A 136,540-nucleotide genomic window follows, 5' to 3' on the forward strand; every position below is an offset into this window, starting at 1 on the left:
ACAAAGTGCTATAAAAGCCATCCCAGCACCATCAATCAGGAGTGACTCCTGAGCATAGAACCATGAATAAGCCCCGAGAACCATTGGTGTAGCCCCTGAACCACCTGCCTCCATAAAAAAACTGTAGAACTAATCCAGTGACTGTCTCCAGACACTTTTTTTGGGGGGGGGAGGGGCATGTCCCTTGCTTTTCAGAGCTCTCTCCAGACCCTGCACTCAGGGATCACTCCTGCCTGGCTCTGGGGTTGCTGGGAATTGAACCTGGGTTGATTTTGCACAAAGCAAGCCTCCTACTGGTATACTATCTTTCTGACTCACTTTTTTCTCCATTTGTTTAATTCAAACAAGAAATGTAACTGTTCTGTGGCTGGAGTAATAGTACAGTGGGTTGGGTGCTTATCTTGCATGTGGCTGACCCTGATTGAGCCCCTGAAATCCTATACGTTCCCCTGAGTCCTGCCAGGAGTCAGGAGTAAGTCCTGAGCACAGCTTAGTGCGCCCCCCCTCAAAAAAAAGAAATGTAATTATTCTGAGCCTTGTGCTTGTACCTGTAAAATGAGGTGAGTGAAAACTATGGACCAGGGTCCTGAGTTTAGACTCCTAGTGCATCATGCCTAATGTAATTTTCATCCTCGTCAGTTTGTTGAATATCCACTTTGGATCAGTCCTGAGCCTCTGACTTTCCATTTCCACTGCGTTTGAGCCCTAGTCACAGTTGAGATACTACTAGAGAGCAGGGAGCGTATGAAATACCTGTGTTCTGTTCGGAGGTCCCAGGCCTCAGGCATTGCTCACTTGGACACCCAGTTTAGGCTGGGTCTGTCCTTTGTCCTTAGGGACTGGAAGAACAGCTTTCAGGTGTGTTCAAATGCTACATGGCTGGAAGTATTGGATCCAAAATCTACCCTGAGCTTGCAGAGATGTCAGGGGGATCGGAGTGGATGGCCAGGTAACCGATGGACGCCTGGAGCTCACACTGGGCCTTGACGCAGTGACAAGCCTCAGCAACCTCCCGCATGGGTGCCAGAGCCTGGGAAGGCTGCTGGGGGCTCAAGAGGTGCCTAGACACCAGTGCAGCCCCTAGACTTGGCGCAGCCCTGGGGGCGGGGCGACAGGAGCTGCAGCCCCCGAGCGACAGCCCGTGTAGCCAATAGCGCTCCTGGGTGCACAGTATAGCCCCTCCCCTAATATTTATGTCCAATAGTGCAAACCCAAACGTCCTGGGGGCGGGGCCTAGGTGGTGGCGGCGGTGCGCGGGCGCGGCACCCGGAAGTCGGCGGCTGCGGAGGCGGTGAGTGTGCGGCCGGCGACCTGGGCCGGGGGACTAGTCTCCCCGGAGCCGGCCCGGGCTCCCGGCCCAGGGCCTTGGGGGCGCGGGCGTGGAGGAGTGGGGCTGCGCCTTACCCATTCTGCCTCAGTTTCTCCTTCCTGAGACATGGAATGGAAATCAGGCGGTCGGGTCCGGGGAAACCAACTGGCTCGGGCTGACGACGTGCCCCGCGCGGTACTGGAGCGCGTTTCCAGCGATCCCCACCTGCGGCTGCCGCGCCGCTGCCTCTGGGAAACTGGCAGAGACGGAACGGGCGGGGAACTGCGTGGTCTCTGCAAGATGAGTGGGCTAGACTTCAGGACAGCTCTGGAACCCTGAGTCACGCTGCCCTTTGCCTGCGTTCTTTTGCGGGACAGCGGGGTGACAGCTGGTGCTGGCTCATCCTTGCTCCAAACACGGCATACCCCAGCTCCACCCCCGACTCCGCTCTAGATCCGGCTGAGGGCTGGCTCTGCAGCTGACTTGAGACCCTTCCCCAGCTCCAGCACCTCCAGCTCTGCCACCTTTCTTGGGCCCAGCTTGAGAGTGACCCTTCTACCCTTGTACCTTCCCTGACCCTCAGGCGAGCCCCTTGCTCCAGTTGTGTCGCAGGTTGTGCCACCGCCTGCCCTGGCCCTGCTGTGTGGTCACAGAGCCCCTTCCTCAAGGCAGGTGAAGGTTGGGATGGCCAGTTCTGGGTGCCTACAACTGGCGGTAATTCAGACATGCTTGGTTACACTTGGTCCAGAATTCTCCATGGGCCAAACCCTAGTCAAGGACAAAAACTCAGGCTGAGGTGCCATGACGTAGTAATGCCTCTTCACTGCGCCCCCTCCCCCCAAGCCCAGCTCTCATGGTTCAGGGAAGTTGCACTTGCTCTTACCCCTTCAGCCCCTGACCTTTCACCCCAAGTCCTGCAGCTGTGTTTGTTCTGGGGTGTCCACAGATCCTAATCCCTATCCAGGTCAAAGTCAGTTATCTCCTTCCCCCATGCTGTCAGCTTTGCCACAGGCAGCTTTTGTCTTCGTTTATGGGCTATTTCAGCCACGATGCACCGAGGTCATCATCATGTACGGTGTTGGCAACGCCTTCCTCTGCCTGGCTTTCTCAGGGGTGAGGGGTGGGGGCGAGCGCCTTGGAAGTACCCGGGTGCCTCTTCTCCCTGTGGAGAGATGAGGGGCTCCGGAGCAGGTCTGGAGAGAAGTGTGCCCAGCAGGGTGAAATGGGCTTCCTGACTTGGGGCCACATGTTGCTGCTGACCCAGTGGCAGACAGTGGAACATGGGGTCCATCTTTGGCTAAGGTGTCAGTGGGCACCTGTGGGTGCATGCAGAGTCTGACTTTGGTGAGCATGGGGCATGGGACTTTGTGGTGAGAAACAGGTGGCCCTGGGGCCACCGAGCTGCCCTTTCAGGTTATTGCACAGCCTTTTCCTTTCTCTGCCAACTTTTCTATTAGAGTGCCAAGAGAAAATGCCCACACTCCATGGTGCACAGGATTGGCTGCCTGGACTTTGCCCATGTCTTTGGGACCTGTTCCCTTTGAGTTTGCTTGGATCCTCCTCCTTTCTGAGCCTAGGCCCACAGGGACCCCTGGGAGGCTGGGCTGATCCCTGGCTTGTGGGGACTGAAGGTTCAGAGGTCACCACTATTCTGAACCTTTTGGACTGTTCTTGGTGCCCTTCTTTGCTGCTCCTTCAGGAGACAAGAAATAATGACCCTGAGTGTGGGGCTGAATTTGTGCTGCTGAAATGTCTCAAACATCTTAGGAAAGGGGTATCACAGGCAAAAAATGTGTCCCCTGGGTTCTGGAGAGATCATCCGGGGGGAAGTTTGACTCTTAAGTACTACCCTCTATGGTTCCCAGAGTCTCTCCAGGAGAGATCTCTGAGTACAGAGCCAGGAATAAGCCTGAGCACAGCTGGGTGTGGTCCCTAAACAGGAACGAAAGGAGATTTGCCCTGAGCAACGCCCCTTAGTCAAACCAAGATCAAGGTGCCCTCGTGCTGGAGCAGGGGGGAGGGCAGAGACCTGCAGGAGTGGGTCTGCCACTCTGGACGAGTTACAGACCTCAGGGCTCGCAGCCAAGGCCCGGAGCAGCTCCCGTGTGTGCCCGGATCTGTTTTCCTCCACTTCAGTGTGTGCCTGTGCCTGTTCACCTCCTCTGCCAGCAGCAGGAAAGAGCCACCGGTCCAAGGAAAGAACAGCTTGAGCTTTCCGCTCTGCCCTGGGGGCTGCCCCTGCGACTCAGCCCTAGGGGCTAGGGGCCAGCGTCCTGGCTTCCCAGCTCTGCTAGCAGGAATCTGAGGGGCCCCCACTTCTGCAAGACCTCTCAAGACCATGGACAGGCAGATCTAGCCAGAACAATGTCTTCCCAAATGTGCTGAACAAGAAGTGTAAGGAAATGAGGTCACAGGGCCTAGGACATGGTGGGTAATTGTGCAGAGTCTGAACACCAGCAGGTTTGGAGGCCCCAAGTCTTGGTGAAAATGCTTGCCTGGCCCTGTCCTGCCCTGTCCCGCCTCTCCCCTCTGTCCTCTGCCTGCCCACCTTCCCTTTGCTTTTTCAGTTCCCAAAGGGAAGTGCAGCTGCCTTCCCTTGCTCTCCCTTCAAGGCATTGTGTAGCTTCTTGCAGTGCGGAGGTGTTTAGGCCAGGGCTGAACCCCTTCCCCAGTCTCCCATGAATGTCTTTGTCTGGCCTTTCCTGCCTGCCCTCTGCCTGCCCATGGGAACAATTCCTAAGTCAGTGGGTGTGTGTTTTCTAAAGGTCCAGAGGCTCTATCTCTCCCGCTGCCCCGCATTCGGCCACCCGTTTCCCCCACCCCAGGGAGGTCGATGGCGATGGGCAGACGAAGGAACGAATGAGGGCCAGGCTGGTCAGTATCAATTGTAGTTTATTCCAGTCTTCACTCTCACCTCTGATTCTGCCCTCTGGAGCCCAAGCTCTCTGAGCCCAAGCCTGCGCCTCAGCCTGAGACTCAGTCTCTGCTCTCTCGAGCCCCAGCCCCCTTCGAGCTTACAGTCTTAGTTTATATAGCAATCATGTAGGGTAGTGATACAAAAGTGGGTTGAACATTAACAAATCAGCAAAGAGAGGTAAGACCACTCCTCGAGGAGATTAACTCAGTAAATCTCATCTAAAGAGATTTATTCCAGATTACTAGGAGATCTGCGCAAGGGTGGGATCCCAACAAGGGTGTGTTCTTTCCTCAGCTAGTAATCTACTTAAATAGTTGTAGTAAGTCTACTTCTAATATTTCTAGCAATGTCATTCTGTATGAGCACAGTAAGAGATAAACTTACAGTTTGGTTCTTCCTGAGGACATCTCACTATATATTCCTATATATATATATCAGTCCTTATGCCAGGTTAGTCTTCCTAGCCCAGCAGGGTCCTAGTCTTGTCTTTACTTACTTTTGGATCATGACAGCATTTGTCCATGATCGTGCCCTCAACTTATAGTTGAGTATCGTGGCGCTTTGGCCTGGCCCATTTCGATGCCAGGGTCGCTCACAGCTTGTCCTGGGTCCAATCAGTCCCTCGTCGGGACCCTGTTTTTGGGGTGCTAGGAACTAAGGGAAACTGAGTCAAGAAAGCAGATGCCCAGGAGTAAATATTATTCGGAGTCAATCAACTCCCAAGTTACAAAGCATAATATTAACTGTCTTTCTGTGTCCACACAGAAAGGACATTGCTTAAGGTAAGCTATGCAAAGAACTGGAGCGATAGCACAGCGGTAGGGCGTTTGCCTTGCACGCAGCCAACATGGCTGACCGGAGTTCGATTCCTCCGCCCCTCTCGGAGAGCCCGGCAAGCTACCGAGAGTATTCGATATGCCAGACACAGTAACAACAAAGTCTCCAATGGAGACGTTACTGGGCCCGCTCGAGCAAATCGATGATCAACGGGAGGGCCTTTACTTATGCAAAGGACATAACTTACAATACAAGTTCAGTGTCCTTAGAAGGATCTGATTTTACAAGCTAACAGAATCTGATTAGGGAGAAAAGGTGATTAATTGGCTGGGGAGGAGAGCACAGAGAAGAGTTTACAGATAAACAGAGGAATGAGAGTCACTCGGGAGCACTGTGTTGGGTGTAACCTGATAAACCTGAGCTCCCTGTGGCAATGTTATTCTACACAAGCGATTGTCTTTTCCTTGAACTTTTTTAAAAATTTTTATTAGTGAAACACCATGAGGTACAGTTGTAGACTTACAAATTTTTGTGCTTGGGTTTCAGTTATACAATGATCCAGTACCCATCCCTCCACCAGTGCCCATTCTCCGTCATTTACTTTTTTTTTTAAATTTTTGTTAGCGAAACACCATGAAGTACAGTTAAGTACAGTTGTAGATTTATAAATTTTTGTGCTTGGGTTTCAATTATACAATGATCAAATACCCATCCCTCCACCAGTGCCCATTTTCCACCACCACGGGTCCCAGTATCCCTCCCACCCCTCATCCCCCCATCCCACCCTGCCTCTGTGGCAGGGTATTCCCTTTTGTTCTCTCTCTCTTTTTGGGTGTTGTGGTTTGCAAAACAGGCATTGAGTGGCAATCATGTTTGGTCTCTAGTCTACTTTCAGCATGCTTCTCCCATCCTGGAAGGATCCTCCCAACACCCTTTATTTGGTGCTCCTTTCTCTATCTGAGCTCCCTTTTCCCCTAGAGTGTGTGGCTGGCCTCCAAGCCATGGAGCAAAACTCCTGGTACTAATCTCATCCACTCTTGGGTGTTAGTCTCCTATTTTGTTACTTTATGTTCCCCGGTTTTTGTTTTGGGGCTACCTCTGGCTAGTGTTCAAGTTTTGTTTCTGACTCTGTGCTCCGAGATCACTCCTAGTAGGGCTCAGGAGACCCCATGTGGTATAAGGGGTTGAACTCCGGTCGACCACGTGCAAGGCGCACCCTACCTGCTGTATTATCACTCTGGCCCCTGCCTTCAACTTTTCTTAACTGCTACAGAGAGTGGAGTTGGAGTCTGACCCACTTGAAGGACTGGGGCTTCCCGAGAGTGATTACCCCTCTCCATTTGGCTCTTAGGAATAGCCCCGTTGGTTCCTCCAGAAGGCCATGGGAGAGGAATGGGCTGATCTCAGAAATGATGGGTGAGCAGCTAGAATGGAGGATGCTGGGAAAACTCTCAAAAGCATTATCAGCAGATGGGCAGGAGTGCCTGGAAAGTTTCCCCGCTTCCCTCAGCCAGGCGCTGAGAGGAGCTGGTGCCCATCTGTGACCCACACTTCCTGTTTGGTAGGATTTCCAGGCGCTTGGGAGGGGGGAAAGCCAGCTGCTCCTCAAGCTGCTTCCCAGTGCCTGGGGAGGCCTGGCTCTTGCCTTTTGCTCTTCCTTTTCCAGTTCTGGTGGGGGTTCAGGTGTCAAGGACTTCAGGTATGTGGGATCCGCAGGCCTTTTGCTGCTCGTGTGGCCAGGGCGGCTGGCTTGTTGGGGAGACTGAGCAGAGGTGCAGGGGAAGGGTGGTGCGGGCTGAGGGTGGGGGAGCAGAGGTGCAGACTGAGGGTGGTAGAGCCTGCGCTGGAAGTGCTTCCCGTAGAACACAGTCTACCTAGAAACCTGCCAGAAGTTCCCAGCAGGAGCCCCTGGCTGGGCGATGATGGGTACTCTGACCTTGGATGTTTGCACATGCGCCTACCTGGCCTGAATTAGAGCCTCAGGACTGGGGGCCCTCTGCTCCCCCCCCCCCCCCCCCAGCCCCTGTCAGATGCTATCAACGAGGATGCGCTTCCTGACCTGCAGCCTTCCCTTCCTACCAGTGCTTTGTCCCTGTTTGGTTTCAAGTCGTATTTGTTCGGTTACTAGTGCATCAGTGGGTCTGAAGGCCACTCCCGGCAGTGCTCAGCCTGGCTCTGTGGGCCCTGATGCTTCAGTGTTTGCTTGGGTCTAATCATATCTCATTGGGGCCACTAGGATTACACCAGCTGTGCAGGTCCTGGGGACTGTGCCATGCCAAGGATTGAGCCTAGCACATTGCAGGGCATACACTGCAGTCCTTTGAGCAATCTCCCTGACCCTGTATAGGATGTAGTTGATTATTTTCATTTTTAAAAATTTCTTTTTGGTTTGGGGGCCATCCCAGGTGGGGCTCAGGGGCTGTTCTCTTTGTGCTCAGGGGTTACTCCCAGAGCATGCTTGAGGGACCATACTGGTGCTGGAGACCAAACTCAGACCTTGAGCCTGTGCCTTATGCCTGTAAGCATGAATTCCAGAGTTACGTGTGGTTAAGGGGATTGAACCAAGGTCAGTGCATGCCAGGCAAGTGCCTGGACCTCTGTTTGGTTACTCCAGACCAAAGCTCAGCTCTTTACACGAGCTCTTGATAGAGGGAGTACCCTGTTGCCTTGTACCACTTGGGAGCCTCTGTGAGCCATAGAGGTTGGCACCACAGGGCAGCCACAGTGAAGATGCTGTCAGGTCTTTCAGGGTTGGTGCCAGCAGCTCCAGCCCCCTGCTTTCCTGGTGGAGTGACTCAGGCCACAGGAAGCATCCTGTTGGGGCCTTGTGCCCGGTGTGGGTGGCACTATCCCCTCAGCAGTGCGGCTCTGGCCTCATGAGTACTGATGCACTGATGCCGTGAGTCTTCACTGTGGCCTCCTGTGGGGGTTAAGCGGCCCTAGTCACAGGCTCTGCTCTCTCATCCCAGTGGCTCCTCCACATGGTTTGGCTCCTCTATTGCAACCACCACTGGGGGCCTCCCAACCCTGACTGTGCCTTTGCCTGTGGGTACAGAGACTTCAGTGAGGGGAAACATGCAGGCTTTCCCCAGGGCTTCTTGTGCTTAGGGGGTGTTGGCTGTAGGGCGGCCACTGAGGCCAGCAGGTTCCCCGGCAGGGCTGTGCAGTGCAGGTAGTGGGGTCCGGGCCCTCTGGGGGCCACCTGGGAGCAGCTGCAGAGTCCCAGAGGCCCCTCGGCCCCAGCCCCACTTCTCCTGGACTCCTTCACCCTGAGCATAGTCCTCAAGGTGTCAGCAGTGGGGCCTGGGGAGGGGATGTGTGTCCCCAGCTGGTCAGTGGGGCCCAGCCTCCTGCAGACAGTGCCTTATGCCCAAAGACCCAGGTTGTGGGGCACCGGCCCCATTTGGTGGCGTCCCCTGCTGCCATCCTGATTGCCAGAGCAGGGAGGGAGGCCGCTCGAGGCACAGGAGCGCGCGGCAGGACGATGGGCTCCTTGGCCAGGCCTCCGGGTGCAGCTGGTGGGCAACAGGCCTGCTCGAGTAGGGGGCGAGGGACTGGAGAGAAAGGCAGTTCCTGATGGTCCCCTCCCCAGGGGCTGGCTTTCCTCTCGTCCTTCCCTCCCAATGACCGCGTCTTCATCGAGGCCGCAGCCCTGCGCCCTGTGTCCATATGTCTGGTGCCAGGCTGCCTGGAGCACCAGTGCGGACCTTCCCTCAGGCGTGGCTGGTGCAGGCAGCCAGCTTGGCAGGGCTGTGTCTGGCCTGAGCCCCTCTGGCAGAGCAGCTCCTGCCTGGGAGCCGACCCGGGGACCAGCGGTGTCAGGGCCGCTGAGGCTGGCACGAGCGGCCCCTCTCTGACAGTGCTTAGTGGCATGGGCCAGGTGGGACACTCTCTCCTGGGGCCATGTTTCCGGGGGGACAGCTCTCGGTACTGTGGCTCTGGGCCTGCTGGTCATCAGCAGCTTGGCTCCCACTGCTGCCTGCCCTGGGCCTTGGGGGGTCATAGACCAGTGTTTCTCAGAGTGGGCAGTATACTGCTTTTGGGCAAGGGGCAGGGTGGCCGGGCAGCACCAGTAACCTTGGCAGTTGCACCCAAAATTCCATTTGTTTGAGCCAGAGAGATAGTACAGCAGGTTGGGCACTTGCCTTGCCTGGTTCCCTGAGCATGGCTGGGAATGGCCCTTAGGCATGGGTGTACCTGCCAGAACAAAAACAGTTCTAGGTGTGAGGGTCCCTGAACCCCCTCATTGACCCTGGTTCTGACCATGGGTTTTTTTAGGGCTACTCTCACTCCTAGCGCTGTCCTTGTGGCCCCAGGGGCGGCTGTAGGCAGGTGTCCCTGGTCACCCCCTATAGTTGCTCCCCAGAGTTCCAGCATCCCTTGGGGGCTCCTTCCAGAACCCTGAGGCAAGGGACTCGGGATCTTGGGAATTTCTTTCAGCCCCACTTACTGCAGAGGCCTCAGACACCTATGCCTCTGGCCTCCTAACCCAGATGAGCACATGCCTTTGCACAGCTTTGCACAGGAGTGGCCTTGGACTCCACCATCCTCTCTGGATCCCACATCTTCCAAGATATTGGCTAAACCCAGCTAAACTCCTCAGTTCTTGGAGATCTTTTTTTTTTTGTTTGTTTTTTGGGTCACATCCGGTGATGCACAGGGGTTACTCCTGGCTGATCACTCAGGAACTACTCCTGGCGGTCCTGGGGGGACCATATGGGATGCTGGGAATCAAACCCGGGTCAGCCACATGCAAAGCAAATGCCTTACCCGCTGTGCTATCACTCCAGCCCCAGTTCTTAGAGATCTTCCTCATTCTTGAATGTTTGAGTTTTTTTTTTTTTAGGGATGGGGGAAAACCAGCAGCCTGATCGCAGTATTGGGGGTGTCAGGCACCCCCGGGAGCCCCTGACCCCCAGGGGACACCACCAGGCTACTTCGAGGCATGTTGCAGCCCGCTGTATCCTCTGGACCCCTGTAGTGCTAGGCACGCCTGCCCCTCGGCATCTCTCGAGGCGCCCTGTGCTTCTCCACACGCGGCTGCCTCCCACCTTTCTACCTCAGTTCCCCAGGCCCAGAACCTCGCTGAAATCACAAGCTGGTTCCCAGAGGCCTCCAGCTAGGGGAAGTTTGGGCTGAATCCTGTGGTGCGATGGGGACAGTCGAGTCTCCCCCTCACTGTACCAGCCCAGCCAGTGAACGGGAGCTGGCGAGGGGCCTCTGTAGTGCCGTCCCCTGGGGGATCTAGGGACTTGGTGCCAGCCATGGCCTTGTCTGGGTACCCCCTCAGCTTTAACCCCTTGGTGGCCCCTCTGCCTGGTGTGGCCAGAGTTCCTTCTCTCAGCCGCTTGCTGTCGACATGGAGCTGGCATGGCTTTGAGGACAGGGTGGGGTGGTAGAGGCCCCTCCTCCCATGAGTGCCGAGAGACAGGTGGCCACAGCACCCTCACTGGCCGCCTGCCTGTCTCCAAGGCTGGGGCCTCTCCTGGAACTGTGGAGCATGGGCATCAGTGTGGCGCGCCGAGCTGGCATCATCTGGCCCCTGGGGTGGCCTGTCAAGCGTGGTGGCTCCCTCCCCAGCATGGCTACACTAAAGGGCAGGGTGGCACAAGTGACCATGGCTTGGGTTGAGACCTGGGCATCTCATCTCTGCTCTGGGCCTCTGGGTGCCCAGCCCACAGACTGACCTTAGATCTGGGGCTCTCCTGAGTGGGGTCAGCCCATCCTGGGTGGTCACCATTCTACTGGTAGGCCCTGCCGGTACCCTTCCCAGCCCCAAGGGCACCCCAGTCTTGTGATCTTGAAGTTCAGTGGCTGCCTCTAGATACCCACACATGTGCACGTAGTCCCTTATGCCAGCACTCACACACACACACACACACACACACACACACACACAGAGGCACCTCCCTCATGCACACACACACACACACACACACACACACATGCCCCCCACGCACATATTTATATACACATGCACACATGTCCCTTGTGCACACACATTTATACACACGGGCACTCCCCACACATGCAGACAAATGCACACCCCACACACAGGTCTGTGCTTTGGGGCTCCGTGGGTCCAGCCGTGGGATCCATGCATCTGTGAGCCATTCAGACTTGCCCAGTCTCCTCCGGGGTGGGCCCCTGGGCTACCCTCCTGGTCACGCTGCCCCCCAAAGACTCCCATCACAGAGTATGTACCACCAACTCCTGGGTGGACGCGTGACCCGGGCATGTGGGCTTTGTCCAGGCTCCTGCTGCTGATGTGCATACACTGGGCCTGACAGTTTTCCTGGATGTGCCCGGGCTCCGGGAGGTAGACAGTGTCTGCTGTGGACACAGCCTTAGGGACCCCGGGCTCAGCATTGCAGGGCTGGGCTGGAGTTGGTGCTGTTGGACGAAAGGGATGGAGAACCTGAGGTGAGCAGGTCTCAGAGCCGCCGGGAGTGAAGGAGAGGCCCCAGCCCTGTAGCTCTTCCTCAGCTGGGGTGGGGCCAGGAATGTGTTGGGGCACGCTCTCCTGGACCAGGGGACTGTGCTGGTCAGGGGATGGTGGTCTTTGCTCAACTCTTTTTCCTTTTCCTGCAGACCTTGTGAACCCGCACATGAGTGCAGCCTCCCCTTCGGCCCGATGTGCATCATCTTCTTTAAGTTTAATCCTCGCCCTGTTTCCAAAAATGCCTACAGGTAATCTCCCACTGCCGTCCTCCCCGTGGTAACCCCCACTCTGTGCCCTCCTCCCTGTGGTAACCCCCACTCTGCCATCCTCCCGTGGTAACCCCCACTCTGTGCCATGCTCTTCTCTGTGGCCTCAGGTACCTGCAGGTGCAGGAGGGGCTGTGGGTGCTCACATGTGGGGACAGGGCCGTGGTCAGTGCGGTCACGCCATGTGGGGTGCTGGAGGTGTGTGGACCTCGGATCACAAAAGGGCAGACCCTCAGCCATGGAAGCTCATGAGGTGGCCAGCACAGAGGACCAAGTGGGGCCAGGGCCCACTGCCTTGTGGGCTCTGCAGGGGATCAGGGCAGCAGAATTGGGGTGATGGGATTCAAGAGCTTGACCTGAGCTGACTGTCCATGTTGCAGGTGATGGGCTTGGGTAGTGGTCACTGCCAGTAGGGTCTGTGGATCCTGATCAGAGATGTGTCGTTTGGGTGTGAGGGACAGCTGGCATACTGTCCAGGAGAAGGGAGGAGCAGGAGGGGCAGGTTCTGATCCAGTTCGCCCCATGTCCCTGTGACTCTGGGCTCTGGAAGTGCCTCTCTGTTCACAGGCGCACCCTAGCTGGAACACAGAGCCCTTCATCCATGCATGAATGAAACGAAAATTTAACCCACAGTCATGTTTTACTTAGACACTTACCTGGGAACTTGTCGTCACTTTAACATTTCCAGTAAGGGGGTGGGGGTTCAGCTGGGGGCACCACTGCTAGGGGCCTCTGTGGCTGTGCCAGGCCTCCCCGCCACTCCCTCTTGCCTTAGCCATGCCTGTTTTAGTCAGATACATTGGCATTTGTCCCCTGCCCTCGTGCCCACTCGGTCCCCTCCCGTCCCCCATCAATAGCATGAAGAACAGGAGCAACTCAGTGTTAGCAGAGTGCAGGGGATGGATATACCTACCTTTCTGACACGTCCGTGTAGCACATTCCTGTGTAGCTTTTACCACTTCCTCCTGGAGCTCATTCATCCTCCCACATCGAAACTCTGTCCCCGTGGAACATTGTGCTCAGTTCAGCCCTCCCTGGTTCCTCCATCCTTCCTTCCCTCCCTCCCTCTTTCTCTCTCCCACCCCTCTTTCCCTCCCTCCCTCCCTCCCTTCCTCCCTCCCTCCCTCCCTCCCTCCCTCCCTCCCTCCCTCTCTCCCTCTCTCCCTCCCTCCCTCCCTCCCTCCCTCTGTTCCTTTTGTTATTGGGCCACACCAGTGATGCTCAGGGGTTACTTCTGGCTCAGAAATAACTCCTGGTGATGCACAGGGATGGAACGTGGGTCAGCTGTGTGCCAGGCAAGTGCCCTACCTGCTGTACTATCACTCAAGCCCTGTCCCCCTTTGTTCTTTTTTTTTTTTTTTTTTTTTTTGCGGAGGGGGGAATTCAGCAGTGTTCAATTTGTTAGTATTGACCAGTAGTGCTGGAGTGACCACCAGGGCTACATCTCATGGTGCTAGACAGGGACATACTGGCCTGTGACTGGAACTTGGGGCTTTGCTCGGTGCGAGGCATGTACTCTGCTACTTGAGCCATCTCCCTAGCCCTGACAGACACTTGTTTTGTTTTGGGGCCATGCTCAGGGCTTACTCCTGGCTCTGCACTCAGGAATTACTCCTGGCGGTGCTCAGGGAACCATATGAGATGCCAGGGATCAAACATGTAAGGTGAACATCCTATTTGCTGTATGATCCCTTTGGCCCGCATTTTTCATTCTAATGCAGATAACATATTTGTCCTAATACAGTACTCCGAACAGGAGCAGAGTAGAACAGCACCTGGACTGGAGTGTGGCTCGAGTGAGTGAGGCTCTGGGATGGATCCCGCTGCCCCAGCACTGCCCGCCCCAGCGCAGTCTCAGGGCTTGGTCTGGGCTCTCTGCTCCCTGGCCACTCTGTGTGGCCCCTGAAATTTTCTGAGCTGGTGGCAGCTTGGCCCCGGGCTCCTGGTCATCGTGCTGGTCGCTCTTGTTCCCAATTACAGACACATTCTATGTTCTTGGGAAAACAGGTCAGAGCCCAGAGCACTTAGGCGTAAGCCCTGAACTCCAACCAGCCAGTGAGAAATAGATGGCCCAGGATGCCCGCTGCCCTGTGGGAGTGTGCAGTGCTCCCCTGGGGAGACCTGAGGAAGGACAGGGACAGGGAGGACTCTACCTTCCAGCCTGGGTGCCCCGCGTGCTGTGCTTGTCCTCAGCTCCCTCCCATCTGGCCCTTGGCCCTGCTACCCCTGGGGCCCCATTCCAGAGATGGGGATGTGCAAGGTGGAGTTAGAGTCCACCCTGGGGCAGGTGGACCCCCTATTTCCTGACCCTGCAGATCCATTATTATCATCTGCCTGTTTCTTCCACGGCCCAGGCTGCTGCAGACCGTTGTCCTGCACTGGCCCCTGTCTTGTCTTCTGTCACTCTGGCTTATGTTTCCCCTGAGGCAAACGTTCACTTGTCAACAAGAGAAAGAAAACTCAGCCTGGTCACGCTGCTGTTTCAGTTTTCATCCGAGGCCTTGACTCAGGCTTTTCTCTTCAGGCTCATCCTGGCAGCCAACAGGGATGAATTCTACCACCGACCTGCCAAGGTAGCTGACTTCTGGGGGAGCAACAATGAGATCCTCAGCGGTGAGTGGCCTTCTCCACTGGTCCTCTGCAGAGCATGCCCCATGTGGACTTCTGGGTACCAGGGTGAAATGAATGTGGGACTAGTGACTCTTTTGGGGCCTAGTATTGGGGTGCCAGGCTCAGTACCCCCTACATGGCTTCCTGGGGCCTAAATATTTGGAAGAATTTGCCAGAATGATCTCAGTTGATTTTATTAGTTTTGGCTTTGGTTTTGGGGCCACATGCGGTGATGCTGAGGGTTACTCCCGGCCCTGCACTCAGAGATCACTCCTGGCAGTGCCCAGGGGGCCATATGGGGCATTGGGGATTGAACCTGGGTTGGCCACATGCAAGTAAGCACCTTCCCTGTTCTGCTATCTCCCCGTCCCCAGTTGGTTGGATCTGCACTTCCACCTTGGGTGCGTGGTTGGATTTGTGGGAGGCACAATCTCCTCTCAATCACTCTGAAGCCTCATGGTTGAGATGTGTGCATGTGTGCTGACGTACTTCTGTACCTTGGCATGCTTTGCTTTTTGTTTTCCTTTTTTTTTTTCCTTTTCTGGTTGTGATGCTTACACAACCTTGGTTGGGGTCCACCAGATTTGCACATGTTGTTGTGACAAGGGGGTAACAAAGAGAGTGCTGCTGGGGTCTGCCCTGAACATGTTGGGGCAGTATTAGGGATCAGACTCAAGGCCTCATGCTTGCAAGGCAGACTCTGTTCTGCTGACTCATACCAAGGCCATGAACACATTTTTCCTTTTTGGTTTTTAGGCCACACACAGCAGTGCTCAAGGATCACTCCTGATAGGCTTGAGGGAGCATATGGGATGCCAGGGATCGAACCTACATCAGCTGCAGAGAAAGCAAATGCCTTACTAGCTGCACTACTGCTCTGGCCCCATCTTGCACACATTTCTGACTACTCACACATGCCCTCTGCTCCTGGAGGAGGGGATGAGTTTGGGCTGGGGAAGCCTGGTGGGGGCCATTTGAGGTGGGAACTGCATGAGGCATTCCCTTGGGCAGGAGTGGTGGGGATAGCGGGGTCCCTAGCCGGCCTGGCTGACAGCCTTAGGACAAGAAGGGGGATCATGAGAGTCAGTGTTGGCTAGGCCAGAAATTCCTCTGCCCCTGTGTCAGGACCAGGGAGTCAGGGGAGGGCATACGGCCTTGGGGACGTGGTGCTGCCTTGTCTGGTACTGCCCTAGCCTCATCTCACTTTGGTGTTTGGCAGGAGCCTCCCAGGAGGCCTTGGTTGGGCCGTTCGGGAGCTGGTAAGGAGCGGGCAGATCCCTCCTTGAGCAGGGGCTGGCAGAGGTCCCACCAGGCTGTGGTTAGGGATGCCAAGAGGAGAGGAGACTAGGTCTTATTTGGTTTCAGCCTCATCAGAGGCTCTGGGTGCCCCTGGGGAGGTCCAAAGAAATGTGTAGCTACAGTTGTCCCAGAGGCCAGGGGACAGGTGTGCAGGGAACAGGACGATGACTGAGGGGAGCCCACAGGAGCCAGGCCATAGCTGGCTGTCCTGGTCAAGAAAGAACTGGAGAGGGAGGAGGGGTACTGGGCTGTGCCAGTCTCTGTCACATGCACGGGAGACTGGTCAGGATGGGGGTCGACGGCCTCAGAAAGGGAGTCAGCTCTTTTTTTGGTTTGTTCGTTTTTCTTGTGAGGGGTTTTTTTGGGAGTTGTGCTTGGGGCCCACCCTTGGCCGTTTGGGTATGGCATAAGTGAATCGAACTGGATCAGCCATATGCAAGGCAAGCTCCTTAATTTCTGTACTATCTCTCTGCTTCCTTTTTGAGTGGGGAGCAGATTTTGAGCCACACTTAGTAGTGCTCAGTGCTTCCTCCTGCCTCTGTGCTCAGGGATCACTGCTGTTGGGTCTTGGGGGACCATATGGGGTACCAGGCATCAAACCCAGGTCAGCTGCATGCAAGGCAAGTGCCCTACCTTGTGATACCCGCCCCCTCCCCATGAGATCGGACCCAGGATCTCACACAGGCCATGCACTCAGTCATAGCCCTGGCCCTCTCGGTTTGATTTTAGATTCTTTCTGTTGCCTGTTGCTTCTCAAATTCACTGACTTTTTTTCTGCTATACTGTTGTATCAATTTTATTAACATTTAGTTTAGCTATTTACTTCTGAGTGGAGTGGTCAGGGCTACTACGGGCCCTCTGCTCAGGAATCACTCCTGGTGGGGCTCAGTGAACCATATGTGGCACCAGAGATTGAACCAGGGTTGACTGTGCTCAAGGCAAGCACCTCATGCACTGTATTGTGTCTCTGACTCATTTATTTACGTCCTGGAGTTGTGAGCTTGTGAGTTGTGGAAGTTTTCAGTGGCATGGGGGTGCCTGGTGGAACCTCCTGCATGCAAAACCTGCTCTCCAGTCTGCTGAAGTCTCTCTCTGGCCCCTCTCATTTGCTTTTAGTTCCACAGTGCGTATTTTTCATCTTATCAATTACAGTTATCTCTAGCAATTCCATTTTATACTTTTCTTTTATCTATTTAATGTTTCAGCACATATAGTGCAATTGTCATATCTGTTTGAAATTCCTTGTTTGCAAATTCCAGTATCTATGTCAGTTCCAAGCTCATTGAGGTTTCTCGGGAGTTCAAGATGCCGCTCTGTCTAACGTTCATTGATTTAAAGAAAGCCTTTGATTCTGTTGAGACGGAAGTGGTCATTGAAGCCCTAGCCAATCAGGGCGCACAAACTCAATATATCAGGATCCTTTGTGAGCTCTATTACGGATATACTACCAGGATCTCACCATTCTACAAAGAAGTAATCATCCATGTCAAGAAAGGGGTTCGGCAGGGTGATACCATTTCACCGAAACTCTTCAGTGCCACCCTTGAGAACATCATGCAACAACTGGAATGGGAAGGAATGGGAGTGAAGATAGATGGTCGGCAACTATACCACCTCCACTTTGCTGATGACATTGTTCTAATAACACCAAACATTAGCCAAGCGGCACAAATGCTGGTCAACTTCGACTGTGAGTGTGGAAAGGTTGGACTACAGCTGAATCTTAACGAAGACAATGTTTATGAGAAACAGCCTCGTTCCTGATGCTCCATTCACTCTCAACGGAACGACCATCTCCAAATGCAACAATATGTGTACCTAGGTCGAGAAGTCAACATGACAAATGACCTGGCACCCAAGCTGCGCAGGAGGAAGAGAGCGGCTTGGGACGCCTTCAAGAACGTCAAAAGAAATAGCTAAGAGGACGAAGAACCTCCGGCTCCGGGCACATCTCTTTGATTCCACTGTTCTTCCTGCATTAACATATGCCTCAGAGACCTGGGCCCTATGCAAACAGGATGAGAACGCTATTCGGGTCTCCCAAAGAGGAATCGAAAGAGCTATGCTTGGCGTATCACACTTCACCCAAATGAGAGAAAGAATCCGGAGTTCCAACCTCTATCGACAATCAAGAATCAGGGACGCTCTCTCATTTGCCAAGGTGTCAAAAATCAGATGGTCTGGTCACGTAATGAGATTTAGAGACGACCGCTGGACTAGAGCCATTACCGACTAGATTCCATAGGACGTCAAAAGACCGCGTGGCCGTCCACCTTCCAGATCGTCAGACTTCTTCGTCAAGAACATGAACGATCGGTTTGAGGCTCTTTGTGTTCCTAGAACGAACAGACGCCATTGGGCTACACTAGCACGCGACAGGGACAAATGGAGATGTTACTGGTGCTCGTTAGAGCAAATCTGCGATTACCGGGAAGTCAAGTGATCAAATGTCAGTTCCAGATCATTTGGTGGGGGTGGGGGTGTAGGGGGCATGCCCAGCAGTGCTCATGGGCTATTCTTGGCTCTGTGCTCAGGAATGACTTCTGGTGGTACTCAGGGGGACCATATGTGGTGTCAGAGATCAGACCCAGGGCCAGTGGGATGCAAGACAATTGCTTTAACACCTGTACTATCTCTCTGGCCTCCAGATCAGTTTTTGGTGTGTGTGTGTGGGGGGGGGGGGGGGGGAGGGAGTGCAGTTTAGGCCACACCCAACAATGCTCAGGTTTAATTAATCCTAACAGTGCTCGGGGACCATATGGGATCCTAGACCAGCTCCCTGCAAGGCAAATGCCCTACCTGCTGTCCTATCGCTCGGGCCCCTCCAGATCAGTTTTAATGGCTGCCCTGAAATCTTTTAGTGAATGAGGCCATGTTGTCTTGCTTCTTTGTTTTCTGTTTTGTTTCATGGTGCTGAAGCTGAGACTTTGGGCCTCATACCTCCAAGGTATATATGCTGCCACTGAGTTACACTTTCCTGCTTCTTTGTTAAGGTAAAGGTAAAGGCCCTCCCGTTGATTGTCGATTTGCTCGAGCAGGCCCATTGGAGACTTTGTTGTTACTGTGTCTGGCATATCGAATACTCTCGGTAGCTTGCCGGGCTCTCTTCTTTGAATATTCTGTAATATTTTATTGGATGCCAAACATTTGTCGAGTCTCTCTTTCATGGGACTGAATTTTTGTGGAATCTAGAAATGTCTTGGAGCTTTGTTCTGAAGCATAGGGAAGATACTCAGATCCTTCCTTCCTTCCTTCCTTCCTTCCTTCCTTCCTTCCTTCCTTTCTCCCTCCCTCCCTCCCTCCCTCCCTCCCTCCCTCCCTCCCTCCCTCCCTTCCTTCCTTCCTTGATTTTCCCCCCCTTGCCCCCCAACCTCCAAGCAGGCAGAGCAAGGACACCAGACTTTTGAGCCTTCCCCCTGGCCCCTAACATTATTATTATTATTCTTTCAAGCTTACTTTCTTTTTTCAATTATATAAAGACTTCTTATTTTAAGTGCAGAGAGAAAAAGTAACACAATAAAGAGAGAACAGGGTCTTATACAGACAGAAGAGAGAGTTTCAAGAAATAAAGAAAAGGTGTGACATACCCTTCAGATCTTGCCTGGATGACTGATCAGGTGGCTGGTCAGAAGCTCACCTGTCCGAAGCTGATGGCTCTCCACTTTTCAGCAGTGTTTCTGTCCCCGGTGTTGCCTGAATTCTGAGCCGCAGCCGTCTGGAGTGAGATTCTCTCCCCCAAGCCTCTCATTGGTTCTCCTCACCCCGGGGTGTTTGGGAGCTTCTCACGCATAGATCAGATATCCGGGTTCTCACACACCCATCTCCTCCCTGCTCTTCTGTGCTGTGACCTCTGGAAGTTTTGTCTCCTTGGCTAGGGGCCTCTGGACTCCCCAGTCGTGGGGTTCACTTCCTGCCTTTCCCATATCAGAGCATGCTGGCCTTCATTTTCTGGGGTCCAGTATCCTGCAACTATTGTCTTGCAATTTTTTTTGGTGGTTGTTTTTTTGGGTCGTACCTGGTAGTGCTCAGGGATCACGCCTGACAGTGCTTGGGGGACCATGTTGGGGGTCAGGGATCAAACCCGGGTTGGCCGTGGGGCAAGCGCCCCACCCACTGTTTCCCGTTTCCCGTTTTTTGTTTGGGTTTTGGTGATTTATCGCAGAGATTAAAATCTGAACCTTGTTGCTTGGTCAGGGGGAAGAGTTTCATTAATTTTTAACTTGTAGGCATTTTTCATCACTGTCACTGTCTCTTTCCTCCCGTTGTTCACCGATTTGCTTGAGCGGACCCAGTAACATCTCCATTGTGACAATTGTTACTGTGTTTGGCATATCAGATACGTCATGGGTAGCTTCCCAGGCTTTGCCGTGCGGCATTTTTCATAGATTCTGAATTTGAGTTCTGTGCTCAAGAAATGTTTTTGCCTACTCATCTTTTTCTTTTTTTTATCTTTCCCTTTATGTAAAAATTTGGTTTAAAAAGATTAGAAAAAGAAGAAAATAAGATAAAAATGGTCTTTTCGAAAGGGTCAGAGAGATAGTACAGTGGTTAAGCCACTTGCCTTACTTGTGACTGATCCTGGTTTGATCCCTGATACCACATATGATCCCCCTAAGCATCTCCAGAGTGACCCCTGAGGACCGAACCAGCAGTAAGCACTGAACACTGCCAGGTATAGCCCAGTCCCCCTCCCCCCCACACACAAAAGCAACAATAACAACAACAGAAACCCAGGGGCCAGAGAGGCTGCTCTCTTGACTGAGAATACGCTTAGTTTGCAGGAGTCCTGGCTCAGATCCCCAGCACTAAATGGTTCCTTGAGCACTGCTAGGAGTGACCCCTAAGCAATAAGTTGGAAGTAGTAACCTTGGATCGCTATAAATGTGACCCATTGCTCACTTATTCACTTAATCACTTAATCCCCGTTATTCATCGATTTACTCGAGCGGGTGCCAGTAACGTCTCCATTCATCCCGGTTGCGTGCTAGCGTAGCCCAGTGGTATCTGTTCGTTCTAGGAACATGTAGAGCCTCAAACTGATCATTCAGGGTCTTGACGAAGAAGTCTGACCATCTTGTAGGTGGGCGTCCACGTGATCTTTTGATGTCCCGTGGAATCCAATCAGTAATGGCTCTAGTCCAACGGTTGTCTGTAAACCTCATTACGTGTCCAGCCCATTTGATTTTTGATGTCTTGGCAAATGAGACAGCGTCCCTGATTCTTGAGCGTTGACAAAGATCAGAACTCCGGATTCTATCTCTCATTTGAGTGAATCATGATATTCCAAGCAAAGCTCTTTCGATTCCTCTTTGAGAGACCCGAATAGCGTTCTCATCCTGTTTTCGTAGGGTCCAGGTCTCTGAGGCATATGTTAATGCAGGAAGAACAGTGGAATCAAAGAGATGTGCTCGTAGCTGGAGGTTCTTTGTCCTTTTAGTTATTTCTTCAATGCTCTTGAAGGCATTCCAAGCCGCTCTCTTCCTCCTGCGCAACTCAGGTGCCAGGTCATTCATCATGTTGATTTCTCGACCTAGGTATATATAACTGTTGCATTCAGAGATGGTGGTTCCACTGAGAGCAAATGACCCATTGCTCACCCCCCAAAAAAGAGCCCAGTAAATGCAAAACAAATAAAGCACCACCCTTTTTCCCATTCCCCACCCTCCACCTTCCAGTAAACTTAGTTCTGTTGTCAGTGACCACTCGTTTATTTTGTTTCACCTTCTTCAATTTCCTTTTCATTTCTTTGTATTTTCATAGATTGCACACACGGGTGAAATCATCCAATACTCATCTTTTTCTTCTGACTGGTTTGGTATTGTGTACTCCAGAGTTCCTTACATTCTGCTGAAAATAACGTGACTTGTATAGCTCAGTCATATTCCGTTATTCAGCTGTATTACTCAGCAGTGTCCTGTAGTGTTATTCTCTGCCCATCTGTTGGTGGACACTGGTGTTTCCAGGTCTTAGAAGTCATAAATATATGCTACAGGCAATGTTGGGGACGGCTAGAGCATTTTATGTTCATGTTATCATGTTCTTTGGACAGACACCCGGAGTGGGATTGCTGGGTCATATGGCATTTCTATTTTTAGCTTCTTATGGAAACTTTATACTGTTTCCCAAAAGTGGTCACATATTTATATTATTTATTCCCATGACAGTGCATTTTCTCAATATCTTCTGATAAACATTTTATTTCATGTGATTATTTTTAATAAGGAGGCCAGGGGTTTGGGCTCAGGGATCCCTCCTGGCAGAGCATGGGGGACCGTAGATGGTGCTGGGGGTCGATCTGTGTTTGGCTGTGTGAAAGTGAAGTGCCCCACCCTCTGTATTATCTCTCTGGATCCATAAACAATTCAGTGAAGTATAGTTTTTCTACTCTTTTCACTTATGATGTGGTCTAGTCATCCCTGAAGGCATATAGTTCTCTCCCTGTCTCTTCCTCTCTGTCTCTCTCTCTCTCTGTCTCTCTTTCTCTTCTTCAAGAAGACTTGTTTTGGGTTTTTATATTTTGGTTTATGATTTATCTTAAATTATTATTCAGGAGGCGATAGGGATTGAACACACACGAAGCATTTGCTCCACCACTAAGCTACATTTCTGACCCCTTTAGTATTTGTCGATGTTGTTTTGAGTTACTCCCAGAGGCAGTGCTCAGGGCTTACTCCTGGCTTTACACTCAGGACTCACTACTGGCAGACTCGGAACCATATGGGATGCTGGGGATTGAACCCGGGCTGGCTGTGTGCAAGGCAAGTGCCCTACCTGTTTTGCTATTGCTCCAGCCGCTGCTTCAATATTGGTTTGTAGTATGAGGTATGAGTTAATATTACTTTGTTCCCCCCCCCCCCCCAGATCTCTCCCATCACTGACTTGGAACTCTCTTCCCTATTACTTCATTGGACGACTTGCTTGAAATTCACCTGAACACGTGTACGTGTGGGTGTGTTCTAGACTCTTGGGCGTATTGATCTGTTGGTCTTGAGGGCAGCAGCTTTGAGAGTCTTGAAATCAGGTAGCGTAGCTTTTCAGATTTTGTTCTTTTCCAGGACTGTTTTGGCCACTCTACCTAGTTCCTTTGTGCATGTACAGTTTAGAGTTTGTTTGTTAATTAGTTTATGCCCCCCCCCCCCACACACACACCTTTCTGCTTTTGGGCTGCACCTGGCATTATCAAAGGCTGCTCCTATCTTGATGCTCTGGAGTCACTCGCAGCAGTGCTCAGAGAAACCATGCAGGAACCAAGTCAGCATATAACCCAGACTTCCTCAGATAAAATGTGCATGGGGCCGGAGAGATAGTATAACTGGCAATGAGCTTGCTTTGTGCATGCTGACTTGGATTTGGTTCCTGGCACCACACAGGGTCCCCCTGAGCTCCAACAGGAGTGATCCCTGAGCGTAGAGCCAGGAGCAGTCATGAGTGTGGCCCAAACAAAACAAACCCAAGTTAATTGATTAAAATCAGGCGCTCAGCCCTTTGAGCTATCCATCTCCCTGGCCCCAGCCGCTTGCAAATTCCTTTTAAACAAAAGGTCTTCTCCACTGGGATTTTAACTGGGATCATGTTATCTACATTGGTCATCTGGGGTGAAGTGCCACCACAGCATTTAACTGTTGCATCTCTCCTCCCAGCAGGCTTACCAAGCTGGTCTCTGCACCTCTGACTTCTCCCTGAGGACCTCACTCTCTTCCTTTCATGCTTTCCGAGGCATTTTACCTAATGCTTAGTGCTGTTGCAAATGATATATTTGAGTACTTATTTTCTGGGTCTTGCCAGTGCTTACTAGTTTTAGTGGTTTGAATTTTTGCTAGAACTCTTTTGGATTTTTGTCACAGCCAGGTCTGATATCTGGATGTCAAGATTTGCTTCTTTCTTTGTGATCTTCACAGCTTTTACTTCTTTTGCTCCTGTGACTTATTGTTGTCATGGAAGTCCACAAGTCTGTTTTTAGCCCACCCTCCAATGTTGCGGCCCTCTGGTAAGCCCTGAGTGGTGCTCTTCTCCTGGACCTGCTGCCTTGGGCAGGCTGGGAGCTGGCGCCCAGTGACACTCCATGGGATGGCACACGTCCTCCCAACCCAGCACTAAGCCGAACACCCGCATCTTCTGGGCTCCCCATCGCCACTACCCCTCCCCCCCTGCATCTTGCCTCTGGGTAGGGAGGCCAGGGGTTGCCAGCACTTGCTGTGGTGGATCCTGCTGGTGACATTGTTGTCATCTGCCTCAGGGCTTGACATGGAGGAAGGGAAGGAAGGAGGCACTTGGCTGGGGATCAGCACGCGGGGCAAACTGGCAGCGCTTACCAACTACCTGCAGCCACGGCAGGACCCGGATGCCCGAAGCAGAGGTACTTGGGTGGGGTTGGAGCCACGAAGGGACGAGGCCCCAAGGGGAGGGAAGGTCTCCCTCCTTCCCCACTGCCCTGCTGATTGGGAGGTATCTCTGTGTTAGAACCACCTTCTGCCTGGGCAACATAATCATTCTTCACTGTCATTTTTTTGGGGGGTGGGGAGGTGGGGGGATTTGGGTCACATCCTGCGATGCTCAGGGGTTCATCCTGACTCTGCACTCAGGAAACTGCTGACGGTTCTCGGGGAACCATATGGGATGACAGGGATTGACCCTGGGTCGACTGTGTGCAAGGCGAACACCCTACCTGCTGTACTATCGCTCCAGCCGCTCCTTTTATTTTTGGGCTGCACTTGGCTATGCTCAGGGCTTACTCCTGGCTCTGTGCTCAGGAATCACTCCTGGCAACAAACGGACCTTATGTGATGCCAAGGGTCAAACCTGGGTTATCTGCAAGCAAGGCAAGTGCCTTACCCACTGTATCTTATCAACCCCCCCCCCCCCCCACGCACACAAATATCATTCCTCACTTTGTCTCATTGCCTCCCAGGATTTCACTCATCACTCTTGTCTCTTTGTCCTCCACCCCACCTGTTCAAAGTTGGAAAAGCAGACCCCCAGAGAGGGCCACTCTTCGGACACACAATGTTCCCCCACCCTGAAGATTTTTTTTCCCGTCTCATGCTGGGCTCCCATATGGGGCTTTATGGAGAGGAAATATCAGTGAGCCGGGTCAGTGAGGTGTGGCTAGCAGGGGGTGCGGACAGCCCATTTCCCCACTTGCCCCCCACCTCCGCCTTCCCACGGAGAGGATCTCAGCCTCATCACCTTGACCCCGGGTATCTGTCCCCCGCACACAGGTGAACTTGTGGCCCAGTTTCTGACCACCGACATGGACTGCCTGTCCTACCTGAGGAAGGTCTCCACAGAGGGCCACCTCTACAACGGCTTCAACCTCCTCGCAGCCGATCTGAGGTGGGTCAGCGGGCCCCCTCCGTGTCACAGGCCAGCGGAAGGTGGACTTCCAGCCCTGCAACTTGGGGACAGTGTGTGGCAGCTTCTTCAGGGACCTTGTTCAGGAGGGGCTGGGGGCACGTCCTGAGGGCTGGCCCCCCCCGACCCCCCCCCCCCCCCGCGCAACTCACGACTGCAGGGACTTGGGGAGCATAGAGGGGGCAGGGGGCTGCCCTTGACACTGAGTCCACTGGCACCAGGGCGGAGAGACCAGACATAGCTGCAGCAGACACTCTCTGGGCACCGGGGACCCCTTACCCTCCCTGGCCTTCTGCCTCCAAGTCTTCCCAGGCCTGTGACGGAGAACCCTGGTTTCCAGACGCCTTTTGTTCACTTGCTGGAATGCAGAGCAGGGACTTGGAGGCTGGAGAAGGCAGCGCCAGGTACCAGTGGCTCTGACAGGAGGCCCAGGCCCACCGTGGGCTGGCACTGCTGGCACTGGGGCTGAGCGTTCTCGAACAGCCTATTCAGATTTTCCCTCTCATGGTCCCTTTTCACTGGAGAAATGTGACAGGGTCCGGTGTTGCCCAAAACGTCTTACAAGGCTTCATTATGTGTTTGATTTTGAGTGAATTTCTGGCCCCTGTAGGCTTAGAAATCTCTTACCATTGCCCAGTTTTCTGCAGTCCCCACATCTAATTGTGCAGCCCCACTTGGAGTTGTGCCCCATAGGTTAAGAGACCAGGTTTTAGAACAGGGGGATTTTTTAAAAAAATTTATTTATTTATTTATTTATTTATTTATTGAATCACTGTGGGAAAGGTTACAAAGCTTTCAGGTTTAGGTCTCAGTCATGCAAATATCAAACACATTTCCCTTTACCAATACTTATTTTTTACCATGAAGAACCCCAATAAAACCCCACCCCCCACCCCTCCCCGTCCCTGTAAGGCAGATGAATTCTAGTTAACACTCTATCTGCTTTGATTAGATTCATTGTTTCAATAAAAGATTCACCACTATTATTTAGAGTTTACCCCCCCCCCCCCAAATCAGACATGCTGAAAAAGCATTGTGAAGTGATTTGCTTTCTACAGCTGGGTTCAAGAATTAAATGTTGGTTTTGGATTTCTGCTATTTTACCTATTGACCCTGGAAGTATTTCTACTGAAAGTCAGATAGTTAAGAAATTGGTTTCTGTGTTCTGGAGTCGTGGCCGTGCTGGAGCGCCGCTCGTGGGGGCAACTGGTGGCCTTGGTAGGGCGTGAAGGGCGGAGCGAAACGCCCCCCTTCCCATGAGGTTTTAGTCGCCCCCACACTCCCGGCTCATACCTGCTGTCCACAAGGCTCCCATGTGGCCGCCATCTTTCTTTCCAGAGGGAGGAGGGCGGAAGGAAGCAACACCCTTTCCCCTCTGGGCAGAAATGATTGCCTGGATTAACGCATAGTCCTTTCATTTTTCTGCTCCAAGCTGCTGGGTTCTGCATTAAGTCCTTGTGCTTCTGGGGCTGTGGCCGTGCTGGAGAGCCGCTCGTAGGGGGCAACTGGTGACCTCGGTAGGGCGTGAAGGACGGACCGGAACGCCCCCCTTCCCATGAGGTTCCAGTCACCTCCACACCCGAACAGGGGGATTTTTTTTCTGCCAAGGCCACTTGGATGTTGATTTGCTTTGCTTGTGGGGAACACACCCAGAAGTGCAAGGGGGCTATGCCCAGTTCTTTTCTTTGGGCAGGGGCTCCTTCCTGCTCCCTTGGGAGATGCAAGCTCTGCCCAGCAGCCCTGGGTGTGTGAGAGAGGGGTCAGACTCACGGGCTTGTGGGCACTTGGGAAGGACCTGCCCTCTAGGGTGGTATCGGAGGTTACCTGCAGCACGCAGCTCCTGGGAGCATGTTCATTTTCCTACCCCAGAGCCTGGACCCTGGCCATGGGCTGGTAACAATGCTCCCAGGATGGCCTGCAGCCCAGGACTGTTACCCACTGCCCCTGCCGCCTAGGGAACAGAGGTTGCCAGTGACAGAGCCCCAGGTGGAGGGAGCATGGGTGTCTCGTGGGAGTTATGATGGGACCTTGTCCCCAAAGCCTGTTCTCAGGCCACCAGCAGGACACTGGTACACACGGTCCAGGCCTCCCCTCAGTCTGCCAATAGAGGGAATGTGAGGAGCCTCAAACGAGTGTCTCCAAGCCTTGCTGAGCAGTGGTGGGTTTCAACTGTGTGGGAGCATCCTGAGAGTGGGGTTCACTTTAGACTCAGTCTGTAGCAGTTTACCCTCTGGTGCAGTGAGCATGCCTCTGTCCTCACTCGGGGCCTCCTGCCCCGGGAGCGGGTGACGCCTGAGGCCCAGGGCCTTCTGCCCCAGCATCCCTGAGGAGGTGGTGAGTCTCTCTGAACCTGCCTTCATTACTTTTGGGCGGGAGGTTGGGGGCCTGTTTGTACACCATCAACTGTACTGTTATTCTTAGCTCTGTGCTCAGGGGACCATGTAGTTCCAGGAATTGAACTGGAGTCAGCTGTAAGCAAGTCAAAAGCTTTCCCAAATTCTTAAGAGTTTTTTTTTCCTGGTTGTTTTTTTTTTTTTTTTGCGGGGGGTGGGGGGAACGTGGGGGTGCTCAGGGCTGACTTCTTGCTCTGAGTTTAGGAATCATTCCTGGCAGAGCATATGTGGTGCTAGAGACCAAGCTTGGATCCACTGCATGCAAGACAAGTACCCTACGCACTGTGCCGTTGCCCCATCCCCCCCAGGAAGAATGTGAACCGCACGCAGAGGTGCGTGGGCCAGGAATCCCGCCTGTGGGTGGCACTCTGGCCCAGCCCTTTCTCTCTTTGTTCATGCCAAGGCACGGGCGTCACGTTCAGCAACTCTGGACAAAGGCCGCTCGCAGAAAGGCCAGGAGGAGCCCTCTTGAGTTTGTGGAAAAGTCATTCCAGGTTTTAGCAGAAAGATTTACTATGGTATTTAGGAACTGGAACATTTTTCCATTCTGGCACATTTCAGGCTATTTTTAAGTGCACACTCCTGCAGCTGAGAGTAGGTGAACGTGGTTCTGTGTGCTGAGTGGAGAAGCCTGTGGCACCCTGCGGCAGCCCATCTAGCAGGAGATGAGCTGTAGGAATGGGGCCAGATGCTTTATGGGGGGCTTGCTCATCTCCCTACCCTGCTCATGCAGGCAGCCTCAGGGCCTGGCATTGGCTGCAGGGTCTTTTTTTCTTTTTCTTTTTGGGTCACAGGGATTACTCCTGGCTCTGCACTCAGGAATTACTCCTGGCGGTGCTTGGTGGACCGTATGGGATGCTGGGAATCGAACCCGGGTTGGCCACGTACAAAGCAAATGCCCTACCCACTGTGCTATCGCTCCAGCCCCTGCAGGATCTTTTAGAGCAGGGCTTCTTAAGCTCCACTCCCACTCACCCGGCAGAGGCAGCACAGCCAGAATCCCATGGGATTCAGCATGTGTTTGTTGGTGCATTCATTTTCACGGTTGCCAAAGTTTTCATGACCTGGAGCTCAGTCATAGAGGAGGTGGTGACCATGGTTTAGGAGGCAAGGCTTTAGGTGGCGACACTTTCCCCTCTCTGGTCCCCTTGGGGAGCTAGCGCTGTTGATGACTCCTGAAGGGCGGGAGCCCTGATTCCCCCTTGACCTGGCCTGAGGAGCACTGGAGATGGGACATGGGGTCTGACAACAGTCCCATGGCTCTGGTCTGACCACTGTTCTCTCCACACACAGCACGGCAAAGGGAGATATGATCTGCTACTATGGAAACCGAGGGGAGCCCGAGCCTGTCGTGCTGGCACCAGGTAAGCCCCCTGACTCTGGGGACACTACTGGGACCCCTAGCATACTTCCAGAGACTGGGGCTCCCCGTCTTCTTTTCTTGCAGGGCAGGGAGGTTTGGGGCACAACCTGCAATGCTTAGGGGCTATTTCTAGCTCTGTGCTTGGGGTCCCATGTGCGATGCTGTGGATCGAACTGGGACCAGCTGTGTGCAAGGGAAGCACCCTTATACTATCTTGTCCTCTGACTTCTTTTTTAAAAATTATTTATTTATGATTTTGCGTGTGTGTGTGTGTGTGTATGTGTTGGGGGGGGATCCACACGCAGAGATGCTCAGTGGTTACTTCTATCTCTGCGCTCAGGAATTACTCCTAGCAAGGCTGGAGCAATAGTACAATAGGGACGGTGTTTGCCTTGCATGCAGTTGACCCAGGTTCGATCCCTGGCATCCCGTATGGCCTCCTGAGCACCGTCAGGAGTAATTCCTGAGTGCAGAGCCAGGAATAACCCTTGAGCATTGCTGAGTGTATCCCAAAAGGCCAACAACAACAAAAAAAGGGGGGGGGAATTACTCCTGGCAATGCTCAGGGAACCATATGAAATGCCAGGGATTGAACCCAAGTCAGCAGTGTGCAAGGCCAGCGCCCATCCCACTGTACTATGGCTTCAGCCCCTGGCCTTCTGACTTCTTTCTGTCCCAGAACTCTGCTTAGTTCGTACCCTGTGGTCCATGCTGGCCCATGGCCCAGACTCAGACCACATGAAGGTGCCACACTCAGGCCGCGTTCCCTCAGCAACAAGCCCTTTACTGGAGAACTGCGAGCGGATCCCCTCCCCCACTTCTCAGCAGTGGCCCAAGGCTCCTGTGGGGGCTGCTGGCAGGCAGCACACCAGGTGTCCTCACTTCTCAGTGCCAAGACCCCGGTGTTGGTGAGACTTGCCTTCTGCCAAATTGTTGCTGCCAAAATTTTTGGGAGGAATTCTTTCAACAGTATTCTGCATTTCCATCCCCAAGTCTGCACCCCCACAGCTAGATGTCACTTGGACCCCTCTGACTTTCTTTCCTTTTTGGCAGGGGGAGTTTTGGGGGCCACACCCTGCAGTGCTCAGGGACTATTCTTGACTCTGTGCTCAGGAATGACACCCCCCCCCCCCCCGCAGTGATGCTTGGGGCGGGGGAAACGGGACCATTTTTGGTGCCCAGGATCTAACCAGGTTGACTGTATTGAGTCTATACAAAGTCCATAGCATACAAGCGTCTTAAGTCCTGTACTCTGGCCCCCATGTCACTTTCTAGACAAAATTGTGCAGTCATCACCATGTCAACACTCCCAGAGAAGCTCCCTGCCCATGCGTAGTCATGTCCCCTGCCCCTCCTCAGTCCTAGAACCACTGATCTTGTCTGGATCCGCTGAGTGTGGTCCCTCAAGCACCGCCAGGTGTAATTCCTGAGTGCAGAGCCAGGAGGAACCCCTGAGCATTGATCGCCTGGTGTGACCTCAAAGCCAAAACAAATAACAATTTAAAAAAAAGTCCCAGAAGAAGAGACCTGAGGTTTGGACACTGGTCTCTGATGCTGTGTGGTGTTTGTGGGACTCATTCGTGCTGGCTCAGGGCTGCTCACTTTCCCTTTTGTGATGGAATCAGGTCCCAGTGTGTGTTTTCTTTCTACACTCATTTGTTAATGGGCACTTGGAGTATTTTCATCTTTCAGCAGTTGTGGGTAATGATGCCATGAGCATTTATTTCAAAATTTTGTGCAGCAGAGATATGCTTTTATCTCTCATGTCTACACCTCGGAGTGAAATTGCAGGGTTACAGGTAACTGTTTAACCTTTTTAGGAATTGAGAAATTGGCTTCCAAAGCACTTACATACCGTTTTATATTGATATTGTTTTGAATTCTCACCAGTTCTCTTTAGGTTTTAATTGTGTCCCGTCTTCATCAACACTTGTATCTTTCCTTTTTTGATTTTTTGATTTAAAAAAAAATTGAGCTATACCCAATAATGCTCAGGACTTACTCCTGGATCGCTTCTGGTGGGGCTTAGAGAAACACATGAGGTATCGGAGAATCAAACTCAGGTCTGCCACATGTAAAGCAAGTCTCCTACCCACTGTACTTTCACGCTGGCCCCAACATTTTTTCTTTCTTTTCTTTTATTTTCTTGGAGAGGGTCACACTTGGTGGTACTCATGCTACTTTCCTTGTCCCTTCTCTCTGTTGAGGTTGTTGTGCTGGTCACAGTCACACATATGCTCGGGTGTGGTGCTCACAGGGTCGCTCAGCAGCCTGCGGGGCTCAGGCATTCAGCCGCGGTGCTCCAGGTGCTCACACTCCTTTTGGCGCAGTGCTGACTTGCTGCCTGTTGCAAGTGGTAGCCGTGGGGCCTGCACACACGCTGGTTGTAGAACTCAGCCCCGAGCACAGCCAAGAGTGATTACTACATGCAGAGCTAGGAGTAAGCCCTGAGCTTATTGGAGGTGGTTCAAAAGCAAAGCAACAACAAAAACCTACACACGAAAAGCTTCGTCTTAGATTCAACAGTGATTTCTTAGTTTTGACACCAAAAGCACAAGCCATAACAACAAAAAAGATTGAACTTCATCAGCGTTCGATCTAGTTTTGCCAGGCAAGCACCTCAGCTGTGCTCTGTCTCTTCTCCTATCTCCTTGTGCTTCCTCTGGGCCTACTATACTCTGGCCGCTCGGCTGTGTCTTCTAAGTTTTAATACTTGAACATGTGTGTTTAGGGCCAACCTGGGGCATAATGGTTTGATTCTTGTGTCTGCTGTGAGTAGGGATCTACCTCCTGGCTTGCCCATGGATACCTGGTGCCCAGGATCTCTGTTGAATGGAGTTTCCTGCTGCTCCTGGGGATAAAGTTCATAACCTGGGGACTGGGGGTTGTGCTCGTGGGCACCTGGTGGAATGGGGCTGGCTTACAGGGAAGTGACTTCCATCACATCACAGGTAGTGGTGACTGTCCCCCAGGAGGGGGGCAAGGGTTGTGTATCTCTCCATGTCTTCTAACATTTCCAGCTCATCTGCCTCTGCTCCCTTCCACAGTCTCCAGCTCCGCCTGAAGCCTGTGCCTCCCCACCACCCTGGGGCCCCCTCTTTTGGTCGTCCCTTCTGCTAACCCTGGCAGACACAAGTGCTGACCCCCAGCAGCACCCCCGGCCCAGGGCTCCTCCTGTGTACCCTCCTGGTCTCGGTTTGCTGATTCTCTTAGCCATGACCTTCTCAGACTGATCCCCAACGTCAGCTCTTTCGTAGCTCAGAGATGGGACGGAAAGGGGGCCGCGGTTCCGCAGTACCCCCTTCCCTTTGCCCAGTTGGGTTTCTGGCCATTGATTCCTTAATTGCATATCCATCGAGACCGCCCGACCCCTGTGCGTGCCCCCAGTGCTCACTCAGATGTCTGGCTCTGCTGAGCTTTCCGTGCACACAGACCTGGAACAGACCTGGAACGTGCCAGCAGTGGGGCCAGACCGCCGCTGCCTTGCCCCTTGCCAGGTGGGCGGGAATGTCTCCTGAGTTCAGACCAGGACCTCTGAGCGGGCTGCTGGTCCTGCTTCCACAGGCTCCTACGGCCTGAGCAATGCCCTGCTGGAGACACCCTGGAAGAAGCTGTGCTTCGGGAAGCAGCTGTTCCTGGAGGTGGTGGAACAGAGCCAGGTGCTCCCCAAGGACGCCCTCATTGCCCAGCTCCTGGAAGTGCTCAATAACGAGGAGGCGTGAGTGGCCGGGCCCTGGGCAGAGGGAGGGTCTGCTGTGCTGGCCAGGGAGGGGGACCTGCTGCCCTCTGCCTCCCTTGGGCATATTAGGTTTCCAGTGGGGTCCTTGGATAACAGGTGTGGGATCTCCAGGCCTGTGGGCAGAATCTCTCTGCTGTCAGACACAAGGCCTGCTGCTGCTCGTTTAGAGCTCAGAGTAGCTGGAGGTATCCCTCTGCACAGAGAGGGCTGGTGGAAATTCCAGAAAACTCCAGGAGCTTACTTGGCAAACCACAGAAACAAGATGCCAACCTGTGTGTGTGTGTGTGTGTGTGTGTGTGTGTGTGTGTGGTGGTGGTAGTGGTGGTTGTGGATTTTTAGGGTGTGACAGTCTTTCCCACACACTGTCCCACCAGTGGCCAAGGCAGACCTGTCCCAGGAATTACCTTGGGGAGGGGGTAAGAAGATGATTTCCTCTGCTTTTTTTAGGGGCTCAGGAATTAATTTTCATCTGTGCAAGGCAATGCCCCAGCCCAGTTTTCTCTTGGGAATCCTTGAGGCACATCAGGTGGTTGCAGCCCCAGAGCTGCCCCCCAGCCTGAGGACAGGGCAGGTCCAGCTGGCTTCTTCCCCCTAGTGGTGCAGCCCTCCTGTCCCTCCATGCCCACCCCCAGCCAGGCTACTGTCTGACCCAGTGGCCCTGTGGGAGTCTCCTTGGCTGCCTCCCCGTCCTCTCTCTGGGGACCCCTCCAAGACCTGCTGCCCCTTTTCCTCTCCTCTCTGAAGCTGGCACCCTGGGCCTAGCACAGCTGCCCCTTGGGGACCCCCTGCAGGGCCCATCCTGGTGACCCATGCTGAGCTCCTGTGGCCCTGTCACTGCTGTTGTCCCATAGCTGGTGCTGCCGTGTTTGATGTCCATGGTCCGGCACTGGCTGATGGGCTTGAGTGGGCCTCTGTGGCATGGACAGATACCCACAGGGCACCTCGCGGGCAGGCAGGGTGGGCTTGTGCCCTGGTGACTGTGTCAGCCCACCCAGAGGAGGGGGAGTGGCTGCTGCAGGCTCCAGAGATGGCTTCTGGGCTCCCCAGTAGGTCACTCTTCCTGGGATTCCTCTGCCCAGCTGGGTTTTCCTCTTTGCCAAGCTCATGGGCACTCCAGGCCCTGGGAGTCTGGGCTCTGGGGGAACCCGTGGCGACTCTGGCAGGGGGTGACTGCCTGGTGAGCAGCATCAGGCACACGGGGCCGGTGGTGGAATCCCAGGAGAGGCTTGATGGAGGTTTCTGCTCACGAGCAGGAGACGCTGTCTGTCCCTCAGTCCTCACTCAGGATGCAGAGGCAGGAAGCTGCAGCGACTCCGTCTCTCTCCTTGCAGGCAGCTGCCAGACCCGGCCATCGAGGACCAGGGCCGGGAGTACGTGCAGCCCATACTGAGCAAGTACGCGGCTGTGTGTGTGCGCTGCCCAGACTACGGCACCAGGTGCGCCCTGTCTGGTTGGGGGGGGTGGGGGCGGGTCCTGCAGTCTCTGCCCAGGGTGGGTGCCTGTGGGTGGGGGAGACCTGCACCACGGTTAACAGAATCCCATCCAGAATGCCGGCTCCCTCTGGCACCCCTGCCCCGCACGCAGCCCCGCCTCTTCTGACATGGCCCTGGGGCTGGGGTGGCGTCGGAAGCTCCAGTGGATACAGCCCTGCAGGCCTGGACCTCCTACCGCGCAGCTCGTCCCTGCGTGCACTGTACCTCCAGGCCTGTCCTATCCTAAGTGTGACCCAGGAAAAGGGTCACCACTGCTGTTGGCTGCAGACCGAGGCCCTCTGGGAGCATGTCCAGGACGGGGGTTGACAGTGTTCTTTTCCCGTTCTCTTGTGGGTGGAGGAAGAGAAGTGGTGCCAGGCCCAAAACCTGGACCACCCTCTTCCATGGCTGCCATGCGGGAATAGGGGGGCTGCTGCCAGAGACAGCATGTGGTCTCAGGCGTCCCCAGTCTGCTCACTTTGCTTCGGGGTCTGCAGTGACCAGGGTGGACAGGCTGAGGTGGTGACAAATGGCAGCTGGTGCAGGGTGCTGCCACGTGTGTGTCTGCTCTTGGGGTTCATGTCTGGTGAGAGAGCGAGGCCCCTTTTGTTTCTTCAGGAAGCAAGGTTGGCTTGTCATCACCTCTGCAGCTCCCTTGGGAGACTGGGGCGGGGTGGGGAATCACAACTCTGCCAGGGCTGAGGACATTGATGTGAGGGACAGACATGACATCCTGGCGACCAGCTGACCTAGAGGACAGCAGGCCTGAGTCTTCACCGCCCCCCGCCCACCACAAGGCGACTTCAAGTCTTGTCGCTGGTGTTGGGGATGGTGGGGACACATATGGCATGACGCCCTTAGCAATGGCTTCCCCCTGGTGGACACGGGTGCTATGCCCCATCCCTCAGCTCCTGTTCTACCCCTCACTTCCGTGTGTGTGTGTGTGTGTGTGTGTATTCACAAAATAAATAACTGATCACGGCTGCGGTGGAGACATGGTCTCCAAGTGCGTTCAGTGGCCATGAGCTGCTTCTCCCACTCGGGGCCTGCAGCCGCTGCCAACAGACACATGTAGGAGGGAACAGGGCCGCCAGGCTGGTTGGTGATTAGTTGCTGTTTATTCCGTTCTCCCCACGTGCCTGTTCCAGTCTCACTGAGCGCCCCATTCCAGTCTCACACTGCCCCTCATTTCCGGCTTCTCCTCCTGTTCCCCATGCTAGTCTCACAGCCTAGGTCTCCTGCCCAACCTACAATCAACTACAAGCAGGTGAGGTAGCACAATCAACATACGAAAGCCCTTCCTTCAGAGGAAAGCTCTTCTAAGATAAGACAAAGATCTCCTGCAGCCAGGAGATCCTAAAGGGTGAAATACCATTTAGGGGTGTGTTTCTACTTTCCTTAGTCCAACAACCATCTTAAATTTACTTCTGAATAATCTTTCTAGTAATTTTGTATGGACACAGAGATATATTAAGCTTGTAGGGTGGCTCTCTGGGGGACATCTCGCTATGGATCCCAGACTCAGTGCTCAGGCCAGATTAGTCTTTCCTAACACTAGCAGGAAATCCAGTTGTTACTCTTTGGATCATGACAGAATTTGTCCCTGACCATGCTCTTAACTTATAGTTAAGTATCATGGCTCTTGGCCTGACCCATTTCGATGCCAGGATAGCTCACAGCTTGCCCTGGGTCCTTTCCAGTCCCTCGTTGGGACCCTTGCTTCGGGGGGGGGGGTGGGATGCTAGGAACTAAGGGCAATTGAGGCTTAAGTCGAGAAAACAGATGCCCAGGAGTGAATATATTCAGAGTCAATTAACTTCCGAGCTGCAAAAGCATAGCATTAACTGTCTTCCTGTGTCCATACAAAAAGGACATTGCTCTGAAGTAAACTGTGCAGAAGGACATAAGAGAAGGAGAAAAGCAATATTTTACTTACAGATATAAAATCAGAGATTTCTTTACAAGTCACAGGTACTGCTTAGGGGAAATAGGTGATTAACCGGTTGGGGAAGCAGAGCACAGAGAAGAGATTAAAGATAAACACAGAGGAATGGGAGTGCCTCAGGAGCACTGTGATTGGTGTGACCCAGTAAACCTAGGTTCCCTGTGGCCAGGGAGAAAGGACAAACCAATGTTACCCTACACCTCTGGACCGGGTTTGGGTGCCAAGTTGCATGCTCATGTGTGCTGCTATGTGTGAGACCAAGTGCTGGCAAGTGCCTGCAGATTCAAACCATTGGTTCACCCCCCAGTCTGCAGTCTGCAGGTGCCTGCCCTGCTCACGGGCCTGTCCTGCACTTGAAGTGGTGGTGGAGGATTCAAGAAAGAAGGACCCCAAAACTGAAGGGAAGGTGGTTAGGAGAAAGAATGCTAAATATTTGGGACAGGGTTCAGAGTAAGTGGGCAACAAGACTGAATACTGCTTTTGATTGATTTATTTTTGGTTTTGGTTTTGGGACCAGGCCTGAAGGTGCTCTGGGGCTACCCCTAGCCCAGAGCTTGGGAATTGCTTCTGGTGGTGGTTGGGGAACCAAGTGGCGCTGATCTGAGCCTCTTGCATGTAGAACTTGTGCTCGTCTGTTGAGCTCCATTTCTAGCCCAGGGAGTGGGTGGGGGTGGCTGGGTGTTAGGTGCACATGGCCTGGGCCTCAAGGGGATGTAGATAGTACACCGGGTAAGACACTTGCCTCGCACACAGCCAACCCAGGTTTGATCCCCGGCACCCCATATGGTCCCCCAAACCCACCAGGAATGATCCTTGAGCACCAAGCTAGCAGTAAGCCCTGACCATGCTGGATGTGGCCCCCCCAAAGTGACCTGCTCCCCCAATGACTAGGGCCTTGATTTCTTGTTAGAGCCCAGTGCAGTGAACTCTCTGGCACCTTGTAGGGAATCCTGATGAGTTGGGCAGTACATGGTGGGTTCAGGGGCTGCTCCAGTGGCAGTGGTGGTGGTTGGGACTTGTGCAGGGCAGGCCAGAGGTATTTTAGCATGGTTGAGATGGACTAGTTGGGTATGGACTGCAGGGCCAGTGTAAAGCTCCAGTCCCCACTGGGCTCAGGGCTGAACCCCCCAGATTGACCCACCTGTTCCCTAAGGCTGAGGCTGCTCCTTTGTGGTTATCCTCCAGCCATTCCCCAGGAGTGGGGCAGCGGGCCCTCCTGCCTTGGCTCCCACCTCTTGCCCAGGGGCAAGGGTAGCAGGCTGAGTGTGTGCTCTGTGCTCTCTTACAGAACCAATACGATCATCCTGGTGGATGGGGATGGGCACGTGACCTTCACGGAGCGCACCATGCTGGACAAGGACCCTTTGCGCTGGGAGACCAGCACCTATGAGTTCAGGCTGCAGAGCTAATGGGCTGCTGTGAGGGGAACAACCCCAGCCACATGTACCGCCCATAATGTTCCATATCCCCAGTGCCAGGCCCTGTGACTTGTGTGCAGTCCATCTGTCTCCCCGTACCGAGGCCTGCCATCATGCTGCCCTTGGGGAAAGATGGAGGCATGGTTGGGGCCTGAGAAAAGCTCTTCGGAGAGGAAGAACAGCCTGCCTGGTGGACTCAGGGCATCCTGAGTGTGCTGGGGGCCTCCTGTGGGGAGCAGTTTTGTATGTGTTTGGGGCTCCACGTGGGGGGTGGGCCCACCTATACCTGTGCATCTCAGCAGGCTCTCAGGTATTAAAGCATGTGGATTATTTATAAGTGGGCCCAGGTGAACCAGGGGTCACAGCCAGACTGTCTTGTCCCTTGTCCCTGGGAGTGCAGTTCCAGAGGGATCTGTGCTTCAGTTGCTTCATGCTGAGAATAAACTTTGAGGCAGTGACAAGCCTGTGCCTGGCAGGCTCCTGACTTGTGTGACAGACAGGCTGGTGCTGACATGGCTGTGGGCTGGGTGGGGGCTGTTCCCGGGCCTTGGCAGCTCCTGTGGATGCAGCACAGCTGTGGTAATGACTCTGGGCTCGAGGCCTCCTGAGCATCCTCGGGTGTGGAGGATGTGTGTGGAGAGTCACAAACTTTAGGACCCTTCAACTGGGTTATGGAGCCAGAGGTTCACAGGGCTGTGGGATGAGCCTGCTGTGAGGACCCTGGGAGGGAAGTATGTGGTCTGCACTCTGGGTAGACCCCGGAACCAGGGAAGGGGGAAGAGCAACCCAGGACTGGGGTTTTGTTTTGGGTGAGCGCTCAGAATTTCTCCCCACCCCACTAGAGTGGAAGGTTTCAGACAACCGGTGCTGAGGCACGTTATCTGCCCCCATAGCCGGTGGGGGTGAGGGGAGCCTCTGACGGGGTGCACTGTAGACCTGCCCTACACTGGCTCCCCTCTCCTAACCTTCCCCTGTTCTGGACACTCCTCAGGGGTCCTTGGCTCGTTTTGAACTCAGAAGAAAAATACTCCAGCACAGTCAGGCCTGATGGTGGCTCTCAGCAGGAAGGCACCCACACCCCTGGCCCAAGGCCCTCACCTGTGTCTAGCTGAGCTACAGGGATCCAGTCTCTCAGCACCCTTCCACCGCATCAGGGAACCACCCCATGTCACACCAGTGCCCATACTGGCATCCCTCAGACTGGACATGTCCTCCACCCTTGGACATGTCCTCCACCAGCTGGATGAAGCTATCTGTGAAAACACTCTCCTCTCCATCCCAGATGTTTACCCCTGGGCCTGTCTAGAGGAAAAGTTTTCCTGGCACTTGTCATGCCTCCCCCGCCCCCGCTTGCCCTGGACTCCCCATTGCTGGTATTCTCCAGGTGGGGGCAGCCAAGATATAGATTCTTTTATTTTAGGTTGAAATATATGTCTCCTCAAAGATATGTTGGCGCCCTAGTCCCTAAGGGCGTGATCTTGGGCCTCTGTAGAGATGGCTTAGAGAGTTCAAATGAGATCACTAGGGTGGGTCTCAATCCCATAGGTGTCTTGATAAAAATAATTCTGGACACAGACGAGCCCAGGGCTGGCGTCTATGAAGATTGGACTTATGCTGTCACCTACCATGGAACCGCTGCGCACTGGGAGCGAGGCCGGGAACAGACCTTCTCTGTAGTTGCAGAGCGCTGAGGCCCTGCCAACACAACAGTCCCACATGTGCAGTTTTCAGGTGTGGTCCTGTGGAATATTCCTGCAGCCCACCGAGGATGATGTAACCCTTGATTGAGAAATACTGCTCTAATTCTTAGTTTTTAAAATTTTTTTTTTTTGGTTTTGGGTCATATCTGGTGGTGTTCAACGCTCGTTCCTGGCTCTGAACTCAGAGCACTTGTGGCAGTGCTCTGGGGACCATATGGGATTCCGGAGATCAAACCCCGATGGGCCACATGCAAGACAAGTGCCCTATCTGATGTGCTCTCTCTAGGGCCCTAAATCTTAACAGCATACCTGACTCCAGCAAAGTATTACAATCCGGAAAATGGCATTGATAGAAAACTCTACTTTTTTGGGGGGAGGAGGGTGGGAGGAGGGAGATCGATGGCCACATCTGGCTGTGCTCAGGGCTTAACCTGGCTCTATGTTCAGGGATCATTCCTGGAGTTCTCAGGGGACCATATGGGTTGCTGGGGATTGAACCTAGATTGATTGCATACAAGACAAGTGCCCTTGCCTCTAACTCTGTCTATTATCACTATGACCCTTGGGTTCTAGCTTTTGTTGTGTAAAGAATGCTATAACAGTTGGTTTTATTTCTCTAAGCAAAGGAGAAACAAAGATATTACATTCTCTAATGTAATATGTACATTAGAATGGAGGCCAGACTGTTAGCTCAGACTTGGAGGCAGTTCTCAAAATAACTTCATACCAGTGAGACTATAACTTCCAGGTTTGGGTGGATCCAGGTGATGATGTCTAGCCCGGTATCTGGGGGTGAGTTCTGATAAGGGAGGCAGCAGTTAAAATTGAAAGTTTTATTCAGTTTCTCTCACCCTGAGGGCAAGAGGAGAGAAGCAGTCTGAATTTAAAAGGCCTTTTGGTTAAGTTTCCTGCCTGGCTAACGGTGCAAAAGCTGGGGCTGGGTGAAGCCATTGGGGTATGAGGGGGAAATCTGAGAAGAACCGACAAAGGCTACAGTTGCAACAAGAATGAAACAGGGTAACAGCTCCTGCAGGTGCTTTATTGTCTCTTACCAGGGTAAAGTTACTATTTTCACTTTGCAACTAAGTTGCAAAGAAACTGGGGGAAGAAACACTGTAACTTTGTAAACCAGCTACAATAACAAAATAAAAGACCATTCATACTTTTTGCTCACTATATGTAGTATCCTTATTTTTTTGCCTGTTACAGTTACTGTACTGTCCCTTTCCCATTAACTTATGGCCTGTTAAAATGGGGGGCATTTGTGCTAAGTCCAGGAAGGCTTTAATAAATACCATAACCAAACTGAAGCTCAGGAATGTGGCTAGTCTCAGTTGGTCACTATGGAATTTTCTGGGCAGTACCAATGAGGTCATCTTTTCCTTTCCCCAGAGGAAGATGAGATAATCAACCACAAGACCTTTTTGCATTCCCTATAGGGTGGTTACTTAAACTTGCAAGGATTCTCTCTTCCGTTATCTTCCCTTTTTATGCCTCAAGCTTTTAATTACCTACAGCTTTTCGGAGTTCTCTTCGGGTGCTAGATAGATGGCTACCCAATTTAGTATTCGTTTAGTTTAGTCGCTTTGCTCTCGAAAATGGACTAGATTGAGTGTTTATTGAACACTTCCCTTTAGCCAAGCCCCTGCTAGAGCATGAACACCTGTACGGTTTTCCCTTCCCAATCAGGTTCATAGCTCTTCCTTAAAAAAAAAAATTAGACACAAAAGTTACAAAGTTATTCATGATTGGGTTGAAACATACAATGTTTCAACACCGATGTCTTCCTCAGTCTCCACTTGTCTTGCCATCCCGTTGCCTCCCACCACCAGTCTGCTTCTACGAGAGGCGTCTAGCTCCCACTCAGTGGGAACACGAGCACCGCGTGCGAGTCTGCACGCTCGCGCGGCCTACGCTGGCGTGGCAGGGGCCCCTAGCCGCCAGCCAGCTCCCGACGGTCCCGACACGCGCGCTCCCCGGCCTCCCCGCGCCCCCCGCTCCCGGCTTTCCCCGCGCGTCCCGTCCCGCGCTGCCCCGCTCCCGGCATCCTCCGCGCTGCCCCGTTCCCGGCGTGCCTCGCGGTCGGCACCCTCCGCGGGTGGAACTCCCACCCCCTCCCGGCGGCAACCGTTAGCGCGGCCGCGGCCGCGGCGGCTAGTCCCGCCCCCCGGGCCGAGCGATTCGGCCGCGCGTCGTGGTCGCGAGCGCCGCGCGTCGCCGATTGGCGGCCGCCGCAGCCCGCTCGGCTGGTTCCCCCAATGCGGGCACGCCGCGCCCCGGGATTGGCCGCTCTCCGCCAAGGCCCGCCCTCGCCCCTCGCCCCTCGCCCCGCGCGGCAGGCGGGTCCCGCCGACCGGAGAGAGCCTGGGCGGTCTTTCTAGGTGCGGCGCCGGGCGGCGAGGGCCTGCCGCTGCGGTCGGGCTGCGGGCAGCGCGGGGCAGGCCGCGGGCGCCGCAGGTAGGTGCGGGGCGCGAGGGGCGCCCCGCGGCGCGGGCGGACGCGCTCTGCGGCCTGCGCGCGGGCGCGCCCTTCCCCTCCATCCCGGGCCCAGGGCCGCGGGGCGGGGCGGGCGGGGACGCGGGGGCCCGGCCACGCGGACTCGGGCCTTTGTGAGACACCAGGGTCGCGGGCCTCGGCGAGCGCGGGCCCGACGCGGGTCCCGCCGCGCGCGGGGGGCTGGTGGGAGGGCGGGCCGGGGCCCACTGGGCGCGGACGCCGAGTGCTTTCCGCCCCGGGTGCGCCTTCCGAGTGCCCGCGAGGCGCCTTGGGCGTGCCGGGCCGGGACCCCCGCGGCGCACTCGCGCGGGGCCCGGGGCCCTGGGTCGCGCCCATCCAGAGCCCCTGCCTGTCTGTGTGTGACCGGGCCACCCGGACAAGTTCCCCAAGTGTCTTCTCCGCCAAATGCACACGGAGAAAGTGTTACGCAGATCGTTGGAATTTGGTTTCTTTGTAACAATGAACGCAGCGGAAGTGAACGGAGGTGGCAACCTGTTGACAGTGTTTACCGTCAAGTCTCTTTTGACGGACTTGGAGTGCTCGTGGTCGGAGTCTGGTTCACCTTTTGCATGCTCGCATGTTGCCCGCTGCTCCAAAGCCCCGTTTCCAGGCTGTGGACTGCTAGGCCAGCCACTAGGCGAGGCTCCTCTGTGTCCGTGCTGAAGATTGGATTCCTAGTCGCGGGGCCTGGTGCTGGGACGGAGAGGAGGGTGTTGTCGAGCGCTAAGACGGCCCGTCAGTCACCAGAGGGAGTTGGTGGGACTGCCTCTGCGTGCAGGACGTGAGGGCTGTTGGAGGATGACAAAAGGCCTGGGATGAGGTCATGCGCTCTGGGCTTGGGTGGGAGGCTGCAGTAGGAGAGGCCTGAGGGAGAGGCCTCAGTACTGGACCTACGCATTGGGAGCTGTGATGCCAGCCCAACAAGTGGACGCCAGCGAAGGGCACTGTTGAAACGCGTTGGTTTTACCCCCCTGCCAGGGATCCAAGATGAAGTGAGTGTGCTGCTGGCTTGCAGTCAGTCAGTTGGCACAGCAAGGTTTGCATGCAGTACAGTCTGCTGGAGCAGTAGTGAGGCCAGCGAGGCAGGAGAGCTGCCCGTTGGGTCCCTTCTGTCAGGGTCCTGGGGTGGTTTTCCAACTGTGACCTTGGGATAGGGAATAATGATTCTGAGTGGGTTTCCCAGTCTTGGTCTCTTGTCCAAGCTGTCCTCCTCTTCGTGGTGCTCTCACCCAGTCTCCTGGCCCCAGTGCTATTTCTTGGTAGTTCTCTTGCTCTCCCTAACCTGGTTGGAACCTCTGAGCTCCTGTTGCCATTTTCATAGCTCCATGTGTTACTTCACTGCCAAGTTGCCATGGGCCAAACCCGACCTGAGTTTTGTCTGCCCTTAAATACGCCTCGAACCAGCTGCCTTCTTTCACTGGTTCTGCATCTGGCAGCTCTGCGCTTGAGTTTGGAATGGCCTGGCTTCTTCTAGGCCTTTGTGCGGCCCGTCTTCCTACCAGCTAAAGCTCTGCTCTCACTGGACACACCTCTCTCCTCTCCCAGTCTTTACTGGTCCGTGCTGCTGGATGAGCTTTTAGTCTCCTTCCCCTTTACGCTTGTTTCTTCATCCTCTCAGCTGCAGTCTTTCCTTGTGCAGAGTAGTTATTCTGAAGTGCAAGGTGAAGGTTAAAACCAAAGCAGTATAGATTGGAGCCCTCCTGGCCTGGTGGTGAAGCGCTTCTGATTTCCAGCTGTGTGACCTTGAGAACATTTCTTAACCTTTCTGATTAGTGCTGTGTGAGAGCCAGCAAATGAAAATACGTCAAGTTCTTGAAACAGGGACTGCGCCTGCTGCTCATGGCAACCTTACCTGCCTAGCTGTCTCTTTCTTACAGAGAGCCAAAGTCCCTCTCACACCCCACGCCCGTCTCAGAGTCTTTACTCTTGGTTATCTGAAAGGCTTTCCCCTCCCACCCCTGCTTCCCACCTGCTTTATTTTCCTTTGCCATCAGATGGGTGCTGGCTCTGAGAACTTGGCCCTGGTTTCTGAGGCTACTTTTCCTTTCCCAGCTCTTCGTTTTCACTCTATTAAATACTTCTCAGCAGTCACATAGTATCTGCTTTTCTTAGTTGTTACTTGTCTGTCCCTCCTGCTACAATGTGAACTATCTGGCAGGAAGTATTCCTGTTACATTGTGAAATGTGGGGCAGGAGGCTTTTCCTTTTGAGGGCTCATCTCTTGGTGTGTTTGCCATGTGAAAGGAATTCAACAGATACTTGTTGAATGAGTAGAGAAAGCTTACAGAGCTCGCCCTGGGCTGCAGCAGAACTTCTGAGTCTTGACCTGCTGCCCCTGGGGCTGAGCAGCTTTTCCTCATGTGTCCCGCGGAGAGCCCCTCTCCTGTTTCCACTGTGCCCCTCTTCTGCTCCATTGGCTTCACTCAGCCTTTTTATGTGGTGGCAGGCATCCTCATCCTGAATCACCACTTGTCTTCATGTTCCCACCTCCCAGCTCACATCTTTTTCACTTTATTTTTCTCACCTCTAGAATTGTGTATTAGCCTCTTGCTAGAATCTCTGTAGATTTGTCAGAGCTGGGGGATTTAATCCTGTCTGGTCTGATCTGTGTTCTGTAGCACCAGGATGTGGACCTGTCAGTCCTTGACACTATCTTTCTTGGGGCTGGAGAGAGTCCCACTGGGTCGGGTTCTTTCCTTGCATGTGGCTGATCCAGATTCAGTTCCTGGCAGCACAGCACATATGATCCCCTGAGCACTTCCAGGAGTCATCCCTTGGCACAACCAGGTGTGACCCAAACATCCCATTTCCCCTCCACCCCCCAACCCCAAGCAGAACCGCAACAGAAAAGAAATCATTTTTCTCAGTTGTGGGGAAACTGGCCCTACTCCATGCCATGCGCCTCACCGCTGTCTGGCTGCAGCCTCCGTAGTTGCTGTAAGTTTGAGTCCATCCTCTCTCTGCTGTGTTTTCTTGATTCTAAGCCACTTTCAACAGACACACTTTGGGGAAAGATACTTTGCTGACTTTTCACAGAGTTCAAAACTAGGGGATTCCAACATGCTAGAAAATAGTGTGACGGCACCATGGTCATTGTCCCTCGGACCTTGTCTTCTTCATGGTACCTTCCTCAAAGTAGATGGTTGGTAAATATTTATTGAGTAAATGGATGAAATCTGAACAAGCCTGCTTTTTATGTTCTGCCTCTTCAAATCCAGTCACCACACTTGCTTCACTGTAAGCAGAAGTGTGAGGTTTGATGTTTCTTTTTAGTTCATGTGTCCTGTGGAGCTGCTCATGTAGGGCTCTCTGCCCCTATAGGTGGTATGTTCATGTGTGTGAGGGGAGTGTGTGTCTGTGTGTGCTTCTGCTCTGGTGCCAGGCCCACTTGCAGACTTTTGAGGTTCTAGCAGCACCTCTGACCTGCCAAATTTTAGCCTCATGTCGTCTTTTAGTTGTGTTTCCTCTGGAGCGAAGCTTCCTAAGTTGCATCCTCCACCTCTTGGTCTGTGTTCTGACTCTAGTCGTACCTGTGTCTCTTCCACTCCCCTCCTTTCCTCCATCTCCTTTCCACCCCTCCACCCCCTTCTGGTTCTCGCACACCAGACCTTGGCTCCTGTTGGACTGGCCTGCTGGAGGTTCCTGCTTAAGTGCTGGCACTTGGCGTGTCTTGTTTGCCTTCTGTTTCCTTTTGTTTTCTATTCTACCTCTGCTTAGTCAACAGCGTGGTCATATTTCTGTTCTTGAGGGGCCCAGAGCCTCTTTCACACCTTTGTCCCCTGGTCCAGAGGGTTGCGCCCCTCTGCCTTGGGCACAAGCACTGCCTGCTATAGTGATCAGATTTTTGCAAATAAGGACAATTGTGGTGCAAGTGTCCCCTCACTAAAACCCTGGCTACCTTCTCTACTGCCACGGCCCACTCTGCTGGGGACAGAGCCATGCCATCTCTGGTGACCTCAGCACGCTGCATCACTATCCTGTTGTGTGCCATCTAATGGGTCCAGGAGCGTGCTGGGGCACCCAGGTAGAGAAGCGCCTGACTGTGCCTCTGAGGCCCTAGTGCTGCAGAGTTGAGCCGAGGGTCTCGCGCTCACCCTCAGACTGACTGAGCCCTAGCAGGTGAGTGGACCGATGTTGCCCCCAGGGCCCGAGGGAGGCCACACACACCACGTGTGTTCTGGAAAGGGCAGCCTTGAGCCACACGCTTATTTAATGACAGTTGTGGTGTTTTGTTCTGTTTTGTTTTTAATCCTTTACAACCTTAAGTTAACATTGTTTTTGTTCTTTTTAACTAAGAATCACAGTAAACAGCTAATAAAATATTTAACTTTGGACTTTGATTATTTAGGTTGGAAAAAAGGTGGGGAAAAAAGTAAGGTTTGAATTTTGATTTGAATTTTTTTTTTAACCACACTGTTACTGGGCCTTGACTCTTAACACCAGAGAAGCAGAAGTTTTCAGTCATTTTGTGATGATGTTTTTAAATCTCTTTGCAGGTGGAAGAAGAAAGGTGCCACTTTGGCATGAAGACAGACTTGCTTAGTCGTCAGTCATTTAAGCTGAGTGCATTGTGATTTCCAATAATTGAGGCAGTGGTTCTAAAAGCTGTCTACATTAATGAAAAGAGCAATGTGGCCAGCTTGACTAAGCCGCCGGCGTGAGCAGTGCAGGCAGGACGGCGACCGGGTCTCGGCGGACTGTGCATGTTAGCGGTAGAGATTTAAGTGAGGTTTTTTAAAACTCTGGTCTTTTCAAATAGTCTTAACCACTTTGGCTATGGAGACCTATGAGAGTCCCTCTCCTCTCCCGCGTGAGCCCGCAGGAGAAGTGGTGATGGAGAACCGACCTTGCCCCCTCCACGTGCTGCCCCGTGAACAGTCTCCACCACCTCCCCTGCAAACGTCCAGTGATGCAGAGGTAATGGACGTTGGCTCTGGTGGTGATGGACAGGCCGAACCCCCTGCTGAGGACCCGCTCAACTTCTACGGAGCTTCTCTTCTCTCCAAAGGAACCTTCTCTAAGGCCCACCTCCTCATAGACCCGAACTGTAGTGGCCACAGCCCACGCACCGCCCGGCATGCACCCGCAGTCCGGAAGTTCTCCCCTGACCTTAAGTTGCTTAAGGATGTAAAAATTAGCGTGAGCTTTACAGAGAGCTGCAGGAGTAAGGACAGGAAGGTGCTGTACACAGGAGCAGAGCGTGATGCTCGTGCCGAGTGTGGTTTGGCCCTTAGCCCTGTCAGTGGAGACATGCATGCTTGTCCCTTTGGCGGGAGTGTTGGTAACGGGGTAGCCGTAGTGGGTGAGAGTGCTGATAAGAAGGATGAGGAGAATGAGCTGGATCAGGAAAAGAGAGTGGAATATGCAGTGCTCGATGAGTTAGAAGATTTTACTGACAATTTGGAGCTAGATGAAGAAGGCGCAGGAGGGTTCACGGCTAAAGCAATCGTGCAAAGAGACAGAGTGGATGAAGAGGCCTTGAATTTCTCCTATGAGGTATGTTGGCAACCCTCTTTTGGAGTGCTCTTAGCAAAACCTGAGGAGGTACTTGGGGATTGCAGCATCTTTTCAAATTTGATGCTGCAGAGGAAAGAAAACAAACTCAAACATAAGAGGTGGGATGAGAATGTAGTGGGAGAGACAACGCTGAGGAGTTCACAGTTATAACTTAACTGCTGAAAAGTTTGACGGGTTCATCATCTACCTGGCCCTCTGCCTGAGCTGAAAGGTGCTACTGAGAAGCACTTGGTGGTGGTTATATGCACCTGTTGTGTGTTGTTGTCAGTTGTTGGTTTCTTCCTGTTTGTTTTTCAGATGATCAGGCACCCTAAAGGCACACCTAGGTGTCCCTCTTGAGAGAACCTCATTTCTGTGTCCCTTCTCACTAACGCTGTTAAGATTGCCCACGGCGCAGGCCTGCAGGCACCAGGGACCGTGGCATCTGAACAGCATGTTTTGCAGGATGATTTTGACAACGATGTCGATGCTTTGCTGGAAGAGGGTCTTTGTGCTCCCAAAAAGAGGCGAATGGAGGAGAAATATGGAGGAGACAGTGATCATCCATCTGATGGAGAGACAAGTGTGCAGCCAATGATGACCAAGATTAAAACAGTGCTTAAAAGTAAGTTGGAGGTCAGGAAGTAGTGAGTGTTCTCCGGAGGCAGAAGAGTGGGTTTGAGAGTCCTGGGGGTTCCAGGCTGTGGTATGGGCAGTGGGCATGTGTTCGAGGACAGGATAGTCATGTCTCACAAAGGGGAAGGAGTAGACATAAAGATACTCCCGGACTCTCAGTGATCCAGAGAAGCTGCCTCTATGCGAAGGAATGGAAAAGGTCTTCTTATGGGGCGGGGCATCAGCCGAAGGAGAGGATATTGGTGTTTGCCGAGACACGAAGAGAAAGAACCCAGAGGATGTAGCGATCAAAGCCAGAGGCTAATTCTTAGTGCAGTAAGAGAATGGTTGAGAGCTAAGTTATTCGGTTCTGTGTTGTGTCTTGGGGAAAGCCCCTGGAATCAGGAAAAGCCTGGCTCCAGTGGCTGTGTCTTGGCACATGCCCTGTAGGTGGGGTGGGGGTTTCTAACGGTGAGAGCAGTGGAGTTTGAAGTTGGCTTTGGGTCAATGGGAAGAGCAGTCTTGAAGCTCCCAGAATTCTGTCCCATAGCTCATTTGTGATGCAGGATGGTTCGAAGGAGTTGGTGTTGGCTTCTCTCTTTCCTGGCTTGGAAGCACCTGACTGTCCAGTTGGAGCTACTGGGCTGGGCAGTTGGGCAGTGAAGAGGGGCTGAAGAGACACTTGACTTCCTCAGAGTGCGGCTGCTGAAATCACAGGAGCACAAAACAAATCTCCGGCACACCGGCCCCTGAGCAGAAGGTGGTGAGGTGTGAGGGGCAGGAGGGGGTGTAGTCTCATCTGGCTACAGAGCAGATGTGGCAGCAGTGCTGACCCCATGACCACTGCTCTTGTGGACAAGTGGCTGGATCAGAACTGGTGCTGGGTTCAGCGGTGGCCCGCTGCCAGGGCCCTAGGGATGCTGCTTCTAGAAAGGGGTGGGAGCAGTCTCTGCTTCAGAACCCGAGTGGTTTGCTCTGTGCTCTCTGTGGTTTCAGCAGTCTGAGTCTGCACATGAAGCTCTCCGTTCTGAGCAGCGTGCAGGTCAGCCGTCTGCCTGGCCGTGCTGCTCCTTTCCCCTGCAACCTTCGTTCTGCCTGCCTGTCCAGCATGCTGCCTGCCCGCCTGGCCTCCTGCTTACTGATTGTATGTGAGCTGCCTGCAGCTCGGAGAAGCTAACTCGCATGTGCGTGTTTTGCTTGACCTGTGTTTCATTTTCTTCTGACTGAAACTGGCTTAAGGCAGCTCCATTGCTGAGGGGGAGAGTGCATGACGGATCCAGGCTCCCCTGAGCTGCAGTCCATACTACCCTACAGGGCTGGACTGACAGTGTCTCTCTGTCCACTGTCAGCTATGTGAGGTGTTGAGGCTGGGTGCAACTCTCTGGGTGCTGAATTGACACTAGGGTGCCTCCCCTTTCCCAGCAGGTCATTGATGGTATTTTTCAATGATGGGTGTGTGTGTATATATGTATATGTTTGTGTATCTATACACAAACACTGTACACACGAATGTATGAAATTTCACTTTATTCCTTTTGTTTCTTAATTTAGTGGTGGTATTAGGGTGTTTGGGGGTTATACTCTGGTGCGTAGGGCTGATTCCTAGGGGCATGGTGCTCAGGAGTCACTCCTGAACCTTACTTGGTGTTGGGGATTAAGCTGGAGTTGACTGTTTGCAAGGCAAGCTCCTTAACTCCTGTAGCTTCTTTCTGGTCCTGCCTTTTTTTGGGGGGAGGGGGGTAATTGGGGACACATCCGGTGTTGCTCAGGGTTACTCCTGGCTCTGTGTTCAGGAATCATTCCTTGGCAGTGCGCAGGCAACCATTTGGGATGCTAAGGATTGAACCTGGGTGAACCATGTACAAGGCAAGTGCCTTACACACTATCTCTCTACCCCTGGTTCTACCTTTTCAAAAGAGCAGCTAGAGACTGCTTTTTTGTTTTGTTTTGTTTTTTTGGGTCACACCCCATGGTGCACAGGGGGTTACTCCTGGCTCTACACTCAAGAATTACTCCTGGCGATGCTCAGGGGACAATATGGGATGCTGGGAATTGAACCCAGGTCAGCGTGTACAAGGCAAACGCCCTACCCGCTGTGCTATCGCTCCAGTCCCGAGACCATTACATTTTTAATAGTACACAGGCACCACCAGGGTCACATCCAGTGGTTCTTGGAGGGCTGTGCAGTACCGGGGCTTAAATCCAGACCTTTATACATGCTAGTCCTGTGCTCAGACACTTGAGCTGTCGACCCACCTGCCTGATTTTTAAAGATGAATTGCATAGTGCCAGGGATTTGACTGATAAAGTGTCTAACCTCACATTCATGAAACCTGACTTCTCTCTCTAGTACCACACCAAAAATACCCTAGCGGTGTGTACTCTAGCACCCCATACCTGGTGGTGCTTGGGGACCAGGGTCCACTCCTGTCTGTTCGGGGTACAGGTAAAGGCAACGTGGTATTGCGGATTGAGTCCAGGAATTGAATCATGCATGCAAGCTATGTGCTGTGCTGCTTGAGCCATGTTCTATTGCGCTTTTAAAGTTTGCCCTCCCCTCCCCTCAAAAGTGCCAGTGATTGAACCCAGGGCTTCACATACACAAGGCAAGTGCTTGTGTATATTACTACTGAGTTACTTCCTTGTCACTCTTAAATTTTATTGTTTTTTGTTTTGGGTTTTTTGGGGTCATAAAGTTCAGGGATCACTCCTGTCAGTGCTCATATGTGGTGCCAGGTATTGAACCAGGGTCACTCATGTGCAAGGCAAGCTTCCTACCCCTGTGTTATCTGTTAGGGCTGAGTTTATTTTAATTTAAATGACTGCCTGCAAAGCAATGAATGGATTGGTAGTAATTCAGTAGTTAAAACTGATTTAGCAACTTTTTCACTTGAAGTACTATTTTATATGCCAGCAGAGTATGCAGCACATTTTCGGTGGAGACGTGTCTCTCAGTCACAGGAAGCAGTGCTTAGCAGGCAACAGTAATGTTAGCAAAGCTTTTCTTGTCCCTGTGGTGCCACTGTGGTGAAGGCAAGTGTGGCATTGCAGATGGTCTCAGGTGTTCACCAGCCATGGCAGCAGGAGCTGAGGCCGGGATTGTGGACACAGTGGCTGATTCCGATCCCGTCTCGAATCGTATGCTGATCTCGGGCTGGAGAACAGCAGTGAGTGGGGTAAACTGCTTCCTGCTATGTTCTACAGGCTACGCCAGAGATTCTCAACTTACTTGGCTTCCCGTCCCCTTTTTAGGGGGGAAAAATCATTCCGTGTTCCTTGTAGCCTCCCTTAAGTGAACAAGCAGAGCCCCTAATTGAAATCCTCACACCCCATATGCATCAGTGCCCCCTCACCCTGGGTCATAGTATTGCCCACTTTAGGAAGTACTGTGTTAGACCAGATGTAACAATAAACCCATATGATCTAACTACTGGTAGAGCTCAGGGCAGCTCTGGAAGAGAACCAGGACAGGCCTCTACCCCCTTAGAATGTCAGTATTTGCACAACTTAACTGTTTTTATTTTCCCTGTGTCGTAAGTAAAACCAGGTATTGCGTTCACACTGGCTTGTAACGTTATGTAGATTTCAGGTGTACATGGTAAATCATTTGCATCTCAAATGTCATAATTTTAAAAACACCCAGACAATTCTCAGTGTTTTTAAAGTGATTGTAGGATGTTCTTCTGTGCAGGTCGTGGCCGCCCACCTACAGAACCATTGCCTGACGGGTGGATCATGACATTCCATAATTCTGGAGTTCCTGTGTACCTACACAGAGAGTCTCGGGTGGTCACCTGGTCCAGGCCGTACTTCTTGGGAACGGGAAGCATACGGGTAGGGGATGCCTCAGTCATGATTTTGGGTCTTGAGTTCTCAGCCCGAACCTGCATTTCTGCACACACTGCATGGTGGCCCCGCAGAGCCGGGTGAAAAGCTTCGGTGGAAAGTGTTGACTGCTTCAGCCTTCCGGGTTCTCCTTCTAATCTGTGTCATGATCTCACTCCACAGAAACATGATCCTCCTCTGAGTAGCATTCCTTGTCTGCATTACAAGAAAATGAAGGATAATGAGGAGAGGGAGCAGATCAGTGAGCTCACTCCGAGCGGGGAGGTGTCCCCTGTCAAGCCCCTGAGCCGATCTGCAGAGCTCGAGTTCCCACCGGAAGAACCCGAGGCCATGGGGACCGACTCTGGGCCCCCAGATGAGAAAGACCCACTGGGGACAGAGGCTGCCCCTGGCGCCCTGGGGCAGGTGAAGGCCAAAGTGGAAGTGTGCAAAGATGAGTCTGTGGGTAAGTTTTGGGGCGAATGCCGTCTCCTCCTCTGACCATTCTGCATGGGTGCTGCTGTAGTCTGCGCCTTCTTGTGTGTCTGTGATGAAGGGACTGTGCCAGGGATCTCTGTCCACCTACACTTTGCTGGAGGTTTGAGGGAAATCTGCCTGGACAGGCTCTGCAGCTTCCCGGGCTGCCGTGGAGACCTGCCCTCTGGTCAGTCATAGTTGTTCTGGGGTCAGGCACCTTCGGTGAGGTATTGTACTAGAGCATCTTCAGTCCATGGGCTTAGCCTTGTGTGGACTTTCCCCTCTTACTTTCTGCAGTTGTTGGCGGATATATATATATGTTTTTTTTTCCCCTGCTTGTGTGTGTGTGTGTGTGTGTGTGTGTGTGTGTGTGTCAGCTCAGTTTTGTTATGTCTTCAGCAATCACAGTTTTTTAGGCCCTTCAAAGAGGATGTTGTGTTTTCAGGATTTCTCAGTTTTTGTTTTGGGGCTATTACTGGGGATCATGAGGGGCCAGGCATCAAAGCCAGGACTCCTACATTCAAGGCATGTGCTATCCTTCAGGCCATTTTCCTGACCCTATTTTCAGGGTTAGTTTTTTTGTTGATTATTATTTTAGTGTTTAGGCCACACCCAGCAGTGTGTAGGACTTACTCCTGGCTCCTGGATCTGTACTCTGGGACCACTCCAGGTGTTGCTCAAGGGACCATACAGGATGTCAGGGACTGGACCCAGGTTGACTGCATGCAAGGCACGCGCCCTACCTATTACACTATCTCCCTGGCCTCTTGCAGCTCTTCCGTGAGAGGCATCCTGGAGGAGCTGGGGTGGGGTCACTGTTGCCAGGGTATGGGAGATCTGCTTTGGGTCAGGAGGAAGCAGCATCCTGTGCCTTAGAGAGCATGCAATGGAGGCTTCTGTGGGGAGGGTGGTCAGAGACTGGCATCTCAGGAGGGATGAGACTTGCACGCATTGACGGAGGGGCTGGAGAAGTACCAGCCCCTCCGTCAATGCGTGCAAGTCTCTCAGCCTGGGGAAGCTCCCCTCCCCCATCTAAGTTGGCTCTTCTCAGTGTGTGTGAGTGGGTGCTTTTCTCTGGCACCCAACAGAAAGGTAAAGGTAAAGGCCCTCCCGTTGTTCATCAATTTGCTCGAGCGGGCCCAGTAACGTCTCCATTGGAGATTTTGTTGTTACTGTGTTTGGCATATCGAATACATCATGGGTGGCTTGCCAGGCTCTGCCGTGTGGGCGAGATACTCTCGGTAGCTTGCCGGGCTCTCTGAGAGGGGAGGAGGAATCGAACTCGGGTCGGCCATGTTGGCTGCGTGCAAGGCAAACGCCCTACCGCTGTGCTATCGCTCCAGCCCGTAACAGGAAGGTAGTGTTTCATTTAAGATATGATAGTTTGTTTCTTCATGCCCCTGGCAATTGATTCCAAGCTCCCTGTTCTGTGTTTCCGTTAAGCAGAGATGCAGTTTGGATGTATACTCTCTCTGTAGATGCCGATGCTTTGTTTTGTAACCCAATGCCTCAGTCTTCCATGGGAAGCCTCCCTTGCACTTTTTCAGCTGGGCCTTTGTCTTGAGGTATGAGGAAAAGGCAGGAAACCAGTGGGGATCTCTTAGATGTCATGTGGTCTTGGGGAGAAAGCTCGGGAATAGTTGTAGCAGTAAAATCAGGAGTCCCCGGAACCTCCCTGAACAGCAGAGATGAAATACCTGAGCTAGAGCTTTAGGGCGGGAGCAGGAACCCCAAGGCCTCTGTGAGTGCAGAGGGGTGTCGAGGGTGAGGGACTGTCCCGAGCATGGTAGACAGTGGATGCATAGCCCCATAGCGGCTACTGGATCTGTTTTGATATCAGGAGGGAAACTGAATTCTTTTCAACCTTTCTCTTTTTGTATTCTTATTCTGCTTTAGCAGTAGCACAGAGGGTAGGGTGTTTGCCATGCACGTGGCCGACCCGGGTTTGATTCCTCCACCCTTCTCGGAGAGCCCAGCAAGCTACAGAGAGTATCTCGCCTGCAGGCAAAGCTTGGCAAGCTACCCGTGACGTATTCGATGTGCCAAAAACAGTAACAAGTCTCACAATTTGTTGTGAGACGTTACTGGTGCCTGCTCGAGCAAATAGATGAACAACGGGAGGACGGTGCAAATAAATTCAGGCAGTGTCTTAGAAATCTCTGCATAAATCTAACTGGCAGATAGGGGGCAGAATTAATTAATCGATTAATTAATAATCCCAATGGGAAATATGAGGTCTGCGTCCTACACGAGTACTTGCAGGCTGTCCTCAACATCCACTCAGTTTTGTACCTCAAAGTCTTCTTCACAGACTGGGGAAAGAGGAGGTGCTTGTGCTGCCACAGGTTTTGTGGGAGTGAGTCGCTGTCCTGCTAGCTGGGCAGAGGGAGTGGGACTGACTCTATGGTAAATCTTTAACAGATTTGGAGGAATTCCGAAACTACCTGGAAAAGCGATTTGATTTTGAACAAGTTACTGTGAAGAAATTCAGGACTTGGGCTGAGCGACGGCAGTTCAATCGGGAAATGAAACGGAAGCAGGCTGAGTCGGAAAGGCCTATTTTACCGGCCAACCAGAAGCTCATCACGTTGTCTGTGCAAGATGCACCCACAAAGAAAGGTGAGCTAGTGCTTATAACTTTCTCCTCACATATCTGTATACATGGGCTGGAGCGATAGCATAGCAGGTAGGATGTTTGCCTTGCACACGGCTGACCTGGGTTCGATTCCTCCGCCCTCCTCGAAGCCCGGCAAGCTACCAAAAGTATTCCGCCCGCATGGCAAAGCCTGGCAAACTCCCCATGACGTATTCGATATGCCAAAAACAGTAACAACAAGTCTACAATGGAGATGTTACTGGTGCCCGCGCGAGCAAATCGATGAACAACAGGAGGACAGTGACAGTGACATATATACATATATGCATATATACATATATATGCGTATATATATTTTTTTAATTGAGTTGGGGAAAGATTTAGACTACATTTGATTCTCAGGGGCTACTCCCAGCTATACTTAGGAGACCATGAGGTGCTAGAGATTTGAACCATAGTTGGCTATATCCAAGGCAAGCACCTTTACCCCTGTATTGCCTATCTCTTTGGCCCCGTGGGGCTTGTAAATTTTAGTGTTGACAGACTGATTTTATTTTATTTGATAGTCTAAAATATGTGCTTTGTATGTGAATTGCCCTTATTTTTATTTTTATTCATTTTGGGGGGCCTCCCCAGCAGTGCTGGGCTACCAGTACTATAAGTGGTGGTGCTTAGGAGGCCAAACTGTGCTAGGGATCCAGCCTGGGACCCAGTGCATTCGAGGCATGTGCTGCCACCCTTTGCGCTATTTCCTGGTCCTTAGAATTTATTTGTCCTGTGATGCAGACGTTCACCATTCACCATATTCTCAGTAGCAAAGCTCTTACTTCAAGAGCTTGGGAACGTAGATGGTACCAGGTCTCCAGATGCTCGCTTTCAGCCAGTCCTCATACCCATGCTTCATTTCATGCTTTTTGTTGCAGAATTTGTTATTAATCCCAATGGGAAATCGGAGGTCTGCATCCTGCACGAGTACATGCAGCGTGTCCTCAAGGTCCGCCCTGTTTATAATTTCTTTGAATGTGGTAAGTTTGACCTTTCCCATCTCAGTCCTGAAGAAGCACACCCATCACTTGGGTTAGCTGGGGAGCAGTTGCTGACTGCTAGATGTGCCCCCCCCTGAGATAGAAGTAGAAGGGTAAAGAGAAGCCGTCCCTTTTCGTGGGTGTTTACTCTCCGTGGGGGCGGCTGCCTCTGCTGCTTCTTGCTTGTCTATGTTCCCGTCTTGTTTCTCCTGCTGGCTTTGCTGTGTGAGGAAGACTACCTGCTGTGGCTGTCATGCTCGTGTCCCCAGTGGATGATGGGGCCTCAGGCATGTCCTGGCCGCCTTCTGCCTTCGGTGGCTGTTCTTAGCACACCTTTGTAAACACCAGTCTTTCTTTCCCTGGGGAGATCTGTTGCATTTCTTTGGCTCAGTCTAGCTTTGCATCCCGCCCCCCGGTCCTCTGCTGTCTCTCACAGACACTGCCGCCATCGCCTCTGCTGCCTGCCCCCCTCTTCTCCTCTAGCATGGCACTCCTCGTTGCCCCTATTCCCCGTGGGTTACCTGCTTTGCATGGCTCTCCTCTTGCTCGCCCATCTCCATGCCTCAGGGAGCCCCCAGATCTCTTTGAGCATCAGACTCGCTCTCGTTGATCAGCCCTTACCCTACCCTTTCTGTCCGTTGAGCAGATGGTGTGCGTGAACTCTGCTCTTAATGTCTTAATGTCTTGGCAAGTGTGTTTTAAAACAGTGATTTTAATTTTAAGAGAACCCAAGTGAGCCTTTTGGTGCCTCGGTGACCATTGATGGTGTGACCTATGGATCTGGAACTGCAAGCAGCAAAAAACTTGCGAAGAATAAAGCTGGTAATGTACTTAGTTGTATGTCGGAGACATGTGTACTCTGCACTCTCCTTGGCTAGGGGGTGTTGAGCAGTGAGCCAGGATGGGGGCAGTAGGTAGGCAATAGATTTACTTTATTCCGTGAGGCTTGGGTTTGATTTTGTTTTGAATTTGCCTTTTTTGGACCACACCTCGCTGTGCTCAGGGCTTACTCTTGGTTCTGCACTCACGGATCACTCCTACTGGGCCTCGGGGAACTATATGGGGTGCCAGGATCGAAGCCGGGTTGACTGTGTGCAAGGCAAGTGCCATATCTCTTGAACTTTATCTCCACTCCATACAAAGTGTTTTTTTTTTTTAAATACTTTATTTATTTATTTAGTGCTTTTTGGGTCACACCCAGCGATGCTTAGGGGTTACTCCTGGCTCCGCACTCAGGAATTACTCCTGGCGGTGCTGGGGGTACCCTATGGGATGCTGGAATCGAACCCGGGTCGGCTACGTGCAAGGCAAGCGCCCTACCTGCTGTACTATTGCTCCAGCCCCAATACAGAGTGTTTTTAATCTCATGCTGATTGGAAAAAAATTTAATGTCGAGAATAAACCTGAGAAATAAAAATAGAGGTTCCTTCTCCACACACTGCAGTTGGGCCAGTCTCCCAGCCTTGGCCCCTTTGCTCAAGGGTGTTGGAGTATGCTCAGAGCCAACCGGATTGTGCTGAGCACATTCTAGAGTGGGTGTGCAGTTAAAATCAAGCAAGACACGGGCATGCTACCAGTTCTGGAATAGACTGAGTGGTTATGACATTTCCAAAGACTATTTCCTGAGTTCCTTGAACTACAGAGTTGGGATTATCTTTGTTTTGTTTTCTTTTGTGGTGCTGAAGATGGAACCCATGTCACAAGCATGCCCATCTCTGGCCTCTAGGGCAGTTATTTACTACACATAGAATAGTAGATCCCTGGGAAAGCTCGTGTTTTTTTGTTGAAATCTAATTGTATATTTGACCATATGTTTGCTGTTTGCTTTCATGGCCAGCACTTATCATGTTGTCTTGCAAAGCAAGTCTGCTCTTTAGAAAGCTTGATGTTTGTTGGCTGTATCACGGTACAACTAGTTCTCGGAGTCAGTAAGTTTTTTGCTGATGGGACTCGGAAGAATTCACAACGGTGTCTGCCCTTTGCAAGACTTTTCTGGGCTCTCGCTTGCCTGATCTTCAGGAAGATCTGCCACCCATATTAAATGAATGCTGCCCAAAGATCGAAAGGCAACAGCTGGGTGTGACTGAGGTTATGAGGTGGATGAAACCCACAGAGTAGTGTTGGTGTGTCGAGCGGTGGCTGGGGCCTGTGCTGCTCCCCCATTTCTGTGCAGCCTTCCGCTGGGCACCTGGGCTCCACCGTTCGCTCCAGGGTCAGGCTCACCTTCCCCTCCCACAGACCCTGCTTTCCTGCCCCAGTGGCATTTGTGCTCAGCTGCAGGCTGTTCCTGTCCTCTGTCCTACAGGAACTCCCTCCACAGTATGCCAGTTGGCCGCTTCTTCCTGCCACACTGGTCACAGTCTGCTCAGTCTTTAGTCCTCCCTTCTTGGTCCAGGCCCTGCTGTGCTGGCTGCCCTGCTCCCCCATGATTCCTGGGACCTGGAGCTCTACTCCCTCACCTCACACTGGTACCTCAGAAGGTGCACGTGGCCAGTTGGCCAGTGTGGCCTGTGAGGCTGCTCACTGTCTCCTCTCGGAGATGCTCTTCAGGCCTCTGCAGGGAGTGCCCTGAGCCGTGGGACACCGGCCTGGCCAGGAGCAGCTACGCAGGCCGGGAAGTGACTGGGCCCGAAGCCTCACCTTGGGTTTTCTCCCACAGCCCGAGCCACACTCGAGATCCTTATCCCTGACTTTGTTAAACAGACCTCTGAGGAGAAGCCCAAAGACAGTGAAGAGCTGGAGGTGAGTGTTGGGGTCCTCCCGTCATGCAGGTTGGGGCCCCCCCTCTTATTGTGCATGAAGACTTCAGCATCCAAGTTCTAGGTGGTTCTCTTTATATAACTGGGGTGGTTCTCTTTATCTGTTATATATAACTGGAATCTTGTTGTACAGTGTCACTTTTTCTCAGATTTTTGTCCCTGTGTTCGTACCTGGGTGGTAAGAAGTAGTGCATAGTTAATGTGTTTGGAAGGAAATAAACTTTCCGTAGATCTGTGGTGGGAATGAGCCTTTGAGGCCATTAATGTGGGTCAGATTGTTTTTTATATGAAGAGCCATTTAAAACTAGCTGTACTCTTTCTGGGAAATACCATCTTGTGATTATAGTAAGGGCCTGCTACTTGAGGGATGCTTTTTGATAACAGCTTTATTGATACACAATTAACATCCCACAAAAATTGTCCTTTAAATCAGTACAGTTCAGTTAACTTTTGTGTATTTAAGAGTTGTATAAACATCATAATAATCTAATTCTAGAATATTTTTATCCTAAAACAAATCTATTATTGGTTACCTTCAATTAATTTCTTTTTTGGGGGGGGGCAACATAGGCTGTACTCAGGTCTTACTCCTGGCTCCATGTACTATCACTCCAGCCCCTTTTATTATTCCTTAACATGGTGTTATATTACATTGATTTTTTTTTTAAGTATGTTAAACCAGCCTTGTATTCCTGGAATAAATCCCACATGATCATGTCATATAAGCTTGTGTGTGTGTGTGTGTGTGTGTGTGTGCGCGCGCGCACGTGCACGCGCGCGCACACGATTGAGTTTACTGAGGATATTTATATCCATGCTTGTGAGGGTTTTTTTTTTTTTTTTTTTTTTAGTTTTTTTTGTGGTGTCTTTGGTATTAATTTCCAGGTGATCCTGCTTCATATAATGAATTAGAAATGTTCCCTTATCTTCCATTATGTGGAATACTTTGAAAGATAGTATTACTTTATTACTTTGTAAAGTTTTATTTATTTGTTTTTGGGCTATGCCTGACAGTGCTCAGGGTTTATTGTTGGTTAGTGCTCAGGGATTACTCCTGGCAGCTCAGGGAACCATATGGGTTGTGGGGAATCAAACCCCAGTTATCCAGCCTTGGCTGCTATATTATCTCTCCAGCCATACTTTGTATTTGATGGGCATTATTAATGTTGTTGGTTTTAGGTCACATGGTGGTGCTTGGGAGTCTCTGGGGTTATTCCCATCAGTACTCGAGAACAGGGGCTGGAGTGATATAGCACAGCGGGTAGGGCGTTTGCCTTGCAAGTGGCCGACCCAGGTTTGACTCCCAGCATCCCATATGGTCCCCTGAGCACCGCCAGGAGTGATTCCTGAGTGCATGAGCCAGGAGTAATCCCTGTGCATTGCCAGGTGTGACCCAAAAAGCAAAATAAATAAATAAGTACTTGAGAATATAATAAGGTACTATGGATCAGACTACACTCCAGGTCTTTGAGCCTGTTCCCTGGCCCTTCACTAGTGTTCTTTATGCCCATTATAGCTGATTTTAAAAAACATCTTTGTCTAGTATGGCTTTCTTATGGAGTAACTGCTGCTCACCTCCCATCCCCCACCACCACTAGTGGTCTGCTAAATTAGGTTCCTGGCCCTGTTGATGACTTTTATTTAGTTTTTAATTGGTTATGGTGGTAGGATATTGGCTCCCAAGGAGAGTCAGGGGTCACAACCTGCAGTACTTAACCAATAGGGCCAGGCCATTTGAAAGGCCCAGTATTGTGGTACTGTTCAGGTCCAGCAATGCTGGAGACCACCAGGGCCACTCCCAGCAGTACCAAGAAGCCTCCAGTGCCATACCCAGTGGGGATGGGATGGAAAGTGGACGTGTACTGGGGACCACGTTCAGACCCTTGCTCACGTAGGGTGTGGGCCAACAACTCGTCAACTTTAAGTAGCATACTGGGGCAGAGATATCTGCATAACAGATATCTCTGCTTCTCAGCGTTGTCTTATTTCTTTTTCAATTTGTATGACTTACTGGTAGGGCTTTTGCCCTGCACGTGGCCGACCTGGGTTCGATTCCTCCGCCCTTCTCGGAGAGCCCGGCAAGCCACTGAGAGTATCTTGCCCGCACAGCAGAGCCTGGCAAACTCCCTGTGGTGTATTCGATATGCCAAAAACAGTAACAACAAGTCTCACAATGGAGATGTTACTGGTGCCTGCTGAAGCAAATCGATGAACAACGGGAGGACAGTGCTACAGTGCTACTGTTTATTTAGTGGCTGTTGGTCACTGTTAAGACTGCTATAGAGAAGTATCACAAACAGAGTGGCTTTAACAATTTCTTGTCTCTCAGTTTTGGTGACCAGAAGCCTAAGAGCAGGTTGGTTCTTTCTGGGACTACAGGAAGGATCTATTCTGGGCCTTTCTCTTTGATTTAACTATGGCTACCTTACTCATATGATTCCCCCTTCTTGTGTGTTTCTCTCCAGATTGCCTCTTTAGAAGAACACCAGTTACCAGATTAGGAACCGCCCCTCACCTTTGTAAAGACTGTTATCAGGGACAGGACAGGAGAGTTCAGTGGGCTGGAGCACAAACTTTATATTGGGAGGCTTGAGCTTGGTTCCCTGAGCACTGTGGGAATCACTCCTGAACACAGAGTGAGAAGTAGCCCTGGAGCTGGGTCAGGTATGACCCCTGAACTCAAAAACAAACCTAACTAGATGTTTTCTTCAGATAAGGTCATTTTGAGCCTGTGGGTGGGGTTCAGCCCACAGGATTGACTATCCCAGATTAATTCTGTCAAGTTCAGGCCACAGATTGCCTTAAATTCCCTGAGTGAGGAAGGTTCTGAAACTTTGCCAGGGGCCACTCTTGAGTGCCAACGCTTACCACAGCCTCTGGCAACAGTAATATGAAGCAGTTGCCAGTGATTATTTCCAATACTTCCTAAGGAAGGGGCTGTTTGCACTGAGTCAACTCTGAATCAGCCAAATAAAGAAGAACCCTAAATTGGGGGTTTTTCACTGAGCTGCCAGAGAGCCAGATGGCAATTGCTCTCTAGGTCTGGGGCATAAGGGACCCTTCTTTCAGTGGCTGTGAGCTCTTGGTTCTCAGAGATGTCGATGAATGAGTTAAGTCAAAATACTACAAAGTTCATTGTTTTGCAATAGAATTAGCCATTTTTCTTGAACAAAGGGTCCTCAGATTGTTTAATTTCCTGAATTATAAAGAAATATTTTTGATGATTCTGCCATTATTGATGAAGGAACAAGATTTTGGTCCTTGTTCTTTTGCTCCACAAATGTTTCTGGATGCATTTTTGAAATTTCCCAATGTTTTTGGATAGTATTATAATAAAATACGACAAGGTGCCCATGCAGTATTGAACTGCACTAAAGTTTCTAATGTTTTCTGTGCTCTTCGTAACTTTTTTTTTTTGGTCACAGAACCCACTTAAAGCAGGTATTCTCAAAATCTCCTCAGGGAAAAATCACATTTATAAAAAATTTTTTGAGTGACTCATAGTCAAAAGCTGGTGTTTGTGTTGATGACACTCTTTCCTAGATCTCCATCTGCTGCCTGCTGAGATTTTTTTTTTTTCTTTTTGGGTCGCACCTGGCGATGCACAGGGGTTACTCCTGGCTCATGCACTCAGGAATTACTCCTGGCGGTGCTCTGGGGACCATGTGGGATGCTGGGAATCGAACCCAGGTCGGCTGCATGCAAGGCAAGTGCCCTGCCTGCTGTACTATTGCTCCAGCCCCTGCCAAGATTTTTAAAATGGGTTGTTGCAGAAAGGACTATCTTGTTCCTAAAATGACTCAAATTGGTCTGTTTTTTGTCGTGAGAGTGACTGTGGGACGGCCATGCTATCCTGAGGGACCCCGGTGTGTGAGCTATGGTGCGTGGTGTTTCCTCATTGTCAGTGCAACATCTGTCTCCCCATTGTTGAAATTCCAAAGGGGAAGACAGTGCCAAGGTAGGCCAGTGGCGCCCTGGAGGGATGCTTCTGGCCATCATTTACAGTGGCATAAGGTCCACCCAAGAGTTGGCACAGATGCCAACCCAGCCCCTGGGGTGCAGCACTGGTGCTGCAGGAAGGAGAGACTTGGGACCAAGTGGCTGATGCTGCTCACAGTGGGCCGGGGCCAGATGGAGTTCTTCTGAGTGATGACTTACAGAAGCAGTAACTCCTAGGGCTGAATGTAGGCTTTGCATGTGGGAGGACCAGGTTCTTTCCCAGCACTGCCAGGCCCTCTGAATACCCCCCTAGATTGCAAAGTATGGCTCAAACCCTGCTCTCCCAAAGATCAGAGTTAGGAAGATCACTGAAGTGGTAGAGCACATGTCTAGAACGTGAGGCTCTGAGTTAGATCCTAGCTCCACATGACTCCCTGAGCATCCTCAAGTGTAGCCCTGGTGGCCCCTGAGTGCCACAGGTCTGGTCCCTGTTCATTTATTTTGTGGTTTTTTTTTTTTTAAATGTAGGAGTACTGGTATATTTTTTTTTTCTGCCATGCCCAGCAGTACTCAGGGACTACCCCAGTTCTCAATACTCTCAGTGGTACGTTGGGGGATCATGAGATGCTGGGGATTGATCCTGGGCCACCTGCATACAAAAGCATGCATTCATCCCACTGAGCTCTCTCTGGCCTGCCTTTATTTATTTATTTTTATTTATTTGCTTTTCGGGTCATACCTGGCGATGCTTAGGGGTTACTCCTGGCTCTGCACTCAGGAATTACCCCTGGCAGTGCTCAGGGGACCATATGGGATGCTTGGATTCGAATCCGGGTTGGCTGCCTGCAAGGCAAACACCCTACACTCTGTGCTATCGCTCCAGCCCCTGGCCTGCCTGCCTTTATTATTATTATTTATTTTTTTTTAAATGTAGCCACTATTGAGTGAAGCAAAAGTGAGAACTCTATATTTCAGTCTTCAACTGCCAGGAGGAAGCAAGCTAACAGTTTGATGAGCTGTTCCAACCCCCCTTCTTGTAGGTCATGGCTTCTATATGATTGCAAAAGGCAGACTTTTCTCCACAGAGGGAAAAAAGAAAGGTAATCACTAAAAGTAGCAAAATACCTAAGGGTCATGAATATCTGGGCCTCCCATGGTAGACTTATGCTACCATTTGAACAGTATCCCTGGATTTGGAAAAAAAAATTTTTTTTTTTACTTTTTTATTGAATCACTGTGAGATAGACCCTTACAAAGTTGTTTGTGATTGGGTTTCAGTCATACAGTATTCCAACACCCATCCCTCCACCAGTGTACATTTCCCAGCACCGCTCTCCCCAGGTTCCCTCCCATCACCCCTCAACCTCACCATGAAAATTTTTTGATTAGTTCTTTTGTCTTATGCAAATATTAGAAAATGGATTGTTAGAAAGATTTTTCTCAAATTCTGATTGGAATTATGTCCATTCTTTACATCAGTTAGGAAAGAATTCATATTCAAACAACACTGAGTCTTCTGATCAACAGAGCTGCCTCTTTTTCTTGAGTCTTTTGTTTATATGTTTGTTTTGGGGCCATGTCTGGTACTCAATGAGTCGCTCCGGGCACCATAGGGATGCTGGGGATCTAACTCAGGTCAGCTTTGTAAAAGGCAAGTTGCCCTACCTGCCGTAATATCCTTGGCCCCTGTTTTTTGAGTCACTGATGTCTTTTTCTGGCATTTGGTTGCTTTCAGTACACATTTCCTACTGATATTTTCTTAGATTTAGAAGGACCCAAGAGATAGGACAGGGGTTAAAGCACTCACCTTGTCTGCAGCTGACCCCAGCTCTAGTTCTGGCATCTGGTCACCGCCTAAAGTGCCTTCTAAGCACAGTGGCAAGAGTGGTTATACATATGACTCAACTGTCCTGCCACCCTCCCCCCCACACACTCCCCCAAGAGATTTACATGGATGTATTTCAGCTGTTGAGTGCTGCTGTGAGTATGCTTTGTTTTTTTGACTATTTACTACTAGCATAAAGAAAGAGCATCTGTTGTTTGTCCATTGTCCTTGTGTCATATTACTTTGCTAGACTCATTCTCATTTTTTGTAGGATTTTTTTTTTGACTTTTGAAAATGGTTGGATTTCTTACCAATGTAGATGCCTTTTTTCCCTCCTTACCATTTTGCTAAGAGCTTCAGCAGTGTTGAGTGGCAGTGGGGAGAGCGGGCCTTGTTTTATTCACCTAGAGTCTTTAGTGTTACTCTCAGGGTCCTGCTGGATCATACAATGAATTGATATTTGTTCCTCTTTAGATATTTTTGAAAGTCTTTTATATACTTGGTATCACTTCCTCCTCTAATATTTCATTATCAATGGCACCATCTGTATCAGAATTTTTTTTTTCCATACCTGGCTAAGCTCTGGGGTTACTTCTGGCTCTGCACTCAGGAATCACTCCCGGCGGGGCTGGGCCGACCATATGTAGTGCCAGGGATAGATCCCGGATCAGCCATGAGCAAGGCAAGCATCTACCCACTATTCTATCGCTTCAGCTCCTGAATTTTTATTTGGCTATAAATCTTCGGCCAGGCAGTTCTGTTGGTTTGTGCTCTCCGGGAATTGCCGTTGTGCATTGAGGTGTTGTGCTTTCTGTGTGCTTCCTCAGGGGCCTTCCTGTCTGCCAGTGCTTCCCACCAAGGCTGCTTCTGTATGGTTAGGTGGTCACTTTTGTCCTCGGTGCATGCTTGAGCTGCAGTCCCCACACTCCGCTTGAAGATTAACAGTAGTAATCTGTGCTGCTGATAACGGGTTTGTTGGGCTGGGATAGCTCAGTGATAGAGCACTTCCCTGCGTATGTGAGGCCCTGGCTGAAGTCCCCAGCACTAGAGGGTCCTCCTGGCAGAGGGAGAGTTCCGAAAGTTGCTCATGGGGCTGGGGCCAGTGTGGTGGCAAGACTTCCCTTGGAAAGGGGTTCATAATGACAGGGGCGCTTGAAAGTGAGGTATCCTGTGTGTGCCTGGAAGATTTCCTGCTCCTGTAATTGACAGAAACAGCCCCTTTTCCTTGATGCAGGTGCAGGGAACCTGCCTCCTCAGTGAGCAAACACCAAGCTCAACCTGCAGTGCTGAGTGTGCTTGTAATGGGGGGCGGGCAGGGAGGGAAGTGCTGCTGCCATGCACCCAGGACAGCTGGGGTCTCCCAGGGCTGACACAGCAAAAAAAACTTCCTTGAAGGGCCTCAGTGTGGAGCCCTTTGATGCCCTGACTTTAGACTGCTGTTCTCCCGAATTGGGAAGAAAGAAACAAGTTTCTGTTTAAGCCTCCTGCGGGTGTGTGTGTGTGTGTGTGTATGTGTGTGTGTGTGTGTGTGTGTGTGTGTGTGTGTGTGAGAGAGAGAGAGAGAGAGAGAGAGAGAGAGAAACAGAGAGACAGTGTTGAGTATCTATCTCTGTGTGAGAGAGTGTTGAATGTGTGTGTGTGTGTGTGTGTGTGTGTGTGTGTGTGTGTGTGTGTGATGTGCTCCTGTCAGCTTGACAGTGAAGTCCAGTCATGCTGGGCAGTTCAGTGAAGGCCCCGAATGTTGATGGGCTCAGACTGGCTTGCTGGTGTCTTGTGCAGAACTCCACCCCTTACCCCACCCCCACTCCACCCCCATGTGATTTCACACTCACCCTTCTTAGCTTCGGGATATTTCTCTCAAGCCAGCATGACTTTGGCTCCAGGTAGGGCTGGTCCCTGCTGTTGACTTTGAACTTTCAGGGGTTTCTGGCCAGTTTTTAGTGGAGGGATTGGTTTTGGGGGTCACACCCTGCAGTGTTCAGGGGCTATCCTGGCTGTGTTCTGGAGTGACTCCCATTCTTGTCCAGGGGACCATATGCAGTATTTTGGATTCAGACTGAGGTCAGCAGGGTGTAAGGCAAACACCTTAACCCCTGTTCTCTCTCTGACTTTTGGGGATAGTAATTATTTTGGGTTGGGGACCACACCTGGCAGTGTTCAGGGACTACTCCTGGCTCTGCTCAGGGGTCACTCCTAGCAGTGCTTGGGGAACTTACATGGTGCTGGGGACCAAGCTGAGATTGGTGACATTCAAGACAAATGCCATAACCCCTCTGCCATCTCTCCAGCCCAAGCCTGTGTCTGCCTTACCCTCTCTCCTCTGGTACTGTCTTCAACTTTTCCTCCTAAGGTTGTCTTTGGATTCTGACTGCTTAAGTGGACCCCAAATCAGGTTCTGGCTCTGTGGCCCCTGCACCAGGGCCCCAGCCCAGACACACTCAGGGGTGCTGCAGAGTGAGGTGAGGGTGTGGCATGCTCAGTGAGGTAACACAGGAAGCTCTGTGGGGATGGCCCTGCAGGTTTGGGGCCAACACTTAAGGGGAGGTTGCTTTGTCTTACAGTATTTTAACCACATCAGTATCGAGGACTCACGAGTTTACGAGCTGACCAGCAAGGCCGGACTGTTGTCTCCCTATCAGATCCTCCACGAGTGCCTTAAAAGGTAGGGCAGGGGCTAGGAATGCATCTCTCTGGGTGCCCGCCATTCCTACTGCATGCTTTCTGGCTCAGCGGGCCCATGAACAAGCCAGCGCAGTATTACTTATGCACACTGCAGCCCTCAGTGTCCAGCACTTGGGCAGTACTCCGTGGGGTCAAGTGAACTCGAAGAGTATCTTCCTCCTAGTTGAGAAATGAGGTGGGGAAGAGGGAGCCTTTTGTCTGCAGAGAAACTTTTCTCCTCAGCTGATGCTTGCCGTTTGTCTTCATTTTCTTTTAAAGAAACCACGGAATGGGTGACACATCCATCAAGTTTGAAGTGGTTCCTGGTAAAAATCAGAAGAGTGAATACATCATGGCCTGTGGCAAGCACACAGTGCGAGGCTGGTGTAAGGCTCTCTGCCCCGCCCTTCCCTGTCCTGCTGGCACCCCCCATGTGGACGACCCTCTGGGGTTCTGTCTGACTCTGCAGCATGGTGTGTCCTGACCACCTGTGCTATGTACTCGGTATTATTGGAACCCGAATCAGCCTTTCCCCGGCTCTGTCTGCTCATTTTCCCGAGAACACATGTTTCCCTTCTGTGCCTACTGCTCCCTTCAGCCCTGGGTGCTCGGGACACTCACTATTACACTCTCTGCTCACTGGACCCAGCTCTCTGTACTCTCCTCCTCATTTGGTATCTGGGATGGCCGTTTTTGATGTGTGACTATTTTTGCTTGGGAGGGAGGTGCACACTGGGGTGTGCTCAGGGCTTCCTCCTGGCTCTGCATTAGAGTGATCCCTCGTGGTGCTCTGGGGATCGTAAGTAGTGCTGGGGATCAAGCTAGGATCTGGCCCTATGACTATATTTTGTTTTTGTTTTTGGACCACACCCAGCTATGCTCAGGGGTCACTTCTGGTGGACTCAGGGGACATATGGGGTGATGGGGAATAAAACCAAGTTGTCTGTGTGCAAGGCAAGTGCTCTACCTGCTATTTCTCCAGCCTCTATACATATGCATACATATAGGCCTACAAATATATATATATAATATGCATATACACATGTCTATATTTTTGTTATTGTTTTGTTTTTATGGGCGTGCACTCAGCAATCATCTTGGTGGTGCTCGGGAACCATATAGGATGCCAAGGATTGAATCTGGATGGGTTGTGTGCAAGGCAAATGCCCTACCCACTGTATTCTCTCTCTGCTTCCCTCCCACCCCAAACTATATTTTATTTATTTTTTTTATTAGTGAAACACCATGAGGTACCATTGTAGACTTAAAAACTTTCATGCTTGGGTTTCAGTTTACAATAATCGAGTACCCATTCCTCCACCAGTGCCCATTCTCCAATGATCCTATCATTCACCAATGATCCTAGTACCCTCCCACCCCCACGCCCCACCCCCTGACCCCACCCCGCCTCTGGCAGGGCATTTCCTTTTGCTCACTCTTTCCTTTAGGGTCCCACACTCTATTTTGAAAGAAGAAAAACTATTAGGAACATGAAACCAGCACTGTTGATTAAGAGATTGAGTGCAAGGTGCCCTGAGAAAATTGCAGAACCACATTTAGACTCTGTCTCCTGCACCTTGGCAGCAGTCCCTCCAGCAGCATCCTTGAGCAGCTTGGCAGGATGGAGGGACAGGCGGGATCCTGTTGCCACAACTGAGTCTCGGGTGCCAGCTGGCGTGCTCCCCTCTCGCTAGAGCTCTGGTGTGCTGGGTGTTGTTCTTGACACAGCCCGCACCTAGGGCAGTTCTTCCCCTTTGCACATGCACAACTCCCCCTGGAAGCTGCTCCGAGCAGTCCCTGGCCACGGGCTCCGTGACATGTCACTTTGTGTCCGTGTCCGATCACGGAGGAGTTATGTGACCTTGTTTTCCAGCCAAGTGGAGCAGGGGGGCCCAGTGCCGTGGCAACTTCATCCCCACCTGCTTCCCTGTGGACATGGGCAATGGTACCTGTGCTCCTTTCTGGAGCGTTGATTTTGGACAGCCGGTTTGTGACCCTGCTCTCCATGCGTCCTCCCCCTTTTCATAGGTAAGAATAAGCGGGTTGGAAAACAGTTAGCCTCTCAGAAAATCCTTCAGCTCCTGCATCCGCATGTCAAGAACTGGGGGTCTTTACTACGCATGTACGGCCGGGAAAGCAGCAAGATGGTCAAGCAGGTAATCAGACCCTGTCCTCCCACCCTGCCCCCAAACAGCAGACGTCTGGGAGCTTGTTGCCATAGGGTTTGAGTCTCTGCTAGGCCAGTGTGATGGTGGTGGCAGTGGCGGTGGTGGGGGTGGTGGGCATCTTCGTGTGTGTCTCCATCATGGAGGAGCCCTCACTGACTGGGGAGGGGCTCCGGGCAGAGCCACAAGGCGGGGTGGAGGGTGCATGTCAGTGTGAAGGTTCAGGAGCTAGGCCTTCCCCCTCTCCCTGCAGTGCTCAGCCCTAGTGCTAATTTGAGGACACCCACTATTAGGCTCGAAGGAAAGGGAGCATATGGGGCTTTCCCTGGCTGCGAACACCAGTTTCCCTTTAAACAGCTTGTATGTGTCATCTATTTTGGGAAGATCTCCAGATTTAAACCAATACTCTTAGATTTGAATGCTTTTTTGGGGTAGAGGGAAGAACTCTGAGGTGAGTTTTATGTTTTATTTGCACCCCCCATTCCCATCTTTATCAAAAAATGAAAATGGTCTGGGTTTTGATGCCCTAGAGACTAGAGGAAAGAGCCTGTGGAGGGTGGGGCTGCCAGGGATGACCCAGAGGGTCACACTAGGGACCCTGAAGTTCTTCCTGAAGACACCTTTACTCTTGAGTGTGCAAAGCAGGATTGGCGAAGTGAGGCCAGGACCCCAGGGTGCTCAGGAAATTCCAGGTTACATGTTAAGAAAATGCGGTTACAGTGGAGGTCCAACTTCTGCCTGCAGGTACCTGCATGCTTTTGGCAGTGTCTTGGGCAGAGATTGAGGACACAGGGCAGGCTTTGGCCAGTGGGCGAGGAGCCCTAGTGAGCTGGGGGTGGCAAGGGCTAGAACCAGGGGCCAGCAGGCCACTTTAGGGTCTCCTTCCTTCCGCCACATGTGGTTGTGCTCTGGGATTGCTCTGGAAGTCAGGGGCCAGTGTGCAGCTGGGGCGCTGCGCTAGGGCCTCTCCTGTCTGTAGTGTACTGTTCCTGCTGAATAAGGGCCTACTCTGCTCACTTTAATCTGAGGGTTGTGTACACAGCCGTGTCCAACTTCTCATCTCCTGTGTCTGAGGCAAGCACGGAGCTGATTAGGGCTCAGGGTTCCCTTGTCTAGTGCAGCAGACTTCTTGCTGAGGTCAAGAACACTGGGGGAAGCCGTGGACTGTTCAGTGTCCTGTGCTGTGTTGGCCTACCAGACACAGGTTGGTGGGGTAATCGGAGCCATGCAATTCCTGAGAGCCAGACCCTGTGCTCCCCAGGAGACCTCAGACAAAAGTGTGATTGAACTGCAGCAGTATGCCAAGAAGAACAAGCCCAACCTGCATATCCTGAGTAAACTGCAAGAGGAAATGAAGAGGCTGGCAGAGGAGAGGGTGAGTGCACAGCCCTGCCAGGCCCCCTCCATTACCTTTCCTAGACCATATTGTGACATTTGGGGATGGGGGAACCAACTATTGACCACATCTCCCATGCCGACAGTGCCCAAGTACACATACAGCTACTCAGGTGGCTTGTCCCTGGTGACTAATCCCTTTGAGGTGTCCATCCCAATTCTCAGGCCTTTGCTCCTTCCAGCCTGGCATGCAGTGCCTGTGTGTCCTTTTGCAGATGCCTCCTGATACCAGTCAGCCCCTGCACCCCTGCCCTCCCCAGAGCCTTTTGCCTGAGGTTGGGCTACCTGTTCTCACTTTGCCGGCTTCGCTAACCCCAGTTGTTTGTTCTAGGAGGAGACACGGAAGAAGCCCAAGATGTCTATCGTGGCATCTGCCCAGCCCGGAGGGGAGCCCCTGTGCACCGTGGACGTGTGAGGGAGGTGCCAGGCCGGGCGTTCCGGGGAGACCCCACACCGCTCACTGCAGCCGCGGGCCTCCCATGTCAGCTCCTCCCCTGCGGCCCGTGTCTGCAGCACGGCCCCGGCGGCTGGGGCTCCAGTGGTGCACAGGGCCGTCCGGGTGCACGGCACTTCCTGGGAGGCCTGCCCATAGGTGTGAGTGGATGTGTTCAGGGATGGACTCGGCCTGACCATGCAGGTGAACTTCTGCTTGTATGGATTTGCTGCAGACTGTTTTTATGAAGGGTTTCATGAATTTCAGAGTATGACATGAACTGACGAAGTGATAGATGGACGACAGATGAAATGAGATAGGGACAGCTGAGTCCCAGGGTCCCCTGTATCCAGGGTATTTTCACGGGCCACTACAGGGACCTGGTCAGAAGACTCACACTGGCACCCTGATCCCTACGCTGCCTGCTGTGTTTTCCCCCTTTTCTCTGAAAACATTAGGAAGATTTCAGATCTTTTTGGTTTAAAATAAACACAATGTTAGCAATTAAACTCTTTTCAGAGATTGCAGGCAAACCTCTAAGGCGAGTATTCTTCTGCCTTCAAATACGTTGCCAGTGTGACTGTGGCTTGCCAGTCTCATTCTGACCGATGCCCTGGCCCTGGCTGGACTACTGGCCTGACTTCCTGAGGAAGTCTCGCTGCCTGAGAGCAACGCCTTCTTAGACATGGAGGCTTCCTACCTTCGCTGGCCTCTAGCAACTTTTTACCGAAGATTTTTGCACAGTCAAGTCCATCTGTCCACCCATCGATTTTTAAAGCTTTTATGATATTTTAGCATTTGGAAAGAAACTTTTACAGTGAGAGTAGAAGATAGATTTGGAATCATGTAGCAGATATAAACAATGCATTTTAGCATGTGGACTTATTTAAGAAGAAACAAGACCTTCAGCACTATCCCTCCTGCTTACAAACTGGCGCTCTTCTGGAGCTCGGCAGAATGCTCCTGGGGGATGGCGACCCCAGGCCGCCAGGCCTGGCAACTGCTTGCTCCTGCCCTGCAGTTTGTGTTCTGCAGGCAGCTGCTGTGCCAGGTGTGGTAGAGCTGGCCCTGCCTGAGGCCTGGGCACATGGGCATGCCCTTGGCCCTGGGCACCCCCTTGTATGAGGTGGTGGTAGTCAGCATTGGCTCCCTGCCCCCACCTTTTCCCCTGTGGGTAGTGTTGATGGCATTTGTTTCCAAGAACAGATTGTCGGCCTTGTGGGCCACCTACAGCATACCCCCCCCATGTGACCAGGGTCAGCGTTCTGCTGACCTTTAGAAAACAGTACCCTCCAATCAAGTTGCTATAATTAGACACTGCTTCGATCTTGCCTCCTGTCTGCTGCTGTGAAAAATCATTTGATCATGACTGTTCACCCTCAAAACAGCCAGATGTGCCATCGTGAACCAAAGCTGTGTGCACCTGTTACTAAAGCGGGAGCCTGCCTTGGCAGCCAAGTCCACTGTTCTCCCACATGTGGGGGCAGGGGGCAGGACAGCTCTGGCCTGTTTACCTCCCAAGCACAGTTGGACCACAGCTGGAAGGGTGAGCCCTGATTCTCTGAATGCATAAAGCAAAATGTCCAAGAGGGAATGGCTGGTGTGTTATTCTCCTGGGGAAGGCTGGGGTTACATCTCTTCAGCTGGCCAGAACCTCTCCCAGATGCTGCCCAGCCCATCCCTAGTCCCCACAGGAACCTTTCAGAGCCAGCTTTGGGGATATGACTAGGCTTGAAGTCATCCCAGTAGCTGTGGGAAAATAGGGGGCACCTGGGATAGGGAGGACAGCTGCGGCAACCCCCTACTTTGTTTTTTTTTTTTTGAGGGGGGGGCACTTTGGAAGACAATCTGTTGCTGCAAATTAAACCTGGCTCTCTCACATCAATTCAGGAGCTCGGGCCCTTTGTAGTATCTCTCTATCCCTTGGCCTTGTGCTTATAACCCACAAGTACTCTTGGCAAAGCATCAAAGCAGACATCTGGTGACACGGCTGCTGTCCAACCATGCCCTGACACCTGGTGTGCTGATGATTTGGGGCTCTGCTCTGGGGAGCCCACCTCCACGGGGTGATAGAGATGTGCCTGGTCCTGCCATTTTGCAGGGCACGGAAGACCCTGTGTGCTGAAGCTCTCAACACGCCAGAGATCTGTAGTTCAAAAACTGTTTATTGTGGCCAGTGTGGTCCTGCTGGCCCAAAGAGAACTGGGGAGGGAGCCCACAGGGATGGCCACCTCCAAGCATCCCAGGCAAGGCACATACTGGAGTGCTGTGGCCGCAGCCCTGCGATCCACACGGGCGAGATCTAGAAAAGCTGTGTACCCAAGGCCTACGAAGAGGTGGAGGCCCCAGTTTCCTGTGAGGTGTCAGGCGGAGGTCCTGGTGGGGGCTGGGCCGGTGGCTCTGAGGGTGCTGGAGCCCCACCATTGGAGTACTCAGTCCTTTCAAACAGGATAAGCATCTCACAATGTGGGGTCTGTGGGAACAGGTCCACAGCCACAGCTTTGACTGGCTTGAACGGGGTGCCCTTCACCCGATTAGAGGGGGCTCTGCAGAGGCTGGGAAGAGGTAAAAATGAGATCAGCTACATGGGGCAGCCAGTTGGGGGGCTGGGGGGCAGGGCTGGGTCCTTTCATCCCACACTCACTCGACAAAGTTGGCCATGGCCGCCCGGGGGTTGCAGGAGACATACAACAGCCGCTTGAGGTTTTCTGCTCTGCGGATGGCCAGGATCACTTTGGAATCTGAAGAGGGAGAGGTGGGCTGGAAGGTGTTAGGCAAGGCCGTGGCTCCATCTCGATGCTGGGCCTCCCCGCCCGACCAGGGTACTCACGCAGGCCAGCTCGGGGCGGGTCCAGGACAGCTATGAGCTGCTGGGAGGCTAGTCGGTTCACGAGGGTGGGCAACAGATCCTCAGCCCTTCCGCAGTGGAACTCCACGTTATTCAGTTCTGCAGGCGGGGAGAGCCCTGTCAGGTGCACCCAAGCCTGCAAGGGAACCCGTCTGCCATTTTGGGTTGGGGTGCCCCTCCCCTGGGCCCTGGGAGCCCAAATTTGTGTTGCACCTTCTCACCATTTTCTTGGGCATTCACCCGGGCATCTTCCACAGCCTCTGGGCACAGCTCAATCCCCACAACTCTCTTCACCTTCTGAAGCCAGGAAAGAACAGGAGCCCATGGCACCCCACTCCAGGGCAGGTCCCTGGGGTGGGGAGTCACGTAACAGTGCGGGGCAGTGGGGTAAGATGCTCACCCTGGCCAGTGCCAGACCAATGGTGCCAGTACCACAGCACACATCCAGCACGGTGCTGCCCGAGTCCAGCTGCGCCCACTCCTGGATCAGCGTGTACAGCACTTCAGCCGCGGCGGTGTTCACCTGCAGGAGGCCCCTCACCCCAGTCAGCCTACCCCCGCGCGCCCCTTTAGTTCCCAAGAGCTCAGACCATCCCTTGAGCCCTTCCTGCCCAGGCCAAGTGACCTCTCCCAATCTCCTCTCCACACTTGGGCCACCCCCGTCCATAGCAGCATCACCATCAGTGCTCAGGCCAGGGCTGTCAAAACTGCACACTGGTAACACCACCCTGCCCCCCGGCTTGGGTGCTGTTCCTAGGCTCAGATCTCCCGCCTCAGCCTATAGTCCCACACACACCGAAATGCCATGCGGGGCCTCCCCGAGGTCAGGACTACCTGGAAGAAGGCATGCGGGGAGATCCGGAAGGTCAGCCCTAGCAGGTCCTCTCGGATGTGGCGGTCCCCCGCCACGTGCTCCAGGGCCAGGCCCTCCAGGCTGGGCGTATTTCTGCAGGTGGTGAGCGAGTCAGTACTCAGCCCAGGCAGAGGCCACCCTTTTTGCACCCCATGAGGGCTCCTCACCGCTGTCTCCCCTCCGCCACAAAGTAGAGGCAGGTCACCCCGCTGGCCTTGCCTGGCCCTGCCACGAAGTGGTGTGCCAAGGAAGCTTTCAGCCCCGTCAGCTCCTCAGTGCTGAGTTTCTGGAACAGGGAATAGAAAGGAAGCTGTTGAGCTGTGTTGTGGTGCCCCTGGCCCGGACACTCCCCCGGAGCAAGGCCACCCTGCTCAAGACCTGGGGGTGGAAGTAGGCAATGGCCATGGCTTGTCCCTGGCGGCTGGTGCGCACAGTCAGCTGCTTCCAGTGGCCCGAGTACGTCTCTGGGTCATAGGCTGAGTATGGAGTGGACCTGGGGGAGCCACAGAGGCCGTGAGCCACTGCCGTCTGCCCAACAGGCTCCCTCATCTCAGTGCTCGGCCTCCCCCCCTTTAAACCCGTACACCAGAGCAGGCCCCCTGCCCCTTCACCAGTCCTCACCGGATAAACTCCTGGAAAGCCTTCACCACCTGCTTGGTGGCCGTGGGGATGTGCACCGTGTCGAAAGGAGCGGCCACAGCACAAGTCCCACCCTTGTATTTGCCCAGGCGGCAGCCGACTGTGTTGTCTTCTCCATCAACCCCGATGCCAACCAGAAACTCACACTTGTTACGATATTCAGTCTGCGGGGAGAGAGATGGGAGGCAGAGAGGCACCCTGACCTTATCCTGACCATCCACCCTTGGGAGTGGCAATACACTAAGGAACCTGCACAGGGGCCAGCAGTTCCAGGGATGAGTGACAGGGGACACTCAAGTGATGACTGCCAAGAATAAGAGCAAAGCAGGAAGAGGGGGAGATGAGTGGCGGAATTCTCTTTAGGACAGGGCAAGGCTTTGTGCCTGCGCCACCCAGGCCTGACCTGCTGGGGCGACGGCTTGACCCCTTCCAGTGGGCAGCATGCCTTGTTGTACTTGTGCCTCTGTGAGAGCAGCCAGGGCAACAGGGCGCGGTTGGTACTCCCAATTTCCCTGCAGAGGTATGGGTGGGGGGCTTAGTTCTCCCACTCCCAAGCCCTCTCCCAACCCGGGGGTGGGGGGGCCTGGAGCGTTCCCTTAACACCCCAATGTTCCTTCCCACGGGCAACACAGCCTAGTACCTGACAAGAACCCCAAGAAACCAGGCAGACCCCAAGGATACGGTGCCCTGGGCAGCCCAGGCCCACACTCACTTGGCAAGCTTCTGTAGCACCTGCTCGCACTCCAGCCGCTTCTGCTCTAGCTGCTCGGGGTAGGGCACAGTCCAAAGAGGGGTGACTACGTCGGCAATGCATGTGGCCGATGCCTCGCTCTCTTCCTCACGCTGTCTTTTCTTGGCCATGGGGTCTGCTTTGGGCCTGGCCAGACGCACGCTGAGCGGGCGGCCCTTCCAGAGGGCCCCGTGCAGCACACGCAGGGCCTTGTCCCGCTCAGCGGCATTGCTGAATGTCACAAAGGCGCAGGGAGGTTGCCCGAAGAGCTTGGTCTTGTGGGGCTGTAGGCCAAAGCGACCCAGGAAGCGGCGGACGTCGCTGAAGCTCGTATGGCGGGGCACGTTCTGCAGCTCCAGCTTGAAGATCTCCGAGGTGAACAGGTCGTCCCTGATGTAGCTGTAGAGTCCGGGCTGGGATCCTGACTCGGGAGCTCCTCCGGTCCCCTCGCCCTCCTCCTTCTCTGCCTGGAGGGCTGGGGCTTCCGTGATTTCTGGGACACAGCTGCCATCCCGGTGACAGTCTCCCATAGGCTCTTCGCCCTGTGTGGACGCAGAGGCTGGCCGAGGGCTGAGAGCCACAGGCTCCCACGCGCCTCGTCCAGACCCCTAAGGCGTTCCCGAGCCCACGCCCTCCCCATCCCTACGCGTTCTCCGACGTCCGCCACCGCACCTCCAATCTCCACCCTCCCCACCCCAACCCCCAGTTCAGCCTTAGGTCGCCTGTAAAGATTCCCCTTCACTTTACTTTGTTGCTGAGCTGGGCACTCATCCGATCCGTCTGCAGCCAGGCCTGGGACCTGTATCGGGGAGATTTCAGCAGCCTCGCTCCGGGCCAAGCATCCGGATGCGACCAGAGCTAGTGCGGCGCAACTAGGTACCACCCAGCTCCGCCCCCGAGTAGGGGCGGGACTCGAACTCTCGGCACTCAGAAGTGGCGCCAGGCCGTGGGGTGCACCGCCCGCCCGCCAGGGGCCCGCGCCGGCCGCTCGCCTCGCCCACAGCCCTCCGACCCTCCGGCGCGTGCGGGGAAGGCCGCGCGTCTCTATCGTCCCGGCTTCCGGTCACGTCATAGCCACGCGCCCGCCCCGATCCCGGCGCCCTCGGTCGGCCCGCGAGCCACGCGCGGCGGCCGGGCGGAAGTGCCGCGGAGGCTGCCGGGAGCGCACGCTTAGCCGCTTGGGGGGCGGGCCGGGCATGCGCCACGGGCGTTTTGGCGGGAAGCGCGGGGCAGGCTGGACAATGAGACTGTCCGCCGCCTGAGCTAATAAAGCTGCGCGGGTTTTGAATCGCGGCGCGTTTCCCGCCGCCGGGGTCAGGGGTCGGGGTTCGGGTCGCGGGGCGGAGGGAAGAGTGGGCGGGCGGGAGGCGCCGGCGCCAGACGCGGAGGGAAAGAGCCACGACCAGCCGCCGAGAGGCCGCGGAGCCAGCGACGACCGAGCCAGCCGAGCCGCCGCCGCCGCCGCGCCCCCATGGCGGCCGCCAAGGTGCGGCCGGTCCCGGGCGGGGGCCGGGCGGGGACCAGGGGCCGAGGCCGCTGGCGGCGGCCACGTGGGCGGCCCGCGCCGCCGCCGCTAACCCCCGCCGGCCTTCGGGGTCGGCCCCTGCGGGCCCTCCGTGGCGCCGGGACTGTGCTCCCGGGAGCGCGACCGGGGGCCCGAGGCCTTCCGGGCCGGGGCGCGCGGGGCCTGGGGGCTGCGGGGCGTCCGTGTGACCTTGGGGCGGACCCCCGTGGGCTGCGGCGCTGCACTGGGGCGTGAGCTGGCCCTGCCTCCCGCTTCCCCGGGGCTGGCGCTCACCCCGCCGCTCGCGGGGCCGCCGGGGGCTCTCGCCTCGGGCCACTAGCTTCGGGCTCGGCCCCCCTTGCGGGCTCCCCACCCCACCCCACTCCACGCTCGGGCGCCGCCTCCGCAGCGCTTCATTCATTGAGCCCCCGGGTCGCGGGCCGCCGCGGGCTTCTGCGGCGGAAACTCGGCCCTGCTGCCGGGCCACGAGCCCGCAGCACACGGCCCGGGCCGGGGCGGCTTTGTTGGCCGCTGGCATCCGCCTCGTGGTCGCCGAGCGGGCCTTGGCCGAGAGAGGCGCCCGGGGCCGCGAGCTCTTACCTGATGGCGAGTCCGTGGAGGTGCCTGGGAACCTTGGGTTTTTACTGGTATTCCAGCCACGTGTGCTGCCCGACCCGAGCCTGCAATAGGCTACTTTGTAGTTTTCCAAGCGGATCAGTCTTTGTGGTTCTGATGTATATGGTTACTTTTAACTTAAATTTCGTTTTGGTTTGGGGCTGGAGGGATGGCGTGAGAATGGGGAGCTGTGTAAATAGTAGCAATCTGGTAGTAACTCTTTTTCTTTTTAGTAAGCCAGAGTTCTAATGTCTCTCATCCAGTAAAAAAAACTCCCAGGGTTACTTTTTGCTTAAAAAGTAACATCCTCAGGACCCTCTGTCCCCGCCCCTGTTTTTTGCTCTCCGGCTACAAATCTGAGGCTCTGAGGCTCTGGGAGATGGACCTGTTTCTCGGGTCCCTGGGTTTTGCCATAGGAGCCTGTGTGCAGATGTAATTGGTGTTGAGGTCCAGTGTCGGTCCCCCTGCTGGGTTTCTGCAACTGGACCTTTTGCACACCAGCCTTTCCTGGTTTTCAGGCAGGCTCTTGGTGTGGGGTGATACTGTTCGCTGGAGGCGCTGCGTGGTGGAGCTCAAACCAGCAAAAGTCACCTCTCCATCCCTCCCTCCACAGGACACCCACGAGGACCATGACACCTCCACAGAGAACGCAGATGAGTCCAACCATGACCCCCAATTTGAGCCTATAGTTTCTCTTCCGGAACAAGAAATTAAAACGCTGGAGGAAGACGAAGAGGAGCTTTTTAAAATGTAAGTGACCGTGTGTTGCTCCAGAAGTAGGTATCTTAGGTACAGTAAAATTGAAGTTAAGAGTCTTGTGGGTGTATCACTGTTGTTCTTCCTTTTGTTGGAGAATGGCTTGAGCAAGGGGGAATCCCCCCATGGAAATCAAGGCTCACTGTTCAGATTCACTCAGCAGCTGCCCCATGCCAGGCAGGGTGCACAGGTGACCCTTGTCTTGGTGCTCATTTTCCCTTCCCCCATAATCCTGGGTGTCAAAGCCATTTTTATTGATTTTACTTGATTGCACAATGAACTTGGGTGGTCTTAAATCTCTGGCTCAGTATTTTGAATGTTCTGGTGATGTCAAGCTCCTAAAGCGCAAGGAGAAAGGGACCATCTGCCTCCTCATGTGAAGGGACAAGACCCTGAAAATAAGCACCAACCACTACAGTAGGTGGCCTCTGTGCATGGTTTGCCCTGAGTTCAGGACTGCATCTGCACACTCTGGTCCTACAGGTCCTGTTGCTGGGGCTCTTAAGTTTAGTTACCTGTTTTTTGGGAATAGGTTGGAGCATTTTACAAGCTCCAGGAATTGCCCACCCTCTTGAAGGTGCCAGATTAAGCTATTTGGGAACTTGCGGGATGGAGGGAAGGCTGGTGGTGAAGAGAGATCACCGTCGCCCCGGCCTCCTCTTAAGGCAGGCTTGGGACTGCAGAGTGGCAGGTCTCTGTCCCCAGAGACTGGGTGAGATCTCTGAAGACGCTCGTTATCCAGGCATGTGCAGACCAGAAGTGATGCTGCACTTGGGGTGATTTTATTTGGGGGTGGGTTGGCGTTGCTGTTTTCCTCTGCCTGCATGGGGTGGAAAGTGGACTGGTGCTCTAGATGGAGGCTTTCCTGGGGATCAGCATATCAGGTCCCTGTCTTTAGGCTGAAGCTTCAGGGGATCCTCGTAAGGATTAAATTGTCCCACTGAATAAAATGAGGTCAGAGTGGGAGAGCTGTCTTCTCCAGGAATGGGACCTTAGAGTGGACTCAGGTTGGGGGCCAGAAAGGGGGGTATCGGCCTGAATCCACAGGACAAGGATATCCAGCTCACTGTTGACTCTGCCTTGCTTATTGTGCGCAATGAAGGACCAGAGTCTGGAGGTTTGATCCCATGGAGGTCACCAGACCCTCTAGGTTGTGTGCAGGCCCTTTGCTGGGTGGCAGTCTTTGGCCTTGCTCTGTGACTCTGGGCACAGGCAGTCCTGCTAACCAGGAGGAGGTCTTTGTTGAGAGGGCAGGTCTTGAGGAAAACATTGCAGCTGTGAAAATCTTATCTTTGTTTTGTTGCTTTGAGGGCCACACCCAGTGATGTTCAGGGATTACTCCTGACTCTGTGCTCAGTGATCATTCCTGATGGGGCTCTGGGGACCATATGGTATGCTAGGGATCAAATCCTGATTAGTCCCTGCTAGTCAAGAGCCCTACCCACTGTACTTTGTCTCCAACCCATTTTTCTTTCATGCCGGTGTTTTGACTTGTATGTATTTAAGTGCACAGAACAAGTTCTTTCCAGCAAATGTTTGGTTGGGTCCTCTTTTCTGTGCATGTCTAAAGCTGTTGCTCACTGACTTTTCTTGAAGGCGTGCAAAGCTATTTCGATTCGCTTCAGAGAACGATCTTCCAGAATGGAAGGAACGAGGCACCGGTGATGTCAAGCTCCTGAAGCACAAGGAGAAAGGGACCATCCGCCTCCTCATGAGGAGGGACAAGACCCTGAAAATATGCGCCAACCACTACAGTAGGTGGCCTCTGGGCATGGCTTGCCCTAAGTTCCAGGACTGCGTCTGCATGCTGTGGTCCTGCAGGCAGGTCGCTGTTTGGGCCTCCCCGAGCCTGGGAGTGGGCTGCTTCCCGAGACCTTCTGTTGGGTGCCTTTTACATGTGGAATAGGAAGCGAGGCTTTCTTGGGCTCCTCGGCCTTCAGCAGGGTTTGGAGCGCAAGAGGCATGTCTAGGCAGATGGGGCCTGCAGGAGCCGTGGAGAGCCCAGTAAGAGCCTGTTCGTGTATCAGGAAGCCTGGGGGGTTGTGTGGGGTGTGGTGTAGTCAGTGTCCTCTCTGTATTCTGTCCCCACGTCCTGGGGCTTGGTGGGGGGCACAGGCAGGAATGGGCTCTCGTCCTTCAGAGATGTTGTGGGGGGTAGACCACCAGAGACCTTCAGGCAGGCGCGCAGGCCTGGTCCGGAGAGCAGCAGCAGGAAGTTACCAACCAAGCTGCTTTGCTGTCGACTGTCCCCAGGGCTTGGAGGGTGTCTTTGGGCTCCTTCCCTGACCTAGTGCTGAGTCTGCATGTTTGGTGTCTCACATGGCTGGTGAGGCAGGCATGGGTCCTACGGGGTGATTGTTGATGAGGGCCTGGCGGCACAGCGCTCTGTGGTGCGGGAGGACGGGTGTGCCTTCGCCATTGTGTGCTCACTAGCAGGATCCGCACGCCAGGGCCTGTTCCAGCAGCCCTGCCCCACCCGGCCCGCTCCGCTCCCCTCAGCTGCAGTGTGGAGCATTCGCTACTCCCCTGGGATTCTCCCGGTCTTGCTAGGAGCTGGGGTGTTCCTGTGGGTGTTAAGTGGACCTCAGGCCTGGTGCTGATGAATTGGGTGGGTGGTGACAGGAGGCAGCCCTGTGACATCTTTTATGTACTATGACAGCTCTGACTTGTCAGAATGACTCCAGTGCAGACGAGATGGCTCTCCTAATTAAGTTGACTAGTATGTGCCCAGAGCTGTGAACAGGTTGTCCATGTGACCCTAAAGATCATCCAGAGGCAGGGACCAGGTGTCTTACTGCACTAGAGTGCTCATGGCTCACCTGCAGTGGGTCTGCCAGGAACCCAAGGAGATGGCGCGGTGGTACTTGCCCTAGCCTGTGGGTTCTGCCTTTCTTCATGTAAAGACCTGCCATGAGGGGCTGGAGCGATAATAAATAGCACAGTGGGTAGGGCATTTCCCTTGCACGTAGCCGACCCGGGTTCGATTCCCAGCATCCCATATGGTCCCCCGAGCACCATCAGGAGTAATTCCTGAGTGCAAAGCCAGAAGTAACCCCTGTGCATCGCTGGGTGTGACCCAAAAAGCAAAAGCAAAAAAAAAAAAAACACCCTACCTCAACATACTGCTGTCCTCTTGCCCTGGGGCCCTGTGGTCTTGCCAGTGGAATGCTGGGAGTGGCTGTCCTGGTCTGACCACATGCCGTATGTGGGTGACAGTGTACTTCCCAGTTTCCCAATTTCTGCCTTCTCTCTGCTCATTCCTGGTGGTGTGGCGAAGAGTGAATATGGCTCTGTGGCTGCCTTTTAGGGGGGCCACTTGACTCGTGCCCACCCTTGGCCCAGACTCTGGGGGCTGCTTTGGCTGGGCAGGACCAAGGGAATTGAATGTTTACTCGGAGATTCTGTGTGACTGGGGAGCACATAACCTTGTTCCCCGATTTGATCAATGAGTGTTTTCAAAGGTGCAAATAAAAATCTTCATCCCACAAGCCTCACACCAGGTCTGCTTGACCCCATGTGGGCCCTCCTGTGGTCTTTGAGCTGGGATGTGTGTGCGTGACAGTCACCATCCTCATACATCATCCTTCCACAGTCACACCGATGATGGAACTGAAGCCGAATGCGGGTAGCGACCGCGCCTGGGTCTGGAACACCCATGCAGATTTTGCTGACGAGTGTCCCAAGCCGGAGCTGCTGGCCATCCGCTTCCTGAACGCTGAAAGTAAGCCAGGGCTCACAGTGGCCCTTCCACAGTGTGTGACTGACCACAGGGGTATGGACGAGAATGGGAACTTACACTTACAGGCGGGGGGGCTTTTCGCAAAGCACTCTGGGAGCCTTGTCACCACTTCCCTGAGGCTAGTTTTGGATGTGGGTGTGAGGCATCCCCTAATAAGTTCTCAGACAACAGTCCAAGAGTCCGCAGAGACCTGTCACTCATACCAGGACAGTGAGGGCCAGCTTCCATGGGTAGAGACTGGAGGTTTCTGGTATCCCTTGTGACACCCTCTCCCCGCCCATATATTACGAAGGAAATGACTTAGGAATAGTGCGTTGAAGGGAGATCTACGGTTTGGGAGGAGGATGGGGGGTTTTCTATGCCCTTGCAAGAGATTGTGTGGGGACTGTGGTACCCAATCTATGTGTTCACCTACCCTAAAGCTCTCTGAGCCTCTCCTTTTGGGACTTTCTGCCCTTCAGTTCATAACTCTGATAAATTCATTGCCCACTGGCAATTGAGTTGGATCTCCAGGTGGGACTGGAAAGTTCTAATCATAATAGTGATTGGTTTCCCTGGCAGTCAGCCTCCACCCTAAGTGCTTCCTCCTGGTCACCTTATTAAGAGAAAAGGAGCTGCCTTTAGCGTCTCAGTGTTCTTCAGAGTCCAGAACTCTGGGGGAGTTTTAAGCCACAAGGTAGATGCCTGCCGTAAATAATATTTTGGTGATCTAGTTTCTTACTGTGAATTGGCCCCATTACAGGTCATGTAACCGAATGTGGAGGGCTGTGGAAACTTTTTTTTTAATATAAAAACCTTTTATGGACTTGGTTCTTTATAAGTTGTATCAGTAAATGACTTATATACCTAATTTATAAACTAGATACCAGGAATTGCACTTACTGGATCAGTCGCATTTTAAGCTACCATCTCTGGTCCCACAAGTGTAATTGAAGAGCTTCAGGTCTAAATCCCTGAAAGTCACAGTAGCATGTGGTCACTTGAGGTAGGAGTCCCAGTGCCTGAAGCCTCAAACGTGTATTTTCTTTACGTCAAAGCCTGTGTGCCGGTCGGAGCCGGACTGAGACCTGTAAACCAAGACTGACCTCCTGGCTGGGGCCTTGTTCTAATCTAGTTAAAAATTGGGTGGTGCTGGGTACACCCTAGAATCTGGTAGGTGCTGATTGAGCCTGGCCTGTGGCCCAGAAGCGAGGTATAGCCAGTGGTTGCCTGGAGCGTGATTGAAGAGCACAGGCCTACTGGGCCTCTGAGCCTGCTGGAACCGTGCTGAATCGGATGGGCAGCCTCGCACAGGCCCGCCTCCTAGGGCTCTCAAGGCAGTGGCAGCAGGGTCCCCGTGGAAGCAAGGCTCAGGTCTGGACAAGTGACCTGGCTGTTCCTGAGCTCTCTGAGCCCTGCCTCCTCGGTCAGGTTTTGTTTGCTTCACTGCGTGAGACTCTTAGGACCATCTCTTCTTTCTGCAGATGCACAGAAGTTTAAAACAAAGTTTGAAGAGTGCAGGAAAGAGATCGAAGAGAGAGAAAAGAAAGGTGAGGTGGGGGGGGGGCGGGGGGAGGTTCCTCCTTGCAGACTCACTCTGCACCCTGCTGCAGCACCAAGCATGGGTGCTTTTTCAGTCTGCCACAGAAACATGCCGGGGGCTGGTACTGCTTTGACCTATCAAAGTGGCGGAGCTGCCATGGGGACACGGGGTGCTTCGTGGGGAGCAAGCTGGGTGGGGGTGCCTGAGTGGATGCAGTCAAGACACGGGGTCTAGAGTCACCTGTGCCCAAGGGGCTTCAGAGGTGGCTGGAGGGTGGTAAGCAGTGTGACGCTTGCTGGCGGGGGGTGGGGTGAACCCGCTGCGGCATGGCTGTTGGTGGGTCAGTGCTTTGTTCTTAACTACACACGCCGTTCATTGTTGTGCCAGGATCCGGTAGAAACGATAACGCTGAGAAAGTGGCAGAAAAGCTGGAAGCTCTTTCGGTGAAGGAAGGGAGCAAGGAGTCTGAAGATGCAGAGACCAAGGAGAGCGCCGAGGAGAAGCAATAAGTCATCTTCCCTTGTTTTCCTTCCCTGCCTTTCTTTTCCTTTTTCTTTTCTAAAATTCTGCCCTGCCCCTCTTTTCAGTTTTTTATTCTGTTTTGTTTTTAAAGGGACTTTTATAAAGAACTGAATTCCAGCATTAAGCTTGTTTTTCTAAGTTTTTGCCCCATTGAAGATGACTACAGAATATCCATTCCCCAGTCATGAAAATGTACTGTGCTAACTTTCTTTTCCATAGTGGAAACATTTATAGTCATCAAAACAAGTGAATAAACAACACATTTGAACCCTGCATGGCGGGCAGGCCCATGTGTGCGCCGGCCCTGTCCTGGGAGCAGAGGGGTCCTGCTGGCTGCGGGCAAGGTGCCAGACTTGGCTTGGGGTGGTCTGCTGTAGCCTGGCTTCACGGCCCACTCTGCTGTGTCTCTCCGTTGTGGGAGTTGTGGCCCAAATAGAGAAAGTCTGGTGCTGGGTGCCCTGCCTTCCTGTGAAGTCCTGAAGAGCCACTTCTGGGACTGGCAGCAAGAGGAAGTACTGTTTTTTCACTCCTTGGTACCTTGGCTTTTGGCATCAGCAGGCCAGGCCTGGTTGATTCGGGTGGGCGTGGCCAGTCTCTGGTCCCCACCACCCTGGAAAAGGTCTGCTGGGGGTGCTTATAGGTTTTTAAGTCAGAAGTGTTTGCAAGACTGCCAGGAGGTTCATCCTGTGAAGAGGGTTGCCTCTGTAGACACTGCTATGAAGGAAGGGTTGTCGGTGTACCAGTACTTTGGTTTGGGTTTGTGGTCATCCCGGCTGTGCTGAGGACACAGTGCAATGCTAGGAATCACACCTGGGACCACACAAATGGAGGGAAAGGACACTGTCATTGAGCCACATCTCCAGCCCCTGCCTGCTATTAAGTGCACTGTCCTGCCTAAGATATATATGTGTGTCCCCGAAGACCATCGAGACTGAGGAGCCCTCCGCCTTCCTGCAAGGAAGGAGTCCTTGGCCATTACCTGCTGGCTGAGGCGCATGTGGTGTGGCCCCTCTACTAGCTGGAGTCTTGTCTGACCTGTGTGCCCAGCAGAACCTGTCATCTGTACCCCTTTTGAATCTCACGTCCTTGTTCCTCTTGTGGATGTCTCCAAAGGAAGCTACACTGAAGATGAATGCCTTGCAAAGCCTAGGTGGCTCTTCAGGAAGGCGCCCAGGGGGACATGAAGCTTTTGTGCCTCCTTCACCATGATGGGTTGGATTGGGGACACTGAACTGGGATCGGCAGATGGGATTCATTTGTGCTGGCTGTGGCCCAAGGGCTTGAGCCTCCCCAGGGAAGACTGCATAGAACAGGCTGTCTTTGCGTTGGGCTCTGCTTAGTTATACCTCATGTAAGCCTCAGACTGGGACTATATAGCCGGGAAGGGCCCTCAGAATGGCTGGGGAAGGTGGAAGTGTGGTTTAGGGTTCGTTTAAGGATGTAGCTTGTTGCCACTGGAGAGCAAGGAAAGGGAGACCCTAGCCGGAGTATTTGTATGTGCCTTGACTGAGGTAAGCTGGGATTGAAGCCCTGATGATCTTGAGGATGGAGCGGGAGAATTTCCTGGAAGTTGGGAAGGCTTTCTGCTGCTCTTTGCTTTCCCCTGGGATTCTAGCTCCTTGGGGAGAGGCCCCTGGGTGGTGGCTCATCAGCAGTAGGCAGTATTGGTGAGAAGGCTGAGATTCCTGCATCAGTGCAGTCCCAGGAACTCCCCACAGAAGGTGTCGAGCCCTTTGTATCCCAAAACGGGTGCAGACACTTGTGGGTCAGCAGTCCTGCCCTGTCATCCCTCCTTGGTAGTTTGGGGTCCTTCCCCAGAGCTTTGCTGAGAATCTTTCGGTGGGAATTTTCTGTCTTGTTTTCGGACCATCCCCAGTGATGCTCAGGGGCTACTCCTGGCTCTACAATGAGGAATCACTCCTGGAGGTGCTTGGGGGATCATGTGGGATGCTGAGGATTGGACCGGGGTTGAGTGCGTGCAAGGCAAGGGCCCTCCCAACTACTGTGTCCTGCCCCTGTTCTGCTGGGTATTTGCTTGTCCCAACTGTCTCACCAGAGGACTCTTGGGGCCCCTCTGCTGGAAGGATGAGAGTCAGGGCATGGTGGGAGACTGGCAAGAGTATTCTTGCCTGGGGTCCCTGTTTATGAAGTCCCTGGTCCCGTGACCCCCTCCTGAGTACTGGGCAGCTTGGGCAGAGTTCAAGAGTGTGTGCTTGAAGGTAATCGGCAGGGTCTGCTGTTAGCTCAATTTTGTGCTGAGACGTGCATTAGTTTCCTGCCCCTTTACTGCTCGGGTGCCTGCCCCCCATGCTAGAGCGTCCCCCCCCCCCCCCCCAAGGCTTCCCAAGGGCAGAGACTTAGAGGAGCCGGCGAAAGAAAACCATCACCATTTCTGCTGATGAGCTATATGAAGTCCCAGAGGAGCTGAGACTTCCCAAGGCGCTGGTCCTGACAAAGGGACTTCTCAGCCAGGAAGTCCCAGCACTAGGCCCTGGGGGTGGCTTCTGGGCCACCTGGGCTCTGGCCACAGGAGCAGATGCACAGGGTCATGGAGTGCCTCAAAGGGTTCCTCACCTGGGAGGAGGCTAGTGGGTCTCCCAGAAGGCATCTCACAGCTGCTGGGGAGAAGCTTTCGCTGGCCCACAGTGGGAGCACTGGAGCTTGGCTGAGGTCGGGCCGCAGAGGGGGTGACCAGCAGGTTCTGGCGGTGGCCCCAGCACGGGGAGGCCTCGGGTCCACCTTAAGCAACGGCTGCAGCATCAGGCACTGGGTGGGATTTCCTGCCGGAGGGTCTGCCCGCCGACCTATCCCCGGCAGGGGCAGGCTGCCCGGTGCTTCCCGAGGGAACCCCGCCCTGGAGTGGGAAGCGGCTTGCCTGGCCGTCGGGGGACTCCGACCCACACCAGCAGGACAGGGGAGGCCCAGCCCGCTGCACGTCGCGGTCCAGCTGTGCAGATTGAGTAGAGTGGGCGGGGAATAAGCGACCAAGTGTCCCTGCAGTGTCACACTCATCCGCCCCCTCCAGAGTGCCAGGGGTCCGGCCTGCCTGGGATCTGCGTAGAACAGGCCGATCGCTCGCGCCGAGGTGCTGAAAGACGGATCGGTGTCAGCAGAGGCCCCGGCCCAGACGCCCGGGCCTTCGGGTGGGAGCGAGCGCGGGTGGCATTCCCCGTGGGGCCCCCCGCAGGAGGAGGGCGTGGGCGCGCAGGGCGCGTGCGTGATCCCGGACGGGCGGGGCCGGGCGCGGCGGCGGCGGCGAGGCCCCGCCCCCCCGCCAGGCCCCCGGCCCGGCCCCCTCGCCGCCTGGTCCACCTTAAGGGGCGCGCTGACATCAGCGCGCCGCCGCTGCCCGTGGGGTGGGATTTCCTCCGCCGCCGCCGCCGCCGCCACCGCCGCCGCCGCCGCCGCGGGTCCTGCGCCGCGATCAGCCTGCCCGGCCCGACCCCGGCCGGCCCCGCCCGCCCGGCCCCGGGGAGGGATGCGGCGGCGCGGTGCCCAGGATGCCCCGCAGCCCCGGGACGCGCCTCAAACCCGCCAAGTACATCCCGGTGGCCACGGCCGCCGCGCTGCTGGTCGGCTCCAGCACCCTGTTCTTCGTGTTCACGTGAGTCCGCCGCGTCGCCGCGCCGAGGGGCACGGAAGGGGTAGCGGCCAGGGACAGCGCGGGCACAGCCGCGGGGTTTGGGGAGCAGGGACCCGGGCAGGCTCCAGGCTGTGAGCCGGGGGAGTGCTAAGCCCCGGCCGGCCGAGGCCGAAGGCCCGATTGTGCTCGAGCCGCTACCCAGCAGACAGGTGAGTGCTGGGTGCGAGATGGGCGTGTGCCAAGCCAGCCCTGGGGTGGAGGCACTGCCCAGGGTGGAGTTGCCAGGGCCCGCCAGCTACCCACAGCCCCCAGCCCTCCCCAGGAGCAGCTCCGGGGGTGGCTCTTGGGTTCCCTCCAGGCTGCCCAGCTTGGGGTCTCTGCCAAGTTGTTCCCAAGTCCGTGTGGCCTGGCCAGGCGGCCACATGCCCGCCCTATAGCCAACCGACACTGGCCTGGCAGTGCCCTCCGCCCTCCCTGACCTTCCTCTCGGGAAGGCTGGGTGGTCACAGCTGGAGGGCCCAGTCCAGGCCACACCCTGGTGAGCTCTGGGACACCACGGCAGAGGGCAAACCCGAGCTTCACCTGGGACATTGGCTGCCTCTTGCCCACTCGGGGTGCCATAGTGTGCTGAAGACACGGCCCCCTCCCCACCTTGATTGCCCCAAATCCCTCAGGGTTCTTTTAGGCACGAGGGGTACTCGCCAACCCCCCTAACTCCTGTTTCAGCTTTGCAGATAAGCCTAAGGCCAAAACAGCCTCGGTGACCCCCACCTTCCATGGGCCTGTGGGGCCTATGCCCCCTGCCCAGGTGCTAACCCACCGGCGTACATGAACCTGGAGAAAGGGTGGGCAGGAACCAGCCTGGCACCGTGGCGTCTTCCGCAAGAGCGAGGGTGGCTGCCATGTGGACGGGGTGTCTGTGTTGGACGCCTGTGGGGGCCGGGGCTGGTGGGCGCCACAGGCTGCCAAGATATGTTAGAAGAGGCCGATGTGGATGGGCTTATTCCTGGCTCTGATGAGAAGGCAGGTTCTTGCCACTCAGACGCCGTGAGGTATGGGGCCGAGGGAGGGGCAAGTGTGTAGTGAGCTAAGGCCCTCAGAGGTCTTCAGTCCTGGCCCGTTGCCCCAACCCCCCTGGCCTCCTGGTCTCCATTTCTCATGCCCCTGGGACATGGCTTTCCTCCGGTCTTTAATAAACAGTGCCTGTTCTCTATGGGGGACTTGTGGAATACGAAGAAGGAGCAAAGTAGAAAGACATCAGACCATCCCCACCCCAGAGTGACCCAGGCTCACCTGCACGTCTCCGCAGCCCTACCCTTCCAGCGAGCCCTCAGCGACCCTGAACTTCCCCATAGCACCCGGCCCATGGGGCCTGTCTTCCTGCCTGTTTCCATTCCATAGCTGGGTTCTGCGTTCAGGGACCCTGGTCCTGCCAGCTGTGCCTCTCCCTACCCTATGTGGGGCTGTCTCTCTGCGCATATTGGTGCCAGCAGGCCCTGCGACAAGGATCGAGGCCCAGGTGTGGTGAACTGGGGGCCACAGCCATGCCAAGGCTGCTTACTAGGGGTCATATGCCAGCCAGGCTCAGCCTGTCCCCGTCCGTGCTTCACTGAGTTCCTCTGAGGGAGCTGGGCGCTCAAGCAGGGCTCTGTGGGAAGACTAGGCCCAGTAGTGTCCCCCAGTTTGCTAATTGGGGCACACTGGGCCTGGGTGATTCCCCTTTGGGGTCTGGCCTTTCGTCACTGAGCACCCACACTTCAGCCTTGTTTCTGGGCCCAGACCTGCGGCAGACTCAGACACACCTGCTCCTGCCCTTGGGGAGTCCTCAGGGCCCCCGTCATGGGATCCCTGTCTGGAAGTAGGAATGGGGTGGCATGTGCCACCGGGCGGGTGCCCAGTGTTCCTTCGCTTCCAAGAAACCTCCCTAGGTCCCGGTTGGGCCTTTCCGTCTGGGGCCCACGAGTCCTTCATAGTCTCAGGGCCAGGCTGGGGCAGGTGCTGGGAATAGGCCACAGCGGGTTGTCAGCCAGGCCGGTGCTCCTGCCTTTCCCTCTTCCACTTTGCGGATCCTGTAACCGTCAGAGTCTGGGCTACATGGTGGGTACCAACCCCTGCTGCTGGGCAGGGTCTATGCGTCAAGGCTCTCTGGGCCAGTTCCCACGAAGGACCTGAGCACATCTCCAGTCCCAGACACATCTCAAGGAGCCGCCGGAGCTCGGCCAGACTGCAGTGGGCCCCTCTGGCAGCGGCCCCTGGGGAGGGGCCCCTGGGGGTGGAGCTCACTGGGAGCCCTTGCCAGCACTGGAGCAGGCGACTGGCCCCTGGGGCCTCATTTTCCCCATCTGCTTGGCGTCTGCACCAATCTGATGGGCGGGTACAGGCTCCTCAGGGCCAGAGGCACCCAGTGGCCCAAGGAGCGTAGGGTAGCGTAGTCCCTCCGGCCCACATGCCCATGCTAGTGAGGGCCCCTCTTCCACGGTGTTAATGAAGAACCCATTTAAATGAAAACGGCTGAGTTAAAATTTTCCATTCCGCTTTTAGCTGCGGCGAGCACGCAGCCCCTGCAGAGCCCTCCGCCCGCACTGGGGTGGCGTCTCCCCCGCTGCCCAGGCAGGGCTCGGGGCTTCAGCCTGAGTGTGGCCCTGCTGCTTGGGAGGAGGGGGCTGCACGGAGAGGAGCATTGGGACGTTGAATCTGGGGTGCCCGGCCCGCCAACTCCCCAGGGTCCACCGTGTGTCTGCAGCCAGCAGGGGGTGTTAGGGCTGGCCTAGAGTGCTCCAGCCCCTGTGTGGGAATGGGGTGCTATCTCCTTAAGTAGGACCCCCCCCCAAAGGCGTGGGGAGCACTGGGAAGCACTGCCCACCCTCACGAGCCTGGCCTGTCTTGCTGCAGAGCCCACCAGGGCACAGGGACATCCAGGGAGGTCAGAGGCGGCTGGAGCTGGGTTGGATGGGGCATGTCAGGAGCCTGTGCATGGGCAAGGGTGCATGTGTGCTGGGTTGGGGGGTTCACGTCGTGTGCCTGAGTGTGCACACCTGTGTCTGCCCTTGCTCATGTGCATGGAGCATCCGCACGTTCCGTGTCCAAGCGCACATGCCTCAGAGCTGGTGGGCCTGCACAGTGAGCCCACGGTACACACACATGCCAGAGCATGTTCGCGTGTGCATGTGTGTTCCTGCGTGTTCTCGCTGGGGTGTGTGTCCGTGTCTGTGCCAGTGTGTGCTCATTCCTTTTTCCCCTCCCTGCTTGCACGCTACTCTAGGTGGCTGGGTTCCCTGCACAGGCAGTCTCAGCCCGCGAGCCTGTCCTTGTGAGGCGGGAGCGGCCGATGATATGCGTTCAGGTGCCAGCAGAGCGTGGGGAGGGAATGCATGGGACTGACTGATCCTGAATCCAAGACAAAGCGGGGGACGTAGGGACAGTGGGCAGGTCCCCATCTGGGAGCCTGAGGCCCCCAAGCCGCCCAATGCCAACTAAGGCCCTCTCTGCCTGAGCCCGGTAGATGCAGCCCAGGCTTGCCGGTCAGGCCTGGACAGAGGCCACCGCATGTCTCACTACACGTGTTGCCTGTCACAGTACAGGCTTCCCGATGTGCCCCGTTATCATGCAGTTGCAGCTCCCACCCCCGCCCTGGGCATCTCTCTCATGGTCACGGTCCTGTCCCTGGGGCCTGGCTGGGAGCATGCGGCAGCCCCCAAGGCTGGCCCCTGCCCTTCATTTCTGTGTCATGGGTGGCATGGCCTGGGCAGCAGGGAGGGTACGATGCTCGGTCCACTGGGCTGCGCTGGTGGGCAGCGGACTCTCTGGATTGATGGGAGTGATGGGCGAGGCCCGCTCTCCGGATTCTCCCCAAGTCCTGCCCCCAGAGCCGGAGTCTGCGCATTGCTGGCGCGCCCCTGCTCCCCAGGGCCCACGGCTCCCCCGGTGCCTCAGGCTGGCTGGCTTGCCTTGCCACACTGCCTTGCTCCCGAGTCTCCGCGGTTGAAACCAGGGCCCTCCATGTCCGCACTGCACACATCGCAGCCGGCCCCTCCCAGGAGGGGCTGGGGAAAGTGACCTAGCAACTGAGCTGCACCGGGGGACGCCCCTCGCCCCAACTGCTGGGCACGCCGCAGGTGGCTCTCACCTGCCTGCCCTCCCTGCCGCCTTGTTGAATGACAGCGAGTAAGCGGCAGTGAACCGGGTGGAGCACCACCCCGGTCCCGGCATGCAGCGTGGGCGGGGAGCCAGGTATCCACCACGGAGTGTCTCGGCGGCTCCGGTCGGGGTGCCAGAGCTGAGGGAACCCAGGCCCGTGGGTCCTGGCGAGGAGGCAGGGGTAGCTGGCTGCTCACAGCCCGTGAGTGCTGTCGTGGGAAGTGGGATCTTTAAATAGCCTCTTGCTTCCCACTAAAAATAGCAAAGCTGCTGCCATGGAGGTGGTTGCCGGGGCGGCGGGGCTGGCTCAGGGCCAAGGCAGGCGTGGGCGCGCCAGCATAGCCGACACGGGCCCTGGGCACTGCTCACCTCACTGGTGGCCAGGATCACCCTGTCCTCACAGTCAGGGGCTGCTCTGGGGATTTCCCAGCTAGCCCCTCCCAGTCCTCAGCACCTGAGTGCCACCACGTGGCCTGAAGAGCCAAGAGCTGGGGGGGGGGGGGGGGGGCTGCTACCAGAGCAGGTGCTGAGGAGCCAAGTGGGTGACAGGGTCAAGCCAGGGGACGCTGGCCATGTGCCCGAGGACTGGCAGGTTCCCCGGGTCAGGGCTGCGGCGAGCGGCCACCAGGATGTGTAGAAGGTCTCCAGGGATCCAGGAGGGAGCAAAGTGGAAAGAAGGGGCCCTCACCCGACACCCACCCTCAGGAACAGTAGTGATGCCTACCGTGAAGCCAGGGCAACCCAAATTCCAGATGCCCCGCTAAGACTCTCTGGACTCAGGACGGGTCTAAGGGAAGCCGAGGTTGGCCTGAACCAGCCCATGGGGGTTTTCTCTGTGTCCAGCAGCCCCTGGGAAGTAAGGGTTCACCCTCCCATTTCAGGGCTCCGGCTCCACGATAGTGGGGTAGCGGGGGTGAGGTGTCTTGACAGTGGGTTACTCTAAATGGGGTGGCCCCAGGCCTCCAAACCTCTGGAAACCCGAGTTTCTTCTGGGGGTAGCTGGGATCGGATATGGCACAGCAGAGCCCACATGTATGCCGCCTACAGCCCGGGGGGTTGGGCAGAGGTGGGCAGGTTCGTGGTCAGCCTGTGACAGGAGTGACCGCTTGTTGCCTCACTAAACACCGGGGTAACTCGAAGGTCCAGCCAGCACATTGCATGTCCGTGCCTACTGCCTCTGGCCCCACGGCCACACAGGTGTCCATGGTTGACCCGAGCGGTGTCCCCAGTCATTCCAGTCTACAATGGCATCATCTTCCTCTTTGTCCTGGCCAACTTCAGCATGGCCACCTTCATGGACCCTGGCGTCTTCCCCCGAGGTAGGGCTGAGGGCCGGGCCTCTTTCACTCTCACTCTTGTTCCAGTGTGAGTGTGGGGGGGAGCCTTTGGGTGGGAGGGGGCGGGCAGAGAGGCCTGGAGGGCTGGCAGGGGACAGGGCGGGGACCTGCCAAGAAGACACTTTCCCCATGGCCTCTCCCCACCCCACCCCGCCGCAGCGGATGAGGATGAGGACAAGGAGGATGACTTCCGGGCCCCGCTGTACAAGAACGTGGATGTGCGGGGCATCCAGGTCCGCATGAAGTGGTGTGCCACCTGCCACTTCTACCGCCCACCACGCTGCTCCCACTGCAGCGTCTGCGACAACTGCGTGGAGGTGACTGCTGCGCCTGCGCTGCACTGGCCCCTCCCACCCCTCTGCCCCGCCCCCTCCCTCTGCACCCCGCCCCCTCCCCTACGCCTCACCCAGTGCCCCCTCGTCCCCATCTGCCCTGACGCGCTGCTCCTGCCCAGGACTTCGACCACCACTGCCCCTGGGTCAACAACTGCATCGGGCGCCGCAACTACCGCTATTTCTTCCTGTTTCTGCTGTCGCTCAGCGCGCACATGGTGGGTGTGGTGGCCTTCGGCCTGGTCTACGTGCTGAACCACTCAGAGGGGCTGGGTGCCGCGCACACCACCATCACGTATCCTTGACCTGACCCCAGCAGGGGTGGCGGTGGGGGCGCTTGGCACAGGCTTGGTGGAGGCTGGGTCAGGGGTCCTGGGGTGGGGGTTGGTGTGAGGGGCCTCCGTTCCCCAGGCTCTGTCAGCCCCTCACCCTGGGCCATTGGCCTTAACGGGGCAGTATGGCTGTCATGTGTGTGGCCGGTCTCTTCTTCATCCCCGTCATCGGCCTCACCGGCTTCCACGTGGTGCTGGTCACTCGGGGGCGCACCACCAACGAGCAGGTGTAAACCCTGGGGGCGCCTAGAGGGGTGGGGGCGAAGGGGTCCCCATGGGCTGATGGGGGTCATGCGGGATTGAGGGAGGGGAGGGGGGTTGGGCTTGGGGTGTGCCCACAGGCGCTGCGCTGGCTCCTTCCTTCCTGTGGAAGGTGCCACCGCCAGGGCCACCGCCTTGGCCCAGAAACCCCATGGGGCCCCCCAAAGACAGATAGAGGCTGCCCCTCAACAGCCTCAGCCTGCTCCGCCCTCTGCCCGCCTGGGCCTGGATCCCGGGTGCCAGGCTGGCTGAGGGGGGGCCCGTGTCCACAGGTGACAGGGAAGTTCCGAGGGGGCGTGAACCCCTTCACGCGTGGCTGCTATGGGAACGTCGAACATGTGCTGTGCAGCCCCCTGGCACCCCGGTGAGGCCCGGGCGGGGTGTGTGGGGGGGCAGCTTTGCTGGGTTTGGGGTGGGGGGCAGCGGCAGACCCTAAGCCCGGTCCACTTTTGCCCTTGGCAGGTGGGGCCGGCCCTGGCCTTGGGGTATGTGTTCAGGCCAGGTGGCTCTGGCCACTGACCCCTGTGCCCTGGTGCAGGTATGTGGTGGAGGCCCCCCGGCTGCCCCTCGCGGCTCGCCTGAAGCCACCCTTCTTCCGGCCAGAGCTGCTGGAGCGAGCCGCGCCACTTAAGGTCAAGCTTAGTGACAATGGGCTGAAGGCCAGTCTGGGCCGAAGCAAGGTGGGGACCCGGGGCTGGGGAGGGCTGGAGGTGAGGGCCGAGGTCCCCGGGCAGCAGGGAGGCCCTCTGTTAAGTTCCCAGGCCCCCTGCTCCCCACTGACCATGCCTTCTCCCAGTCTAAGGGCAGCCTGGACCGGCTGGATGAGAAACCCCTGGACCTGGGGCCACCCCTGCCCCCCAAGGTGGAGGCCAGCACATTCATCGGCGACGGGCAGACCGCACGCCCTGGCAGTGCTGGTGAGGTGGGGACATCCGAGTGGGGGGCGGGGGCACGACTCACCCCAGCCTGACTGCGGACCTCCACCTCTCCCCAGAGAGCGCCCTGTCGGCACAGAGGACCAACCCCCCTACGCCGGCTATGTACAAGTTCCGGCCCGCCTTCCCGACGGGTCCCAAGGCGCCCTTCTGCGGGCCAGGGGAGCAGGTGAGGAGGCCTTCGCCCCACCCCCAGAGCGCCCTCCTCGGGGCCCCTCCTCTCCTAGGGAGGCTTGGAAAGGACCCCCGCCCCCCAGCTTGGAGCCTTGCGGGGGAGCTGGTCAGGCAGTCCTAGCCAACCCCCTCTGCTGGCAGTGCCCAGGTTTGGTAGGTGGTGCCCCCGGGAGCATGTGTGCCGGATGCTTGGGATTCCACCACTGGGAATTCTGTAAGGCCCACGGGAAGGCCTGGAAAGAATTTGAGATGGTTTGAAACAACTCATTTGTTTTCCTCAAGTCAAATAAAATAACCAGTCAGAGCTTTGGAAGCCCTGGAGGCTGAGGGCTGAGGGGGTCCCCAAGTCCTGGGCTTTCCTTATTTCCCTACTTTCCCAGGGGGCTCCCCCCCTCCTCCCTGGCCCTCAGAGTGACCGATATAGTGGGGTCATATGGGGGAACGTGAGGGGACCAGTGCCTTCCGTGCCTGTCTCTCCAGTAGACCTCCCTGGGCAGCATGGGGTATCCCTGCCCCCTAGATGGTGGCGCCCCCCCACCACCACCCTCCGGGCATGGTGGGATTTCCTCCTGGCATTTCCCCCATGGACAGTTCCAGCGGGTTAGCCAGGCCCTGGAGGTTATGCACGTCCCTCTGCTTAGTCCCATGGGGTTAGAGGTTCTGCAGATTCTTGTCCTCAAGCGCTGGTGCCTCAGAAATCTTTCCTCTGATGCAGAGATGCCCCCTGGGGGATCTTGAAGGTCAGCCTCGGCCTCGGGCAGTGGCCCAGGCAGCACTCGGGGTGGGAGTCCAGAAAGCAGCCTTGGCCTTTGCTGACTCTCGGGGGAGTCCACTGAGGAGCAGTCCTGCAGGGGGTGGGGGCCGCCGCCCACTCCCGCTCCTCCTCCGCGGCTGATGGCTTGGCAAGGGAGAGGGTGCCGCTGGGCGCAGCTTGCTGCCCGCTCCCGCCAGTGGCCCTGGCTCCCACGTGGGCCCTCTCTCCGCCTGCAGGTGACCGACTCCCTGGCCCTGGGGGACGACAGCTTGGACTTCGAGTCAGAGCCCAGCATGGACCTGGCCGAGTACTCGGCCGGCGGCCTGCGCTCCGCCTACCCGCCGTCCCCGCCGCTCAGCGCCACTGACGCCTTCTCCGGCGCCCTGCGCTCCCTGAGCCTCCGGGCCACGGGGCGGCGGGGCGGGGACCACGTGGCGCTGCAGCCCCTGCGCTCGGAGGGTGGGCCCCCCACCCCGCACCGCAGCATCTTCGCCCCCCACGCGCTGCCCAACCGCAACGGCAGCCTGTCCTACGACAGCCTGCTGAGCCCCGGCTCGCCCGGCGGCCGCGCCTGCCCGGCCCACCCCGCGGCCGGCTACCGCTCGGCCTACCTGCACCCGGGGCCGCCGGGCGACCCGCCGCGGCCCCCGCCCCGCAGCTTCAGCCCCGTGCTGGGCCCGCGGCCGCGCGAGCCCTCGCCCGTGCGCTACGACAACCTGTCCCGGACCATCATGGCCTCCATCCAGGAGCGCAAGGACCGGGAGGAGCGCGAGCGGCTGCTGCGCTCGCAGGCCGACTCGCTGTTCGGCGACTCGGGCGTCTACGAGGCGCCCAGCTCGTACAGCCTGCAGCAGGCCAGCCTGCTGGCCGAGGGGCCGCGGGGCCCCGCGCTGCGCTTCGGCTCCCGAGACGACCTGGTGGCGGGGGCCGGCTTTGGGGGCGCCCGCAACCCCGCGCTGCAGACGTCGCTGTCCTCGCTGTCCAGCGCCGTGAGCCGGGCGCCGCGGACCTCCTCCTCCTCCCTGCAGGCGGACCTGGCCAACAACAACGCCCCGGGGCCCCGGCCCGGCAGCGGCTCCCGCAGGTCGCCGGCGCGCCAGGGACCACCCTCCCCGCCCAGCGCCCCCCGCTCGCCCTCCTATGCAGGCCCCAAGGCCGTCGCCTTCATCCACGCGGACCTCCAGGAGCCGCCACCCGCCCTGGCCATGCAGAGGTGGGTGCCGGGGGAACCCTGGGTGTGGGGATTGCCGGGCGGCCTGCAGGAGGTGGGCGTGCTCTTCCCCGGCCCGGGCGAGGATGCCGAGGGCCTGTCCTGCGGCGAGCCTGGTGCTCCAGGTCCTCCTCGAGCGGGGGCAGACCCAGACAGTGTGTGTGTAGGGGGGGGGGGCTCCAGGGGCTTCTGTCCCTGGAAAGGGGGATCACTGCCCGTGCCCAGAGTGTCTCGGCCCTGACCTCCCTGGAAGCAGAAACGGGGAAACTGAGGCCAGGTGGGCAGGCGGCTCAGGTGAACCACTAAGGGTATTTGGTTTGTGAGACTGAGCAGTGCTGTGTGCTGAGGCCCCTTTGCTGGGCACCCCAGAATCTTGAGGGCATCACCCCAGCTGTTTCGGGGTGGCGAGTCAGGAACATGGCGGGAGGATGTTTGGGCAACACGGGCAGAACCCACTTGGTCAGCAAGGCAGGGGAAGGAGGCAGAGGCGGGCAGAGACAGGGAAGAGGGCCAGAGAGTCACTGCAGAGCCGCCCAGCTGGGGTTCCCAGGACGGAGCGAGGCCCGGAGTCCCTGCCCGTGTCCTCGCCTCTCCGTGCTGGGGTCGGGGTGGGCAGGGCTGATGGCCGTTGTGACGTCAGTGTCTGTGACAGCACGGTCCCTGCCCCAGCTCGGCGCTCTGCACAGGGCAGGGCTGCCCAGGGCTCCGTCTGTGTCTGTGCCATCTGTCCTGTCCCCTCTGCCGGCCTCTGTCCCACGTGGTCCCTCGTTCACCTTGTGCGTGCCTGTGTGTGCTTGTTTTGATGCAGGGACCACCCTCAGCTGAAGACCCCCCCAAGTAAGCTTAACGGGCAGTCCCCAGGCCTGGCCCGCCTGGGTCCCGCTGCTGGTCCCTCGGGGCCCCCCGCCAGCCCTGCCCGGCACACGCTCGTTAAGAAGGTGTCTGGCGTGGGCGGGACCACGTACGAGATCTCGGTGTGAGGACTGACCGCCACGCGTCCAATGTGGCACCACGATTGGACCCCCCTGCGGCAAGGCCCTCCCTCCAGACTTCACTGCCCAGGCCTGGTGCGGATCCGTCGGCAGGAGAGCGCCACCCGCCCCTCAGCCAGTCCTTCCCACTCCGCACCTCTGTCCACCCAGCGGTTCCCCTGGGTGTGGCCAGGCCAAGGGCTTCGGGATCTGGCAGTGCCCCGTGCCCTAGCTGGGGCAGCTGGATATGTGCTGCATCTGCATGGACTGCCCCTGTGTCCCCAAGGTGGTCACCAGCCTGTCCCCACCCACTGCCCTTCCAGAGGCCTCTGCGGCCCAGACACAGCTGCGGGCCTGCCTCCTGGCTGCTCCTAACCCATTGCCTTTCAGGGACCCGCTGGAAGCCCGGAGCTTGGCCAGGCCGAGTCTTCTGCGGGGAGCCCAGCCCGGCGGGAAGGACAGCCAGCCAGCTGGGGGTGGGGTCCCAGCTCTGTGTGTTCTGTCTTCCCAGCTGGTGGGGGGCGCATCCCCCTGTCTCTGTGCTGAGCTGCCCTGCCAGTGTCCCCTGTGTTCATGCTCGGGCCCCGCCGCTCCTGCCGCCAGGAAACTCGCTTTCATTGAAGCCTTAACCTCTGCTTTATGCTCTCGCGGGGGCAGGCGGGGGCTGGCACGGGACAGATGCCGCCCCGGGGGCCTTGTGCAACCAGAGGACCCCTCCTTGCCAAACTGGAGATGCTTCGGCCACAGGCCACCGTCAGGGCCTGACGGGACCCCCTGGGGGCGGAGGGGGCTCCACGTTCCTCCTGGCGCCGGGGGCCTGAGAGTAAGCACACGGCAGCGTCCGCTTGCGTTGTGTCTGTTTTATGTTTTTATATCGACATCTATATATCTATAATTTTATTAAAAAAAGAAAAAGAGTCCTTTTGATCATTTCCTTGAACAGGGCCAGGGCTGTTCGTGCCAGGGCTGGGGCCCCGGGGAGGGGAGACCTGGGGGGTCCGGCCTCAGGAGCATCCGTGAGGCTCTGCCTGGGCTCAGACGTGTCTGCCTTGGGGGCATTTCTGAAGACTTAAACCTGGGAGACGGGGCTGGACTGTCCTTTCGCTGACAAGCACGAGGGTCCCCTGGGTCAGCAGCATCTGTGGTTGGGAGAAAGGCCGGGGCTGCAGCCACCCTGGGGGTCCCCAAGAACACGAGGGAGGGAGAAGATAGAAAAGGGGCTGCATGTGGGGCCACCCAATGGCTCAGAGTCTGGGGTGCCCCTTCTAGGCACTGTGACTACACTTGCAAGTATCACCTCACCTCCTCCTGGTCCTGCCACCAAGAGCGGGTGGGGGGTGGGTGGGGGCGCGGGATGGCGGGTGGGGCTTGCTCCAGGGTAGGCGCTGTATAAGGGGAGGGGAACTGGGCTTGGGTGCCAAGCTGGGCAGCCTTGTCCTGTGCTCACTTCCGCTGACCTCCTCCTTTCTGCTTCTCTCTCACGGGACGGATGGACACTGCGGCCCGCAGGGGGCGGATCGGCGCCTGCAGCCGTGGATGGGGGCGGCGTGGCCAGCCCCGGGGCCCCCCTGGCCTGCACCTGTGCCACCTTGGCTTCCCTGAGGACCACCCAACTCTGCGGGTGCCCTGGAGCCCTGCCGCTGGGGTACCCCCGCGCGGGGCTGTCTGCCGCCTGCACTCCGCTGCCTCCAGCCTTTTCCCCAGCCTCGCAGGCCCTGAGAGAGACAGCAAGTAGGCAACTGCGGGGCCTGCCCCGGCCCAGCCCGTGATGCCACGGACCCCAGCCCCCCTGTGTGGGGGTCCCTCCCTCTCCACCAGCCACTTTGACTCCCAGCCCACAGGGTCCTATGGCCCTGTGTTCACCCACCTCAGGAAATCCCCAACCGCTGCAGGGCGCCAACAGTCCAGGCGGGCTGCCCAGACCTGCTGGGACTAGCATGGCCTTGGGGGGTGAGTCCAGCCCCCTGCCCCTCTTGCCCAGCCAAGCACTTTAGAAGCCACTTCCTCCCCGGGGGGCCCTGGCCTCTGTGGGGTGGGCTGGGGGAGGGGCCTCAGGTTGTCCCAGCAGGCCACTGCACTCTCCCCTTCCCTTGCCCCCCCCACATGAACAGATGCCTTAACTCCTACTGGGGCGGGGGTCCTGTTGGCCTGTTGGTGGCTCTGCCCCAGCCCCCTACCCTGGGCAGTCTTTGCTCTGTCTGTGCAGGGGCCAGAGGGGCACAGAGCTCCCGCGGCCTGCAGGCCCTCAGCCTGTTGAGCCTCTCCGCCTCCTTCCCTGGGGCAGGCAAGGACCAAGTTTCCCCCTTTCCTGCCTGGCAGCAGCGGCCCGCGGGGGATGAGCTAGCTGCAGAGCTCCCCTTCCCGTTCCCAGCCCCGGTTCAATCAATGCTCAATAAAAATTTTGGTGTTTAACTCTGTAGCTCTGTCCACCACCATGGCCCCTTTGTCCTGCCAGCCTTGCAGCAGTTCCGGCCGGTTCAGGAGGCTGTGCCAAGACAAGCCGGGAACCCTGGGTCTGGGGCATGGCAGGACTGGGGGAGATTGCGGGGACTGGTGAGGGGAGGGTGGGGCGTGGCCCAGCTGGGGCGGGGCCTCATGAGGAGGTGCGAGGTCAGTGGGTCACACCTTCTGACCTCACAGTGGGCTCAGTCGCAGGGATGAGGTCTGAGGAATCCCTAAGCACTGTTGGTGGCTCTGCCCCAGCCCCCACCCTGGGCAGTCTTTGCTGTCTGTCTAGAGACCCCTTTAGACTGTGTACAGGCTGGGGTGGTCACCCAGAGGCGAATGCGGTGCGGAGTGGAGCGCAGCCTGAGGGACCCCCACCGCGAGATGGGAGTCTTTGGGCGCGGAAACAAGCTTATAGACGCCACTGTTTGTCACTGCTGTATGTCCAGCACAGGCCCCGCCCCCGGCACAGACCCCCGCCTCCACCCTGCTCCGTGCCTCCCGGCTGGGACCGTGAGCGCCAGTGCCAGGAGCCCACGAGCGGGGGCCGACACGGTCGCTGGGCACCCGGGGTAAGAGCCGGCTGCCAGGGCTTCTCCTCGCTGGGTCCGCGGGGCCTTCGGGTCTAGAAGGGCAGGAAATCGTCCACCTCGAGGCGTAGGAACGGGCTCAGCAGCGCCCGTAGCCTCCAGACGGCGGCGCGGCTCAGCAGGGGCGGCACCAGCCCTTCGAAGGGCGTGGGGTCCACCACGTACACGTAGGCGGCGGTGCAGGCCAGCAGGGTGCCCAGCAGCAGCTTCAGGGCCAGCAGCCTGCGGGCGGTGGCGGTCAGGGGGCGGGGGCGCCGATGGGGACCATCCTGGGACTGGGCTTTGCCCCTGACCCCGCGCACAGCCACCTACCAGAGCTGGCTCTTGAAGGTCTCTGGACATCCCAGCTTCGGCCTCTGAGGAGGAGGAGTAGGAGGAGGGAGGAGGAGGAGGAGGAGGAGGAGGAGGAGGAGGAGGAGGAGGAGGAGGAGGAGGAGGAGGGGCGTCAGCTGGGATCAGGACAGGGGGGTCCAGGTGCTGCCACCCCACCGCTAGACTTGGCCTCCTGTCCACGCCTCCTGGCTCTGCACCACCCTCCTGGAGTGGGCGTGGCGAGGAACGAATGGGAGTGGCGAGGGCTGAGTGGGCGTGGCAAGGAACAAATAGGCGTGGCGAGGGAGGAGTGGGCGGGGCCTACCAGGCAGGCCAGCTGCCGCTCCTTCCGGGCCTGAGTTCGACTTTGAGCGCGCTCCCTGGATGGGGGGGGGGGGGTTCAGGGAGCATCGTCAGCCCTGTGCACTCCCCGGGCTCCAGCCTGGTGCTGTGAACTGGGATAGGGCCAGGCATTGGTCTGCCCCATTCTGGGCAGGTCCCCCGCCCTCTTGCAACCAGCAACCCCCCCCACCTTCCACCTCCCGTCCGCACATCACCCCAGAATCTCTAGCTGAATGTCCTCCATCTGGTCCAGCACGCCTCGGATGTCTTTCTTGAGATTCTGTGGGGTTGAGGAGGTAAAACGGCCTTCACCCCTGGCCATCCTGCAGCCAACTCTCATCTGGAGTCCTCCCCTCCCCCTGGTCCGTCACTGGGGGCTTTGGGGGCTGGGGTGCACCAGGCTTTCCCTTTGGGGACCTACCATCAGCCCGGTGGCCTGGTTGTTCAGGGCTGTGTGTACCTCGGCCACTCCGTCCCATACCTGGGGGCACAAGGGGAAGGCCGAGTCACGCCCCAAGCTCCGGGGACCTTGCCCGCCGCCCTGACCCACCCCGAGCGCGTACCTCAGTAATGGCCATCTTCTTCCTCTCAAAGGACAGCCGGATCTGTTGCAGCTCCTTCTGCGAAACAGCACAGTGTGGGCAGGGCTCCCCGTGGCCTGCAGCCTCTCTCAGGCACCCACCCGCCCCGAGCCCACCTGTGACTGCTGTACGAAGGCCTCCTCGTGCTGCATCAGCTGCACCGGTCCTCGGTGCTCCTCCGGGGGCCGCCGGCTGATGTGCTCCGGTGACTGGGAGGGCGGTGGGCAGGGGTAGGGTCAGGGACTGCGGGGGTGCAGGCTGGGCCTCCCGACCTGCCGGGGCCCAGGCGCTGCCCGACACTTACCCAGGCTAGGGCGGTGAAGCTGGAGTGCCTGGGACACAGGGGCAGGCAATGTGGTCCCGGCCTCAGGAGAGACCCTAACTGCTCCCGCAGGTCCTGGTTCTGTTTTTTCTGAGGGTGGGAGGTGTGGGGGAGAGAGAGAGGCAAGGCTGTCACAGCTGCTGCTTGGGCTTGGGAGGGGGGGATGGAGAACTGCGGGCAGGGGCTCAGGGGTATGGGTGGGGTGGGGCCTGCTCCGCCCTCACCAGATTCTGGTTCTCTTGTTCCAGCTGGAAGTAGCACTGCTCTGCAGGCCCCAGGGGCACGTGCTGCAGCGTGGAGAAGGCAATCCTGGGTGAGGCCGGGGCTCTGGCCCTGCTGTCCGCCCCAGCCTCGTCCCTCCCAAGAGCCCGGCCTATCCTCCCCCACACCCCACTGGCTCCCCCGCACAGGCCTATCCCTCATCAACAGAGATACAGGGAAGGGCCTGAGCACCCGCTGAGTGGGGGGCATTGAGCGCATGGACGGGGCCACCTTACAAAGTCTTGGCAGGGCGATTCCTGGCATCCTCCAAGGCTGCTGGAAGTTGGGGGCTGGGGGCACTGGAAGTGGGAATGGCCACAGGACCCCAGGGTCTTTGGCTTCTCCATACCAGCCTGTGACCCCTTCCTGACCCCGGGTCCAGGCTCTGGCCTGGTCCCTCCTGCCACCCTCTCACTGAGGGGTCTTTGGTGTCACAGCCCCCCAGGTCTGGCTCCAGGATCTCTGTCACAAAGACTTGGGCACAGCCTGGGAGGTCACAATGGACCGGGCTGGGTCAGAGGCAGGCCTGGCAGTGGCCCTCTCTCCTCAGACTCCACCCGGGGGTCACCCGCAGCACCCCCACTTCACCCAGTCTCTTAAAATGTGAAGCAGGGCCAGGGTGATAGAGCAGCGGGTAGGGCGCTTGCCTTGTGCACGGGCCGCCCGGGTTCAATCCCTACCATCCCTATGGTCCCTGAGCACTGACAGGAGTGATTCCTGAGTGTAAACTCTGAGCACTACCAAGTATGAACCCCAAACAAACAAAAATCCAAAAACCAAAAAAAAAACCAGAAAAATGGAAAAAGACAAACTGACTCAGTGGAGCAGCCCACTGGTTCCCACTTGTCATGCCTGCTCCCCACCTGTCCTAGAAAAGTGCTTGACTTTTTTTTGGTTTTGTTTGTTTTATTTGTTTTGCTTTTTGGGTCATACCTGGTGATGCACAGGGGTTACTCCTGGCTCTGCACTCAGGAATTACTCCTGTTAGTGCTCAGGGGACCATATGGGATGCTGGGAATCGAACCTGGGTCAGCTGTGTGCAAGGCAAATGCCCACCCGCTGTGCTATCACTCCATTCCCCTAGGCCTGACCCAGCAATGCTCAGGGGTTACTCCTGGCTCTGCACTCAGGAATTAGTCCTTGTAGTGCTTGGGGGACCATATGGGATGCCGGGGATTGAACCCAGGTTGGCCATGTGCAAGGCAAACGCCCTCCCCACTGTGCTATCACTCCAGCCCCTCCCCTAGGCTTTTTTTTGTTGTTGGAAAAACTGTCTTGAGATCAAGCAGACATGGTCACCTTTACACATTTGCTTGTTTGGAGGCCTCCCCACAGATGCTCTGGAGGCCACACAGTGCTGGGGTAGACCCTACATGAGAGCGTGTGCTCCAGCCCTTTGTCTCTTGGCTTAGGTGATTATTCTGAGGACAGTCTCTCTCTAGAAGCTCGGGGCCCGCTGGTCCCCACTAACAGGCTTTCTTGACCTTTCAGCACGTTGCAGTGGACTGGCCGTGGGCCACAGCTGGACAGGCACATTCCTCTCTCTTTCTTAATGAGGGGCCCCCTGAAAGGCAGGTCCACTCTGGGCAAATGCTTACCCACTGAAGTTCTGCACCTGGAGTTGGGGTGACTTGCTGGTGCCCGGTCCCCTGCTGACCTTCACATGTGAGAAGTAAAGGCCCCAGATTGTTCTGTCATCTTCTTTTTTGTCCTCACCCAGGACTGTTCTTTTCTGTTTGCTTTGTCTTTCATTCTTTTATTTTTCAAGAATTTTTTATTTTGTAAGTTAGTTCACAGTATTTGATTACATTTAATATTCAAACACCAATCCCACCACCATTACATCTTCCCACCACCAAATTTGGGATGTTTCCACCCCAAGCCCTAATCCCTGCCCCAAAACGCAACCAAAATAATATATTTTGTATTCTATCTTATGAAGAACTGCTGAACATGCTTACAAAAAAGTGTTCCTATAGGAAACAGTGTGAAGATTGTTCTATTTCGGCAGGAGCCATTAAGACATTCTATAGGATACCACTAACATGTTGTTAAAGTTTGGGTGATGTGAGCTTTGGTAGATATACATATGAAAATATGATTCATTTCCTACTGTCTAAACCCCATCCCATATGGCGTGGTAATTATGGAGAATGGGTAGGGAGTGTCTTATGATGTGTTGCGTGGCTGCTTTTGTGGCCGCGCTGTCCAGGAATATGTTCACTCACATGTGAGGCTCGGCCCTAGTGCGTGGGGACAGCCTTGAGCATGGCAGCGCTTGGGCAGTGGAGGTCAGCTGCCGGAGGGAGCTGGGTCCTTTGGGACAGGGAGGGCTCTCACCCATCCCCCTCTGCGGCGCCACCTGGGGCCATTCTGTGCCTGCCCACACACTGGGTGAAGGTGTTTGTTCAATGCCCTGAGCGTGGTGGTCTTGCTCCTGTCCTGCTTTGTGGAGAGTACACTCTGCCTATCGGCACTGGCCAGCAGAGGCAGTGGCTGTGTGCCCTGGGACACAGGTGGCCAGGGCTGTGTGGTCCCTAGTGCTTCTCTAGTGAGTGATACCACACACAGCCTCCCCCTGTGGCAGGAGTAAGCTGGGGAGGATGGTTTGGAGCCCAGGTGTCCAACTAGCCCCCAATACCCCAGCCAGATAGTGGAGCCCACTCAGTTATCTGAGGGTGGGAGGGCCTTCTGGGATCCTTCACAAGCTGGGTCCTGCTTGCTTATCTCTGGAACCCCCATGGAAGCTCAGAGCCCCCCAGGAGATAATAAGAACTAATGTGCGGGCCAAGGAAGTCATCTAGAACCCCCATAAGGGAGAGGAGTGGGGCAAAGGCCCTGGTTGCAGGCATCGGGATAGGCCTTGCCAACAGGTGCCCTCCTGCCTGCCAGCCAGCAGGGGCAAGGTGCTAGAGGTTGGTGGGTCCTCCTGTGATCACAGCAGGGACAGCGATGGGGAGTTTCTGGATGGGGCACATCAACGTCCCCCGAGTGCCCAGGCCAGGCTGGCCTCAATCAGCTGTAATCTCTGAACAGGGCGCAGGAAGCTCCCGGATACCCTAATGCAACCCCTTTTTTTTTTCTCTTTGGGTCATATCCGGTGATGCAAAGGGGTTACTCCTGACTCATGCACTCAGGAATTACTCCTAGTAGTGCTCGGGAAACCGTATGGGATGCTGGGAATCGAACCTGGGTTGGCCGCGTGGAAGACAAATGTCCTACCCACTGTGCTATCGCTCCAGCCCCCCTAATGCAACCCTTACCCCCCTTTGCCCTCTTACCTCCTTCCTGGCCCAGGAACCCCACATTCCCTGCTGCACCCATGCATCTGCCTAGGCCAAGTCTGTTGGAAAAGCTTGCGGGAGGCCTAGCACCCCTCCTCAGAGCCCCCTGAAACTTCCCTTACCCCCCTGTGGCTCCTGTAACCTCAGTTCTCCAGCTGAGTTTGGAGCATCCTAGGGCAGGGTGGGGATCCGTGGGTAAATTCTTGGGATCCATGGTCATGCTGGTATTTCCCCAAATGGGTGAGAGTCATTTGAATATAGGCCAAGCACCCTACAATAGGTTTTGTCTGGGAACGGGGGGTGCACCCTGGCCTCACAGGTGAAGTGAATTGAAGCATCAGGCCATGGCCCCGTTGCCAGGCAGCTGACGCCTCCCTGGACGTCTGTTGCTATGGCAGCAGCTTCCTGCCCAGGTTGCCATGACGCCCAGTGGCCTCAGGGAACCTGTGAGTACGGGTTGGGCTGGGGCAGAGGGATGTGGAACCCCCAGTCAGGCCTGGATGCTGGGGCTGGGACACAACGGCCCGAATGCCCAGTGCCCTGCTCATTTTAAATACTGAGAAACGCTTGGGCCAGCCACGCCCCCTAGGGGGAGCCCCATCTCTGGAGCCCCTTATCTGGTCTTCCGGCCCAGGTTCTGCTCCCTGCAATCTTCCGAGTCTCCTTGTGTGTCCCCCAGGTACTGCAGGCCTCCAGGTGCAGCCCCAGGCTGGGGATCACCCCTCACGAGGGCCTGCAGTTACCCCTCAGCCCTCCCCACCCTCCTCCTACTGGATAGTGAACGTTTTTTTGCACTGGTGTGTGTCAGGCACTGGAGGCCCCTGACGGGCTCAGGGAGCACTGAGGGTGGTTTGGGGGTTCTGAGGTACTGCCTGGCCCAAGGGCAGAGGACAGGTGAGGTGTGGCCCTGTGAGGGCTCAGACAGTCCAGGAGCTTACCCTCCCCCTTCCAGGGGCACGTAGCGAGTGTTATGGGCCTCCTTCCCTACTCAGTCTGTGGGTGGGCCCTGGGAATGGGGTGCAGGGGGAAGGGCAGTGGGGCAGTGTTTGGACTCATGGGGGGCAGCCAGACCGGCCCTGTTCCTGGGCCATGACTCGGGTGGAGTCATAGGCCTGGTCCTCCCTCCCTTCCCAGGCAGGCCAGTGGTGCTCAGGACACAGGCCGTGACTGGATGCTCCCCTCCTCCCCCCACTCTCCTGACCCTCCTGCTCCCAGATCTTATTTAAGAGTCAGAGGAGATAATAAGACTGTCAGAGAAAATCTCAGCTTGATCAATGACCACCAGCTAGGCACTGGGGGACTGGGGAGTGGACACACATGGATGCCTGCGACCCTGGGCTCCGGGATGGTGAGTCACATGTGCCCGTCTCTGCCGGAGCCCAGGGGCACCCCTCCCCAGCAGCCTCTCTTCCCCAGCTGTTTCACCTGCACTGCAGCCACTCCACGCCACGTGCCTCATTCCCCCTGCCCCCAGACATGTGCCTGGACAGCACACACATGACCAGTGTGGCCAGTAGTCAGAATCAAGGTCAACCCCCCTTATGTCCTTGCCTGGCCAGAATCCAGGTCTCCTGATTCTCCAGAACCCTCGACTCTCCTCACTGGTCCCCTCCAGCTAGGACTGGACAATGCCAAGCCATGAGCTCCTTGGGGCCCATCCCTGTGCCCTGGCAATGAGAATTTAGGGGGCGGAGTGGGAAACTTGGGAATGGGTGAGGAGCAAAGATGGCAAGTGGTCCAGCAAGGTACCTCTTGCTCCGTCTGCCACAGTGTAGGACTGAGAATCTGCCACCAGATGGCGCCACAACCCTGCACACTGGCTGCAAGTTTCAGGGCCAGCACCCCCCCCCCCCCACGCCCCCATCCCATATCCTACCCTGAGAGGCAGCTCCCTGGTTACCTGTAGCCAGGGGAGGGTCCATCCAGGCTGGAGTTTCAGCTGAGATAGGGGAACTGGGGGAGAAGGCCCAGCCCAATTGGGTGGGAGCTTCTGTGGATGCCGAGAACAGCTGCCAGGCAGTAGGGATCAGGGCCTCCCGGCTGGTTCCACTTCAGTGAAATAAACTGGCTGCTTTCCCAGGCACCCTTGTCTGCGCCCACCTGAGGGGCTGTGGCAGTGGGGGCCCCTCCCATGGTTGGTCTATCGCCCTGAGTATCCGTGAAGGGTGGTCCCAGGGCTCGGTGGAGGGTCCCAGGTTTCTGTGTGGGAGGCAGGATCCAGCTCCCCTGGAGGTCCCCCTTTGGGAGAGCACACACAGGGATAGGCCAGCGGGCAGGACAGGGACTGGGCGGGAGCCCCACACCTCGTCCCTCCTGTCCTGGTGCCCAGGCATCCCTGTAGGCTGTGGTGGGAGTGGCGGCAAAGAACCCCCAGATGGCAGCAGAGACACCTCAGGACGCCCAGCCTGTGTCCTGGGCGTCGCTGGGGGCAATGTCTGCCCTTTGCCTGGTCCTGCGGCTAAAGGGACAGGTCCCTGGGCTTGGGCTGATTGTCCCCCCACCCCTCTGGACGGCAGCTCCTTTCCCCCTTGGGGGCCCGTGCCCTGTGCTCTCCTCCAGCAGGACTTGTGGGGTTCCAGGAATGTTTGGGAACCTGAAGGACCCAGGAAAGACTGGGCCTTCCGGGATCCAGAAGACAGGGGTGCGGGCAGGGTTTCAAGACTCAGGTATGGGTGCTGCTCTGCCCCAGCACACAAGGTAACTTCTGGAATGTTCACCTTGGTGCTCATGGAATGGAGATGAAGGCAGTTCTGTCTCAGCAGCCAGACCCAGCCTCTAGCCAGCCTTGCACCTGGCCAGGCCCAGGGCTGCATCTCTGGCTTGGGGCCAGCCTGTTTCCCCGTGCTCATGGCCCCACCAGGCACCAGGGCAGGGAGGGAGAGGATGTGGGGAAACAATCGTGGGGTGCAGGGCCCCCAATCCCATCCCTGCCTGTCTGTTGTCCTGCAGGTGGGCCCTATCCCCTCCCATCTGCCTCTTTGCCAGAGGTCACAGCCCAGGCTCACCCTCTGTGAGCAGCGAGATATGTACACACAGGCACACACGCATGCATGATGCACACATACGCACAAGAATGTACACACGTGCCTGCACAGACACAAATGCACTCACACAAATACATGTGCACACACAAAAGCAGACACGCATTCACCCAAAGCACACGCACGCATGTACGTATCTGCATGATGCACACATACAAGCACGCCCACACATACCTGCCCAGACACAAATGCACACACACAAATACATGTGCACACAAATGCACACACGCATGTACATGCACAAGTGCACACACGCACACACGCACACATGCACACTCATGTGCATGATGCACATATGCACAAGCATGTATGCACATGCCTGCAGACACAAATGCACACACACAATACAGGTGCACACATGCACATGCACACTTGCACATATGCACACACACGCACACATACGAACATGCACACAGCTCTTCTTAGGCGAAAAGTCTCACTGTCCTGTTGTAGTGGGGGTCTGCTGACTGCAGCCTGCAAACTCTCATGGCACCATCAGTCCCAGGTCTGGGGCTTTATCTCCCAGCACCCAAAGAGGCATGTTCACGGTCCACAGCTACTGACCCCCAAACCCAGTTCTGGGGTCAGTCAGTGCACAGGTAGGTGATCACCCCTCTCCGCCCCCCTGCCTGCCCCTACACCATGGCCTTCCACCCCAGGCCTCAGGTCTGGCTTTCTGCTGGAACACACCCACTCTGCCCCAACCTCCAAGCTGCCCTCTGCCCTCTCCCTAGGGCTCTTCCCTGGGCTGGGCTGGGGGGAGGTGGCACCCCTGGGCAGCAGGGAACGTCATTCTTAGGGAGGCCGAGTTCTCACCAAAGGGCAGCATCACCCCTTGCTGATGCACTGAGAGCGGGACCGTTAAAGAGAGACGGTCCATTTATCTCCAGAACTGGGCACAAGTTATAAAAATGGTAATTTCTTGGAAATTCAATTACGTGTTTTCATTGTTACCTCGGTAATCAAGGAAACAATTTTTAAGAAAGGCTCTGAGATGATAGGATCTCGGGGTGGGGGCGGGGTGCGGGCTGGCGGCACCTCCCGGACAGAAGGAACGGCAGGCAGGCGAGAGGCGCTGAGCTGTCCAGCCCCTGACCTGCTCCTGTCCGCTCTGGGAGTGCCTGAGGAGACTTGGGGAAGGGAGGTGCTGAGGGTCCTGGGGTTGCCCAAGACCCCTGGTGTCCTCTTGAGGCCTCTCCAGGGAACAGAGGGGCGTCTCCTTATGGGTTCAGACCTGATTTTTCCCTGAGTGGTGCCTTGGTGCTAAATAACATCCCCAGGATTAACAGTGCTGGCAGCCAGCAGCGGTAGGAGATTGGAAACGGGTTTTATGGCCCCGCGGGTGAAATTGAACTTGCACTGGACGTGTATTTCCAAGATGGGATTTTCCTCCCAGCAAAGGAAGCACGTTCCTCACTAATTACAGCCTTCAGGCCCCCTTGCCAACTGGGGGCTGCTGAAGAGCTCTTGGTGAGCCGCTTGGCTGGGCTGGGGTCTCAGGAGAAAGAGGGCTTCTGCCCTTCACCCATTTGTCCCTGGCCGGAGACGCCCTGTCTCCTGCCGGTGGAACTGGGACCACCGAGGGATCCCCACCCCTGGGGTGCAGCTGCCTCCTGACCCTTCAACCAGGCTCAGCAGGTGGGCGGCAGAGACCCAGGCAGTGCCTGTGCATGTCCCAGGGGCTGAGGGCTGAGGGATCCATCACCTCCATCACCTCCACCACCTCCCCCATTATCACCTTTGTCACCTCCATCACCCCCCTCCATCCTCCCCATCATCACCTCCATCACCTCCTCTCCATCATCGTCAGGGCTGGCCCCACCCCTCCGGGAGGCAGGGGGTGATTGCAGCACCGCACACCAGGCTCTACTTTCCCACCTGCCAGTCAGACTCAACGGAAGGGGGTGCCCGGAGTCCTTAAAGGGGACTTTTCCAAGAGTAATTAACTTCGATTCCCTTGCAGTACATATGAGGCTATTTTTCCCTTTCCAATAATTGAACTTATTTATTTTTAAGTAAGATTAAATGTTCCCGGTGAGCTCCAGACTTACTCCTGTCCTGCTGTCAGGCCTGCTCAGGGCTCTCGTTTCTGCGTCCTGCAGGTTGCCCACCGTCAGGTATTCTCAGGGCCTGGGGACATGACAGCAAAGCTCTGGGTCCCGAAGAAGATTTTCATCATCACTGTCCTGTCACTGGGAAGGTGGCCATTACCACCGTCCCCTCCACTGCCTCCACCGCCTCCCCCCACCATCACCTTTATCACCTCCATCACCTTCCCTCCACCCTCCCCATCATCATCTCCTTCACCTTCTCTCCATCTTCATCATCATCACCTCATTGCCTCTACCAGCTACCTTCTACCATCACCATCATCACCTGCGCCACTCCCTCATCACCTTTATCACCTCCACCACTTCCCCTCCACTATTACCATCATCACCTCCATCACCCCCTCCGTCCTCCCCATCATCACCTCCATCACCTCCTCTCCATCATCATCATCACCTTATCACCTCCACCATCTCCCTTCCACCATCACCATCACCATCATCACCTCCATCACTTCCCCTCCATCCTCCCCTCATCACCCCATCACCTCCTCTCCATCATCATCATCACCTCATCACCTCCACCACCTCCCCCCACCATCACCATCATTACCTGCACCATTTCCCCTTCATTACCTCTATCATCACAATCATCACCTCCCCTCTATTTTTATCACCATCACTTCCGTCACCTCCATCAGACCATCATCTCCACCACTGCCAACACCACCACAATCTGCATATCTCCTCCACTACCATCATTGACGCGGCCTGCCTCTGTCATCACTGTCACCTCCCCCAGCACTAAGGCCACAATCACTGTGACCAACCATCACCAGCAGGTTCTGCCATCTTGCACTGTCAGACCAAAGCCCCCCCACCCCACGCCCCGCGTGCTCCTGCTGACAATTAGGGCATATCCAACCTGCCTATTCATGGGGGACGATATGGGGGGGGAGAGGACAGGACTTGAAGGATGTGGGCCCCTGAGGGTCCAAGCTCATGGAATCTTCATATGTCTCTCCTGTCTGTGCGTGTGGTGACCACCTGCCCCCGGAGTAGGACCCCAAGGGCCTGATTTGGGAGGTCCAGTGGACCTATGCTCCCCAAGTTTCTTTTTCTTTTCTTTTTATGGGTCACACCTGGTGATGTTCAGCTCTTACTCCTAGCTCTGTACTCAGCTATCACTCCTGCTGGGGCTCGGAGACCATATGGGGTACGAGGGATAGAAACCGGGTTGGTTGTGTGCAAGGCAAATGCCCTATACTCTGTACTATTGCTCTGTCCCTTATTCTTTTTAAGTGTCCAGCCAGACTGGACAGGGATGAGAGGCCCAGGATGACTCTGGCAGTGGTGCTCACATTCCCAGCATCACACTTGGGGGCTGGCTTGGATCTTTTCCGGGGCCACAGTGGTGCTGGTACCAACAGGGCTGTTTCTGGGGGTGCTCGAGGTCCACACAGAGTTGGGGCTGAGCTCACGGCCTTGTGCTGTCTCCCTGGCCCCAGTTCTGCCCACTATGCTGGGGTTGAGCGTTGGTGGCTGGGAGAGTGGGTGGAGCTACACTGTCCTTGCTTCTGTCCAGCCCCCTCCCAGCTGGCCTGTGGGCTCTGGCCCCCTCTGAAGTGGTCCAGCCACCCCCCCTTTCAGACCGAGCTTGTGCTGTAGGACCTGCCTCTGTCTGAGCCTGGCCAATGGGGGGTCCTGCCTCTGAGCAACGCCTGTGCTCTGAGTGGGGTGGACAACGGTCCCTGCAGCCGGCCACCAAGGCAGAGAGTACTAGAGTCTGTGAATCCCACTGGCACCGGCGGGCAAGGGGCGCTGAGCACCAGCATAGTGGGCAGTGACCTGGGAGCCTGTGGGGGTGGGTCCCTGTGGTCAGTGCACGCCCACAGCACACAACGCATGTCAGCTTCTCTGCATCCCAAATTGGGGGCTCCCCCATGTCTGGAGCTCCTGAGACACTGGAGACTGCAGTGGGGGGGTAGCAGGGAGGTTGGGAGTGGGGGGGGGGGGGACACATGAGCCTGGAGCAAGGGCTTAGGGGTTGATCCAGGGAGCACAGTGGCATTGCCCTGTGGCAGGCACTTGGCGTCACCCCACACAGTCCCCAGAAGGCCTCAGGGGTGGTTCCGTGTGGGGCTGCATGGGGTGTTGGGGTTCAGGCTTCTGGTGGACCACGTGTAGTGCCTGAGGGGGGCTGGAGGGGGGCCGGTCTGCTGGGCAGCACCACTGAGATGGCTCTTCCCACCCGGGCAGCCCCCAGGCACCGTCCCCCTCACCTGGTCAGAGAGGGGATTTATGCCTTAAACCGCCTTCGTGTTTGGGAAATATTATTAACAATTAAAAATCTTAAATCTTGGTGACACTCCCGGTGGCCAGATAATTAATACAAGAGCAGATAATAATTACTTAATGATTAATACCTACACTTAATAGCCTGCAAAGTAATTGCGATAAAGGGAAAGTTAAATGAGAACCCATCACCGTAGCCGATGCCTGACCCAGGGCTGGCTCCTCGCTCTGCCATGGGGCTGACTCCCTGCTCTCTGCTCCCACGCTGGGGATATGGGCTTCAGGATGGAGAGCAGGACACCCCCTGCTCCTTGTTTCCCACCAGTCACTGACCCTTCTGCTGCCAATAGTGCCCCTGAGCCCTGTGAGTCCACAGCATGGGGACTTGCTCTGTGTCCAGCCCAGGCCTGCCTCCACCACCAGTTCTCACTAAAGTGTGAGTGGCTGCTCAGCACTGCCCTCATTCTTTATCTGCCGACTTCTTTATTTACGTTTCCATTTGGTCACTGTGATTTCAAAAGCAGTTTAGGGCTGGAGAGATAGTATAGCTAGTAGGGCACTTGTCTTGCCCATGATAAACTTGGGTTTGAGCCCTTGGGCCACATATGATCCTCCTAACTCTGCCAGGAGTGATCTCTGAGCACAGAGCCAGGAGTAAGCCTGGAGCACTGCCAGGTATGGCCCCCAAAGAAAAACAAACCAAAAAAGACAGAGCAATTTATAATCGGGTTTTAGGCGTACAAGGTTCCCACTCTCAATCCCATCCCCCACCTCACCCCTCCATCAATAACCCCAGGTTGCCTCCCACCCCTCAGCCTTCACAGTGACACTGTTGGTTTCAGTTTCCTAAGCTTCTATTTATTTTATGCCTAATTTATTCTCGAGTCATCAGTTTTTGCTTCTATGGTGTCTCCTGCGATATCTTCCTTCTGTGTAACCTTCCCTTCAGGGTTGGGCCCAATGTGCTCTTTCTCAGTAAAACTCATCTCGGTGTGGCGGGAGAGCTCATGCGGGTGTGAGTCTTGCCCCTTGGGTGCTTCGCTCACCTGGAGATGCTGGAAATCAGAGAGCCTGCATCTGAACCCTAAAACCAGCCTTATCACTCTCTGCATTTCCAAGCATGTGCAGTGAAAATTCCACACTCTCTGCCCCCCCCCCCCCATGCTGTGTCCAATGTCCAATCCCATTGCTCTGCTGGGTACACCCCACAACGCCACCGTTGTAATTAGCGAGCACCCCATCTCCATTGTAATTAGCCTGCACCCCCTCCGCAGTGCCACCGGCAATTAGCTCACATCCCGTCTCCCCACTCCTCAGCCCAGGCAGGTGATTTGCTGCCCCAGCCCCCTCCCTACCTCCTTACTGGTTCTCCCAGGGTCACAGGCACGAACGCCTCGTCCCCCCACTGGGCTCAGGGGAGATCAGGACCAGCAATGGTGGGCCTGGGGCTCCAGGGCAGCGGGAAGGCTCAGAGCTTCCTGTTTCTGGGAAATCCTGCGGCCAGCCGCTGCTCACCACGAAGACAATGAGGGTCGCCTGTGGGCTGAGGGCTGGAGGCAGGGCCCAGGGGGAAGCTGTCCTTATCTCCAACTGGACAGCGTGGCCAGGGCGGGCTCCTGGAGCCAGAGGCCTGGAGGGTGTGACCACACTGTCACCAAGCGGCAGAGAAGCTTAGTGGGGTGAAGGGCTTTTAGGATACTCGGGCCCAAGCAGTGGCTTTGGGGGAGTGGGGTCCCCACAGCTATGGCACTGTCTGTGAAGCCCCACTGGGACCTGGACACTGGTCACCCGCTGGCTCTGTCCACCCACTGGCAGCCTGGCAGACCCTCCTGAGGCGCCAGTGCTCCCCCACTAGTCAGCAGGAATTTGGGGTGAGACGGGAGATTTAGAGGTCTGCCTAATCAGGTCTCTGAGTTAATAATACATTCCTGCTAATGACCTTCTCTGCCATTAAATCTGTCAGCTGCCTGGTGGGGGTGGTGAGAGGCAGCTGAGCCCATGGGGGGTGGGGGGGTGGGCTGGGGTTCCCAGGAGCGGGCGTTGCTGGGAGGCTGTGCTCCTGGCCCTGGCATGAGGACTCTTGGGGCACTGGAGGTGTGGGGTGCAGTCCAAGGTCAACTGGGAGCCTGTGGGCAAGTCTGAGGTCTGTGGGCTTAAGCCCTGGGCACAGAAACCAGGGCCACTCCCCAACTCTGGGGTGCAGAGACCCAGGATGTGAAACTTAGAACATGGGTCCTGGGGAGGCTGGCTGCAGGTTCCCGGGTTCTGAGAGAGCAGGGTCCAGCACTTCCTGTGCCGAGGTCCTGGGGCTGGAGGGCAGGGAGGGGAGGGGCCCAGCTCCGTGGGGTCAGACCTGTGCCCAGTCACTCCACCTTCCCCTTGGTTTCCCTCCTGCCTCCACCCCTGTGCGGTTAGACCCGTCCTGGACAGAGCAAGGTCAGCCTGCAGGGCCCACAGGAGGTACAGGCCAGAATCAGAGTCTACCTGCCCCACCCTGGGCCCAGGCACAAGAGTCCAGTCTCCGTTGGTCCTTCTGTGGCTGGCCAAGAGGAGCTGTTGGTGGGCAGAGCCACAAGGCTTCTAAGACTTAATTAAAATCAATCTCCAATTACTCAAATGCCATTGATCCCAGTCTCAACCGACGAGAAAAATATGATCACCGTTATGGGCACTGTCGATGGGGGAGCTTCCATGTGGGCCCGGAATAGAGGGTGCCAACTCTTGGGGTACAGCCTGGTGGAGAGCTCGTCTTCAGACCCTTTCTGGAGGGACCACCCTGCCCCCCATCCCCCGCTGCTTGGCTTTTGCAGCTCATCCACGGGGCAGGGGGTGGGGTGGGGCTGCTGGAGTGTGGGTCTTGGGGATGTGGTGGGGATGCCCTGAGCACTCTGGAGTCCTCCCACTGTTGCCAAGGGGACCCCTGGCCATTGGCCTGATGCTATAAGGGCGGGGGTCCTAGGTTCCTGGCTAATGAGCTCTCTGTGGTAGTGCAGAAGGACCCCATCGCCTTAGCATAAACCTCTTGCTCACATGGGTGTAGAGTCCAGAGGCTCAGGGTCTCTGAGCCCCTCACTTGCCACTCCTTCATCCAGTATCAGCAGAGGAGAAAGAAGGGAGGGAAGGACACCTTAACAGAGATAGAGCACCCGGGAAGAAGGAGGTGATGATTCTCTGGAATTTAGAAGTGGCTTGGATAAAGAAACTGGAGACCTGATCTGGACTCTGAATCCCAACAGTTCTGGGGTTATGGGGCAACCACACCCACAACAGCCCCAACAGCAAGCCGAGGCAGAGGGAACCCCAGGAGCCAGCTGAAGAGGATGAGGAGGACTTGCCACATGGTCATTCGATGACTTTTCCTTAGAAAAGAAACTGTCAGGTCCTTCCGGGGCTTAAGCACTGAAAAGGTCGCATCAAACGCATCCGATGAACATGCACCCAGGGGGGCTGCAAAGGAAGCTCCCTTCATTCGTGTCATTCACGCTGGAGGTGGTGGAGGGCACGGGTGAGGTAGAGGGGGGCAGAGGTTGTACTTGTGGACTGCAGCATCCAGATCCGTCACCTGTGTCCTCTGGCCCTGGCCACTGTGCTCTGCTGTCCCTGGCCCTAGCCCTATGGGTGATTATGTGAGAGGGAGGTCAGGGAGCAGAGGGCAGTGCCCAGTGGGGGTCAGGCTTCACAGGGTGGCGGGTGGGGAGGCTTCCGGACAGGGCGCGGGCACATCTCTGCTGTGAGTGTTCACGGGGTTCCGGGGTTCTACCACCCCAGAGCTGATCCAAGGGGTATTAGGGTCAGCACACAGACATGGGGGTGACGGAACCCCAGAACCCAGTGTACCCTTGGCTGGCCAGGCTGAGGGCTTCGGAGCTGAGGGTCAGGGGTGCCGGGCTCGCGGGCGGGGGTGGGGGTGGACGCCTGCAAGAGCAGGTGCTTCGGCCCCTTCTGAAGGGCCAGTCGCTCGGCCTGCCCGGCTGCCGGACGGAAGGCAAAAGGCTTTCAGCCAGGCCCAGCTGGGATGTGCTGAGTCTTTTGTTACTTTAATTAATGCCCAGCTTCCTGACGCCTAATTAAACTGGAATTGCTCCATGTCCAATAGCCGAACGTCCCATTAGATACAAGTTAATGTAACTGTCGCAGCGGCTGTAAAATGAGGCTGGTGGTCCCCTGGGAGGGGCCTGAGCACAGCACAGAGGGAGGGCACCCCATGGCGGCTGGGGGGTGTCACTGGCACTGGGTGCGTGGGGGCCCTGGCCAGGGCGTCTGGGTCCTCCCTGCTGGCGGGCTGTTTCCCCTCCCCCAGGAAAGTCTTGCAGTGGCAGGAAAATTGGAAAAAGCCGAAAAAAATGAGAGTACTTTCTCCCAGGCGGGGAAATGCAGGGGACCCCTGGCCCTGTGGTTCTTTTGTGGGTAGGGGCGGGATTCTGGGACAGGGTGAGGATGAAGGCCACCCAGGGGCAGCCCCTGCTCCCCTGGGACATGGGGCTGGGTGCAGTGTTGAGACCAGAGTGACCCCACCATCCTGGAGGAGGCGCTCTGCCGGGCATTTCCGGACAGTCACCTCAGAGTCTGGGCCCCACCCAGGTGTGGGCAGGGAGGACAGGAGAGTCCCCGATGGAGGGTCCAGCAGAGAGCTGAGGGCAGGGCTGACAGTGCCCATGGTGGGCGGCAGGCTTGGGCCAGCTCAGGCTCCTGGTGGGGGGGCGCTACTGGACTCCCGGTCCAGGCCTCCACCAACCTCGCTGCCCACTGTCCCCAGAGTCTAGCCCAGGTGTCCATCCAGGAGGGAGTGGGGAGGGAACCTGTGTTTAGCAGGTGGCAGTGAGTCCCTCGGTTCCCCCAGGGATGCCTGCCACGTGCCCATGGAGCCCAAGGGACCGAGAGGCCACGGCCCTGCGCCCCCGCCTCAGCGGTTGGGATTTGCTTCTCCAACGAGCCCCTCAGGCCCCGGGCGGGCGGCAGTTGCTGCTGTTTGCACAGAGCAAATCTGGGGGTGTTTGCTCAGCGAGATTGTTTCTGCCCAGCCTCCCGCGGGACAGGCCAGGAGCTGGGGGGTGCGTGGAGGGGGGCCTGAGGGCACTGGCACACCTGCCTGTGGGACAGTCACAGCCAGACAAGTGCCTGGGACCCCGCGGTGGCAACCACCACACCCAGGCAGCAGGCCTGGTTTCAGGGTGCGGGGTGGTGGGCTTCCCCGCTTCCCTGCAAAGGGGACCCCCCTGTGGGCACAGGCAGAGGGGGAGACTGCACTGCCCAGGGGCTGCTCAGGGCCTGGCTGGGGGCATGGGAGGGGCCCACTGTGGCCATAACGTGTTTTGCTTCTTTTTTGTAGAAAAGATGCCGAGAAGCCAGTCTGTGGGTTCTGCTGGCCCGCGGGCTCCTGGTGGGCTCTGGAGGGTCCTTTGCTTCACCCACACTACACTGGGCCCTGCCTGAGGCACTCCAGAGCCTCAGGGTGGCCACTCAGGCCTTTCCAGGTCATGCCACTGACCTTTGGCCCCCTGGTCTCAATGGCCAAAATATCCACAGAGCAGATACCCACAGAGCTGGGCCCAACTTTCCTCCTGCCCGTGGTCCCGAGCTCTTATCTAAGAAGTCCAGCACCACCAGTCCGCCTGGAGTGGGGAACCCCTCTAAGCTGGGGCAGCCGGCCTACCAGAGGACCCCTGACCTGGGAGCCCATGGGGGTCAGAGTTTGACTCAGGGCTCCTTTGGTCACCTGACACTCCCATTTGAAGCGAATGGCACAGAGGATGGTGACTGGTGTGTCACACACTTGCAGACTCCTACCCATTCTCAAAACCCGACACAGCGAGGCCCCTGGGGTTTCCTGATTTCACAACATCCGTGCCCACCCCCACTACAGCACCTGCCACTCGGTGTGTAGTTTGGTGTGATCAAGGAAGAGGCCGCTCGAGGGTCAGCTGACCTTCCTTCCGCCTGGGAGCCTAGAGCAAGCTGCTCAGGGCAGGATGATTGGGCCCAGCCTGGGCCAGGGGCACCCCAGCACTCCGAGGAGAAAGTGGAGCCTCAGGAGGGTCCCGGCTGGGCAGGGGGAGGTGCAGCACACTGAGGGGGGTTGTGGCGGCACCGAGACTGGCTGGGGCGGGGGAGCAGGCCTGGCTCCCCCTCCACCTCCCGTTGTTTCAACAGCAGCGGAGGAGAAAACAAGGACTTTAAGCCTGTCACAGATAATTCATCCCGTGCATTTTACTGCTGCCACTGCTGCGAACACTGGGCTCCTGTCGGAGCCGAAAGATTCATAAAATGCATGTGAATTTTTATGTTCAATTATCCCAGCCCCTGCTTGGGAGCCGTGAGCTGCCTCCACCGAGGCCCAGGCCCGCAGCCCTGTCACCCAGCTGCAGCAGAATCCCCACACCCCCTTCTCACCCCTTCCCAAGACCCAGCTGCCCGGCAGGCTCTGGATGCTGGAAGCTGCCTCTGCTCTCTCACGACACCCCCCCCCCCCCCCCCCCCCCCCCCCGCAGAGGGAGCTGCGGGCTCCGGGTCTGCTTAAGGTCCTGCCAGAGCCTGGAGAAACCTGTCTCTTGAGTCAGGCCTCTCTGCACCTTGGTTTTCCCGTCCTGAAAATGGGTTTATGAGGAACGGTTGCTCAGACACTGCGCGTCAGGCAAGGGCAGGGGGCAGGATGGACTGCAGCCAGACCCAGGGCTCGCGAGACTCCTGGGGAGCCTGGTGGGGGCCCAGGGGCGTGGCCAGGGTCTCCTCAGCCGCTGCCCAGGGCGTGGCCACAGTGGGCGGCGCTCGCAGCACCCGCGCCTCATCATTGCGGCCTCACGTCCCTTCATTACGGCGCCTGCAGAAGATGTTCTCTGATTAGTCTGCTGAATTATGAATTAGGTTCCGGGTCCCCGTGCAGCTGTTCCCGGCTTGTCATCCCCATCACTTTATTTCCCCATCTGCTTATAAAACCAGGAGCGTGGTCCTGCAATAAACACTTCAAACACTTTTTTTAGGGGCTAATTAATTGTGTTGCATTTCTCCGACACAGCATGCAGGCTGGACCTGCCTGGAATTCCCAATGCGGGTGCACGCCCCACCCCCACCGAGTGCCGGGGGAGAGGGAGCCACTCGGAGCCTGAGGCTGCAAGGGACTTTCCCAAGCACCTGCCTTCTCAAGCGGCGCCCCCACACCCTGTTCTGACAGTCCGCGGATGCAGGGATGAGTCAGGAGGAGCCGCTTTCTCTGGGGTCCGCCTTCACACTGCCTCGGGCCGGCCCCCTCAACTGCAGGGTCCCAGAGCCAGACCCTAGCCAACTAATCTTTCAGCTTGCCTGTGACACATTCAGGGTCAAGTTCATTATCTGCCAACTCCCTCCCCGAACTGACTCCGGGACCCCCACCTGATCCCTCGCATCCGACCTTCTCCAGACCCACTCAGACCCCACCCTCTTGCAGAAGACCTGCTCTGGTTACTGAGCTGAATTTTGCAGGCTGGCCTCCCGCCTGCACCGTGTCTGGACCCCCCACCCGGGTCCTGTGACCTCTGCCCCCTCCCCAGAGGCCTGTGGGACGGCTCTTTGCGCCCCTTCAGAGGAAACCTCGGAGAGCCGCGTCTGCTCTGCGCCCTGCGCCCAGTGGTGGAGGAGGCTTAAAACAATGACATTAATAAGAAAACAAAATCATAATTATCGAGTTACAAAACATAGAGCTCGGAGACAATTAAGTCGCGGCAGCCATTCTGCTGTTTGCGGAGCCAGGAATCAGCTTTTTATCCCGTCACTGCTCCACGTGGGCTGTGGATGGAGTCGGCCAGAGCTCTGTGGGGGACCTGTGGCTGTATCAGGGTCCCCACGAGGCCCCAAGTGTGGTGTCACCTGGCCCCTCTGTGAAGGGGTGGCGGCGGGGGGGGTGGGGGCGGGTGTCTGACCTGCATCCGCTGCACCTGGCGTCCTCTGTCAGGTCAGAGACACTAGTCACCCCAGTGCCCTCTCAGACCCCTCCCATCTCCCACGCTGGGGTCTGTGGAGGGTCCCGACCTGTTTCCACCCGCTGGCTGCCTCACAGCGTGCGGGGCTGGCACCCTCCTCCTGGGACCCTGGCCCCCTTCCTGCTGGCCCGGCCATGCTCGGCTGCTGGGGCTCTGAGCCAGGGTATGTGCTGGGGTCACCTCTACAACCTCAGGGCCCCGTTTTCTAGCTGTCCCCAGCCCTGGACACATGGAGAAGTCTTTGCTCCTGACTCCATCTGTCAGGGCTTGGGGCAATGGTGAGGAAGGTGCCCTGTGGCCTCCACATCAGAGGTGGGGCCCCGCCCTGGAGCCCCTGGATTCCCGTGTGCCCACTGAGGGCACAGGGCCACAGCCGAGGGGGCAGGGGCCAGAGGGGTGATGCCCGGGGAGTCCCATGGAGAGTCAGCCCTGGGAATGGGGGGGAAGAGGAAGAGGCAATTGGGGCTGTTTGGCAATTTGGATAAGGGGGTGTGTGAGGTGCTGGGGTCCCTCCGAGCCCCTGTGGGGCACACACCTACTTAGGGGGACAGGGGAGAGTGTAACTGACATGCCTGAGGGAACTAGAGAGGGAGGGGTGAGCGCCCACCCTCTCACCCATTCCCCTGCCCGGGGTGGCCCTGACCTGCCTCTGTCCCACGAGAGGCCCACTGGCTGTGGGACCCCTGAGCCCCCGTTCAGGGGCCCTGGCGCGCCTTCCCTGCCTGGCTTGGCTTGGCGGGGCTCTTGCTTGGAGTGTTTTTATGGGCTGTTAATTGTTATGCTTCCATTTAATTCTGGGTGTCATTCCATGTCAGCCAAGCCCGACAGGCTGGGATTTATGCCTCCAAATTATGGGGCTCGGGTGTTCAGAGGTAAAACAATTACCCATCAATCAGCCACCAACCGGCTTGCTCCTGGGGCTGCCAGCCCCATTAGCAGGCTAGGGACCCTCATGGGGCAGGGCCAGCGAAGTGGGGGGCCTGCCTGGTTGGCCTGTCCCTGGGGGGTCTGCCTCCTGTGGGGTCTGGCCCTCCTGTCATGCAGTGTAACCCTCCCTTGTGCTTCCAGGCACTCAGCCCGAGACCGAGAGACTGGGGTGTCTCCGCTACAGAAGAAACCCCTGGCCATGCGTGGGTACCTGGTCTCCCTCTACTGGGATGCCTGCCCCTCCCACCCTTGCAAATGAAGGTGCTGCAGCTCCCAAACTGTCTTGGCAAAATCTGGCTTCCTGCTGGCGTTTCCAAGCACTGGCTCCAGGGAAGGAGTGGAAGATCGGGTCTACCTGTGGAGGGTAGGCGGAGCTGTCCTGAAGGACCCTCCTTTATTGGAGGTGGGAGTTGGCACCACACCTGGCGGTGCTCAGGGCTTACTCCTGTCGCTGCACTCAGGGATCACTCCTGGTGAGGCTCAGCTCACTGTATGGGATGCCGAGGATCGAACCCAGGTTGATCCTGTCCTCTGTGCTGTCTCTCTGGCCCCTGGTGGGTTCTCCCTCCCCCCCCCTTACTGGGGCCCCCAGACTGTGGGTGGTCAGGATGTCCTCAGTCTGTGTGGGCCTGGGAATTGCCTCAGGGCTTCATGCATGCCCTGGTCGTGCTTTCAGCCCTGATTCATCTTCTAGGTCTTTCTCTGAAGAGCCTGAACATCAGGGCGGGTGTACACGGGCTAAGCTCTGTCTCATGCTTTTAGCCACCGTGCCATGTCCTGGGGCCCCTGGTGGGGGGGCTCATCCTGAGGAGGTCGGTTAGGAGGTTCCTGGAGTTTGGAGCAAGTGTGGGAGTGGAGGTGGGTTGAGGGCTGTGGGCAGGTGGGCGGATCGTGGGTCAGCTGGGAGGGCACACTGGGCCGGGACCCCCATGTTGGTCTGGTTGGACCCCGTGGTTGGGGCAGGCCCTGGGCTTCCTCTGCTCCCCCGTCCTCTCAGGGAGCACGGGCTGCACCAAGGGACCTCCAGAAGGTGGCACTGTCCTGGGGGTCCTGCTGACTGTTCACAGTGGGGAGTGGCTGCTCCTCCAGACCCCTGCCCCCCTGGGGGGAGGCACCTCCCTCCTGATGAGGCAGCCCCCGCCCCATAGTCTCCCTCAGCGGCTCGCAGGCCACCTCTATTCCGGGCTCATTGCCACTGGCCAGGCTGTGGTCTCCGCAGGGATGGGGCATTTGGATGCGGCCACATGGACGGGATTTTTCCCGAGCACTGGGTAAGTCACTGGACTCCCTGTCTTGTGGCAGAATATCGTTAGCAGCAGAATCTTCTGTTTCGTGCTTTGGTCTTTCCAATTGGAATGAAAAGTTCCATTTCTGTTCCTGTGGCCCTTTCCTCACAGGGTTCTGGTATCCCCAAGCACCGGTGTCCGACCTGAGGTGGGGCCCGCACTGGTAGGGGGGCACAGGAGGCCCACAGGGGCCTGCCACAGGTTGGCTGCTCTCTGGGCAGAGGCGGTCGGTGCCCCTTCTCTGAGGGCTCATCCTGGCACCTGGCTTACCCTCTTGCATGTCCCCCGCTGACTCCCCTCCCATGCTCCCAGGGGTCCTGGAGGGTCCTGCTCTGGGCTGGAGGGGTGCAGACCACTCTGGCACTACACCCCTGTGTGTGTCTGTGGGAGCCCCAGTCTCAGCACCCCTCACTCTTAACTGGTCCATGCACAAGGCTGGGCTGAGCTCACCCTCCCCGGGGTCAGCCCCAGCGCCCCAGGGTTCCCTCCTGCCAAAGCCTAGCCTGGCTTGCTGGTGCCCGGCCGGGCACTGGGCCTCTCCTGCCACGCTCTGGCAACCGCGTTGGCATTTGGAGCCTGGGGAGCTGCTGACAGTACTTGTGATCATGCTGCCAACCGAGGAGGCACCGACAGCCCATTTGGAAATGTCAGGCTGGGGGAGGGGTGCTGCCCTCCCCCCCGCCCCACCCCCACTGTGTGAGGCTGGAGGGCTCCAGTCCCGGTAACGGAGCCCAGCAGAAGGCCAGGAGACACAGCAAAGCTGGGAGGACTGGCAGGGGGCTCCGGCCCCAGGGGGACACTGATGGACGGGCCTGTTCCTGCTGGCTGCGCAGCCCGCGGGCCCCCCGATGCGGAAGAGCGATGGTGCGGGCATCTGTGGGAGGTCACCGGCTTCGGCTGATTTCCCCGGAGCTCAGGCTGGCAGCAGCCGCCACAACCAACCGTGGCAGGCCGGCAGGGCGGTGGGGCCAGGGCAGGTCTCTGACTCTGGGCTGTCAGTCGGTTGAGGCCCGTGATGGGGCACGGGGGCCACAGGTGGGCCGGGAGAGGGGCTGGAGGGAGGGGAGACAGGCTGGGGGGAGGGTGTCTGGGGAAGTGGGTCCTTGGGACAGAGCGGGTCTGGTACTCCAGAGGGGTCTGGCTGGGCTCCAGGTCCACCCTTCCTCCTCATCCTTGGTGCACAACCTGGACAAGATCCAGCTGCATGCCAGCACCAGCCGCCAGCACCCACATGGAGTCTGGACACCAGTGAGGGACCTGGCTGCCCCTCCCCAAGCTTGGGCAGGTGCGTCCAGAGGTCTCTGAAATTGGGCTCGTGGTAGGGCCAGCTGGGGGACCAGGAGGGCCTGATGCAGGGGTCCCCAACACGCCCCCTTGGAAGATGGAGACTTTGCTGTGGGCAGTCCTCCAGAAACTTCCGGCCTATGACCTCAGAGTCCTTCTCTGTGGGGTGCTGGGCCCTGGAAGCTCCCTGCAGGCCCCATGGCCTAGGCTCCCCCTGTCAGCTCTGTGGGACCCTACTTCTGGGCTCCCCTCCACATCTCTGCTCCCTGCTTTGTCCCTCTGGGTGCTCTTCCTCAGACCACATGGGATTATCTGGCTGTGTGGGCACAGCTCCAGGCTGACCCAGTATCCAGCCCAGTGGCCCCCCTTTTTTTTTGCTTTTTGGGTCACACCCGGCGATGCACAGGGATTACTCCTGGCTCATGCACTCAGGAATTACTCCTGGCAGTACTTGGGGACCATATGGGATGCTGGGAATCGAACCCCGGGCGGGCCGCATGCAAGGCAAATGTCCTACCCGCTGTACTATCGCTCCAGCACCCCCCCCGTGCCCTTCTGTACCTCAGTCGAACTGTGTGCCCCTTGGACTGAGGGTGTCTGCCTGTGTAGCAGTTGGAGACCCCACAGAAATACCCTCTTGACCCACTGGGATCCGGTGCTCTGAGATTCACCCAGCTCTGTCCTAGGTCTTCATCTCCTTCCACAAAGTGGGATGTCCATAGCGCCTGGCAGGTGCCCCCTTCCCTAAGGATACCCAGGGATGAATGCAGGGTTGTGGGCAGATCCCACGCGTCGCTGCCACCACCCCAGGCTTGCCCAGGTTCTGTCCACGATCCAACTCAAGAGTCCCCCAGGGCGGCCACTGGCTCAGAGCTGATCTTGGGGCAGGCATCCCGGGGTCTGTGGGCTCAGCCCTCTGTGCTGGGAGCCGGGCTCAGGCCAGCGAGGTGGGGCCAGGTGGCTGTTCTGAGGTCCCTGCACAGGGGCCTGCTGGTGCCGAGTGCTCAGCAGGGACAGATGGCTCCTGGCAGGTCCTGTGCCCCATTCTGTGGGCCCAGCTGCCCCAAGCTGGCATGGAGTGAGACTTTCCGGGGGACGGGGATGGGGCCTGGGGGTGCAGGGTAGGGGAGGCTGCAGTTGCAGTTGGTCCGGGGCATGCGGGGGGCTCGGGCCAGGAGTACAGGGGCCTCCTGCCCAACCCGCCCTGCTTTCTCGGCATTTCTCATCGTCACAAAGGGAAGTGCGTTTGGAATGGGAATTCTGCATGGGAGTCAGAAGGGAATAAAGCTGAAACCTGCACTGGGCAGTGAGAAGATGAGCCAGACCCCTGGCCTCTGCCAGGTGGGCCCACAAGTCTCCCCCAGGACCCCCGGTTTTCTATTAGCACACCCTCACCCGCCCTCCACCCACCACTATCAGTGACTCTGCAGGGGGGTTCAGTGGTGTCCTGCGCTCCAGCTGGAGGCCCCGTCCGGTCCGGCCCAGGGCCTTGCTGGTCTATCCTGCTGGTCTATCCTGTCTCTAGCTACGCCTCTGGGCCGCGTGGGTCTGGGGGCCTGTGAGCATTCCCGGAGCAAGTGTGGGTGGTGGCAAGTGAGGGAGCCTGTGGCCCCAGAGTGTGTGTCCCCGGAGGCCTTCCAAGGTGTCCCAGGGGATTCTCTGCTTTGCTGAGACCCCCGCAAGGCTCAGGCGCGGTGCTTCAGGGCTGGAGAGCCTGTCACCTACTGTCCTTGGTCCTGTCCTGGTGCTGGTCACTGCACTCACTAGGGCTCATTTGAAAGGGGGTGGAAACCTCCCAGCACAGCCCAGGCCCCCCATGAGCCCAGCGGTGTTGTCAGGCGAGACTGTGCATCTCTGTGACCCCCACTAGTCTGAGTCCCGCTTTCCTGCAAGGACCCCAGATGTGCCAACTGCCCCCTCAACCCTCCGTGGGCCCTGAGGCCACTTTGCCTAGCCCAGCATGGACGATGCAGCCTGTGCTCAGGTGCCCATGGGGTGGGACGGATGCTGTGGGGGGCGAGGGTGCAGGGGGGCCTTTGGGGAGCAGCATGTTTGACTCCCCAGTTGTGGAGACTCCCGACCGTGGCCCCTTGGGACGCCCTGCACGTCTGGCTCCACGTGTCCTGGAGCCCAAGGGTGACTCCTGTGAGTCCTGGAAGGTGAGCGACCTGAGAGGGGAGCCCTGAGTCTGGGTCTGGACTCAAGGAGGAGAGGAGACCCGGGGGTGTTTGGGGTGCTCTGGAGCCTGGCTAGCCCTTAGCCTGTGGACAGGAGGGGGTGGGCCCTGGGACAGAGCCATGGGGTCCCTCATCCATTGCCCCTGGAGCCCCCCAACCCAGTGCCTGTGGTGGATCCCCACCCTCCGGCCCCGAGCAGGGTCCCCCACGAGACAGGGCTGCTCGTGGTCCCCACCCAAACATGTTTCTCCTGGTCCCACAGGAAAACAACAATGGTGGGGTCTGCGGGTGCCCTAAACTGACGATACAGTGCTTCTGACTGACCCTCTGCCCCAGCCCACCCACCTCCACCTCCTCTTGTTCCCTCAGACCCCACTGCCAATGGAGTCCCTAGAGAAGGTGAGGGCATCTGCTGTGTGGCAGGCAGTTGTAGCCAAATCCCTTCAGCTGGTGGCTTTATTCTCAAAGCTGCCTCACGGGGCTTGTCACCCCCCAGGGACAATGAGCTCCCCGAAACTGAGAGGTGAGTTTTTCAACCTTCCTAATTCCCCCTGGACCCCTCCATTAGCTCAGGATGCCCTGCAGATGCCCAAGGGAGGCAGCCCCCTCAGCAGTTTCCCCCTAGTGTGGGAGGCGGGGGGCTTCTGGGGTACGGGGAGAATCATGTCCTGGAAGCCAGCCAGTGTCTGCATGTACAGGAAAGGGCAGCGGCCCCCCTTTCTGGCTCAGCGGGATGTATGTGTGGGTGTCATGCATGGCACCGTGAGGCAGGCCCACAGGAGCACGTGGCTGAGCCCAGACTGGGCCCCCCAGCCCCACCTCCCATCCCCAGGGCTGCCAGGTGAAAGTGCTGGCCTGACCCTGTCCTTGGGGTGTGGGGGGGAGCTGTCCAGCCAGGTGCTCACGCGTCTAGAGAGCGGGCTGTCCCCGAGGCTGCCCACACCCAGGGAAGAGCCAGGGGAGGAAGCACCCTTGGGGGACCCTGCGCTCCCCAAGCTTCACCCTGCAGCTCCTGTCACCCTGAGCAGCTCAGGGTGTGTGGGGGGCAGGCAGAGCCCCCGCCCTGGCCCTGCCCAGGCTCCCTCTGGGGAGTCAGGGCTGAGTGGGAGAAACAGGAGGAGCAGGCCTCCCTGTCCCCAGAGCCAGGGCTGGGTCAGTCCCTTCCTGTCCCCCACTGAGGTGACAGTGAGGGGCAAGCTTGGGCCCCTTGGTCCCTGCAGGTGGTAGGAGGTGGACCCTGTTCTCTAGTAAGGAGGAGTGATGGGCACTGCTGTCTGTTCCCATCCCCCCTCTCTGGGCGCCCTTGTGGGACACGGCCTTGTGGGACTCTAAATGCAATGTTTCCTTCTGGTGTGTGTGTGTGTGTGTGTGTGTGTGTGTGGGTGTGTGTGTGCGTGCGCGCGTGAGCTCCTTCTATTGCTGCCTGCGATGCTTGTTTTCCATTTCCAGTGGAGCTGTAAGATTTCCTTTCAAAATATAATCACTTAAGTGAAAAAAAATCCATTGGAAGAAAACCCTCTAGTGAGCAGGAGCGATGCGGGCGGCTGGGCGCGGGGGGAGCAGGCTGGGTGCTGGGCGGGGCGGGGAACCCCATTGCTAAGACACCCCCTCTCCTGGCTGCCTGCCATGTCCACCCCCCGGTCCGCATAGCCCACTTCCCCCACAACTATACCCTAGAACTGGCTCCCCTGCATTCTATTTGCCATTAACCTTCCGGCACCTTCCTTCATTGGAAAGGCCATAGGAATTGGCATTGGGGTGTTAGAGGGAGAGTCTGGGGTGTCTGAGCCTGTGGGGGGCCGGCTTCCCAAGCCCACCTTCATGGGGACCTTCCACCCCAAGTCTCACGCAGACCAGGGCAGATCCAGCCATTCAGGGCCGCCCCCTCACACGCCTCTTCTTTGGGGGGGGGGGCAGGTGTGGCCTTTCCGCCCAGACAGAACTGGCACGGCTGTGCTCAGAGTCGGGCTGACAGCCATCTTCCTTTGAGAGGGACAGAGGGCACACCCAGCTGTGCTCAGAGCACACTCCTGGCTCTGTGCTCAGGAATTACTCCTGGCAGGCTCTGGGGACAATGTAGGATGGCGGAGATCGAACCTGGCTTGGCTGTTTGGCTCCCTGCTGTCCTATCGCCTGGGCCCCCCAGAGCCATCTTGGGGCACCTGCGGCCTTCTTCTGAGTGCTGGGCTTTCGCACCCCCTCATGTCTGTCCACATGCCCGACAGGTAAGGTGGGACACAAGGCCCAGATCAGCCCCACCCAGTAGGACGGGCAGAACACCCCCAGGAGGGCAGAAAGAGGGGCAGCCCAGGACGCTGCTGTGTCTGTGCGGGTAATTGTCCCCTGCGCCATGAGTCAGGAGGGGGCCTTCAGGACCTTCGGACCCGCAAGCGTGAGTGCCACCGGGGCTTGTTCACCCACAAACCTTTGTTTTGCTTTGTTTTCAGGCCACACCAGGTGATGCTCAGAGGTCACTCCTGACTCTGTACTCAGGAACTACTCCTGGTGGTTCTCTGGGAACCATACAGGATGCCGGGGATCAAACCTGTGTTGGCCGTTGCAAAGCAAACGGCCTCCCTGCTGTGCTGTTTCTCCAGCCCCTTCCCACAAACCATTTCTGCAAATTCTTTAGGTGGAGGGGCCTGGGCCAGCTGTCAGCCCTCCTGCAGACTCCCATCCTCTCGCACAGGAGCCCTGCCCTGCTGCAGGCCTCCTCATCCCGCCCCGGCCTCTGGACTATCTTCCCCTTGCTCCCGTGACATTGTTCCTTCAGAGTCATTGTCACCTCCTCCTGGCTTCCCTCCAGTCTGATCACACAAGGATAAGAGCCAGGAGTAAAGGCAGTGGCCCAGATAGAGGCCATGTGGAGAGGAGGGGGTTGTAGACTGGGCCTGGGTACCCTGGCGCATGGTGGGGCGAGGACTGCCAGTCCCAGAGACTGCCTGAGACCCCAGGGCAACGATGGTCGGGACAGACTGGCCCCCCACGCAGCTGCCCCGTCTCCAACTCTGTCGCTCGGACGGTTCCTGTACTGAATCTGAGCCCAAGCACCCAGTGACCCCTGGGCACCTTCTCCCCAGGCACGGGGTGGGAGCGGGGTGAGCTGGAGGCAGGAGTAGTGCTGAGGGGCACTGACCACCATCAAGGTCCCTTGATGGGGCAGGGTCTCTGGCAGTCCCCCGCGGCCCCACACTCCAGGCAGAGACCACAGAGCCCGGACTGATGTCCAGGCTCAAGGGAGGGGCAGGGGACCCGAAGGACCACAGACGATATTGATGTCGTTTCTGCCCAAACAACTAAACGGCAGATATTAATTCCAGGCTCTGTGGGAAACAAGGAAATCAATGTCCGTGGATCGGGAGGACAGGCCCCGGGGGCTGAGCAGCACGTGGTTTCGCGGCAGGAGGGTAAATAAAGCTCTTGACAGGGGGACAGTGCTCAGGGCAGCAGCGCCTGATCACAGGCTCCCACCAGGAGGGGACTGTCCCCCCATGTGCCCCCATTCTCTTGTGGCTACAGACTCAGCTTGTCCCACTGGGAGTTGGGTGTCCCCAGCAGGGCTGGGCACTGCGGTGGGCACTGGTCAGGCACACAGAGCGCTCCCTCCCTGGCCCCTGGACTCGGCACACAGGAAGTGCCCGATATTTGCGGGGGCAGTTGCTGAGGGTCACCCCCCCATGCCCCTTCTGCTCCGCATGCCCCGTTTCTCTCCCAATCCCCACTTCCTCCCTTCAACCTCAGACCCTGCTGCATATCGAGGCCTGATGCCACAGTCCTGGGGCCGCTGGCGGGGGCTGGCGGGCAGGTCCTGCGGGTGCGCCTGTCCTGGGCCCTCAGCTTCTAGGAGCCAGCGAGGTCCTGTTGCATGGAGAAGGGGGCCCCAGGCAGCCTCCTTCCTCACCCCCTTCCATCTCTGTCTCCCTTTTGGCACCCAGGCTGTGGGACATGGGGTTAGAGCCTGACTAGAGCCCCCCATGCCCCATGAGGCTGTGAGCTGTGGGTGGCTCTGTGCACAGAAGGTCTGTGTAGACCCCAAACCCATGTGCGGAAATCCTCACCCGCCCCCAGCCAGTGCCCCCGTCGGAGGGAGCCGCCCCACCTGTGTGGCCCCTGGGCCTGGATCCCCGCAGCCTCCCGCTCGGCCCAGGGATGGGGAAGTCTCCGACCCCACCTCACCTCACCCCCGACTCTCAGTTTGCCCCATTGGGCCCCCTAGCTCCCTGCCTGCCCCCAGGCCCCAGCTCTGAAGGCTGTCTCGGCATGAACGAGTGGGGCACTACCAAGGGACCACACCCGAGTCCTCTCGTGTCCTGCCCCCTTCAGGTCTGGTGGCCACAGAATGTGTCTGCACTCCTGTCCTGAGCACTCCTGACCCGAGGGTCTGGGTGCCACATAGGCTGGGGGTTGCCTGTATCCTCTCATCCCGCTGGGCCCGTGGTGTTATTTCCTAACCCTGGCCTGAGCCCCACATCGCTGGCTGGGATGGCCACATGGGCCCAGTCCCTTGCGTGAACTAAAGCAAGAGACGCAGGACTGGAGCAATAGTACAGCAGGTAGAGAGTTTGTCTTGCTCATGGCTGACCTGGGTTCGATCCTCAGCATCCTATTTCGTCCCTCGAGCACCTCAGGAATGATTCTTGAGTGCAGAGCCAGGAGTAACCCCTGAGCATCGCTGGGTGTGTCCCAAAAGCCTAAATAAATAAATATAATTAAAAACAAACAAACAAATACCAAGAGATGCAGCATTCTACCTCCAGGGGCCAAAGAGAAAGCCCAATGGGCTGAGCATGCTTTTTTTTTTTTCTTTTTTGGGCTACTCCTGGCTCTGAACTCAGGAATTATTCCGGAGGTGCTTGGGAGATCAAATGGGATGCTGGGTACTAGAACTCAGGTCGGCCATGTGCAAGGTAAACACCCTACCCGCTACACTATCGCTCTGTTTCTGAGCACACTTTTTAAAATTTTTGCTTGTTTTTGGATCATGCCCTGCAGTGCTCAGGGCCTACTCCTGGCTCTGTGCTCATGCATCACTCCTTAGCGGGGCTCAGGGGACCAGATACAGGGCCCAGAATTGAACCTCTGCAGCCACAGGAAAGGCAAGAGCCTTACCCACTGGACTATCTCTCTGGCCCCGAGCACATGTTTTGTGTGATGCGGAAGTTCTGGGTCAACCCTGGGTGTACTGCATGGTTCTTTGAGTACCACCCCCGGGTCTCAGGGCTGCGCTGAGACTGGAGTTGGTGAAACCGTAATCTGTGCTGGCTGAGAAGAAGCCCTGTGGAGGGGCAGGGACATAGCTCGAAGAAATGAAGGCCTCCTCTGTAGGTGTGAACCCCCGAGTTTGATCCTGGCTCGGGTGTTCCCTGAGTCCCACTGGGGGTCGCTCTAGTAGCCTCAGCACTGCTGAACAGAGCAGCAGTGCATGGCTGGGCCCAAGCTCTGTCAGGCTTGCAGAGCCAGATCAGATATCACCATGGGGACCCCTGGGGACCCTAAGCATTGCTGGGGGAAGCCTCCGGGACCAAAACCCCTCTGCTGAGAAGCAAAGAAGTGTCTGGAAAACTCCACCCCAACAAGTCTGTGAGTTATTGGGACTATGAGACAAGGGCCTGACACCTCTCTCCCTGTCTGTGCCCCCCTCCCCCCGCCTTGTCTATCAGTGGAGGCACGCTCTTGGGTAAGACTCGTGAACCCAGAGTCCCTACACCTGCTGTCTGCAGTTTACAGCTGCCTGCAAGACTGATGTTGACTTTGAAGTTATGAATAACGCGTGTCCTTCATCAATGAATTAACAACGCGAGACCCAACCTCCTCAGTCGACTTGAAATGGGAGGCGTTGACTAGATGTCTTCTCTTTGCTAAAGAACAACCATGTGTAACTCACCTCCGGAGGCTGAGGCAGCGCCCCGAGTGCGTGCGGGGGCAGGCGTTCATTTAGGAATCTGAGGGCTGTCTCCAGGGACTAGCTTAGAGTTTGCCTCTGAAAAACCTCTTTAATTAAGTTCTCTTTTATTACACTTACATGCTTCTCTTTTTTGGGGGGTTTATTTGGAGAGGCATGCCTGCTGGTGCTCAGGGACCATCCTAGCTCAAGGCTCAGGGGTCTTTTTCTGGTGATACAGCGACCACGAGGAGACCTGGTTTGCACCCAGGCTTCCCACCTGCAAAGCACATCCTTAGTCCTTCGAGCAATCTCTCTGTCCTCTTAAACATTATTTATTTAAAACAATGGTGGTAGGGGTGTGTGTGAGGTGGGGTGATAGTACAGCAGGAAGGGTGCTTGCCTTGCACGCCATCAACCGGGTTCATTTCCTGGCACACCATACGGTCCCCTGAGCATCGCCAGGAGTGATTCTTGAGTGTAGAGCCCGGGGTAACCCCTGAGCATCATCGGGTGTGGCCCCCCAAAAAACACACAAAAATGGAGGTGTATTTGGACCAACCCTCGTAGGGCTCAGAGACCATATAGGGTGCTAGCGATCAAACTGAGTCTGCCATGTGGAAGACAAATGCCCTATCTGCTATACCATCTTCTCTCCAGCCTTCTTGAACTTGAAACATGCTTCTCCCTGGTGGTTATTCCAGCCGATACCCCTCAGCAGCCCTGTTTCTGGCATGCCCTGGGCAGCTCTGGCGGGTAAGGAGCGTCATACTACAGGAATCAGAGCCTCGGCTCATTCACCAGCCCTCTCACCCCAGCCTTGGGATCCCCCTCCACACAGGGCCAGCTAGAAGAAGCCTCTTCGGGCAGCTGCCCTCTGGGTGATGCTCTGCTTCCTGACCAGCTTCAGGCCCTGCCCCGACACCCGCAGGTACCTCATGCTGAAGGGAACATACTCCCTGCTCTCGCATGGGGCTGCTGCAGGGAGCCCCCTCCCATACCCTGGGGTTTGGGAAGAGAAGCATATTCCCATGGCGGAGGAGCTCCCTCTGGGAGAAAGGTCCTCTTACGTTGCCTTGGCTCCTGGGACGCTCCGCAGGCCAATGGCAGCCGCTCAGATAGGATGCCAGGCTGTGTCTGTGGATTACTCGAGTGAGCAAGCACCCAGTCTGGTCCTGAGCGTGAGCCAGGAGTGAGGTGTTCCTGGGGGTGCAGGGCGGGTGCCAGGGTTGGGAGCCCAGTGGGGGGCAGATGTGGCTGGCAGCCTGGTCTCCATTCATCAGTGTGAAGCTCTTCTTCCCCAGCCTTTGAAGCTGCAATAAATATTGATTTGGGTAAATCGATGCATTTCCAAGGACCTGGATCGATCGCAAAGTTACAAGGATCAGGGCAAAGTCATCCATGTGTCCAACTTTGGATCTCGAAGACTTGTGGGGGCTGAAAAGGACCAGCCACATATTGGGGGTGGGGGTGGGGAGTGCGTGCCAAGAGCTGGCTCCCAGGATAGGCCAGCGAAGGGGTGAACAGACCTAGACCTCTGCTCCTTACGTGACCATGGGGAACAGCAATTGACTCTGCCCACTTGGGTCTGCTCACTGCCCCTCCCCCAAGGCCCTGAGACCTGCCCTGGTGCCTGTGGCTATTGGCCCAGGACAGGACCCTCTCCCGGGTCCCCAAGATGGGAACCTCACCTCAAAGCTGCCCTTCTGGGGCTGGAGAGATAGTGCAGGGGGAGGTCACTTGCCTTGTGACCACCTGGCCTTGACCCTGGTTCCATCCCTGACACCACCTATGGCTTCCTGAGCATCACAAGGGTGCAGTGTAAGAGCCCCAAACTGCCTCTTCCTCTCTGTCTCCTGCCTGTTCTCCCCAGAATCCTACCTCTCCTAGGGTCCCCAGGGGCCACAGAATGGCACCCCCCACACACACTCCAGAAGGCAGTTTCTGCCCAGTCAGAGTCTCCTTGCTGCTGCCCCCTCGGTGGTCCCCCACATGCTCTAGCCTCCCAGAAGGTTGCTCTCCCCAAACCATCCCTTTATGCTCACGCCCCTCATGTCCTGTCCTGTCTGCCAGGACCGCTGCCCTCCCCCTGTCCACCGTTCACATCTCCCTCACCGTCTTTCTTCTGAGCTCCCTGATGCCTGGAGCTGTCCCCAGTGACCCACGGGCCCCCCCCCGGGATTCAAAGGACCTTGTGTGGGAAGTGACCTCCACCCCTCCCATCTGTCTCACAGACACCGCCCTTTCCCCCCAACCTTGGTTCTCCTCCCTCACCTCCATCGCCTCTCACCTCTCCAGCCTCTCTGCCTCTCTCCTCTGACTCCAAGGCTAGATCTGGAGCACTCGCTTTATTGATGAGAACTGGGGAGATGCAGATGCGCTGTTTCCAGCTAATAGCCCCAAATCACTCCTCGCCACCCCATTAGTGGGGAAACGGGCCTGTGTACATTACGCACCGCCTAAGTGGGAGCCCAGGCAGCGGTTTTATGACCCCATAAAACTTTGGGAGTTTATTGCTATTGAACAAACATGTAATCCGATGCTTCAAGTTCAATATATGTAGCCCACAGCATCTCTGGCCGCCCGCTGCTGAGGCTCCTGTGAATGGGTTGGGCTGCGTAGGCTCCGCTGCTGACATCCAGGGGCTTTTGAGCCGATTGGCGATTGATTGGCTGCAGGACAGGGCAGGATTTATGGTGGCCGTGCGGAGGGGGGGGGTGCGGGGGGGGGGGCGCCTGCTCTTCTGCATACTGAGCAGCACAGCAGGCGGGGGTGGGGTGGGGAGGGAGGAACAGCTGTCTAGGACGTGGGGTTCCTGACAGAAGGTGAGTCCACAGCCTCGAACCAGCAGCTGGTCGGGAGGTACCGAGAGAGCTTCCAGGGCAAGGAGGGTGTGCTATGGGCAGGTGGGCCGGGCCGGGCTCCTGGCAGGAAAAGGTAAAGGGACAGTGTAGAGAGCGGCCAAGAGCTTATGCATCAGAGGCCCTCCAGCCACCCCCCGCCCAACTGTCATGCTCCATCTGCTTACCGTCCACACCCCCCATCCATTC

At 56.2% G+C, this 136,540-nt stretch overlaps 6 protein-coding genes and 1 non-coding gene across 10 annotated transcripts; 5 read left to right on the forward strand and 2 right to left on the reverse strand.

Moving 5' to 3' along the window:
- The first annotated feature begins 1,231 nt into the window (after window positions 1-1,231).
- On the forward strand, window positions 1,232-37,888 carry TANGO2 (transport and golgi organization 2 homolog). The gene is made up of 9 exons (XM_056120348.1): window positions 1,232-1,291; window positions 11,595-11,693; window positions 14,236-14,324; window positions 23,857-23,976; window positions 24,839-24,953; window positions 28,658-28,728; window positions 32,292-32,445; window positions 33,798-33,902; window positions 37,172-37,888. The coding sequence occupies exons 2-9, from the start codon at window positions 11,638-11,640 to the stop codon at window positions 37,290-37,292; spliced, it is 831 nt and encodes a 276-aa protein (XP_055976323.1). The 5' UTR covers window positions 1,232-1,291; window positions 11,595-11,637; the 3' UTR covers window positions 37,293-37,888.
- A 3,416-nt stretch (window positions 37,889-41,304) lies between these two features.
- Window positions 41,305-72,457, forward strand: DGCR8 (DGCR8 microprocessor complex subunit). The gene is made up of 14 exons (XM_056120342.1): window positions 41,305-41,458; window positions 45,994-46,993; window positions 47,459-47,618; window positions 51,300-51,442; window positions 51,617-51,899; window positions 54,332-54,529; window positions 55,430-55,531; window positions 56,255-56,353; window positions 58,191-58,273; window positions 66,616-66,716; window positions 66,995-67,101; window positions 68,744-68,871; window positions 70,142-70,255; window positions 70,607-72,457. The coding sequence occupies exons 2-14, from the start codon at window positions 46,274-46,276 to the stop codon at window positions 70,688-70,690; spliced, it is 2,322 nt and encodes a 773-aa protein (XP_055976317.1). The 5' UTR covers window positions 41,305-41,458; window positions 45,994-46,273; the 3' UTR covers window positions 70,691-72,457.
- A 409-nt stretch (window positions 72,458-72,866) lies between these two features.
- Window positions 72,867-76,783, reverse strand: TRMT2A (tRNA methyltransferase 2 homolog A). Of its 2 annotated transcripts, XM_056120343.1 has the most exons (12): window positions 76,526-76,783; window positions 75,761-76,320; window positions 75,452-75,560; window positions 75,031-75,212; window positions 74,788-74,902; window positions 74,577-74,695; window positions 74,391-74,502; window positions 73,957-74,079; window positions 73,778-73,853; window positions 73,539-73,655; window positions 73,353-73,449; window positions 72,867-73,263 (listed from the first exon to the last, which is right to left on the reverse strand). In XM_056120343.1, the coding sequence occupies exons 1-12, from the start codon at window positions 76,547-76,549 to the stop codon at window positions 73,035-73,037; spliced, it is 1,863 nt and encodes a 620-aa protein (XP_055976318.1). In that variant the 5' UTR covers window positions 76,550-76,783; the 3' UTR covers window positions 72,867-73,034. The 2 variants fall into 2 exon arrangements, with proteins under 2 accessions (XP_055976318.1, XP_055976319.1); XM_056120344.1 differs by lacking the exons at window positions 74,577-74,695; window positions 74,788-74,902 and having other exon boundaries at window positions 72,868-73,263.
- A 324-nt stretch (window positions 76,784-77,107) lies between these two features.
- RANBP1 (RAN binding protein 1) lies at window positions 77,108-84,709 on the forward strand. The gene is made up of 6 exons (XM_056120351.1): window positions 77,108-77,264; window positions 78,511-78,647; window positions 80,250-80,407; window positions 82,246-82,374; window positions 83,856-83,921; window positions 84,302-84,709. Exons 1-6 carry the CDS (start codon window positions 77,250-77,252, stop codon window positions 84,421-84,423), a joined length of 627 nt encoding a protein of 208 aa, XP_055976326.1. The 5' UTR covers window positions 77,108-77,249; the 3' UTR covers window positions 84,424-84,709.
- On the forward strand, window positions 83,958-84,084 carry LOC130029975 (small nucleolar RNA SNORA77). Its single transcript, XR_008793423.1, has one exon. It is a non-coding gene; the product is annotated as a small nucleolar RNA SNORA77 (small nucleolar RNA).
- A 3,037-nt stretch (window positions 84,710-87,746) lies between the features above and the next one.
- On the forward strand, window positions 87,747-100,230 carry ZDHHC8 (zinc finger DHHC-type palmitoyltransferase 8). Of its 3 annotated transcripts, XR_008793349.1 has the most exons (12): window positions 87,747-88,040; window positions 93,354-93,475; window positions 93,653-93,810; window positions 93,948-94,120; window positions 94,282-94,384; window positions 94,691-94,782; window positions 94,957-95,098; window positions 95,215-95,335; window positions 95,413-95,522; window positions 96,518-97,494; window positions 98,300-98,938; window positions 99,972-100,100. XR_008793349.1 is itself a non-coding variant. In XM_056120340.1 (11 exons), the coding sequence occupies exons 1-11, from the start codon at window positions 87,937-87,939 to the stop codon at window positions 100,195-100,197; spliced, it is 2,328 nt and encodes a 775-aa protein (XP_055976315.1). In that variant the 5' UTR covers window positions 87,747-87,936; the 3' UTR covers window positions 100,198-100,230. The 3 variants fall into 3 exon arrangements, 2 of the variants coding, with proteins under 2 accessions (XP_055976315.1, XP_055976316.1); XM_056120340.1 differs by lacking the exon at window positions 98,300-98,938 and having other exon boundaries at window positions 99,972-100,230; XM_056120341.1 differs by lacking the exon at window positions 99,972-100,100 and having other exon boundaries at window positions 98,300-99,379.
- Window positions 100,231-101,409: 1,179 nt separating this feature from the next.
- Window positions 101,410-102,785, reverse strand: CCDC188 (coiled-coil domain containing 188). The gene is made up of 6 exons (XM_056120352.1): window positions 102,715-102,785; window positions 102,573-102,632; window positions 102,367-102,431; window positions 102,135-102,189; window positions 101,810-101,853; window positions 101,410-101,719 (listed from the first exon to the last, which is right to left on the reverse strand). Exons 1-6 carry the CDS (start codon window positions 102,727-102,729, stop codon window positions 101,533-101,535), a joined length of 426 nt encoding a protein of 141 aa, XP_055976327.1. The 5' UTR covers window positions 102,730-102,785; the 3' UTR covers window positions 101,410-101,532.
- Between the last annotated feature and the right edge of the window lie 33,755 nt (window positions 102,786-136,540).

The sequence above is a fragment of the Sorex fumeus genome, unplaced genomic scaffold (assembly GCF_029834395.1).
Source record: "Sorex fumeus unplaced genomic scaffold, SorFum_2.1 ptg000043l, whole genome shotgun sequence".
Taxonomy (NCBI): Eukaryota; Metazoa; Chordata; class Mammalia; order Eulipotyphla; family Soricidae; genus Sorex; species Sorex fumeus.

What these genes read in the sequence shown, in the direction of transcription:
- TANGO2 (XM_056120348.1), top strand. Translation starts at nt 11,638, where the DNA reads ATGTGCATCATCTTCTTTAAGTTTAATCCTCGCCCTGTTTCCAAAAAT. An exon ending in CCCGGATGCCCGAAGCAGAG is followed by an intron (nt 23,977 to 24,838) that starts GTACTTGGGTGG and finishes CCCCGCACACAG; the next exon opens with GTGAACTTGTGGCCCAGTTT. An exon ending in GTGCTCAATAACGAGGAGGC is followed by an intron (nt 32,446 to 33,797) that starts GTGAGTGGCCGG and finishes CTCTCCTTGCAG; the next exon opens with GCAGCTGCCAGACCCGGCCA.
- DGCR8 (XM_056120342.1), top strand. Translation starts at nt 46,274, where the DNA reads ATGGAGACCTATGAGAGTCCCTCTCCTCTCCCGCGTGAGCCCGCAGGA. An exon ending in TTATAATTTCTTTGAATGTG is followed by an intron (nt 55,532 to 56,254) that starts GTAAGTTTGACC and finishes TTTAATTTTAAG; the next exon opens with AGAACCCAAGTGAGCCTTTT. An exon ending in AGAGGCTGGCAGAGGAGAGG is followed by an intron (nt 70,256 to 70,606) that starts GTGAGTGCACAG and finishes TGTTTGTTCTAG; the next exon opens with GAGGAGACACGGAAGAAGCC.
- TRMT2A (XM_056120343.1), bottom strand. Translation starts at nt 76,549, where the DNA reads ATGAGTGCCCAGCTCAGCAACAAA. An exon ending in GTGGCGGAGGGGAGACAGCG is followed by an intron (nt 74,503 to 74,576) that starts GTGAGGAGCCCT and finishes CACCACCTGCAG; the next exon opens with AAATACGCCCAGCCTGGAGG. An exon ending in CCCCGCATGCCTTCTTCCAG is followed by an intron (nt 74,080 to 74,390) that starts GTAGTCCTGACC and finishes GGCCTCCTGCAG; the next exon opens with GTGAACACCGCCGCGGCTGA.
- RANBP1 (XM_056120351.1), top strand. An exon ending in AATATGCGCCAACCACTACA is followed by an intron (nt 80,408 to 82,245) that starts GTAGGTGGCCTC and finishes ATCCTTCCACAG; the next exon opens with TCACACCGATGATGGAACTG. An exon ending in CCGCTTCCTGAACGCTGAAA is followed by an intron (nt 82,375 to 83,855) that starts GTAAGCCAGGGC and finishes TTCTTTCTGCAG; the next exon opens with ATGCACAGAAGTTTAAAACA.
- ZDHHC8 (XM_056120340.1), top strand. Translation starts at nt 87,937, where the DNA reads ATGCCCCGCAGCCCCGGGACGCGCCTCAAACCCGCCAAGTACATCCCG. An exon ending in ACCCTGTTCTTCGTGTTCAC is followed by an intron (nt 88,041 to 93,353) that starts GTGAGTCCGCCG and finishes ACGGCCACACAG; the next exon opens with GTGTCCATGGTTGACCCGAG. An exon ending in TCTGCGACAACTGCGTGGAG is followed by an intron (nt 93,811 to 93,947) that starts GTGACTGCTGCG and finishes GCTCCTGCCCAG; the next exon opens with GACTTCGACCACCACTGCCC.
- CCDC188 (XM_056120352.1), bottom strand. An exon ending in ACCAGGCCACCGGGCTGATG is followed by an intron (nt 102,432 to 102,572) that starts GTAGGTCCCCAA and finishes TCAACCCCACAG; the next exon opens with AATCTCAAGAAAGACATCCG. An exon ending in ACCTTCAAGAGCCAGCTCTG is followed by an intron (nt 101,720 to 101,809) that starts GTAGGTGGCTGT and finishes CACCGCCCGCAG; the next exon opens with GCTGCTGGCCCTGAAGCTGC.